This window comes from Coptis chinensis, chromosome 9, assembly GCF_015680905.1.
Source record: "Coptis chinensis isolate HL-2020 chromosome 9, ASM1568090v1, whole genome shotgun sequence".
Classification (NCBI taxonomy): Eukaryota; Viridiplantae; Streptophyta; class Magnoliopsida; order Ranunculales; family Ranunculaceae; genus Coptis; species Coptis chinensis.
Window position 1 is genome coordinate 12,497,965 of NC_141464.1, and position 144,179 is coordinate 12,642,143.

At 38.0% G+C, this 144,179-nt stretch overlaps 2 protein-coding genes, 2 long non-coding RNA genes and 1 pseudogene across 4 annotated transcripts; 1 reads left to right on the forward strand and 4 right to left on the reverse strand.

Annotated features, from left to right (window-relative positions):
• Nucleotides 1-25,700: 25,700 nt before the first annotated feature.
• Nucleotides 25,701-27,881, reverse strand: LOC147474797 (uncharacterized). Its single transcript, XM_086585195.1, has 3 exons — nucleotides 26,805-27,881; nucleotides 26,382-26,753; nucleotides 25,701-25,958 (listed from the first exon to the last, which is right to left on the reverse strand). Exons 1-3 carry the CDS (start codon nucleotides 27,879-27,881, stop codon nucleotides 25,701-25,703), a joined length of 1,707 nt encoding a protein of 568 aa, XP_086441321.1.
• A 25,626-nt stretch (nucleotides 27,882-53,507) lies between these two features.
• LOC147474798 (isovaleryl-CoA dehydrogenase, mitochondrial-like) lies at nucleotides 53,508-67,113 on the reverse strand. Its single transcript, XM_086582557.1, has 15 exons — nucleotides 66,796-67,113; nucleotides 66,587-66,670; nucleotides 65,273-65,330; nucleotides 63,527-63,651; nucleotides 63,411-63,455; nucleotides 62,876-62,924; nucleotides 62,650-62,759; nucleotides 61,997-62,073; nucleotides 55,984-56,034; nucleotides 55,827-55,891; nucleotides 55,115-55,269; nucleotides 54,999-55,039; nucleotides 54,838-54,892; nucleotides 54,342-54,398; nucleotides 53,508-54,095 (listed from the first exon to the last, which is right to left on the reverse strand). Exons 1-15 carry the CDS (start codon nucleotides 66,913-66,915, stop codon nucleotides 53,949-53,951), a joined length of 1,239 nt encoding a protein of 412 aa, XP_086438683.1. The 5' UTR covers nucleotides 66,916-67,113; the 3' UTR covers nucleotides 53,508-53,948.
• Nucleotides 67,114-68,325: 1,212 nt separating this feature from the next.
• Nucleotides 68,326-105,407, forward strand: LOC147474799 (pentatricopeptide repeat-containing protein At4g16470-like; annotated as a pseudogene).
• A 22,029-nt stretch (nucleotides 105,408-127,436) lies between these two features.
• Nucleotides 127,437-128,185, reverse strand: LOC147474800 (uncharacterized). Its single transcript, XR_015207670.1, has 2 exons — nucleotides 128,062-128,185; nucleotides 127,437-127,899 (listed from the first exon to the last, which is right to left on the reverse strand). It is a non-coding gene; the product is annotated as an uncharacterized LOC147474800 (long non-coding RNA).
• An 11-nt stretch (nucleotides 128,186-128,196) lies between these two features.
• LOC147474801 (uncharacterized) lies at nucleotides 128,197-128,848 on the reverse strand. Its single transcript, XR_015207671.1, has 3 exons — nucleotides 128,725-128,848; nucleotides 128,447-128,531; nucleotides 128,197-128,360 (listed from the first exon to the last, which is right to left on the reverse strand). It is a non-coding gene; the product is annotated as an uncharacterized LOC147474801 (long non-coding RNA).
• Between the last annotated feature and the right edge of the window lie 15,331 nt (nucleotides 128,849-144,179).

The following is a 144,179-nucleotide window of genomic DNA, read 5'->3' on the forward strand; positions in this document are numbered from 1 at the left end:
TTTTCTATTAAATATTTTTCATAAAAAAAAATAAATAAAAAAAAAAAAAAAAAAATATATATATATATATATATATATATAGGGGTGGGATAGAGGCACAGGCACTGTTGTCACATTCTAACCACAGTCTATCCAAGCCCTCTACTCACTCAAATCTAACGGATATGCTTATTCTATAGTTTTAACTGAGAAATAGGGAGGGTAATTTTGGAAAAGAAGTTTGACCGAAACCTAAAACGCATTCTCCCCAAAATTAGATCGATCCCATTTCTAAACACCTTCATCTTCACTGGAAAAAGGCCGACTCTGCTCTCTCTCCAAAATCAGACACCTCACTTCTCTCTTCCTCTCTCTCTCTCTGCCTTAATTTCTCTCCTAAATCGATATGAATCCGCACAAAAACTTAGTTGGTTTCAATTTTGTTGGGTTGATTAAATCGATGGGATTTGTTGCAACTGTTTGCAAATGGAGATGAGTTTGGTTGGTTGTTTGTACTTTTTGTAATTGTTGCAATTGTTTCTACGTTTGTTTGGTTGGTTTTTAGTATGTTGTACAAAAGAGGTGATGTGGTGGGTGAGGCCATTGATTGCACTGGCTCTAACATGCTTAATAGAGGTGAAAATGATGGAGAATATTGGATAGACCTACCAGATGATGACTGGAACGGTTTAGTAAAGAATGGCGACATCGAGAGTGTTTAGCTTTATGTTCATGTGAAACCAGCTTTAGGAGGAACTTTCACTGATATAGTTGATGTTGGTTTTCTTCCCCTTCAATGGGCCAGCAACCATCAAGTTTGGCATGGTAAATATTCCACTCAGCAAGGTTGGGCAACATGTTAGTGACTGGGAGCATTTCACCCAACGGGTGAGCAACTTTAGTGGTGAGCTTGGAGTATATACTTCTGACAGCACAGTGGTGGTGAATGGGTAGATGCTTATGATTTGGAGTATATTGAATGAAACAAAGCAATTGTTTACTCTTCCAAATGTGGCCATGTTAGTTTCGCACACCCTGGTTGCTATTCCAAGTAGTCTGTTAAAAAGTGTTTTTTTTTTTTTTTTGAGCCAACTCTCAGTAGTAGTCTACTAATCTGTACAAGTGCTCTTTATTGTACTTTACTTGAAATCTAATGAAAAATTCTTTGTTTTTCGAAGCAACTCTCTTGTAGTCTGTACAAAGCTCATTTTGGCCAAATAACTCTTTGTAATATGACTGTAAAATTTAAGGTTCTAATAATGTAAACATCGAGCAAAAGTCGGTTTAGTGAACTATGGGAGGCGCACAAACTAAACCAAGTTCATTTGAGAGATTAAATTATGCATGGGAGTACCTGATTTTGGAGAGAGAGAGAGAGGTAGAGGGAAAGGAGTGGTTCAGGGAAAAAGAAGGTGTTACAGAATTCAGAGAAATGTGTTTTTGGGTCGGGTCAAACTTTCTTTCCAAAATTACCCTCCCTTCTTTCTCAATGAAAACTGAAGATTGGACTTTAAGTTATGTTCATTAGATTTAAGGGAATAGAACGGTTTGGATAGACTGTGGTTAGAATGTGGCTACAGTAAATGTGCCTCTATCCCACCCCATATATATATATATATATATATATATATATATATATATATATATATATTAATAGTAATCTAAAAAGTCTCGGGAATCTGACTTTAAAAGACCCACGTTTAAAATAAATTTTCTAAACTCTGTTATCTAAAATTTGTTTGGGGGTGGGGTGTTTATTTTTCCGTCCTTGATTGTTCAACTTTCCATTTGTGTTGTTTATGCCGTTTAATCATATTTCAATTCGGGTTGACATTATCTATGAATTTAGATTTTATTCAGTCACATAACTTACATCACGCACGCACTTTGAGGCGTTTTCCATCTTCTTATATGTCACCCATGGTTAGAATAGAGTGTTTTATGGATCATTGGATTGGAAATCCTCTCCTGATCGTTTTCATATCTCATTCGCAAAAATTGGACCTGTAACGAAGCGGCAATTTTAGTTTGAAGTTGCGCGAAAAATCGAAAAATTTCGGAATTCGAATTGCGCCTGGGCCCAATCCCGTATGCACGTGCGCGGCACATGCGTCCCCTTCCTCCAAAAACAAAACAGTTCGCGACTTTCCTTCTCACTTCCGCCATTATCAAAGCTTTAAACCCTAACCAAAAATTTTTAAAAAAAAAGGAAAAGAAAACCTAAATACAACCACGCCAACAGTTTAAAACAACTTCAAATCTTCTCCAAAACATACCCCCCACCATTTCCATCCTTTTTGCACCACCAAATATAACAAAATCCAATCAATTTTGAACCACCATCGCCACCACCACGCCACCTCCCAAAAATTTAGTGAGTTTGCTTATTCAAACTCGTCTCCTCCACCTTATTCAAGCCCACAAATCCTTTCAAAACTTCAATGGCTCTAGGACGACGAATTTTGCCGTAACAAGTATTTAATGCCAACCGCTTTGAGCCGTTTTATAGTGAGGAGATGATTTGTAGGGATTGGAGGCATTTGTGGTATTCAACGAACGATTTTTATCACGAAGATTTGGTCCAACAATTTTATAGGACAAGGGAGTTGGATGGGAATAAGATTTTTGTGAAGGTGAATAAAGTAAGGAGAGAAGTGGATAGCAATTTGTTGGCGCGTATCTTCGGTATGGAGGAAGGACGCACTCTTGTATCTACATTGCAGGAATCCAAAGTTAGTGGGATCGAGCCTTTCATGAACGAGACGATTTTGTAGGGTAACTACAATGCGAGTTGGCATTGTCTTCGCCAGTCGTCTCTGCGAACCAACTAGCTGGCTGTAGCTCAGTGGATTGGGAGGAATGTCATTGGAAAGGAGAAAGTTAGTGATATCAGTCTGAATTGTTTTCACATTCTATGGATACTCTAGACGAGGAAGTATGAATTCTGTATCCTCGAGTTTTTGATAACTATGATTAGAGGAGTGGGGAAGACTATTACACCTCTCCCTGTTCTGATAACAAAGATCATGATGAGGTTGAGAGCGACTCTGAAGTTTGATCAGATTTTGCTGAAAAGGCACTCAAATTTGACTATTTATACATAGTGTATCCAGAAGACGTGGAGGTTGCCCGGAGAGAGGGTAGCAAAAGAGGATGAGGAGGACACGGCATGTTTTGATGCCGATGCCTTGGAGAGGTGTACGTCTGATGCAAAATGCATGTCGGTGCTTCATTGTGGCATGCATTCTCTCAATACTATTTGTGAAGATCTCCAGACTCGGCAGGCTACCATACATCATAACAACGAGACTCATGCCCAGCGCGAGAATGAGCGTTGGGAAGAGATGAAGGCAGAGATGGAAGCACAGTGAAAGTTTCGAGAAGAAATGCTTGGATGCTTCCCACCCACCCCATGGGGGTTCTTTTTCTGAGAAGGCGTCCATGAGGCACGAGCATCGTCGGTGAAGGACGGATGGCTTGGGCCTATTGGGAGCTCAAGACCCATCTTCATCTCATGTTCCATCGTCAAACAGTAGCGGATGGTTTAGAGAATTTATGGATTGATGTTGTTTTTTTATTGTTTTTATTAGTTCGGATGTTAAGTTGTTGAATTCAGTAGTTAAATTTTGAATTCGGTAGTTAATTGTATTTGAATTTCGATTTTAATATAATGTGGTTCTTTTCAAATTATGCGTTAATTTTTGTGTTAATCCCACCTTCCCGAATTGTTTGGGGGTGGTATTATTTCTTTTAGCATAATTTTTATATGATCCACAATTTTAGAAGTAATTTTGCAATGATTGTTGGGAATGTTGCCGATATTGGCATGGCTATGAGTAGATATGGTGGTAGGATGAAATCTAACAGAGTTTAGAAGTTACTATTCTAAATTCAGTATAAAAGATATTATGGTTGTTATAGAATCAAGAATATGGTTTGTTTCTGTTTCCGATTTTGGAAATTTCTGTTTCCGGCAATTGCCTTAAAACGTTTTGTAAGTTTCCCGATTCGTTTTGGAAACCCAACCCTATATGAACTTCATTCATTCTCCACACAACACTCACATCTCTAACTGTTCACTCCCAAGTTTTCTTTATTTTTCCTTCGCACTTCCGCATTACAGCACCCTCGAGCGCACTTGTGCCCCAGTGGAGGGCCACCTGCGCCCTAGACATTCCTAGAAAACTTCTACCCTAAGCACGACCTGCGCCCTATCAAGCCCACACCTGAGCACGACTTGCGCCCATACCTGAGTTACTATCCTAAATTCAACCTAAAAGATATTAGGTTTGTTTTGGAATAAAGAATATGGGTTGTTTCCGTTTTCGATTTTGGAAATATTTTGTTTCCAGCAATTGCCTTAAAGCTTTTTGGCAACTTGCTGATTCGTTTTGGAAACGCAAACCCTATATAAACTTCATTCATTCTCCACACAAAACCCACATATCTCACTTTCATCTCTCACCTTTCACTCCCAATTTTTCCTCTTTTCTTCTTCACTTCAGCACTAAAGCTGCACGGAGCGCGCCTGCGCCTCAGTTGAGCGCCACCTGCATTTGAACAACCTATGACTTGATTTAGTGAGGAGCGCGACCCGCACCCTACCTAGACCAAATCTGAGCGCGCCCCGTGCCTAAAACACTGTAACTCGAAATTCACCTGAACGCGACCCACGCCCTTCCCAGACTAAAAGTGAGCGCACCCTGCGCCCAAAACACTGTAACTCAAAATTCACCTGAACGCGACCTGCGCCCTACCCAGGCATAGTTTGAGCGCCCCCCGCGCTCTGACATCCGTAGGCACAAAAAATTCCAATTTTTTATGGGTTCTTCCAGGATCGTTTACAGCTGTTCCAGAGAGTAGTTTTGTGATGACATCTCCTACAGTCATACCTAAGCAATCTTTCAAACACTTGTTGGGAAGCGAGACTTATGGAGGTTGGTTTCGCAACAGGATCTTGCAGTTAGGATGGCGGCATCTACTGGTAACTGATGACGACTCATATTCACCTCAGCTTACTGTATTTTTCTACAATAATATTACTTTCTATTCTAACCAAGACAGAGAACAAAAATTTTCCCTTGCAATTAGTGACACGACAATAGAATTCAGTAAGTCTTTGGTAGCGTTAGTTTCGGGATTGCCCTTGCCTGATCCTATGCACACGTGGGGATATATGACCGATAATGCATACCTCTATGACTATACATATTTTCATGAGTATTAGTGGCTAGTCTAAAAAAAGCCCATAGCATGAGGCATAAGTATCTTCTTATGCCTATTTTGGTTTGCCGCATCATGCACGGTTGTTTACCTGTATTCTGTACCCAATTCACGGATTGGAAAAGGGTTGAAGTCATGAGACCCACCAATTGGGTGGTTCATTCATTTCGAGTTATGACTTGGCCGGGTTGGCAGGTGCAGCCTCATTTGGTTGCTCCTTACACCCCATCAAACCTAGCAACACTCACCAGGTTAGCACAAGTTGATGACACACGGGGACGGGCTTGGGAAGTTATCATGGTATGGCAAGATGCGAAGGAACCTCATCTCTTTGAAGAGGATGAGGATGACGCTTAAATGCTAGAGAGGAGGTAAGTTTTTAGTTTCAGTTAGTGTCTACTTATGTCCCAAGCAATTTAATTCTTGTTAACCCCATAACGGGTAGAACTCCTATAGAGTTGCGTCAGTTTTTATTTCCTATATTAGTATGTTTTAACCTTGTTTTGCAGATGTTCCAGAATTTCACGCGTTTCTATGGTATTTTCCTACCCTTTTTATTTAAATACTTTGAGGACAAAGCATGCTTCTTGTTTGGGGGTGGCATAGAAACACGTGTAATTAAGGCATCTGTTAGGATATAGATATGTATAATATGCACTTGCTTTCTAGTAAAAATTTCAAAAATTCAAAAATATAAATAAAAAGTTATGTTATACACTTAGGAATATTGGTATTGTTTTTCTTTCTCTATGTTCTTAATAATCTAAAAGCCTCACGTAGCTTTTGCATTAAAATAGTTTTTAGAAACTTAGGTTAATATGTAGGTAATAATCTTTGTATCTATCTATAAATATATTACATGAGTATCTATGATTGTTTGGCAGTAAGTTTCTGAAATCTAGGCTAGAGTACTTATTCTACAAATCCTGTGAGAATATAGCCTAAAGCCTTATATGAGTGAAACATTTGAGAAATGACACAAGGGAGAAGTAAAATCCGGATAGAAAAATCACACGTCCACTTGCTTGATCACTATACCATATCCTAAGCGAGAATTTAGGCCCTCTTTGGATCGATATAGCCAGAAATTCAAACCATATGAAATTATTTTCCGCTAGTTGCCCCTCTGAGCCTTTCTTTAGCCTTTCATAACCACAAATCCTTTCACCTTTTACAAAACAAAATAAAAATAAAAATCAACCTACTCATTCTTTGAATGAGTCTGAGAATAGAGATAAAGAATAGAAAAGAGAAAGACCTTTGAAATCAAGAATTGTTAGTCTCTTCAAATAAGAAAAGAAAGTTTCCATCCAAATAATTAAAAAAATAATAATAAATAAAAGAAAATAAAGAGTTAGAACTCCAAAAATAGAATCAAATGAGTCAAAAGCCAAAGAAAAATAAAAATATGGCTAAGGATGGAAACAAAGTGTAGAAGCAAAAGTAAAGAACAAGGTTTTCTCTAGTTATATAATATAAAGACTATATTATCTCGGACTTGTCCTTTTTTAATATCTATTTCCTTCCTTCTTAAACCATCTCCTAATCCCCGTAACACCTAATAAAGACCTCTAGCTCAATTAGGAATAGGTTAGTGTGATAGTAAGTGGCAGATGTGTTTGATCGACTCCGGCTTCCTTGTGTGTCATTGAGATTGTAAGGTAAAGTGTGCCCACTGGGCACTAGAGTAGCGAAACTTGAGCGGAAAAATCATAGTGGTTTTTGTCTTGACATTTATGTGAGGACCTACTTAAGGACGCTATTCCGAGTTTTCAGAAGCGGACCTGCTAGTGCATTCCATAGTATTACTCATTGTATATATATTCATTCGTAGATGATTGATTATTACGCATATATTAGCTTAGGTTTCGACTTGATTATTCTGTATTCATTGCTAGTGACATGTATAGATAATTGAGGCATAAATAAGAAAATAATAGTTTTATTTCTTAGTCGTTGTAGTATAGATGAAGTTTGTGAGTACCTTCACTGGAAAACTCTCACGAGGCTATAACTCGTCCACTAGGGAATTCCTAGTGGTTTAAGGCCTTGTTGCATATGGTCAATGCAATCGCATTCGGCAAAACGAGTGTAGTTAGAACTCCATTTTTGGTCACTTATTCTAATTTCTCATATTTGCTTGAGGACAAGCAAAATGTTGTTTGGGGGTAGTTTGATAAGAGCCCAAAACTGTAGTTTTAACCCCTTAACAATAATACTTTTAGACCAATTATGCAAATAATAAATAAGAGTTAATATATTTCTGATTATGTGCAGCAATGTGTCACTTTTTCGAGATAAAGGAGCAAGGGTTGGTTGCTAAGAAGTTCTGTGATTAAAGGCCAAGATTCAAGGAGAAAAAGCCTTTTTAAAGCCCGGTCAAAGCTGAAAAGTCAAAGTTAACGCGGGCAGAAACAGCGCACAAAAGTTAGCAGAACTTCCAAAGACCGTATCTTCAGACTCAGACCTTGAAATTGGACCTACCTTATGTCAAAACGGCCGTCTTGGAAAAATATTTCCAATGGTCCAAGCCTTGACCCAATCAGAGGAGCAAAAGTGGACGAAAAGTCTGTTGAAGTCAAATCTAGCTGAAAAGGCCTCTGTAGACTGAAGAAATTGGGCTTTGGGCTCGATTTTTCGGACCAAAACATGGCTCCTCAGCCCATATACGAAAATGTGGATCTTGTCTCCTCCATTGGAGAATAGAAGACTTAACTCTTAAGTATATAGTTTTTTAGGTAGCCATTTAGCCAATAGTTTTAGATATATCTAGTTTTACATTCAAGTAATTAGTTTTTAGAACAAGTAGATTATTATTTTAGAATCAGTATTGTTTTATTCTTCATTAGATTAATAAAATTAGTTAGTTATTCATAATTTCAGTTTTGGTTTATTAAATTACTTAGATCTAAATTCAGTTATTAGTTGTTAATCATTTCTTAGTTGTTAATTTAGATCCGAATTCTTGATTAGATCAATATAGTAAAGTTATTATCTTGATATCATGTCTTGCTTAAATTTATATAGAAATGATAGTTTTATGACTCAAGGCTAAACCTCCATTAGAGAGGTTTGAGGAAGCCTTGATGAAAACTTGATTGTGTAGTGTAGAAATAGTTGTAAGATTCCATTCCACTCTAGAAGGTAGTTGATTCGCCAGGAGAATGGGTAGAACTTCCTCACATGCTAGTCATTAGTTGGTTGAGATTGTCTTGAATGATTAGGGATTAAAACGACCAATTCTTATTGTAAGAACGTAAGAATTTGATTACAGCAATCTATGCTAGTTTATTAAGTTGGATTTAAGGTGGAATCAATCCCCCCTAATTCCTTATCATAGTATCAATTTAGTATTCCGTAGTCGAATTATCTTATCATATCTTGTTAATATAATTTCTGTGTTTCTCTCATTGACCTTGGTAGACTGATAGTCTTAGTTAACGCTAATTCTAAAGAACTAAGAATGGAACGAATTCTCTACTCCACTTAGTGCAATAGCATCGAGAGTGTAGAAAACTTTGATAACCTAGCACACAAAATAGTTTTAGTTTCACTTACGTTTAAGTTTCATCATTTATCCATAGGTAAAACTATTCATTTTACTTTTATCAGCTTCTTCTTTGATGGGTTCACAATCCAAGTTGGTGGCACACACGATATCTTTTCTGAGCCAACGCTTTCCCTAACTTTGGATCTTCCCTATCACGAGTCGGCAGCAACATGGCCATATATCATCCAGAACTCTACCCATTCCTTTTCCTGGGCTGCATTTCACACAACATACGGTGATGGTCTTGCAATTAAAGAAGAAGGAGCTACACCTGGCAGATGGCTAGACATCACCATTCCCTTAGCAAGCATGACCATGAACGTGGGGAATGTGATGTTGTTTATCATTCTGAACATCATGGGAGATTGTCATTTTTCTACTGCCAATGATGTTGTATGTGTTGTATTTAATGCGCTTGCTCAAGGTCATACATTCTTTGATATCTTAAATTGTGTTATCTCCAATCTAAAAAGAGCTCACACTGTTCGGCATCGGTATCTACTTTTACCTGTAACCGCTTGCCGAATTATGAGGACACATTTCCCACAGTTTTTGGCTACTTTTCACGACTAGGTTAAAGTAGATTCTATGTGCCCGATGAACAAAATAATTTGTTCATTAAGGTTTCGGCAATGGAGACGTCCTTCACGGTACCTGAGGAATGTTCGTTGTTACACGAACGATGACAAAATGTTGGCACATTTGAACGAATCCAGAGAACAACAATGGAGCACCATTTGGTAAACCATTATCTTTTTGGCGCGATGCTAAGAAAATGCATTTCACGTGGGATGATGCGAGAACATCAGGACCTACTGGTTGGTAAATTTGATGATGGCTAATGTGTGTATATATATCTAATTGTCTATATTAGTTTTTCCTATGTTATTGTTGTTCTTTGTTATTTCTGTATAATATATTATGTTATAATAACTTTCTATTTCAGCGATCTAGCCCTAATTTTGCTCAGGGTTCTCAGGTAATTTCTTTCTTTAACTATTGATACTTCAAGGACTAAGCATCATTCTGTTTGGGGGTGCTTTAAACCTGTAACAAAAATTAGGCAACTTGTAGGCTGTATATAGTTTCTACTTTCTTGTTAGTGAATGTACTTAGTGACAAAGTCTTGTTTCCTTTTAGACGATGAAAATCGTCTAAAAATCTCACATTAGCATTCAAATTAGGATTTGTTTTTAAGAAACTTAAGATAATACGTATGCAATAGTTTTTACATCTTTTAATGAGTATTCGTGCACTGAATATCATTGATTGTACATAGCAGTAAGTTTCTGGAACCCACAGTTAGTCTACATAAATTATCAATCCTGTGAGAATTTAACAAAAAAGCCTCAATTTGTGTGATATGTGAGTAATGACACAGAGGAGTAGTTCTTCCGAATAAAGAAAATCACGCGTCTACATACTTGATCACCATCCAAACCCTAGGTGAGAATTTAGGCCGTCTTTGGATCGACATAGCCAAAAATTCATACCTGTTACAAATTTTACCGCTAGTCACTCCACTGAACATTCATCAAACCTTTCACTTTCACCAAAAAATCCTTACCCATCTATTAACCCCAAATAAAATAACATACCTAAATGATGAGTATGAGAAATTGGATGAAATGTAGAAAAATAAAGAGAAAGACTTGTCCCAAATAAAAGTCAGTTACTTGCTTCAGAAAAGAAAAATAGAATTATGTTTCTTAAGCTTCTGAAAAAAAAATCAGATAAAAATGAGTCCAAAGGCGTAAGAGCAAAGTAGGAAAACTCGGGTAGAAGCATGAAAAGAAAACAAGGATCTCTCTAATGTAAATATCATGAAGACCTTATTCTCTCATACTCGTCATTTTTTATTTTCCATTCACATTTTCTTCTATATCACCACCTAAGCCCCACAATACCTAATAAAGACCTCTAGCTCAATTAGAAGTAGGATGGTGTGATAATAAGTAGTAGATGTGATTGATCATCCTCGGCTCCTCTGACTGTCATCAAGTATGGGAGGAAATGTGTGCCCACTGCACACTGGAGTTAGCAAAACTTGAGTGGAAAAATTATGAGCGAATTTGTGTTTTGACACATACCTATGAGAACCCATTTAGAGACGCTCTCCAAAGGATCGAGAAAAGGGCCTGCTTGTACAATTCTATGTAAGGTTCACTGTATGCATGTTCATATGTAGATGTTTTAATTATTGTTTGCATATTAACTTGAGTTTTAAAGGAATTAATCTCCATTCCCTGCTAATGAGATATATAGATATCTGAGATTAATTAAGGGAACAAGCCTTTGTTACTGAGTCATTATAGTATAAGTGAAGTTTGTGAGTATCTTGTCTGGAAAACTCTCACGAGGCTATAACTTGTATATTATGGAATTCCTAGTGGTTAAAGGCCTTGTTGCATACAGTCAATACAACCGCTCTCTGCGAAATGAGAATTAGCTTAGGACTGCACATTTTTTGTCACTTATCTGTATATATGTCTCTTCTTTGCTTGAGGATAAGAAAAGTGCTATTTGGGGATGGTGTGATAAGCACCCAAAACTGTATTATAAAACCCCGTAGAGACGTAATATTTTGGTTAATTATGTGCTTAATAATTATGAAATAATCGTATTTTCGTGCTTTTGCAGGTTTGCGCAACCAACGTAAAAATGATGATAAAGCCAGTATTTAAGCACAGAATAGTGAGTATATGTAAAGCTTTCCGATTAAGCCCATGTGAAGCCCAACGAAGCCGGACTAAAGCCCAAAGACTCAAACAGGACAAAATCAAGTCAGAAATGGGATTACGTGTACAGAACCATCAACCTTCCAAAGCTCATATCTCTTGAACCATGACTCCGAATTTGGAAAGTGGGCTGCTCAGACGATCAGTGCGACGAACTCTATGCAAAGGCTAGAAGTTGTAAAAATGCCAAAAGACTGGCCCGTCACTGGACTAAGCACATGAACCCACTATGTAGGCCCACATGATTTGATGAGTCATCATGCAAGTCAAGACAAAATGTACAAATAATTTGCAGAAAGTGGACACCTTGCATGACATTAATGGAGTTAGATGGATTTAGGTGCTAATAGTGAAAAAAATGCAAAGTGTCAATTTGCTTTGGTTTTTTAGATAAGATGGAAGTTAATATGGGAAGTGGTTTCACATGGGATGGAGAAAGGAATGCTTTCATATGTAGTAAATGAAAAAGGAAAACATTCATTCCATGTTTTTTTAAGTAATTTTCCTTTTTTTTTCTAAGGGAGTTCTTAAGTGTAAAAGTTTTAAGGGTTAGATAGACTTACCCCATTTTTTCAAAATATCAGTGATACCCCCCTATTTGTAAGATCCAAAGATCAAATTTCTTCATCTGAAAAAAAAAATATTCATCTCGTAGCCATTGGATCTTGCAATTGGGGGGGTATCACTAATCTTTTTTGAAAAATGGGGTAACACTAATTGCAACTATTAATGGAGGGGTAAGTCTAACTAACCCTAGTTTTAATGGTGGAACAGTCTTAGTTCTTGAATAAAATTTTAACATTTCCTTAGGTAAATTAGTATGTGTATCATTCTTCTTCTTCTTCCCCTCTTACATTAGTATAGATAACTGGTAGTATTCCATTAATCCCATGATCATGAGCTAAAACCCTCCAAGGTGGAGGGTTAATGATGCTCATGTGAGGATCCTTATATGCCTTTTAGAAGTAGGATTAACTGCTTAGAACTTAGGATCCATTTAGCACCCTACCCCAAAATGGTAGTGTCCGGCCAAACTTGAGGCCTGGAGGTTGAGAATGACTCGCGTGCGCCGCCGTTTTCACGACTGGGCTAGTCGAGCCCGCGAGTCCTATTTAACCTCATATTCCTCTATTTTACAGGAGTATGGTTTATGAGTCCAGGAGTTGAGATGGTATTTCAGAGATGAAATATCAGTTCAACTCCTTATGCTAGTAAGATGGACTTAGAAATGAGCTCTTCTCACTAGGGATCGATTCTTAATCTGTTTGGGGTTTGTTAATGAAGCCAAAACGGCTTAGAGATTGTAATAATCTGATTCTAGAAGGAATATAGTGAGACCTTGCATGAGTAGCATAAGCCTCTACCCTTTCTCTCTTTATTTATCTTGTCAAATATCAACTTTGATCCGTTTTCGTGTCTTGCATAATAAGTGTCCGTTAGGAAATAAAACAAATCAAGACTTAGCATAAGCCTTACTAATTAGTTTCCTAAAAGAGCAAACTAAAGATTGGTAATGTATCCTAGAACTTAAGTTGGAACGAATCCCTACTCGAACTAGACAAACGACGAACCATGAGTAAGGAACTTGAGTTAGTACCAAAATGGATAAAGAAACTTCAAATCTTTACCCCACAAAAGTGCTAGCATTAAGTATCGTCCTGCACCATAGTCCCCCAAAACATAAAGGTTAAGCCATAGTCTGGCTGGATTAGGTTCGCTCCATAGCTTACATGACAGTTGCCTGAGATTTTAAGTGAAAAGTCTTTAGGCCATCCAGTGTTGCTAACACGTTAATCTTCCCTTGCACATTTGTATATAGTTCCTAAAAATATATATATATATATATAAAAATAATAATAATTACTGTCCCTTTTTCTCCAGAAAAAACTGACCCTTCTTCTCCAGCGCCGCACTACTCGTGCGGCACCTCACTCCACCGCCGCACCCTTCCTCCAGCACCCACTTGTTGCTACCACCCCCCACCACCAATCCTCCACCATCTCCACCATCTCTCTACCACCATCTCTCCACCGATCCAAAACCTGACTTTACTGTTATTGCACCACTGTCTGCCTATCACCATCTTTCCCATTTCCCCACCAATCTCCACTGTTCTCTACTCCAAATTCCAGCACCACCTCCACCACCAAAATCCACCACCATCTCCTCCACCACTTATCATAGCACCACCATCTTCTATCAACAACCATCCTTTTCCCACATCCCACCACCGCCACCATATATATCTTGCAATGCCACCACCATCTCTTACCTTCGCCTCCACCATAACACCTAACCACCATCTCTGCCAAAAACAGACCCCGACGACCACCTTGGACAAGCATCTCTAACTGCGCCACCATCTATCCATACCGCCTCTATTAGCCTTCAGCCACCTTGTCCACATCCCCACTGCTAATACCACCACCACAATCCAACCTCCACCATAACTTCAAATTCATTAGGGTCCTTCCACCTTCAGCAACACCACAAAACACTCTATTAACCTACACCACCTCTTTTCTTGTCTATTTTTGCAACCAAAGACTTCATAACCAATTCCCACCAGTAAGCAGAATTGCTTACAGCATTTGGTTTTGGATTTGTTTGGTGGACTGATTTTAGGATTTGTTTGGGGATTTGTCTGTATTAGGTTTTGTGTGTTGTTGTTTGACGGGTTTTGGGGTTTGGGATATGTATAGTTTGTGATTTGTTTGGTTTGGGATTTGTTGACCTGACTGTGGGATTTGGCTATGAGAGGGAAGAAAGGTCTCGCCCTCTCAGTTACTTCTTCGGGGGTCTGTGCCCCACCCCCTAAGAAACGTGTCCATTGTCCTTTCCGGGATTGTCATGGATGCACCAATGGAGTGAACAGTAATGGGTTTACTGTTCCCTACATTTTCACACATTTTGATAAACAACATTTGGATTGCCAGTTGAGTATCGATAGGGTACGAGATGAAATTAAGGATGATCGTGAACTGTATTTGTCACTAGAGAACTCCTTAAGGCCATTAGACAAATGGGTTTGTCGCATTTGCCTTTGCATCCATGCACTTGGGATACCGTGTCGTCATCCAGATGATACCATAGAACCGCCTGCTTTGATGGAGAGTGGAGAACCCACATGTGTTATTGTGGGCATACCACAGTCACCCTCTAAGCCCAACAATACGGATCTTACACTCACGACACACATGGGTGACGGTGATAACCCTAATCATCTTGGTAATGTTTTGCATCTTGATGAGACATTACTTGATAGTGCATTCCGTATACCTTTTCGTACTGTGAAAAGTATACCACGTGTTTGTTGTTTGGATTTTTCTGGTGCACTAAAATCTGCTCTCTGGGATATTGCGGCTGATCCTCAGTTATGCTCTAGGTTCATCTCCTTCTTCTGCCGTGCTATACTCTACAATTTTTTCAACCACAGAATCATCAGGAACGTCGTTATGGTACTAGAAAAAACCTTCAGCAGAAACAGATTCTCCATGCTTTGACGACATAGAATGAGCCTGGTAGGATGTTTTGTCTCTTAGAGTTTGTAATAGAGCCTCCTTTAATCTAGCCACCCTAGGGATATGTCCCCATTCAGAATGTGCATGATGCTTGCAGAAAGTTGCTGATGGACATTTTGCTACAGCAGTAAAAGTGTTGACTTCATCAGGAGTTACCTCCAATACCGCGGGCACCCGATGCGATAACCACCTGTAAGACCAACTATTCCTTTTGTTGAGCCCCCTTTAGTGGTAGAGAGAGACGCCCTATTATCATGTATTATGTCATTTCTAAAAGGTACTTCTTGTGGCCGTGATGGTTTTCAAGCTCAGCACTTGTTGGATGCCATGAGTGGTGTTGTAGAAGCTATATCGTCTGATTTGCTAGATGCATTGACCCCTGTGGTGAATCTTTGGTTACAGGGACGATGTCTATAGCCGTTAGCGGAGTTCATTGCGAGTGCTCTGCTTACTCCACTTCTTAAGCCGGATAATAGTATTCGTCCTATAGCTGTGGGCATGGTTTGGCACCATCTGGTCTCCAAGATTGCAATGAAAGGAGTCTCCAAAGACGTGGTAGGGTACTTACAAGATTTTCAATATGGGGTTGGTGTTTCTAGTGGAGCAGAAGCAATTTTGCACATTGTCAACCGTATAATTTATGCTAACAAGGACAGTACATCTCTTTCGATGCTGCTTGTAGATTTTCAAAATACCTTTAACATTGTTGATCGGACTACCATGTTAAGAGAGGTTCGTATCCGGTGCCCAGCTATTGCCCCTTGGGTTGAGTACTTGTATTGTCAACCTGCAAGGTTATATTTGGGGGATGGCTACATATGGTCTACTACTGGGGTCCAGCAAGGTGACCCTTTGGGTCCCCTTCTCTTTGCACTGGTGCTGCATTCTCTAATTCTACGGATCCAGTCCAGTTGTCAGTTATTGCTATAGGCTTGGTTTTTTTTTTTTTTTGGTTGGCAAACGGGGTTGTTAATGGGGTCCCCTACCCCTTTATTTATAAATAAAGTCGGTCTAGAGTCAATTACATCTCAAGTACTATTTCCCACTAGCATCATCCTGTACAATTTTCCTAATCTCTTCTGAAAATAAGCTAGGGCTCAGTTCAATAAATCTATCATTAGGTATAGTTGATGCTAACAAATCAGCTAGCCTATTACTTTCCCTGTACACATGAACTAATTCAAAAAATTCTAACTCCTGAGCCAATAACTGGATATCTCTGATTATGTGCTTCAGCTGCCACGGGTGAGCTATCTTCATAAATGAAATTACATTGGTGGAGTCTGTTTGTGTTCACAACCTTGTGATGTTCTTTGCCTTCGCTAACTTCATCCCTTGATGTAAACCTTGCAATTCTATCCACGCAATTGCCTGATACTCTGACCTACCATGAGCAGCAGCTATGACTTCTCCTGTTGGGCCTCTAATAGCAGCAACCCATCCACCGAGCGTCCCTTGTAGCGTGCCATCTATATTAAGGTTTAGCATGTCTGGTCCTCCTCTCTCCCAACTACAGTACACTCTCTTCTCTTGAGTAGCGGTGGTTCTGACATTCCAAGTCTCCATGAACTGTTGCCTCTCAAGTCCTTCTCTGACCTTGAAATTTACGGCATGTAGTTTGATCTTTACATCTCCAATGATCTTGTGAATGATCTCTTGTGATGTGCTGTGCTGGTTCCTAAAGATTCTCGCGTTTCTTTCTTGCCAAACCCAATAGAAGAATCCATTCAGTAGCAGTTTCAATGCATCTTGTTTTCCCCCTTTCCCTTTGCTTTCTTTGAGTACCCATCGGATTTCTTCTTCCCAAGTTACTGCCAACATCCAATTATAACCTGCATATGAAAGAAGATGGATCTAAATATATTTTGTGAAGTTACAATGGAAAAATAAGTGTATCTCAGTTTCATCTTCCCTCCAAGTACACATAGTTTCAATGGTACCACCTTCCAGTCATACATCTTGCTTAAAGTTTTAAGTGCTCCCTTCATTACCATCCACCTTATAAAGGATTGCCTTGGAATACGATTTGTAAACCAAATTACTCTGTGCCAGTCATTCGGTTGAAGTTTCCTCCTTATGGTTTCATATGTGTCTTTGAGCTGAAATTCACCATACATTGATACAGTCCATACCACTTCGTCAGTCCCCCCTTTGATGATAACTCCCTCCCGCATATCTTTTACTATGTCTGGGCACCGATTCTCCAAGTGTTGAGGGATATCCCATTCTTCTCCATTGATGAGATTCGAAACAGTTGCGTTCATGTGACAAGTTGAATTATAGAGATAAGTTTGAGGAAACCTCTCTTTCAATATGCCTTGGGGGTGCCAAGGGTCCTGCCATATCATAGTGTTTCTCCCATCCCCAATCTGGTGTTGTGCTATGTTCTTTGCATCCTCTCTACTTCTTAGTATTGCTCTCCAGCTATGTGAACAGTCCTGTAGGATCATCATGCTCCAGAGGTTCTTGGCCTTGATTAAGTTTTGCCAAATCCATGTTACCCATAAGTTATATTTCCTGCCCGCCAACTACCACACATGTCGGAGAATAGCTGCTTTGTTCACTGTCTCAACATTTCTTATTCCTAGTCCTCCCTCCTCATAAGGAAAACATACTTCTTCCCATCCAATTAACGCATGTGATTGCAAACAATCAGGCCCAGTCCATAAAAAGTTTCTGCATAATCTATTTACCTCATCCAGAATACTCTGCGGCATACGAAAGGAAGCAAACCAGTAGACAGTCAGATTACTTAGGACTGACTTCACCAGTTGCATTCTACCAACATAAGAAAGCAGCTTCCCCCTCCAACTCTGTATTCTCTTTGACATCTTGTCTATTAAAGGTAGACAATCAGCATGTGAGAGTCTTGTCGTTATCAAAGGCAATCCTAGATATTTAACCGGCAAGTTTCCTAGAGTAAACTGCATAGCCTCTCTGATAGACTCACACAGTGCTTCATCCATTCCCGAGAAAAACATCTGGCTTTTCTGTATATTCACTTCAAGCCCAGTACAGTCCTTGAACACTTTCAGATTCTCCTTCAAGCATTGGGTGGTCTCAAGCTCCCCATACATGAATGTTATTAAGTCATCAGCAAATGACAAATGAGTAATGAGTGGTTCCTTGCACCTGTAATGCAGTTTGAATTGTCCCTCCCTTGCACTATGATGCATAATCTCTGTGAATAACTCCATGACTATGACAAAGAGATAAAGAGACATAGGGTCCCCTTGTCGTATTCCATGTGTCCCATTAAAGTATCCATAAGGCACACCATTAACCATGATAGAATAGATGGGTGTTTCAATGCATACTTTTATCCAAGTAATGAACTCCTCCGGCATGTCATACCTGCGTAGTGCAAATATAACTGCTTCCCATCTAACAGAGTCATACGCTTTCTTCAAATCTATCTTGGCTGCACATCTTGGCAGTGCGAACTCCCTGTGATAGTTATGCAGCAGCTCATGGGAGAGTAAGATGTTATCTTGGATCCTTCTTCCTGGCACAAAAGCGGATTGGTTCTCTAAAACAATCAAGTTAATAAATCCCTTCATTCTAGCTGTTATGATCTTTGTAATGCATTTATACACCACACTGCAACACGTAATAGGTCTATAGTCTCCAAGAGAATTGGGACTCTGTACTTTAGGGACCAGGGTGATGCAAGTAGAGTTCACTTCCCCCAACATCCTATTAGCCCTGAAGAAACTCTGTATGGCTTTCACTATATCATCCCCAATAGTACCCCATGCAGACTTAAAGAAAAAGGAAGAGAATACATCCCCTCCAGGTGTTTTGTCACTGTCAATACTGGCAAGAGCCTCCACAATCTCATCCCTAGTGACTACCCTCTTTAACTATTCCTTCATCTCATGTGTAATCTGATACCTTGGTTGTATCTGTTCAAACACCTCAAAATTCATATCCGGCAAGCATTCTGGCCTATATACTTTCTCATAGTATTTCACACATTCTGCCCCAATCTGCCCCACATCTTCCATCGCAGTTCCCTGGCCATCTAGTAAGAAAGTTATCTTATTAGTGTTTCGCCTAGCCTGAACAGATTTGAAAAAATAAGCAGTGTTGTTATCCCCACCGGTAACCACCTAATCTCTCGACTTTTGTCTGTGAAATTCTTCCTCAGCTATAGATGCCTACACATGGTGATGAATATTCACCCTCTCTTCCCTAATCAGCGTATTATTTAGTGGGTCTCCTTGTAACTTTGTTTGCACAGTATCTAATTCCATCTTAGTAGTTTCTGCTCTGGTCACTACATTGCCCACCCTAGCCTTATTCCATGCAATCAACTCCCCCTTCACCTTTTTCAACTTTCTCATGAATATGTACATCGGATTGCCCCCAAACTTCGCACCCCATGCATGTTTTACAACCTCCATATATCCCTCCTCCTTTACCCAGAAGTTGAAGAACCTGAAAATTCTCTTCTTTTCATGTATTTGCTTTATAGGATATACTACCATAATAGAATGATCAGACGCCGCACCTGGGTTAAGAAATTCCGCTTCATGGTCTTCAAATTCATCAAACCAATTGGCATTGACCATAACCCTATCAAGTTTCCGCCAAATTCTGTTCTCCCTCTTATTACTCCAAGTGAGCGTATTCTCTTTAGATTTCAAATCCCTGAGCCCTGTAATGGTGACACATTGCAAGATATCAGCAAAGTGTTGCGGTCTTGTCTGTGTGCCCCCACTCTCTCATGCGAGTGTAAGACCGAATTAAAGTCTCCCATGACTATCCAAGGTCGAGTGGTATTGGAGATATTAATCAACTCATCCCATAGCTGTTGTCGAGTATAAGAGTTAATGCTTGCATACACAACTGTTAGCTCAAATACCTTGCCATTATGTAGCTTTATTTCCATAGTGATACTCGATCTGTAACCCTTTCCTTATATTACTCACTCCACACTCCTGTGGATCCCATGCTACCCATATCTTGCCGATGTCACTAAACTCATAGTTATGAGCCACCTGCCATCCCGGGAAGCAATTATTCACAATCCCATCCATCTTGGCTTGTTTGACTTTCGTTTCCACTACTGCTACAATCTTTAGATGATACTTCCTAATCAACTCTTTTATTTCATTTTGCTTAAACTTTTTATTCACCCCCTAATATTCCAACAGACTGTATTCATTTTTGAGTGTTTGCGTGCTTAGAGTGACCGTACTTGGCAGCCACTGTTTTTTGTCTTCCCCCCTAGACTTGTAGCTGCCTTATTACCAGTGCTTCCATTGGATTTACTTCCCTTTGTGGTATTGAGTTCTCTTGAGGCCGTCTTCTCTTGTTCTACTTGCCCCTCTGTGTCCCTCTCCACTATATTCTCTGCTGATTTCTCTTTAGTCTTAGTGCCCATTTCTTTTTCTAAGTTTTCTTGTATGTTGGTATCCCTCTGTTCCTCTCCTTGTTCATCCCCTTCCGCACTTATCTCCCTGCGGTCATTTCCTATCTTAACTGTCTCCACCTCAGTCATATTGCTGCCTTCCCCTTGTAAATTTCTAGCCTTACATCAATGCCTCTTGGTAGGGGATTCCCAGCCCACTTCTTCATCCGGTACAACATGCACTTCTTGCACTTTTGACCTTACCTCCTGTGTTTTTCCATTTTCTTTTGGTTGGGCATTTTGCTGCTCTTTCTCTTTCTTCTCTTCTTCCTTCTTACCATTTACTTCTTTCTTGAGCCACACTTTGTTAGACGTCTCAGTTCCCGTCGGTTCCTATTTTGGGCATCTTTGATCAGAGTGTCCAAACGTTTGGCAAGTCGAACACCTCAGCGGCTTCCAATTATATTCAAATGTCACTTTGTATGCTCTCATTTGATCAAGTATCACTGGAATGTGATCTGGATAAGGGCACTCAGTGTCGATTTCAACACAAACTCTCACATAGTTAGTGCGTGTCATGTTCTCCGTTAGTCGATCTGTGAACATTGGAATACCCACAGCACTCCCAACTTGGCTGAAACCTTCTTTATTCCACATCTCCATTGGCAATCCTTTAACAATCACCCAAATAGGAATCGTTTTAAGCTCCCTCGTCTCAGCTTCAACAAATGTTTTCCACGGCCTGACAACAAATAGTTGGCTGGCAATGTGAAAAGACCCTACATCCAGCACCACTTGCCTCTCTTCATCTTTCTCAAACTTGAAAGTGAACATTGTGTCCCCATAAGGTTTCATGACAGCTTTTTATCCCCCATATTCTCCTGACTACATCCTTCACATAGTTGTAATTCAACCGTTTCCCAACAAAGGACCCAACAATCAAATTATCAAATTTTTTGTTATATTCTGAAAATTGTGAGCTGGTTACATGGATGACTGGTTTGCCATTCACAATGGAAGGGGGGACGAATGATAGTGCTGCACTTCCTACAGCCTTTTTTCCGATGATCTCTGCCCATGAACTCATCTTGGCAGGTCCCTTCTCTGTTTGTCCAATCAGTGTTCCTTCAGTTTCACCAATCGCATTACTGTTACCTCTAGTAGTCTCCACTTGGATTTGTGACTTCACGGTTTCAGTTCCCAAACACACTAGTTCCAATCCTAAATTCTCGGTTATGTGTCGTGCTTCCATACTTCCCTGACTTGTTTTTCCAGTCACTCCACTTTGCTTTCCCACATTTAAGAAGTCCTCCTCATTTGTTACTTCATCTTCCTCCTCTCTCTGATTTAGTAAATCATCATGTATCTTGATTATTCTTCGTTCTAACATCCTTTCAAGAGATCCTTTTCCATAAAGTCTCTCAAACTCAGTTTCTAGTTTCTCTGCATCCTCGTCAGTATTGGATACCCTGTTAGGTGTTCTAGTATTCCCGCTCTCATTCTCTCTTGTTTTTTCTTTTTCCATTGAAAATGTGTGGGCAAGCCTGTTTTTAAAGAGATCAGTAACTCAATTGTGTGTAGCGGGGTTCGAACCCCACACCTCTAGTATCATCACCTAAAGGTTTTACCAACTAAGCTAGAAGGCACTTACAAATATGTGTGGGCAAGCCTGTTTTTAAAGAGATTAGTAACTCAATTGTGTGTAGCGGGGTTCGAACCCCAGACCTCTGGTATCATCACCCAAAGGTTTTACCAACTAAGCTAGAAGGCACTTACTAAAATGTGTGGGCAAGCCTGTTTTTAAAGAGATCAGTAACTCAATTGTGTGTAGCGGGGTTCGAACCCCAGACCTCTGGTATCATCACCCAAAGGTTTTACCAACTAAGCTAGAAGGCACTTACATAAAATGTGTGGGCAAGCCTGTTTTTAAAGAGATCAGTAACTCAATTGTGTGTAGCGGGGTTCGAACCCCAGACCTCTGGTATCATCACTCAATGGTTTTACCAACTAAGCTAGAAGGCACTTACGGTAAAAAAAATGTGTGAGCAAGCCTGTTTTTAAAGAGATCAGTAACTCAATTGTGTGTAGCGGGGTTCGAACCCCAGACCTCTGGTATCATCACCCAAAGGTTTTACCAACTAAGCTAGAAGGCACTTACAAAAAATAATGTGTGGGCAAGCCTGTTTCTAAAAAGATCAGTAACTCAATTGTGTGTAGCGGGGTTCGAACCCCAGACCTCTGGTATCATCACCCAAAGGTTTTATCAACTAAGCTAGAAGGACCTAGATGATGGGACTTTAATTGGAGATACATAACAAGTGGCGACAACTTTGGGTATGATTCAAGAAGAAAGACCTTCTTATGGGGTGATTCTTAATGTGGCTAAAACTGAGGTATTTTGGACATCATTGGATCCATGTCGCTCCACTCCCGGTCTCTTTCCTTCAGATCTGTCCCATCCTCAGCAAGGGGTCAGGTTGCTTGGAGGTGCAGTCAACACTGATCTATCCTTTGTTAGGGGCCTTGCTCGAAAGCGTGCTGCAAAGGTTATGACTTTGATGGACCGTTTAGCTGTGTTGGAAGATCATCAGTGTGAGTTAGCGCTTTTACGAGCTTGTGTTGGGCTCTCTAAGTTGGTCTTTGCGATTCGTACTTGTCCACCATCGCTTTTCAGAGAGGCAGCTAAGACTTTTGATCGACATCTCCACAGTGTTCTCCAGGGTATTGTGGTTTCTGATGGTCCTAGCTTCAGTGATCTACAGTGGCATTTATCGACAATCCTATTACGTCTTGGTGGGTTAGGTATCTATTGTAACTTTGATGTCTCTACTTTTGCTTTCGTGGGCTCCCGTTGTTAGACTTCTGAGCTTCAGAACCACATTTTTAGGAGTTGTGGACCATTGCCTATTGATGCGATTCTTGATGTTGCTAGCAGTGCATTAAGTTTCTGTCTACCCGATCTTGACCTTAATTCTTTGGCTATGAATGCTACCATCCCTTCAAAACCACAAAAAGTTTTGGCGGAAGCGTTCTACGATAAGATTGTTGCTAGTCTTGAGAGGGAGTTTGAGTTATCTGCTCGTCAGAAAGCAGTCATTGGATGCTTGCAGTCAGAACACGCAAAGGATTTCCTACTTGCTATTCCGATGGAGGGACTTGGACAGCATACACTACTACAAAAATAAACATTAACTACGGTGGGTGAAATGATATATACCACTGTGTTGTTAATAATAATGGCTAATAGTTAGTTACCACGGTACAATTTGCATTTGTAGTTTTGGTACATCCAAATACCACTGTTTTCATTACACAGTGGCATTGTCACCAAGTACGGTACGGGTTTAAAATGCTGTACTCGAAAAATACTTAGTTCATGTTTTAAACGGAATGTCTCGGCAAAAAAACGGAAAAAAAAAAAAGCTTAAAAGGACGTAGGGCATAAAAAACAGGTTTAAAACAATAAAACGGGTTTAAAACGTATAATACGTATAAAACGTAAAAGAAACGGTAAGAAACAATAAAAAAAAAACTATAGGTAAGGAGATTGATTTTATATAGGAGTGGAAAAAAGAATGAGCCAAAAAAATACTATAGGTAATGGTAGAAGATATACATAAATTATGTTTTTTCCTCTTTCCATTTGCGTTATTGAGTATAGCCAGTTTTAGTTGCTTCTGGGATAGCAATGGAAAAAATCAGCTCCAACATATTTAGGTGATTATGAATGGTTGTGTGATACATGAGTAGATCAACTTAATGACATAAAGTATAGTGTTTAAAGTTTACAGTGTGGGAATTAATTCTAGGTATAAACTGTTGTTCAGTTTTGTGATTGATTTAGATGTTTAAGGGTAATCTGCGAATGGTTCAATTTTTGCAAATATGATCTTAAATTGTCGAAAGAGAACAGGTGAATGAATGACTTTTGTAGGATTAAGGACCTTGAAGCATGAGGTTGAAAATTCAAGTATTGTTTATGACTCATGAGATGAGACTATTAGGCGTGTGTTTGAGGAAATGGTAAGGGGTTTTTGTTTGATAGATCTTGTCAAAAGTTTAGCTTAGTGGAGCAGGTATACTATTATTAAGATTATAATCTAATTGATCACGGATTTAGTAATTAGTAAGTTCTTATTCTATTGTTGTACGTATAGGATTTAAAGTTATGTGACACAAAAAACAAGTCTTTGAAGTGCCTCAACATGGTAATAAGTCCGCAAGGCGGTTCAAGTTTCCACTTGCAAAGTCGTAAGTTCAAAGCATGTGATTCTTCTGCGCATTATTTGCGTTTATCAATAGCAATTCGCATGTTCTTTGAAAAGTTTCTGCCCCTCCGGGGTGCCATCTAGATGTTGTGGTTGGCTTTTCCGAATCTTAATTTCTTAAACTAAAGTACTAAACACAGCCTTGGTGTTTTCAGGCTTCACTCCTTTCTTACGCTAGAGGTTCAAGATGGGCTCAACTTTTTAGTGATGGATGAAGGTTGGCTCGGTTTAGTGCGAGCTCAAGCACTAGTCGGACCATACTATGACAACTTTTCTTGTTTCCGCATCACTTTTTCGTCCGACTAGTGCTAACAAGATTCACATTTCACAAAGCATTGGAACTCTTCAACGGCAATATCCCAATTTTTTCATTCAAAATCTGCCGAAATGGAAAACGATAGCTTTCGACCTTATTCCCCTATTTTTGCTATTGAACCATAAATTACCATTTCTTTTGTATCGGGCCTCGGTTGAAAATTTCCTAAAATCGAATATTATATATATATATATATATATATATATATATATATATATATATATATATATATATATATATATATATATATATATATATATAAAAAGTTTTGCAACAATAACCGAAAAGAAACAAAGACGCCACCAGTTTTGCACGAGCCCACGCACCACGGACCTACAAAGCAAGTCTTATGCCTCTTTTTCCCCGACGACAACATCATCGGTGGCATCACATTTCTAACACAACTAGTCCCCGACTCCTGATATGTTGGGCTAATAACACATTAACACCCCAAAATTTAAAACATAGCCTGATTCACCAAAACAAATTCAAAATAATAACACCCCCCCAAATCAACATACCACAAAGAATGACAGAGTAGAGCCCCAGCAGCACAAATGGTAACCATAGAAAAACAGTTATCATAAAAAAGCAGCACAAAGCCACAAACTGCAATTATAAGAAATAGAAGAAACAGTTTATAAGTTTCCCAACCATAAAACAAGAAAAACTATCTCATATAGTCATACTGACATAGGAAAAGCAAGCAAAACAAACAGAGAGACCAGCCAAATGCAAAACTATCTCATTCAAATACGATTCATTAAACGATGAAATTCTTCATCATCCACATTTTCATTATTTGTGTCTGCTTCAACAAGAGCCTCATTACCACCATTACCACCATCCTCGACATCTACATCTTCCTCATCATCAGATATATCACTACCATCAACAATATTCTCCACATCATTTCCAACTACAAGAGTCGGGTCATCTGGAAAAGCTATAACCTCATCTAGTTGAATCGGTTTTAGATTATCTTCCGTCTTTTTCGCACTAGTCTTCTGCATGTGGAGATTCAACCAAGTCATGCAATCTTTTTAGCTCCAATCTAATTCTCTTTTTGGTTTGTGCGGCACTAAAGGCACTCCAATTCCTCTCGCAAGCTGATGCACTACATGTTTGACTAAGAAGCCTCATAGCAATCTTACGCGTGATCGGAAGATCACCACCATATATATCCCACCATAAGCCTAGAAAGCATGTACAAATATTAATGTAACAATCAAATAGATAAATGTAATCAACATCTAATAGTTACTAAGAAGAAACAAATTAATAATGAAATAATTTTACGTACGAGGATGAGTGTTTGATAGAGCATCAACTGCCATTGGGGTGAAAATCTTTGAATGTCTTGCATGATAAAAAGTTATCTCTCCAGTGAAGGTTTTCCTCTCTTCACTTGTAAGTAATTTTTGTCTCACCTTACTCATACCATCTCTAATTTCGTTGTCCATCTTAACAATCTTTTCATAGTAAAACTTAGGATTGAGATACGCAGCCACTGCATGAATGGGGCTATGAAGGCGTTGAATTCGTTTCCTTTCGATGATTGCCAAATAAGGGTCATACTTATCTTTATCATTATTGAGAATCACCTTTATCGACTCCTTGACTCTAATAACGCCCTCATATATGTATCCCAATGTACACTCATCTCCATCAACCATCCTAAGTAGTTTCACAATAGGCTCAACAATTGCAACCACTTCATTGCCTTTAATCCAAAAGGCATTAGATTGTATTACCTCAACAAGTGCTTTAGCATCATCCTCTTTTGTCCTCTTATGAGCTTGCTAATCATTTGAGCTTACCAAGAATCTCAAAGGTTCTTTTTCTTTCAATACAGATTGTAAGCAAAGAAATTGGCTAGTAAATCTAGTTGCTCCCGGCTTCTTCAAATCACGATTGTCTGTAAACTTTCTCATTGTTTCCAAAATGGCAGGTGACCTGTATAAGAAAGTAACAAGTTCTCTTGCACTTTTCATGATTGGCATTACAGAAGGAAGCTTATCAATATCCTCTAAAATCAAGTCTATGCAGTGTGTTGCACATGAAGTCTTGAAAACATGCGGGTAACGAGATTGAATAATAGCCCCAGCTGAACCATAATTGCTTGCTTTATCTGTAACAACTTGAACCATATTATGTGAACCAATTTCTTCCATGGTGCTCATTATGAAGTTAGCGAGATATTCTCCCGTCTGTTTTTCTTTGACAACCTCGGACTTCAAGAACACGATTCCACTTGGGCTACTAGCTAACAAGTTAACATGGTGCCTTCTTCTAGCATCTGTCCAACCATCTGACATCAATGTGCAACCCGTATCTTCCCATGACTCTTGGACACTTTTCACATACATTGTTGCTTCATCCTTCAATGAACCTAGAATCTTGGTCCGCGCAGTTTCACTGCCAGGAGGCACATACCCCTCACCATACTTCCCAATAGCTAGGCACCACTCTCTTAATTTGTGTGATCTTAAAATATTAAATGCAAGGTTGTTTGCAACAAGAAATTTTACTCCCATAGCATCAGCAACCTCCTTTTCCTTCTTTTTCAGTAGTTCCAAAACCTTCGGTTGGTAGGAAACGGTGCTTGACTGTCCTGATGCCCTATAAACCGATTGTTGAGACCCGAAATTGAAGCTTGAGGATGTGTTTCCTTCTTTGGAGTTACTCCCTCTAGCTTTCTTGTTAACACGAGGCCTGTCTTCTATTTCGGTTATGGCATTGAGTGCCAACTCTATCACTTCATCAGTCACAACAGTGCAAGGACTAACATCATGCCCAATCATTTTTGCCCAGTGATACTTCAGCCTACTTATTCCCCCAGATATCTCAAGTTGACAAAATTTGCATTTGTTCTTCTTTTGTGCGGTTGACTCAACATACTCCCATAATGGATCTCTAACCCTTGGCATATCTACAAATACATAGAAAAGAATCAAAAGATTGCAAATTTGAAAATGTAGTTCTATAACAACAACAACAACAATTATTGCAATTCATGAGAGATAGAGATTAGGAACTGAGGAGACTGATGACTCCATGTGTAAAATAATTTACAAAAACACTGGTATGATTACTTAAGATCGATCTTTATATGTGGTTGCTAATATTAAAACATGATATACATTTTCGCAGGTTGATCTAACTTCACAGGTCGTACGCACCCTTTCAACAATTCAACCCTCAAGGTATTTCAAACTCCTCAGTTCCTCACAACCCCATGCCCCCATGACTCCAGAGAAGGAAGAAACCATGTGAACACATTTTTTCTGTGGGAACTGGGAAGTCTTGTTCAAAAATCTTATACGAAAAAGGAGGGGGGTGGTGGGAAAAATTATACCAAAACTTTACTGGACTCACTCAATCACTGGTCCTGTGGGGTTAAATGGACATTTTGGCTGGCTTAGTGTTGGGAACTTTGGATACTTTTCCTCATCCCAACCCATTAAGGCACTAAGGTGAAATGCTCTATAATGGCCATATAGCGATCTGGTGCGCAACTATTTTCCTTCTCAAGTAAACGAAAACCATTGAAGTGCTTCAGTCTCAATAAGTAGATCCTCAATTACGGATAACATGATCGTCCAAGTCACGATATGGAATCAGGAATCTAGTGAGCTTACTTCCTCATTTCATACCAAAAAAATGAAAAAGGAAAAAGAAAAAGAAGCACAATATAGGATCAGGAATCTAGTGAGCTTTTGTACTCAGTTCTTACCAAAAGATTTTTAAAAAATAAAATAAAAATTAAGACACGGTATAGATTTTCAGTGAGCAAGGAGCAAGAGAGAGAGAGAGCTAACCTTGAGTTGGCGACTTGGTGCTGGTGGTGAAACTGGTGAAGGAGTTCTTCTCGGGTTTTTTTTTTGGGGTAAAGTTCTCGCCTTCTCGGGGTTTTTTTTTGTTTTTTTTCTGAACAAAAGTGACAAAAGTGAAAAGTAACAAAACCAAAGAGAAGAAAGTTTAAAATGTGGTCTTTTCAAAATCTCCCGATATATACGGTTTTTACGTTTAATTTTGAAAAACACGGGTTCAAAACGTATACAAGACGTCTTGGCAATTTAACGGGTTTTAAACGCATTTTATTCAAAAAAAACACTGTACTTGGTGACAGTGCATAGTGGGATATAATATGCCTTGTGCCACGGTACAAACAAATATCGCCTAATTTGTTTTTAGATAAATAGATAATAGCATACCCCACTGTTTCTCAAAAAAGGTGGTGTCTGTTTTTTGAAAATTTACACCTGCCGTGGATAATAGTGGTCTAGCCAAACCACTCGCTAAAAAAAATTAGAAAATAAAAATCGGAAAAAAAGTCAGAAACAGTCTCTTGCTATATCTCCCTCTTTCAACTTCCTAAAAATCGTCACTAGGGATTGTGCTCCCCAATTTCTATTCGATCTCTCCCCAATTTCTACTCAATCTCTCCCCAAATTACTGCTCGATTTCTCCGAGTCCAATTCATTATTTCGAGCAAGGTTGCTGATCTATCTCTCTCCGGTGGATAAAGTTGCAAGGTTGCTCTTTTTATGCAAGTAAGTTGTTGTTTTTTATTGATTTAATTTCTTAAACTTTACTGAATAAATTGCAAGGTTGCATTTATTAAATTGAAGAACTTTTTCTTTGCAAAATTTTGGGTATTTTAGTTTAAAAAATGGACTTTGTTGCTACGATTTTCTGCCTCTCCATGTACTTTGTTATTATTGCAACAAGATGAAGGACATCATACACCACTGGGGTTAAAATTTGGTGCTGGGTAATTTCGGAAGAAATATGGTATGGGTAGGAGAAGTTGGTATTCTAAATCAAGATTCAGTTCTATATGAGATCTTTCGTCTCGTTGTGGAAGTGAAATGCCACCTGATTTTCTTGAGGTAGTGGGCATTTAAGCTTTGAGGACGGATAGATAACCTTCTTTTGAGATGGTTGTTTACTTGTTGACAAGGTAAGTTATTCTTAGTATCTTGCATTTTTGAGAACTTAGGTTATTTTTCTATTTGTGACAACGGTATAAACTATTTTTGGCAAATTCACTGTGATATACTTGGTTTTTGGTAAGATGACTATGCACAAAATTACAACATAGTAATACTAGAGTTTGTTGATGGTGACATTGCCAATGTCATTGAGTACTCCTTTGACGCTAAGGTGTGAAGAAGTATCCATGAATATTCCTTATTAAAGGTTTGACCATGGTTTTCCAGGTATATTTCGTAGTGGTGCTCTTCATTGGTTAGTGAGTAATGTAGTTGATGTTTCAAATAAACTAATTCTTGCTTAGGGCTATTGCACAAGAGATGGGTTGTCATTGCCTGCATAGAAGTATATAACAACTGTGATTTCCTTATGAGCTTGACAACATTTAAATCGAAGCTTTGTTTAATTTTCTTCAGTGGAAATGTGCAATGCTTGGTTATGGGTGATGCATGAATATGGTGTAAGCAAGTCTTGGGTTATTGATAAGAGCCCAAAACTGTAGTTTTAACCCTGTAACAGTCATACTTTTAGACCAATTATGTGAGTAATAATTAAGAGTTAACACCGATTACGTGTTTTTATGCATTTCAGGTTTCAAAGTCCATTATGTGCAGAAATGTGCCACTTTAGCGAGATAAAGGAGCAAAGGTCGGTTACTAAGTAGTTTCGTGATTAAAGGCCAAGATTCAAGAAGACAAAGCCTTCCTAAGGCCCGGTCAAAAGCTGAAAAGTCGACACGAGCTGAAACAACACACAAGTTAATAGGACTTCCGAAGGCCATATCTTTGGACTCAGACCTCGGAATGGGGCCTACCTTATGTCAAAACGACCGGATCGGAAAGAGCTTTCTAATGGTCCAAGCCTTAAGCCAATCAGAGGAGCAGAAGTGGACGAAAAGTCTGTTGAAGCCAACTGCAGCTGAAGAGGCCTTTTTGGACTGAAAGAATTGGGTTTTGGGCCTGATTCTCTGGCCCAAAACATGGCTCCAAGCCCATGCACGATTTTTGGATCTGAAAGTATAAAAACCAAAGCTTAGCTCTTTGTTAATGATAGCTAGTTAGACCTAAAATAATATAGATAATTCTAGATCTGTTTTCATTAAATTAAGCTTTAGTTCCATTTTCAATTCTTGTTTTAGATTAAGTCTTTGAATCATTGTTCTTGATTGATTAGATAAATAAAATAGTTGTTTTATCAATTTCGAATTGTGTTATTTCAATCTATTAGATCTAGTTTTAATTATTGTTGGCTACCATTTCTTGGTTGTTAATTGGAATTTAATCATTGTTTAGTTTAGATTAGTAAATTTCGAATCTTGATAATATGTTTAGTTTAGATTCATATGGGAATGATTGCGGAATGATTCAAGGCTAAAACCTCCATTAGAGGGGTTAATGAAGCTTTGATGAAAGCTTAGTGGTATAGTGTAGAAGCATTGTAGAATCTATTCCACTCTAGAAGGTCGTGATTCGCCATGAGAATGGGTGGACGACCTCACATGCTAGTTAGTACTCGGTAGAAATGCCATGAACACTAGGGATTAGAACTCGAATTTCTTGCCGTAAGAACGTAAGAATCGAGATACAAGAATCTATGCTAGGCTATTAAGTTGGATTCAAGGTGGATTCAATTCCCCTCTAATCCTTTATCTAGATTCAAAACAATCATATTTCCATAGTATTCGTAGTTAAATTCAAGTAATCAAATTCAGTAAGTATCATAGTATATCACCTTCGTAAAGCTCTCATCGACTTAAGACTGATTAATTAGATTAGAAAACAATTACATGCTAGAGCACTAGGAGTGGAACGAATTTGTTACTCCACTCTATCTCGATAGAATTGTGAGTAGGAAACTTTGATAAAAATATAGGATCATAATCTAGTTTTAGTTTTACTTGCGTTTGTAAGTTTCATCGCTTTATTTCGTAGGTAAAACTATCAATTTAACGTTTATCAAATGGCGCCGCTGCCATCTTAGTTGCACTTTAGCATTGTTTTCATAGTAGAATTAGTCATTTTTAAGTCCCATTAAACCCACCCACCCTTGTTTGATTCATACTGTGATTATCCGTTTCAGCGTTGAAAAAGTTCCGACAAAATATACACTGAGCGACCGCTGTAAAGGAGCGCTGCGCTATATATACTACGACCACGAGCCGACCATACCTCATACCCAGCGTGACCGCCCTCGATTCTTGGACCTCGAGCGACCACCCCTCATACCAAAAGCGCGACCCGGCTCCACTTATATCGACTAGGAGCGACCGCCCCTATGCCAAATAAGACTTGCTCTAAGCAAAATTTTGCGGATTTCTACAGGTTTGTTTCGAACTTTGATTTTTTTTTAGTTCTTCAGTGTTCTAACTTGTTATTTACACTGAACACGCGTAAACAAGACGCTATTCATAAGCGAAGTAAGGACGCTATCAGGTATTCCTTTCTTCAATACCTCGCATCTCCAGTTAGAGGTTCATACTAAATATCAAGATTGTTTGGATTGTTTTCGTGTTTAGACTTAGACTTGCATGAGATTAAGGTCTGGTCGGAGAAAAACACTGAATGTAATTAACCATCAACAAACAAACATATCGAGTATACCAATCACTACACCTCTAACTACTATCCCACCAACCATACGACATAATGGTGAAGAAAGAGACTCCTCTCTCGACTTCTACAAAGCTTTGAGCGATAGCCCTAAATCTTGCATCGTTCTAGCAGACCCGGTGGGGATTTTCAATCCCCAAACATATTTAATTTGTTACCCGTTTTCCATGGGTTAGGCCATGAAAAACCTTACCAACACATGCGTAGGATTGAACAAGTCCTTACAACATTCCATCATCCTACGGTTGGTGCGGAACAAATTAAACTGAGGGTATTTCCCTTCACCTTAGCCGATAAGGCAGCGTCTTGGTTAACTGCCCAAGCGCCTAACTCTATGCACTCGTGGGCTAAACTTGTTCAGCTATTTATGGAACATTTTTACCCACCCCTAAAGACGGATGAGATGCTTTCCAAGATTCATTTTTTCCGACAAAATCCTCATGAATCGTTTTCTGAGGCTTGGAATCGTTTCACCGATCTGCTTATAGAGTGTCCACACCATAACCTAGCAAAAGACACGTTAGTTCGTGCCTTTTTCAAAGGACTTCAACATCACCATAAAGAAGTCCTTGACATAATGAATGGGGGTAGTTTCCTAAGTAAAGGAGCCTCGGAGGCTTACAAATTTTTAGAAGAACAAACTAAACGCAATAACAATTGGGGGGGAGTGATGATATCCCCCGCTCTGCTAGTTCTTCTTCAATAGTTAAGGCCGCCGGTATGTTTGAGATGAAACCCGATCCAGAACTTAAAAATTTAATCGAATCTCTAACTAAAAAGGTAGAGGCTATTTCTATTCAACACAATCCTATTCCCGTCATGAATGTCAACTCCAACCCATGTAATTTCTGTTTGAGTCCTGAGCACCCTGACTCCTATTGTCCTCTCGCCTATGAACAACAACAATTAGAGCAAGATAATGTTTGCTCCATTAATAACTATCCTATTCCTAATGCCCCATGGAGACAACATCCCAACTTTAGTTGGCGAAATAATCAACAAGTTACAACTCCAGGCTTTAATAACCAAAATGTTAGGCAAGCAAACAACTATAATCAAGCTCCACCTAGGCAAGGACAGGGACAAGGTCAAGGAAATTATAATAATTATAACAACCAAGCGCAACCACGACAAGGTGTAGCACAAGGTCAAAATAATTATAAATAATACCAATAGAGGTATCGTTCCAGTTAACAATAGTAACTATCACAACCCACCTATTAATAATCAACGTGAGATAGTTCCAGTCGCACCACCTGTGACTACTACACCTACAAAACCGGACCGTATCGACGCCTTTATACAGGTTACCCAACAACTTTTCCAATCAATGACTCAAACAAACCAACAGATCTTACAATCCATAAATTAGGGCATACAATAGTTAGCCCAAGAGAAAGCCCAACCAAAAGGTGTGTTTCCAGGACAAGCTATACAAAACCCTAAAACAACAAACACAGCCTTTGAGGTAAACGATAATACTAGTACGGCAACGACAATAGTAGGTGACCTGAATGCCATCACCACTCTCCGTTCTGGAAGAGTGGTTGATAACAAAGTAACTATGCCTATAGCCCCATCAGTACTCCCTACACCGGATATCGAACTAGATACCGAAATAGAAACTGAAGAACCTACCACAGTAGAGGTACCAGTTAAACTACAACCTAAGAAACAGAAAGCCAAGGTAACAAATCAAGTCGAGCCATACGCTAAATATAGAGCGAAACCACCGCTCCCTCAAAAATTAGCCATGCTAACCAGGGATACAAAATTTGAGGAGATTAGGAACGTTTTCAAGAATCTAACGGTAAACCTTCCTTTTCTCTCCGAGCTATTAAAAGCTACCTAATCACGCTTAAGTTTCTTAAAGAGTTGTGCACTACTAGGCGTCGACCAACATACCTAAAGACGCCTTTCTAACCGAACAATTCCCAACTTTATCCAAAAATAATGGAATTGTTAAGTACAAGGACCCCGGTCGGCCCAACTGTAAAATGCACCCTAGGAGATTCCCACACGACGACGCTTTATTAGACACGGGGCGAAGTGTTAACTTACTCCCGTATTACTTGTATAAACAAATAGGTCTACTGGAAATGCAACCTACAAAAATAACATTGCAATTAGAGGACAGGTCAATTAAGTATCCTAAAGGTGTAGTGAAAAACGTGCTTGTTAAGGTTCAGGATTTCTACTATCCTGCTGATTTTGTTATCCTCGATACAGAAGTCGCTAATGACTCTGTACCGATTATCTTAGGGCGGCCCTTTTTAGCAACTGCCAACGCACTTATTAATTGCCGCGATGGTAAGATGTCCTTATCTTTTGGCCATCTCACAGTTGAGGTAAATGTTTTCAAGATGATGAAACAATTACCGATCCGTCTATAGATGGGGAGGTTAGCATGATCGAGAGCTTAGCTCAAGATTATTTTAACAACACGTTTCACGAAACAATATGTACAAATTCCTTTCTTTTGAAAGTCAGATTTTGTAAATGACTCCTACTTAGAGGAAGTCAACACCATCCTTGAGTCCACCCCAATTGTAGACACTTCGGTTGCTCCACATATTGAGTATGAAGACTTGCTACCTAAACAAGTATTCATTATGCAAAAATCGGGACCCGACAAAACATCTATTGATTTTCCTCCCCCCCCCTGCTTAAACCCCTTCCCCGAGTTAAATTATATTCAACTCGATCCGGATGGTAGTCATCCGGTAATTATATCTTCTCGTTATCTAAGAATGAAGAGACAAGTTTAATCTGGGTGATTAGGGAACATCGGTCCGATTGGTTGGTCCCTAGTCGACATTAAGGGAATTTACCTAATGTTTGCACTCATCGTATCCATTTGGAGGATAACGCGAAAACTTCTCGCGAACCTCGGCCGCTTGAACCCCGCCATGAAAGAGGTGGTTAGGGAAGAAGTCTTACGATTACTCGATCGCGGGTATCATATACCCAATCTCGATAGAGAATGGGTCACCCCATTCATGTAGTTCCTAAGAAATCGGAGTTACCATGGTTCAGAACGAAAAGGATGACTATATTGTCACACAAGGTCCTATGAAATGGAGGATCTGTATTGATTACTGACGCTTTAAATGCTATGACACGAAAGGATCACTTTCCTTTACCTTTTATAGATCAAATGCTCAAACGCCTAGCTGGTCATGCTTTTTATTGTTTTCTGGATGGCTACTCAGGCTATTTTCATATTATTATTGATATTGATGACCAAGAAAAGACTACCTTCACATGTCCCTTTGGAACGTATGCCTATAAACGAATGCCTTTTGGCCTTTGTAATGCTCCCCGAACCTTCCAAATGTTGTATGCTTCATATATTTAGTGACATGGTAGAGCGCTTTATGGAAGTTTTCATGGATGATTTTTCTATTTATGGAGACTCCTTCAATAACTGTTTGTCTAACCTGTCTAAGATTTTGACACGGTGTGAAGAAAAGAGCCTCGTTTTAAACTGGGAAAAGTGTCATTTCATGGTGAAAAAGGGCATAGTACTAGGTCACATTGTATCTAGTGATGGCATCGAAGTAGATAAGGCCAAACTAGATAAGATAGCGACTCTACCTAAACCACGGACCGTCCGTGATATTAGAGCCTTTCTAGGCCATGCAGGTTTTTATAGGCGATTTATTAAAGACTTCTCGAAAATAGCTAGGCCTTTAACTAATCTGCTTTTGAAATATGCAATCTTTGATTTTAATTTTAACCGTAGCGTGCTTTTGAAACTTTAAAAGCTGCCCTAACCTCTGCACCAATTATACATCCTCCCGATTGGTCTAAACCTTTCGAACTCATGTGTGATGCTAGTGACTATGCAGTTGGTGCAGTTTTGGGACAAAAACTAGAAAATAAGTCCACTGTCATTTATTATGCTTGTAAAACATTAAACGATGCTCAACGAAATTATTCAACTACAGAAAAAGAATTCTTAGCCGTCATTTATGCTTTAGATAAGTTTCGTCCTTATTTGGTTGGTTCTAAAACTTTAGTTTACACGCACTACATGCACCATCGCGACCATAAGTACCTTCTTGCGAAGAAGGATGCTGCTAGCGAGATTAATCCGTTGGATCCTTCTCCTGCAAGAGTTCACATTATAGAAATAAAGGACAAAAGAGGGGGTCGAAAACGTGGTTGCCGACCACCTATCTAGACTCACAAACGGCGATCGATCGATTCGAGTCCATACCGACTCTTTTCCCGATGAGCATCCAGATGCCATTTTTCAGCACCATGGTATGCTGACATTGTAAATTATTTAGCGGCTGATGTTATGCCTTATAATTGGTCAAGAAACGAACGTAAGAATTTTTTGGCCAGAGTTAAGTTATACTACTGGGATGAGCCCTACCTTTTTAAGTATTGTGCGGATCAGATTATTCGTCGTTGTATTCCCCAGTGGGAATATAATGAAGTTCTATCGTTCTGCCATGACAAAGAGTGTGGTGGACATTTTAATGGGATGAAAACAGCCGCTAAAGTTCTTCAATGTGGATTTTATTGGCCTACCCTTTTTAAGGATGCCCAAGTGCATTGCAAGGCGTGTATTCGCTTACCAACAACTTGGGCTTAATTACTTAAACGTAATATGATGCCATTAAATCCAATCTTGATAGTAGAAATTTTCGACGCCCACGGGGCATTGATTTCATGGGTCCTTTCCGTTTCCCACGGTTTCATTTATATTCTAGTTGCCGTGGACTACGTGTCTAAATGGATAAAGGCCCTAGCTTGCCGTAGCAATGACCATAAGACCGTTGTATTTTTTATTAAAGAATATATTTTCTGTCGGTTTGGCATTCCGAAAGCCATCATTAGTGATGGTGGAACACATTTTTGCAACAGAGTTGTTGCATCCCTAGTGAAAAAGTATGGAGTTACACACAAAGTAGCAACTCCTTATCATCCACAAACTAGCGGACAACTAGAAGTTTCTAATAGGGAAATCAAAAAGATTTTAGAAACAACTGTAAATCCTGATAGGAAAGACTGGTCAAAGCATCTATCGGATGCCTTATGGGCGTATAGATCTGCTTTCAAAACTCCTATAGGTATGTCTCCCTTTAGACTTGTTTTTGGGAAACCATGTCATTTGCCCGTTGAATTAGAGCACCGTGCTCTGTGGGCTATAAAAAGCCTTAACTTCAATATTGATGAGGCAGTGTCAAACGCAGTTGCAATTGAATGAGCTTGAAGAAATCCGTGAGCGATTCGCATTTATCTCGCTGAAGGATTATAAAGCTAACATGAAACGTGTTCATGATAAGCATATCTTGCGCAAAGTGTTCGTAGTCGGTCAAAAGGTTTTGCTTTACAACTCCCGTCTACATATTTTCCCAGGAAAACTAAAAACCCGTTGGTCTGGCCCTTTTAAGTTTATCAAGTCACCCTTACGGGCAATCACCTTGGTAAATCCAAATGACAACAGTACCTTTCAAGTTAATGGTCAACGGTTAAAACATTTTCACGAACTTCTGTCCCCTGATGTAGAGGAAGTCCTTTTACAGGACCCTGTCTATGAGGACTGACCCTTGTCATTTGGTGTACTTACTTTCATTTCCATATACTGATAAGTGCACCATTCAGGTAACCAATTCACGTTAAATTCAAGTAATTCAACGTGAATTATGTTAAGTTGGATTCAAGGTGGATTCAATTCCCCTCTAATCCTTTATCTAGATTTAAAACAATCATATTTCCATAGTATTCGTAGTTAAATTCAAGTAATCAAATTCAGTAAGTATCGTAGTATATCACCTTCGTAAAGCTCTCATCGACTTAAGACTGATTAATTAGATTAGAAAACAATTACATGCTAGAGCACTAGGAGTGGAACGAATTTGCTACTCCACTCTATCTCGATAGAATTGAGAGTAGGAAACTTTGATAAAAATATAGGATCATAATCTAGTTTTAGTTTTACTTGCGTTTGTAAGTTTCATCGCTTTATTTCGTAGGTAAAACTATCAATTTAACGTTTATCAGTCATGCTACAATCATTGGAAATTCCTAAATATGATCTCGACAATCCTAAATATGGTGTAATCTGTTTCTCTATGGTCAAGAAAAAAAGGTAAGATTTCTTGTAACCGAAAATTATATTCAAGATTTTACTCTAAAGTATATATACTGATCACTTGTTGATGAGGTGAGGAAATTTCAATTGGTGTATTTTTAATATCCTTGCATTTTTTAGGACTTAGGTTATTTTTCTTTTTGTAAATTTGTTGAAGGGTTTAATTAGGTTTTAGCTTGCCTTCTAGTGGCCTGTAGAGGCCTGGCGATGGCCTATAGAGAGGGTTTAGTTAGGTTTTAGCTTGCCTTCTAGTGGCCTGTAGAGACCTGGCGATGGCCTATAGAGAGGGTTTAGTTAGGTTTTATCTTGCCTGTTAATATCGAGGAATATTTCCAATCATTCCCAAGGGGAATTGGGGAAAAACCTATTGACGAGTCTTGTTATCATGAATCATACTACCCTTGTTGAGATTCTGATGGACGCGGTATGTAGCTTTGCAATGAATTACACTAAATCATAATTAAGCACGCATTAATCAAGCTAGTATAATCGACTTCTCTAGTTCTTGTGATAACCAGAATCAGTGGTTGAATATGTTCTCTGGTGTTGTCTCAAGAGCCATCACTCTTGAAGTCTTGTCAACAGAGTAGCAGGAAATTATAACGGTGCCTTGCAAGTGGTAATTAATCTAACTTAATTACTCTACTCACACAATCAAAGAACTAGAATCTAATTGTATATCTTGGTCAGATATAAACCTATATCTAACCTTAATGACCTGCAATAGTACATAGGTTAATTAATTTTAGAAAACTAAAATCCTTTATACTTTTCAGATGACGGCTGAGTTACATGCCCTTTCACCTCTTGTCGAGAGGTTTTTTTCTTAAGGTACTATAAACTACATTTGGAAGGAACGTGGGCTCTTGTGGATGTTTCATGGGATCAATTACAACCTTGATACAAGAAATGCCAAATGGCTAAGGTAAATGATCATTTTTGAAATGCATGATGACTATACACCTTAAGAGCCACTTTCTTAACCCTGTGATGCTTACAAATTTTCTTAGGTAACATGGGTGGAGCACATTGAGCTAGATGATAAATCTGTTCATAATATGTATACACCCCTGGTTGAGTCCGGACTCACATTTGGTGCTAAGCGTTTGCAACCTTAGATCAGCCATGTGAACGCCTTGCAAGTTTAATGGCTATCCAACTACCATTCCTCGCGGAGATATTGGTGGTATGTCTACCATAATTTGTTTCTTGCTTCTTCTTGTAATCAACTTAATTTTTCCATTATTTCCTGATCGATCAATATGTACGAATAATTACAGTTTAACATTTTATTGAATAATGATAACAAGTCAAGAAGGCAGAAGTATGTTGAAGCTAGCTGAGAGGATGGTAATAAGCTTTTGTTCTGGTGTTAGTGCTACCACAACTCATACATGGACCACATTATCAGGAACTGGAGATGATGATGTAAGGGTAATGACGAGAAAGAGTGTAGACAATCTAGGAAGGCCTACCGGTCTTGTGTTAAGTGCAGCTACCTTCGTTTGCCTTCCAGTTTCAACAAAGAAGCTTTTTGATTTTCTTCGAAATGAGAACTCACGAAATCAGGTCATTTCAACGAACATAACTTATGTTTGGATGCAATTCCGATTTTGATTCTTTATATTTCTTATCCATTTAGTTTTCATTTAACAGGATGCTTCTTCACGAGTATGCAACAATGGTGATCTCGGCAAATTATACGTCACAACCAACTAACTATACTTGAAGAATCTTAAGGAACCAATTATTTAGCAAGGTATCATAAGTGTTTGGTTATATATTTTCTACATTGTCGTACTCATATTTTTCTTTATTTTGTAATCACAACTATTTGTTTCATAGGGTGTCAAATTTTACTTATTCTTGGTTGAATGTTCTTGGGATGAGAATGTCAGCACAGAGGAGAATGTTCTTGGTGAAGTTATAGAAAGTTATATTTTATTTTTGTTTGTTTTGTAATTCTTTCATTGCAATACAATTTTGGAATACACAACAAGATGGAATAACTTGGTTTGGAGGTTCTTTATAATACATTTGTATTGATTAGAATTTGGACTATTTTCGATTTGGAATGGATTGTTTTCGGATGGTGTTTAGAATTAGTCATGTGGTGTTGGAGTGGAATGTTATATGCATGATTTTATGAATATTAGGTGAGTGGAATATTTAAATAATTAGGGATTTTTTTTTAAATAAAAAAAAATTATATACCACTGTTCTGGAAGAACCGTGGCGAATATGTTAACTTTATACCATGGTTTGAAAACTTATTACTACGGTTCTAGAATAAACCGTGGTTAATATATACAAGTTTAAACCACGGTTTTACAAGAAGTATTTACCACCCCAGTTGATACTACGGTTTAGAAACAGTGGTAAAAGGTCTTTTACCACTCTAAAAAACAGTGGTATATGACATTTTCTATATGTCGCTGGTGGAGTATCGTTCTATTCTCCGGTACCATCTCATGATTCCTTTGTACTCTGATGGTGGTCTATGCCCTGTTTGCAAAAAGAGTAGACTAGTTGCTTTCGGGGACTATGCAGCACATTTTCGACATTTTCCAGGTTTCAAATATCGACATGATCATGTCAGAGATATTTTATATGATGCATTTTGGAGGGCTGGGGTACAAATGAAGAAGGAGGCTCCCGTGAATTTTCTCACTGATCCGAATGAGGGAAGATCTACACTTCGGCCTGCGGATGTATTGATCTACAGTTGGTCTGAGGGGAGACATGCATGTGTTGATGTAACTGGAGCCTCTCCGTTAGTAGGGCTTGGGAATGGAGTCTTTGAGGTGGGAGAAGCAACTAAGAGAGCAGCGACAGGGAAGATGGAGAAGCATGAGGGAGTTTGCACGGCTAACCAGCATTGTTTCATTCTGTTTAGTTTCGACACTTTCGGTTTCTTGGAACAACAGTCTATTAAGCTTCTCAAGAGACTTCAGAAAGTTATGGACAGTAACATTATGACAGCTTGTTCTAACGAGTTTGTTTTCAGAAGAATAGGATTTGTTATTCAGAAAGGACTTGCGGCGCAGCTTGTTGCACACTTGTCCTAATTATTTGTAAAATTCCTTATCAGTTTCAATAAAATTTCCACTTAAAAAAAAATAAAAATAAAAATAAACCGAGATCCAAGTCCCGTGCTTGAGCTTTTTAGCCCACGCGATCTCTACTATTCCGCACGCTTTCCCTAATGGTCCTATCTCTTCCTATAAATATCGACCCCCCTCCCACTACTTCACTCATCCCATTCTCAAAGTCTCCAAAAATCAATTCTTCCACACTCTAATCTTTTAATACATGATGAATCAGAACGAAAAATTTGAAAAGCAGCAACGTGACGATGTATTCAAGGTTTTAATGATAGGGGTGTTTATCGCTGTCATGTTCTTGATAATGCATAACATCCTTCAAAATATTTAGATCTATGTAGTACATCTTTCATTTTCTTTAATGTTTTTGTACATTTGCATGGTGTGTTAAATAATTCTCACACATTTGTACGGTTTACGTATTAAATGGAGAAATTGCCTATGTTATGTTTGTATATATTATTTGTATTTTTACTTCCTCATAAACAGAAGAAAAAAATAGAAACCCCATAAAAAAAGAAAAAAATAATAAAAAATTCACAAAAACAAAACAAGCTCAAATCATTATGTCGCACACACCACTCTGTAAGCTCTAACCAACTTCCATTATTGAGGTTTGCTCCATAAATTCAAAATTTACATGTAGGTCTAACTACCCTGTGGCCCTTTCCTCCGTATGTTCTATCTCTTTGCATATCTCGATAACAGTCTTAGGGACATAACTTTACATGCCCCATTTGACAACTCAAAATAGAAAATACATGTTGGTCTAACTGCCCTGTGAAACCTTCCTCCGTATTCTCTAATCCTTATGAACACCTCTTCATCGTCTCGGGAATCTGACGTTAAAAGACTCATCAGGGAATTTCTCATTTGAACGTGCTACCACATAAATGTGATGTGACAAGAACATATGTTTTATCTTTGCTTTTCCACATATTAATTCTGGATCTACTTGCACTTGCCATCCTGATCCGTAAATGTTCATATCTTGGCTATAAATCTCTTCCTTTCAGCCATCTTCATTTCACTCATTCTTCACTATTCTTCCCTCTCACTTATACTTTCAAATGGATCAACCAAGAAAAATAGTGCCCGAGAAAAATTATTTGAATTTTTTTTCATGAAGGCCTATTTGCTCCATATTTGGACACAAAAATTGTACGTCAAGGATGGAGGCCCCTTCTAAATCATTTGGCAGCTACTTATTCCAGAGAATTGGTTTTGATGTTCTACCAATTTAGCGGACCTGACCATGGTAAATTCTATTTCCATGCCCATGGCCAACGTTTTGAATTGACTAGGGAAATCTTCTCCGACATCCTTCAAATTCCAATAACGAACCCGGAGATGCATTTTCAGGAGTCACCATTTGATACCATCAAACAACTACTGAAGGCCACTATATCTCATTGCGAACTCGGAAACAGAAACCACATTGTTCTTCAGTGCTCTTTGAAACAAAATCAACAAACCGTGCTCCACTGGTTAGGACACAATGTGGCGGGAACATCACAAACATCTGAAGTGACTAAACCTCTTCTCCACCTACTTTGGGTTATGCAGACTCAAAAAGATGACTTTTTCATAATCCAATATCTCTGGAACTCGATCACCAGGCCTAAAAAACGGTTAGCACCTTTGCCTACTCTAGTCACGAAAATTATGTTGCATTGGGGTTATCAAGTTGTTTATCCATAAATACCTCTTCCAATAGCTGGCCTTACTGTAATTCACGCAGAGTGTGCCACTGGTTTTTGGACTCCAGATCCTCCAATGAACCTGACAGACGAACAAGAAGACCAAAACCCATACTCTAAACATTTCTTTGATGAAAATGCCATGCATAACATCTTTAATCCTATGGAGGGCATTCATTTTCTTCAATAAGGCCTCCGAGCCCTACACGCCCATCAGGAAGTCATCTTTACAAGTCTACTAGAATTACAAGAAGTTCAGGCAATACATGAAGTGACACAGGAAGAATTCTTGCAAAACCACTCATAATTTTTGGAAAATCACAATCTCATAATGAAGAACCACAGCGATTTTTCCACACACCAGAGTGAACTTCAGTAGCAGCTCATCCAAAAAATTGATACCCTCAACAGTATTGTAAATCAACTATTTCCACTTAGCCATCCCCGTCATTAACACAGCCTTGGATTTTGTTCCACCTTTAAAAATTATGTTTTTCGGTTATGTTTATCTCTTAGTCCATTTTTTTTGTCATTTTGTGTTTTCTCTTGTTAAGCAATGGTTAAGGACAATGTACCATTAGGCTGTAATAATTCTTGTTGTTATCAATAAACCATCATTTCAAGACAAATTTTAAACTATTGTTTTAAATTTGTTTGTAGGAGGGATTTATCTGCTTCCATACTCTTCCATCCATCGCAATAGACTTTATTCAACTTTATCAACAGGCGTGGGGAACATATTTGATTCCCTTACGGTGGGCCCTTATCGTTATTTCACACAAGGCAATTATTTACTTTTGGACTTCTCACCACACTGATTGATAGTCTGTCAGGATTCCCTGCTATAAATCACATCTCTCTCTATTCCATCAAGGATCATCTTCATCAAGCATGGCAACTCTGAAAATCATTCCTGAGCAATCATTCCAGGCTATGATGGACTCCCCAGCTTATGGCCTTCACTTCCATGACTACATCACCAACATTAGGTGGTCTTCCATACTTCTTCCACCGGACCAAACTTATTCTCCAAGTTTGGCTGCATACTTTTATGACAATATGGAAGACACCCGAGCATTCAACCGTGAACACGGTTTCTTCCTAGATGGGTTCATAATCACAGTTGGGGACACACAACATATTTTCTCTGAGCCAACGATTTCCCTAATTTTGGATCTGCCTTATCACCAGCCAGCAACAACTTAGTCATACATTAACCAGAATTCATACCGTTCATTTTCATGGCCTCATTTTCGTTGGACATATAGTGATGGTCTAGCATGGATAAACGAAGCAACACCTAGCAGATGGCCAGAAACCACAATTCCCTTGTCAAGCATTACCATGAACGTGGGAAATATGATGTTGTTTGTACTTCTAAACATCATGGGAGATTGGCATTTTTCTACTACCAATGACATTGCATGTGTAGTCTTCAATGCTCTTGCTCAAGTTCATACACTCTTTGATATCACAAACTGTGTTATCTCTAATTTGAAAAGAGCTCGCAATTTTTGGCATGAATATTTACTTTTACCTGTAACCGCATGCCGAATTATGATGACACATTTCCCACAGTTTTCGGCCACTTTGAATGACTGGGTTAAAGTAGATTTTATGTGGCTTGTGAACAAAATAATTTGTTCATTAAGATTTTGGGTATGGCGGCGACCGTCATGGTACCTGAGGTATGTCCGCTGTTGGCACATTTGAACGAATCAGGGGCCCCACAATGGAGCACCATTTGGCAAACCATTATATATTGGCGCGATGCTAAGGAAATGCATTTCACTAGAGAGGATGAGAGAAAGTCAATATCTAGTGGTTGGTAACATTTGAATAGAACAATATAACTGTATAGTTGTGTTTGGTGTGCTATCATTTTTCCTTTTTCTATGGTATATTTGGTTATAAAACCTTTATGTTGTAGATGTCCAGTCCTAATTTTGCTCACGGTTCTCAGGTAATTTATTTCTCTTGATACTTCGAGGACTAAGCATCATTCTGTTTGGGGGTGCTTTAACCCTGTAGCAAAAATTAGGCAACTTGTGGGTTGTATAAAGTTTTTATTCTAAATAAATATACTTTGTGACAAAGTCTTGTTTCCTTTTCTGTGATGAAAATTGTCTAGAAATCTCACATGCATTAGCACTCGAATTAGGATTTGTTCTTAAGAAACTGAAGATAATACGTACTCAACAGTTTTTACATATTTTCATGAGCATCCATGCACTGAGTATCATTGACTGTACATAGCAGTAAGTTTCTGGAACCCACAGTTAGTTTACTCAAATTACCAATCCTGTGAGAATCTAACCAAAAAACCTAGATATGTGTGAATTATGAGTAATGACACAGGGGAGTAGTTTTTCCAAGTAGAGAAAATCACACGTCTACTTACTTGATCACTATCCGAATCCTAGATGAGAATTTAGGCTTTCTTTGGATCGACATAGCCAAAAATTCATACCTATTACAAATTTTACCGCTAGTCGACCCACTGAACGTTTCATCAAACCTTTCACTTTCACCAAAAATTCCTTACCTATCTATTAAACCAACTAAAATAAACCCACCTAAATTATGAGTATGAGAAATAGGATGAAATGTGAAAAAAAAATAAGGAGAAAGGCTTGTCCCAAATCAAAATAAGTTACTTGCTTCAGAAAGAAAAATAAAAGAAAAATAGAAATATGTTTCCAAAAAGTCAAAAGAAAAATTAAACTCCCAAAAATCAAATCAAAAGGAGTCCAAAAGCTTAAAAGTTCCAAGTATATATGGAAACTCATGTGAGAAGCAGGAAAAGAAAATAAGGATTTCTCTAGTGTAAATATCTTGAAGACCTTATTCTCTCATACTTGTCATTTTTTATTTTCCATTCCATTTACTTCTAAACTACCACCTAAGCCCCATAATACATAATAAAAACCTCTAGCTCAATTAGGAGTAGGATGATGTGATAATAAGTAGTAGATATGATTGACCGATCTCGGTTCCTCTGATTGTCATTGAGATGTGAGGAAACGTGTGCCACTGCACACTGGAGTTAGCAAAACCTGAGTGGAAAAATTACGAGTGAATTTGTGTTTCGACACATACCTGTGAGAACCTATTTATGGACGCTCTCCAAAGGATCCAAAAACGGCCCTGCTTGTACATTTCAATGTAAAGTTCACTATATGCATGTTTATATGTAAATGTTTTAATTATTGTCTGCATATTAACTTGAGTTTTAAAGGAATTAATCTCCGTTCCCCGCTAATGAGATGTATAGATATCTGAGATTAATTAAGGGAACAAGCCTTTGTTACTGAGTCATTATAGTATAAGTGAAGTTTGTGAGTATCTTGTCTGGAAAACTCTCATGAGATTATAACTCGTCTATTAGGGAATTCCTAGTGGTTTAAGGTTTTATTGCATACGGTCAATGCAACCGCTCTCTGCAAAATGAGAATTAGCTTAGGAATACACATTTTTGGGCATTTATCTGTTTTAATGTCTCTTCTTTGCTTGAGGACAAGCAAAGTGCTGTTTGGGGGTAGTGTGATAAGCACCCAAAACTATAATATAAAACCACGTAGAGACATATTTTTTTGGTTAATTATGTGTTTAATAATCATGAAATAATCATATTTTTGTGCTTTTGCAGGTTGGAGCAATCAACGTGAAAATGAGGATAAAAGCCAGTATTTAAGCACGGAACAGGGTGTCTACATGAAGTTTCCAATTTAGCCCACGTGAAGCCCAACTAAAGCCCAAGGAATCAAACAGGACCGTTCCAAGTCAAAACAGGATCAAAGTGCCGAAAAAACATCACATTTTCGAAGCCTGTATCTGCCAGACCTGGACTCCAATAGCAACAATTGAACCATCAAAATGATCAGGGCAACGAGCTCTACACATAGGCGGGACTTTGTAAAAAGTCAACTTTTGGACCCACCACTGGTTGAAGCATGAGGGACCCACTATGTGGACCCACATAAATTGGTGACCAAGCTCACACGTCAAGCTTCAGCACATGTAAATTTGCATGAAAGACTTTTGTGAATAACTTGGCACAAAAGTCATCAAATTTGATGAGGTGGCTTGAACAAAGTCTTGTTAATTAGGACACAAAGTCCTAAGTGGTGGCTTGATTAGGTGAAAAGGGATTAGGTGGCATGATTAGGTAATTACAAATCAAATTTTGTCGCAAGTCTTAACAGGTTGATACAAATTATGTTTTGTAACACAAAGTCATATGGAAAAGAAAAAAAGAAAGTCTTGATTCCACATTTAAGAGTGTAGTGGAGCGTTAGAATTTACGTGGATGCAAAGAAAAAAAAAGAACTCTCATTTGCTATAAAGGGAGGCTTGATGGGCAAGACATAACATTTGCTCCTTAGTTTAGTTTTGTTATGGAGTAGAAAGTTTCCACATTTGTATTTTTGTTTGGCTTTGTTATGTTAATTTGATAATATGTTTTTAATTCTAAGTTATTAATTAAAGTCATTTCTAAGTTGAGTATTGCAATATTAAGTAAACTAGTAGAATTCTCTTTTCTTATGTTTCTCATTTTTAGTTTACTAAGTTGAGTAACTTGCAAATTAAGTTACTTTGGAAAATAGGTTTAAAATATTTGTAAAATCCTACTCACATAAGTTCCTCCTCGAGAAATTTCCGTTTGGTTATCAATTTGAGTTCTAGCCTTTAGGCTTGGAACGAAACCCTCACTCCAAGTATATTGAAACGTGTGCTTGAGCGAGGTATTTGAAAGATCGTAGTTGAGTGCGTGTGAAAACTTATATTTTTACATATGCAAAAGTGAGATTATCAATGGGTCCATGTGGGTCATGCAGATTTTTACAACTTCACGTCTTTGCATAAAGCTCGCCGCACCGATCGTTTTGACAGTTCCAGTGCTGAATTCGGTGTCCAGAATCAGGAGATATGACCTTCAGAAGTTCCACGGCTTTTCTACACCATTGTCTTGATTTGACCCGGAAATGGTCGGTGTTGAGTCCACGGGCTTTAGTCTGGCCCTTTTAAGCTTCAAATGGGCAAAGAGAGAAGGCTTCACGTTCAAGCATGAAAACGCAAGTTTTGTTTGTATTTTGTTGTTAACTGCTAAAACCTGTAAAAACACAAAAATATAATTAATTTACATTTATTAAACACATATTTAACCCAAATGTTATGTCTCTATGGGATTTATAACACAATTTTTGTTGCTTATCAGTATCGTTCCACTCCTAAGTTGCGATAAATATGAAGGACGAGATTGGAAAGGGGGTTTGAGTGACTAAAAACTATGGTTGTAGTGATTGTGAATTAAACTAATGCTAAATTAAACTAAACTAAACTATTGAGAATAAAAGAGTATAGGCAAGTGAATTCAAGAAAATCAAATCTACCAATACCTTTGATTCATGACCCTTTTCTTCATGGTTGTTCTCACAAGTATACTACACTTAGGCAATCAAGCAAATATTGATGTCCTCTTGGTCGAAACATCGTTAATAATTATTTCTAATTAAGGTTGTTCCTATGTTTATGTTATTAATATATTATTTCCTTTTATGTATGCTCGGGCAGCCATTCAGTGTATTACTGAGATCGAGAAACATCAAGGAGCACTTCCCAATTAGGCAGTCGTCATTCAATGAATCACCACATAAGGCAAACACAAAGAATACTTTCCCTGGGCGGCCACTCCCTGAGCTACCCCTTCTAGGGCAACACAAAGAATATTTTTCCTAACTATTAAGAACTACACTACTATAAGAAAAGTAAATAACACTAGATGATATTAAATTGCAAAATATAAATCCTATTCTATACTTCCATACCACAATGTGGGCAATATAACTAATAACTAAAAACATAAATAACTAACCTGATTGAAGAACATCATGAACCAAAAGAACCACCTAAGCACTAGTTTCATCTCCTCCATTGAATGAGAAGATTAGCCTTCCATAAAGAATGAAGAAGAAAAAGAAGAACATGAAACTAAAGAGATTAATTTATTAAAGCTTGTCTATGAAAACCTGTCCTTTTTATTATTATCCTCTCTGTCTCAAGCTCTAGAGACCAATAACAATGAATGGGATGTTTACAACTAGCACTGAGGTGCTCTTTATATAGGGGTTATAATGAGATCTAGAAAAATCCTAAAATATGGGCATTTAGGTCCAATTTCCTATTACAAAACTGACCTCCTTGCAAATCTAACTTCTATTTCCAAAAACAAGTGAAATTGTGGTTGTGGGTGGTGCATGCGTCTGGACGCTCGGGCAAGGCCAAATCCTTGCGTCCCAAACGCATGGTACAGTTTCTTGAAACCTAACTTTCTCCTCAAGCCCTAATCTTGCAGCTTCGATCCAAGCAACAGGTCCACTTATCTTAGGCTTCCAAATAGGCTTTAAAACAGGTATAAATACGTCCTCTCTTTCTCCATAAGCTTTAAATCTTAGGACTTCTCGAAAATTATCCGGAAGTTCCCCATATGATCCTTAAGAACTTCTCTTTGCCCCTTTCTCTTTAATATTTTGCAAATTTCTCTTTCTCACCTGTAAAGTCACAAAACCTAACTTACAAGCATAATTAGTCCACTAAGAGAGACAAACAAGAGGCATAAGTGAGGGTTAAAATACATTTTTTTGAGTATTTATCAATTGATGAACTGAGGGGAGGGTTGGAAATCATCGAATCTTTAGAAGCACAAAAATAAGCATACCATCAAATTATCATTATTGAAATTATGCAAACATTAATGTTTGTTGAATAATAATAATAATAATGTTTCTACGGTAAGATTGTCGCTAATTTTGAGAGGGAGTTTGAGTTATCTGCTTGTCAGAAAGTACTCATGGGGTGCTTGCAGTCGAAACATGCAAAAAAATTCTACTTCTTATTCCGATGGAGGGACTTGGCCTGGACAACATATGTCATAGGTTGATATTGTGCCATGCATTCTCCACTACCATCTTATGATTCCTTTATACTCTAATAGTGATCTTTGCCCTATATGCAAAAGGAGTAGATTAGATACCTTTGGGGACCATGCAACACATTGTAGACATTTTCCCAATTTTAAATACTGACGACATGATCATGTTATTAGAGACATTTTATGCAGTTGATTTTGGAGGGTTGGAGTACAAGTGAAGAAAGCGGCTCCTGTTAATTTTCTCACTGATCCCAATGAGGGCAGATCGACACTTTGGCCTGCGGATGTTTTTAGGACTGGAAATGGTATGGGTTTCAACCCAAATCTTAGCATATCCGAATCCATTTTACCGGATATGGTTTCTATGTTTGTGACTAGAATCTAACCTGAAATCGAACCATTTTAACAAGATTCATATTTTGATGCCTATACATTAATTTATATCATACATTTATATATGAAAATCATTAAATTAGTGTATTTTTTGGTGTTTTTTAATGGATATGGATATCCGAAATCTGACCCGAATCCGGATGGATCCTAATATGCTAAAGAGTTTTGAGTGAGAATCCAACCCGAACTCGCTCCCTTCCCAGCAGCCCTAGATGTCTTGATTTACAGTTGGTTTGAAGGAAAACATGTGTGTTGATGTAACTAGCCGGAGTCTCTCCCTTAGTAAGGTTAGGGAATGGTGACTTTTAGGTGGGAGAAATAGCTAAGAGAGTAGCGACAGGGAAGATAGAGAAGCATAAGAAAGTTTGTAGGGCTAACCAGCATTGTATTATTTCATTCAATTTCAACACTTTTGGCCAGGTTCGTAGGACAATAGTCTATTGAGCTCTTCAAGAGACTTATCAAATCTGGAATTTAGTGCTTGTGAGTCCATGGTTTGATGTTATATTGATCCAGCATCTCCTTCTTTTTCAATCTGTAAATGCAAATCATTGCATGTCGTTCTTGAATCCTTACTTGTGCCTTGAACAATATTACCTTTAGGACTTGTTGTATCTTCTTCTTCATGTTGGACAAGTAAATCATTGTGTATCTTGAGCATTCTTTTCTTCAAAAGTCTCTCTAGTGATCCCTTTCCATTGATTCTTTCAAGTTCAATCTCTAATCTCTCATAATCATCATCATCAGATTCCACCCTAGTTGAAGTTTTAGGGTTTGAGTATCCGATTCCTAGTGTTTCTTCTTTTTCCATCTATTTTTTCTTACAAAGACTAAAATACCCTAAAAAAAGGAAATCGCCCACTAATTACCACCATTCTTAACTAACCAAACTACTTAAAATTTTCTCTCCCAATATATCGAGAACTCAAATAAGAGTATAAGACTGGGGACTTTAAGATCATCTCTAGTAGATTTGCTATGGTAATTCTCATTTTGCACTACAAATGATTAATTAACACAAACTATTCTACAATCTATAACACCACATCATATTTGTTCTCATATACAGTTTTTATTGATTCACATAATACATGGGCACATAGCCTAAGAACCATACATGAAAACTTTTGGATTTTATTATCTTACAAATTTTAACCAAATTATTAACTAAGTGCATTGACCAAAGTCGGGAGTGACAAAATCTATTATTTAAGCATAATAATTAATTTATCGTCTATTAATTTAACAAGATTATAATGTAAATAAAGAGTTTAAGAAAATAATCAAACCCGGCCCTCAATTTGTAGGGGATTAAAATTGGAAGATCTTGTATTTAGATGGGATGTCGTGGTCGAGGCTTAGCTTTTGTATGCTTGTAATTTTGTAGTGTGAATCTCTCACACTACATTATTATTATTATTATTATTATAATATTGTTTTGCTGATAAAAAATAAAATATGATAATAATCAAACCCGGCCTTCAATTCTCTAAAGAGGGCTGAGGTGAGGATTATGGCTTCACAATTTTAGTACTGGCCCTCATAGGCCCAGCCCCTCACTACATAAGAAGGTCGGGTCGGGACCAGGCCTCAAATCATGAGGATTTCATGGTTTAAGGGTAGGCCAACCCATTTTACACCCCTAGTCTACCAGTGGAATAAATCTTTCTTTTATCTGGGTCCGCCCTGTGGGCTCTGGCTACAAAGATTTCATTTATGTTGGGTTTGGAAACATCTCTACACTATAGTATAGGCTATTTCTAATCTCTCATGTTTTACAATTTAGAAACACCTCCCTCAATTATTCTAATCAGTTCTCTCTATTTTAAGTAATTTACAAAAAACTGCCTCACTTCACTGAAATTAGAATTAGCTTTCATATTATTTAAAATAATTTAGAAAACCTCCTTCACGTCACTAAAATTATAATCAACCCCTCTTAATGTTTTTATATTATTTTTTTTTAAGATGTTAGAGCGACAGGTTTAAAGATTTGAAAAAAATCGATGCGTAGCACGGTTCGCATACTTGTAAATCTTTGATAGCCGGGTTTTTAGGAACCCCCTCTCCCCCATCGAGTAGGCAATTTGTGATCTCCATATTTGCTTAACCGTACCCTCACAAAAATTAGAATAAGCCCCCACTTTATTAATAATTTAGAAGAACCTCCCTAATGTTAGCTAAATTATATAATTACCCCCATCTCCCTCACTGAAATTAGAACAAGCCCTCTTTTATTAAAAATTTAGAAAAACCTCCTAATGTCATTTAAATAATATAATTATCCCTTATTTAAAAATAAATAATAATAATAATAATAATAATAATAATAATAATAATAATAATAATAATAATAATAATAATAATAGTAATAATAAATAGATTAGTCTCCCCTATATAATTACAATTAGAATCCAAAGAAAGGATCTCCATAGACGAGTTTCAAGACTTCAGAAAAAACTGATGCGTTACATTAGCACGGTTTGCATACTTATTACAAGGAAGAGGCTTCATTCGACATTCCAACGACTTGTCGCCTATTACTCATCGTATTTCTTTTGTTGGTTTTTATCATTCTAAGTTTCTAACTCATTGCAGTGCAGGCAAGAGTGCATAGACAGGCATGAACCATGAAGTACTCTACTTAAACGCCCAAGTATTGCTTCAGTAACCTTCCTAAACAGTAAATTAAAGAAACTGGACTGAGAAGCATACAGAAATTGGCTGAAACAATATCTTCGAATTTTGAAACCATAGGACGACCAATAGCATATACAATTAGAGCTATGGTATACCATTGAACGGTTCAATTCCTTTATTATCGGGAGCCATAGGACCATGGCCATACAATGCAAGACAATAGTGCTAAAACGCATCTAGTTTTTCTTGTTACGAAATTTATTTTCAGACACTTCAAAAGTATAAAATGCATCTAAACTGAGTGAATGCATGATCCAGAGTCATCCATCATGTTACTTGCTTGGATCCAGAAAAGATTGACTCGAACAAAAGTATTGTTGCCTTCCACCACTGAAACCAGGTTAGAATGACTTGAAGAATCTTGAGTTGAGATTAGTACATTGGCGGGAGAACAGTACATCTGTTACCATCTATAGTTACACAATGAGAAAGGAATTATGAGGACCTTTAGTTTCACTGATCCTTGAATAGTTCACGACCAATAATCATTCTCCTGATCTCACTAGTCCCTGCTCCAATTTCAAATAGTTTTGCATCTCGAAGAAGACGACCAGTTGAGTACTCATTCACGTACCCATTTCCACCTAGACATTGAATGGCCTGCCAGATTGAGCGCAACACATTAGATAGAGAAAAACTAATACATGTTTTTACTTTTTACTGTTCAAGTAGAAATATTAATTGAGGTGCTCGGATGAATTGCTTAATGTACAACTATTTAGTATCAAAAAGTTGGAAGGGTTTATCAAAAGACAGAATCAGACCTTCAAATGGTACTGTGAAAAGACAAAGGGGATGTACAAGTAATTATTCTCATTAGTGCTTTGGATAGCCAAGGTAGTTTACCTGTAAAGCAACTTGGGTAGCTCTTTCAGCAGCATAAAGTATAACTCCGGCACAATCCTATAAGCATTCAGATGAGTTGAGATACATTCAAGCATGGTGCAAATGCTAATTGTATATATATATTTCCTACAATAGCATTTGAGATGTGGCATAATCTTAAGTGTATTATAGATGTGATTCTGGTGCTATCAGGGCACACTGACCAACTCAACTTTGTGTGGCCTAAAACCCTACTTATATAAATTGGCTTATTGACATTGTATACTACGCCAATTAGAACTACTAATCGAAATAGAAAACCAAATTGGAAACCACTAAATCTGAAACCTAATACAATAGGAAATTGGCAAGAAACAACCTAAACATACTAAATCCTATCTTAAATATAAAAATCTACAAAAACCAGAATTTAAGTGTAGTAAGAGTGGGAACTAGTATAGTATAAACTGAAAAAGAAAAAAGCATTGCTCCATCATTCAGTTGGAAGGAGTATAACCTTCCGATCAACTTTTCCGTCATCACAATCCCTAGCAACAGAATACACAAATGATCTGCAAACAAGATGAAATTAGATTGGTATCAAAAATAATATATGAAATTAGCTGATTTAAAACGAATTTGTAGGCAAAAAAAAAGGGTATGATGAAAGACATTTACCTCGAAGACTGTAAAGATGTATACATATCAGCTATTTTGCCCTGTATACAGTGCAACAATTTTCAGTAATTGTTCAGTAGTAAAAGACTTTTACAACAAAAGCACTGTTAGAAAACCTGTATTAATTGAAATTCCCCAATTGGTTGACCAAATTGTTCCCGCTGGCGAACGTAAGGAAGAACGACATCAAGGCAAGCTTGCATAAGGCCAAGGGGACCAGCTGCCAGAACAAGCCTCTCCAGATCTAGCCCCGACATCATGACATAAACTCCTACAGTAAAGATCGACAAAATAAGCAAATTGTGAAAGGATTCTATAGTTCAATCACCTTCACAAGAATGGTAATTAAGCGGTCAAAATGACTGATAAAGCATTAGTATTCAGATATTGACATCTTTGATGCATGCCTTAAAGCCTCACGCATTATCATATTGAGGATCTTGCCTCCCAGGGTAGTAAAAGAGGTGTATTGTTATGAGAGGAGAACCAATAAAAATATTCTCAACCAAAGTACATACAAAATGTTCACTACATTTTATTTCACAAGTAAAAGACTCCATCTCTTGTTTCATAGACTCTTTAAATGGAGAAAAACGTTCACCATCCTATCGCATTCTATGAACTTTAATTGCTTCCACAACAATATTGTGTATATATGCCGACAGGGCGCATGTAAAGGGCACCAACAAGATCAATTAAGGGGTGATTTTTTCGTGTAAATGATCTCTCCGCCATGGAGAAAATCATCAGAATAGATCAGATTATTTCGAAATATCTAACCTTGTTAATACCAGCAGCTTAGTATGTATTTATGTGTACTTCCAATACCTTGTCCTTCCCGGCCAAGAACATTTTGTGCAAGAACAAAACAATCCTCAAAAACAAGCTCACATCTGTCATTGTTGATGAACAGAACATTAAAACAATATATTGATGTAGAATGAATGAGAAATTAAAAACGGAAACATTGAGATAAAGAGCATACGTGTCACTTCCTCGCATTCCAAGTTTGTCTAATTTTTGGGCCGTACTAAAGCTGCACGTAAAGTAACAAGAAACAACAATTAAGACTATATATTTTTTTGAGTGGTAAAAGGTATTTACTTATTCCAAGACATGATAAAAATTACAAAATTTTAATCCCTACTTATCAAGGTACTAAGTTATGAGGTTACGCACACCCTAAACATAGGACACCCTTCATGTTCACACTACAATGTTATCCCAATTACACACAAAGTCTTGAAATCCTAAGACCTTCAAATCCGCCACACCCCTAGACCAATTGTAAAATACAATAAATGCTTCCTTGAATCCTTGATCTCCAAGAAGACAATAAATGCTTCCTTGTTATTTTGCTTAAATATTCTCCAATTTCTTTCATTCCAAAGAAACCAAACAATTGCTCTAGGAAGGTGCTCCACATTTGTTATTTAATAGTGATACTGAACACTATCCTGTTATTTAAATTTTTCAGAGAATCTTTTGAGCTTTTATTTTAAATATTTTTTTATCAAAGAAAGCAAGCCCACCAAAAATTATAACTTTGGAGAGTGGGCTAGACATTTTTGGTGTCTTTAAGTTTAATTTAAACTAAACAATTTCCCACACTCTCAGTATCCTCAGCTTGGCCTACACTTGCCGACGGCTTTCGCGCTAAATGCGCTCATCCCTTGCATCGGGGGCACGGAGTCTGATTCCCGCTTCCACCTCTTAAGTCATATTTGTATTGAGGAAGGAAAGTTTATTGGCAACAAGAAGCATGATAAGAAAGAGAAAAAACCTATCATCACTTTTTGTACATCCATCACACATTACATTCTATTGTAATATTAGTCCTATTGGGCCTATACTTGGGCCCAACCTATGTACACTGTAACTCTGTTATTATAAATAGAGGATGGGTCTCACTTTGAGACCTAACTTTTACTGTCTCTCTTTCTACATGGTATCAGAAAAAACAGGAAGAGAGAAGTAAGGAGATCAAACCCTAGCCACCACCCTTAGCCACCACCCTAGCCGCCACCCCTTCCTTCTTCCTAGCCCTGGCGGCAACGCGATATTATACGACTTTGACGATGCCGAAGAGACGCTTCATCCGGCGCGACTTGTCTTTGCCTCCCATTGTTTTCCGATAGGTTTCCGGCGTTTATCCGCGGTTTTCCGGTAGGTTTTTAAAGCGTTTATCACATTTTTCCGGCGGGTTTCCTGGCGATTATAACTTTTTTTTCACATCGAGGGGGGAGTTTAGAGGATTACGGGACTTTTACCCAAAGACAGTTATCGGCTTATGCATGCTATGTCTGCGTGGGGGGACATCTAGTATACGCCATGATGGCGCCGCGGGTACACCCTCTTTGCGTTCCATATTCGTTCTCCGCCTCCATCTGGTTGGGTCCTTGATTCCGGGGCAAATGATCATATGACTGGTGAGTCTAGATTATTGTCTGATAGCACACCCTTTTCACATCATGTCCGCCTTGCGGATGACTCATACACCACTATTACCCGTAAGGGTACTGTTCAGTTATCCCATGCTATCTCTTTAGAGTTAGTCTTACATGTTCCTCACTTAGCACTTAGCCTGTTATCTGTTAGTCGTCTTGCTAAAGATTATCACTGTTCTGTTGTTTCCTTACCCCATTCTTGTTATCTTCAAAACCTGAGTACGAGGCAGATTTTTGGCAGGGGCTATGAGCATGCGGGACTATACTACTTTGGAGATCCCCCCTTTGTCCCAGTACCTGTTCCACCAGTATCGAGTTTGCATGCTAGTGTGTTGCCTGTGTCAGGCCGTTATTTGTTTTCTGCTGAGTCTTTGAAAAGTTGGCATGCTCGGTTGGGCCATGTCAACTTCAAGTATCTATGTACTTTATTTCCTGAATTAATAAAAACATGCAAAAATACTCTTTTTCATTGTGATACTTGTTCTTTGTCTAAACATGTGCGTAATTCTTATATTCCTCGCATTTCTAGATCTCCTTGTATGTTTGATGTGATTCATACGGATGTTTAGGGTCCTTCTCCTGTGACTACCCTCTCTGGCCATAGGTACTACGTGACCTTTATAGATGACCATACTCGGTGTACTTGGATCTATTTACTTCGCAAGAAATCTGAAGTTCTCCCTATTTTTACTCAGTTTCTCCAACTCATTAAAACTCAGTTCAATATCGCGGTTCGCGGACTTCGGTCTGATAATGCGAAGGAGTATGTTTCCAACGAATTTGTCGCCCGTCTTAACCAACAGGGTATCCTTCAGCAACTGACCTATCCTTATACACCTGAGCAAAATGGTGTTGTTGAACGAAAAAATCGGAGTCTTATGGATGTAGTTCGGTGTTTGTTGCAAGGTATGTATGTTCCTCGATCCCATCGGCATTATCACGGTTCTTACGGCGCTTACGCCGAAACCGCGACCCGATTAGAGTTCTTAATGGTAAGGCCCCTCTTCAAGTTGTATACCCCAGTCGTGTTCTGTTTCCCATTATTCCCCGGGTGTTTGGCTGTGTTTGCTATGTTCATGATAAGAGTCCTACGCGGACCAAATTGGATGATAAATCCATTCGGTGTGTCTTTCTAGGGTATTCCCCTATGTCCAAGGGGTATCGTTGTTATCATCCACCTAGTCGTCGCCTCTATCATACCTTGGTTGTCACATTTGTTGAGCATAGTGCATATTTTGGTCCTTATATATCTGTGCAGGAACCTTTGTCTTCCCCAGAGGAGGCGTCTTCCGCTATTTATCCTATTCCTGTCTTTGATACTCCTCTGGTAGTCCCTCCTACTAAACCTTTACAGGTGTATACTCTTCGCACTTCTACTTATGCTCATGCTCTGCCCACTGCCTCAGGTAACATTCCTTCACCTTCTAGTGATCTACCTACTGTGATTGCTCCTACTGTTGACTCCCCATGATTGCTCCCCGCTGATTCTCCCCGTTGTTGTTGAGCCCCTCGATTTCCTTCCAGGACCAGGCATCCCCCAGACAAATACGGTTTTCCCACTAATCATCCTATTGCGCAGTTTGTCTCTTATCAGGGTGTATATGCTTCCTATCAGACATATCTGACTTCGGTTTCCTCCATTTGGATACGCGATCGGTTCGAGGCTTTATCGGATCCACGTTGGGTAGCCGCTATCGCGGGATGAGATAATGACCCTTGGCGAGAATCGGACTTGGGAAATGGTTGCTTTACCTCCCAAGACTTCATACCGTTGGATCTGAAATGGGTTTTACTGATGAAGTACTTGGCGGATGGTGGTTGAACAATATAAGGCCCGTTTGGTTGCTAAAGGGATTTACACGGTACTGGGCGTGACTTTGGTGCGACGCTTTGCTCCGGTAGCCAAGTTAAAATCTGTTCGACTTCTTATTTCCCTGGTTGCCTCTTATGATTGGCCTCTTCATCAGTTAGATGTGAAGAATGCCTTCCTTCACGGAGATCTGGCTGAGACGATTTACATGGATCCCCCACCAGGCTTTCGTGGTGAGGGGGAGTATGTTAGGAAAGTTTGTTGACTCCGTTAGTCCTTATATGGGCTTAAGCAGTCGCCACGAGCCTGGTTCAGTAGATTCAGCGAGGTTGTGCTATAGTATGGATTTACCAAGTGCCACTCGAACCATACATTGTTTGTTCGGCTAACTCAGGGACCGCGTGACTTATCTGCTTGTATATGTGGGCGACATTATTATTACGAGAGCGATGATCGTCGGGCATTGTACAAATTAAGGAATCCTTTGGGAAGTCTTTTGAGGTTAAAACTTGGGTCCTCTACGTTACTTTCTTGGCATTGAGATTGCCGTAGTCCCAAGGGAATCTCTTTATCTCGGTAAAGTATGTTCTAGATCTTCCGAGGGGATCTTTGGGTTGTCGGCCATTTTCTACTCTATGGTGCCTAACAAAATAGGGTTAGTTCGCGCACGAGGGACCATTATTGTCGGATCTATCGACTTATCGGTAGCCTTGTTGGGCGTCTTATTTATCTAGTTAATACTAGACCGGACATTGCCTATGTTGTGGCGAGTTAGTCGGTTCATGCATGCTCCACGTCAATCTCATATGGATCACGATGGAGCATATTAAAATACTAAAGTCTTGCCACGGCTTAGGTCTCTTTCTATCGCGGCCGGTTCACGGGGTCCCTTAGAATCTTTACACCGATTTACGATTATGGAGGTTCTATTGATACCGATCGTTCCTTCTTTATGTGCTTTCCGTGGGAATCACCTTATCTCATGGAAAAGCCGAAGCGATCTGTTGTCTCGGATCATCTGGCGAAGGCGAGTATCGTGCCCCTAGCTTTGGGCACTTGTGAGATTATGTGGTTCGCGATCTATTTTGGGAGAGCTTGGTTTTACCTGATCACGGATCATCCGTGACTTCATGTGACAATCAAAGCCGCCATCCATTTAACCGGATCTTGATCTACATGAAGCGGACTAAGCACATAGAGATTGATGTGCATTTTCTCATGGAGAAAGTTAAATCTAGGATTGTCTCCCGTCCTTTGTTAGGACTAAGGCAATGATTGTCGATACTCTTTACCAAACCAAATGGGACCTGCGATCTTAGCTCTTCCGTTGTAAAAGCTCTCTATGGATATCTTCGCACCCGGCTTGGGGGGAGTATTGTAATATTAGTCCTATTGGGCCTATACTTGGGCCCAACCTATGTACACTGTAACTCTGTTATTATAAATAGAGGATGGGTCTCACTTTGAGACCTAACTTTTACTGTCTCTCCTTCTACACATTCAACAACTGCTACTCTAGCAGAGAATAGGATAACTTTTAAACCATAGCAAATCCAACCTAGACTTTATGAAAATATGATAGAATTAGTATTATTTAGTGTTTAGTAGTATTAAATATTTAGTAACTTAGTTTATTAGGAATTAGTATTTTGGTAGGTTATATTTTAGTAGTTGGTTTATGTGTGTACATATTTTAGTAAATATATATGTAACACGTGGAAACATCTTCTTAAGGCTCAAATAGTCTTGCTGTGGGTAGGAAGTACCATAACAAACTTCAAGTCCAAGTCATGACTAGGTCCCTTTCTAGGTCAAGAAGTGAGACAAGAGGAGGAGGTTCGAAATTCTTTGGAACTGGTTAGAGTAGTAGGTTCGGAGAACCAACTCCTGACTAGGAACTCCAAATCCGGAGTTCAACTACGAAGTTTGGAACTCCAACTCCTACTTCGAACCTGAACATGTTTCTTTGTTGTTTAAGTCAATAAAAGAGACATTGACTTAGGAAACATGAGGTTCTAGAAGAGTCTGGATAAAACTTAATAAGAGATTGTTTCCTAGTTAAACACTAATTACTTAGCTCACAAGTAATTAAGGGAAACCTAATCTATTCTTACAAATAGAATAGTTGAACTATGTTTTGAGTTTGATTCCTCTTCACAGGATACGTAGGCAGCCATTAAAGAATGTGGTTCAACTCATCATCTTCTAGATTCCATAATTTTCGTTGTTCTTTGATCATCAACAAAATATTTGTGTTTCTAGATTAGGAAAATCCATCACACTGTTTCTATTTAGGATTCCTTGGAGATTGTATAAATACACAATCTAGTTGTCAGATTTAATGAGAATTTAGTAGTGATTTTCGGAGTTGTTTGATTTTAAGGTTTACTAAAATCCGCTTTTTCCATCAAATTAGGGTTAGAATTAGCCTTAATTTATCAATAGTGTGCTGATTAAAGTTGTTTCCGCCTTTAATTCACATCAAAATCATTGGTAGTATATCCCTGATTCTATTACCGAATTCCTCAAGTGTCAAAAAGTTTAGAAGGAATGATTAGAAGAACTAAACATTTCTCTAGTTTCTTCATTCTTCCTAAAATAAAAAAAAAATTATGACACTCAATTTCAGGCTGAATCAGACAAACAGACTTCTTGGCGCTCTAACTCAAGCGACACCTAGTTGTTAACCTTGAATTTTTTCAGGTATAACTTGTAACAAAATAGCAAATAAAAAACTATACCCTAGCATTCCCTTTTCAATTATAAATGCTGTTATTCCTTTTGATCCTGCTGCAATGTCAGTTTTTGCATAAACAACCTGCACCAATCACAACATCAGCACAAACAAACAAAGGTTGCAATCGAAAAACAAGAAATTCTGTGGAACTGCAATTACGTATAAGGAGAGGGACCTATCACTGTTTGTGCTTCTCCAAGAAAAAAAAAACATTATTATTTATTTACTGTATACATTTCTTTTGTAAGAGTACGGTCATAAGGATTCCCTCTATCCATACTAGACCATACTACACCAAAGATATGTGGTGATGTGATTTAGGGTTCTAAACAATTAAAATGGATAGTTTTTTTAGGTTATTTCTAATTACAAATTTAGGTAAAGTTTTTAGTACCTTTTCCATTGTTTTTAGTGACAGGTTATGTTAAAGGCATGTTGGCCTTCATTGGAGGATGGTTTTTTATGGAACATTATTCTTTGAGAGATTGTTCTCCAAAATTGAACAAAGAAATCCTAGTTTTAGGTGTTTCTTTTATTAAATTCAATGGGTATTTATTATCGTTGTTTGCTTCCGCCGACGATTACATCACATCAAAAAATGATAAAACGAAATACAAGGGAAAGAATGACATTTTCAATCACCAGTCAGGACTATACCAATGTTTGCGCAACTGGGCCGTTGGTACACCACATCTTGTTTCCATTTAATATATAACCACCATCAGCACAATCAGCCTTGCACTTCATGCTGACTACATCAGACCCAGCTGGACATAACATATACAAGTTAGATACGCTACATCAAAGGTGATTAAAGTGTAATACATATGTGATTGACCACAACAATCTTCAAAGCAAACACAGAACTAGTTTCATTTGTTACCATTGGGCTCACTCATTGCCAGAGCTCCTACGTGTTCCCCAGTTATTAGCTTCACAGCAATACACAATCATACTTAGTATATCTTGAAAGCATGTCAACAATCATAACTTAGATGCGCTAAATTACTGATTTCTATATTGTAAACACTCGCATTTGTACTATTACTTAAATCACGGCCGGGAACAAGTCCATCATGATAACTAAATACACTGAAAAAAAACAAGGACTTATTCCAAATGTGGGTCCACCTGGAGACATAATTGTCACATAAATGTCCCAGCAAGCTAATAACTAATATATTGTAAATTAAGACAATAACAGTTACGTAAAGACAGACCTCCTCATCACCAAAAAATCAATCAGATTTAATCCACATTTCCAAACTAACCAATCTAACATCCTTTTCTAGAAAACGTAGCTCTTCTATTAACTACTGTCTATAAGTCCACATTAACCCAAACTCCCGAGCATGTAATTCTCTTACCGCAATATCAAAATAAACAATATCAAAACAAAATAAAATGTGGAAATAAACCTTAGGCAGATACTTCTGTTTCTGAGCAGGGGTCCCATGTCGCACCTACAACATTAATGGAATTAATTTTAGCGAATATATTCATCTTTTTAAAAACTGGAAATTTGCTGACTTACCAGTTGATTTACACATAGGTTCGAATGAGCACCATAAGATAGACCGACTGATCCAGATGCCCGGCTAATTTCTTCCATTGCTATGCAGTGGTATAAATACCCCAGACCAAGTCCTCCGTACTCCTCTGCAAGAGAACCATAAACTTAGTTTTTAATGTGATATCGGTCGCCAAATGCATCAAATCATTTTAAAAAGTTGAATCACTTAAAAGGAAGTCATTAATGACGAAAGGATAAAATGAAGAAAAATCTGTAAGATTTCCATTGGTCGTGAAGAAGACATAATAACACAATATCTTCTTTTACTAGACACTGTAACAAAAAAAATTCAGAAGCTTGGCATTTAAGACCAAATGTGTAGGAACATATGACACCCACCCATCAGAGTGGACATGTATCAGATTTTTGGGAATCAGATGTCTAGTGTTGTATTGATGTCATGCAACAATATTCCTGTTGTCTTTGTTACGTAGACAATTGGCATAACATAACCAAGGAAACTTGTCTCACCATTCCTCATCATCATCCACTGTTTCAGTTGGGATACTTCAATTTTTTCTTCAGCCATAATTGATGTGGACATCAAGTTCGAGACAAACCCATGGGTTGCATTAGGCGCCTCTTTCTTTTAGTTGGTTTAGTTTATTTAGTAACTTGCCATGTGACATGTTTTAATTGGTTTGCTTTGTTGTCAGTTAGTATAAATAAGGGATTGTAATTAGGGTTCATTAGTAGTTGATGTTTATGAATTTTAGAGAATAAATAAAGAGAGACTTCAAGGGGTGTTTTTTATTTGTTTTAATTAAAAGTGTAGATTTTGCTAATTCTAGTTTAAGTCTACATTAATAATAATACTAATTTAACAGACTTAGATATACAAGGTAGTTAGCACCATTGAGTTTAGTCACAGTAATTGAGTTACCACTTCAATACTACTTTGAATAGTTACGGTTTAGTTACGGTTCCTTCAACTTGTCCTGATTTGAGCTCACTTCCTTACTCGTAATTGAACTTACACTTTTCAATTTCAACCAATATACTTGTAAGGAATTTTGAAGTTTTAAACACTTTGAAATAGCCAAATACAATGTAAAACAACATCAAAATCATTTTACACATTCTCATTGGCAGAGGATTTTTAGAGAAAATTGTGCAATATTAGTGTTTTACACATCCACATTGGTGATGCCTTAATTGTAAAGACTTATATATAAGTTGGGTTACTTGTTAGTCAAAGAACAAACTTCGACTAGGAAACTGACTAAAACAAAAACAAAACAACAAAAATGAACAAAAATAATAATAAAATAAAATTCTAAGAAAAAAGTAAAGTAGGTGAACTGTCCCAAAGGTGTGATGCTGGCACCCCCGAGGCAACACATAAATGTGGAATGCATCAGACCCAGTTTAAAGTTTTAGAGATTGAAACCCTTTTCCCTGGAAAAAAGAGAAACCTAAGCGACGCACAAGTAGGAGAACCACCCTACCCTACCCTCCCCCCCCAACAAAAGAAAATAGATATTTTGTACATGAAAGTCGAGACTTCTTTCACTATTTGATTGAGACCACAAAAAACTTGTATAACGTAACACAATTAGTAAACTACTTATTTTCTTGTATATGTCAGACATTATTTTAAAAAGTATAAACGAAATGTACGGCAAAACAGAAAACCTTTACAGATGATAAACTCGTAGTTTTTTTTTTTTTTTTTTTTTTATAGTTTCTACTTGTTTAGAACTATACCTGGTACAGTAATTCCATGGAGATTGAAATCTCCCATGAGCTTCCACAAGTTGACCTCCTGAAAAAGCAAAACAAAATAGATTATACCCTACAGAGTACTAGGCGGTAACACGATTTTAAACCCTATGATATTATGGAGACACTCTTTGGCGCATCCATCCATGGCTACGCGACTCATGACATTATAAGTGTTGAACATGCCCACCTGTAGTTATGCTACTCAAAATTAATGCTGCCTTTGCATCCTACATTCTTGCATCATTATAAAGGCATTGCTGTTGCTCTAGTCCCCACAAAGTACCAGATTAAGCCCAAAGTTTAGTGGTCTTTAATAGTCTTTCGAGACAGGTCCAAACATGTATTTTCATTCAAATAACGGCTTCAGATAAAAAGTTACAAAATTCTTTGAAAAATAAATTTACCCAAAATCCTTCCACCTCCACATGTTTGTATCTCTTATTTACACAAGCATTTTCTGAGCAGTATACTTTGGGTATCCCCTTCAAAACCACATGTTTTAGTAAATAGATATTTGCTACTTGAAAACCTAGTAATTGTTTAGGCTGCAAACATGTAGAAGTCATGAATGAAGCAACTTCTTTAAAACGGTTGTCGAGGTATGAGGAGGAAAAGGAACATCTTTAAGAAAGGTAACTGTATGCAAGTATGGGGAGAGGAAAGTGTGTGAAAGCCAAACATTATCAGGTGCCCTTATGATATTACTTAGTGGAGAGGAATAGCTAGCGTGTGGGATCAAATAATAAAAGGTGTTACCATTCCAAACAGGGGTAGAGCAACTTTTTTCTTTTTGTGAGGTAAATTAGTGTCCAATTCCTTTATAATTATGAAAGTAGAGTGCAAAAATTATGGAATGAGCATGACTAAAAAGGGAGAATGGAATGGGAGTTGGTTTAAGAAGAAACTTAAATGATTAGGAGTTGAACGTGTATGCTGACTCTTGGCTAGTCTTTTATTAGAAAGTATGGTATGTGGGAAGGAAGATGCAAGAGTGTGGAAGTGGGAGAAGGATAAGGTGTTCTCAGTACAGACATTACTGTTAATATACCTTTTACCATAGGGATCGAAATCAAGAATGAATGTTCAGTTTGTAGGGAGCCAGGGAGGTGGTGTCCTAGTTCTTTACACAGTGGCCAAATAACAAGTTTGGAAGTTATTCTTCTCGTCTTTCAAGTCTTTCCTAGCGCGGAATTCATCTAGCCATAGCACCTCACTAATTTTAAATTGTTGGGATGGAATGTATACTTAACCAACAAATAAATAAATAAATAAATAAGAGCTAGTATTACAGCAAACCTTTGGAAAATAGTTTGTCCTGTCAATATTGGATGCATGAGGAGCAATATGTTCTTGTGCAAATTGTGCAACACTCTCTTTAAACTGTAACCATCAAAACACATAAAAAAAAATATATAGTGAGATTGAAAAGAACACTATTCCTGTATACACTAAAGAGCCAAAAAACAGGATAGATAAATGATTAGTATAGTAAAAAAAGGACATGCCTGTATTTGAGTATCGTCAAAGAGAAGAGAAGAAGTTGAGAAAAAAGCAGCAGTTTGGCGGTGTGAGACGAGAAAGGAGGAGGAGAGATTCTTTACAATGCTTCTAGATAACCTCTGCATGTTTGATGATTATCTGTCTTTGTATGGAAAGAAATGTTTTTTTGTTGTTTGTATGGAAAGAAAGTAGATTAGAGAGGGAGGACTTTGGGATGATTGATGACTACTACTCAAATGAAACGATGAAAACCAAATTCAATCTCGCAAGGGGAAATATACTTTTTAATTCAAGTGTTTACTAGAGCATGATGCGTTTGAAAAAATTATAAGAAATGCGTGTGTTTTGATAATCTATTCAGTTTCTTGGGCCCCACAATCCAACGTGTCGCACAAATATTAATTTACTGTTTTCTCGAAGGTCCCCATCCATAATAAGCGTTTAAAAGTTGGGTGCGTTTTTTTTTTTTCGATAATTCTACATTTCATTAATTCAAAACATAGTAATTTACAGAACAGACAACTATAAAAAATACATGGAAGAAACAGTAAATCTAATGCAAGAAAAAACACAAACATCCAAGTATATTTGAGATAGATTCCCTTGCATTGAACTCCCAACACCAACACGAATCTGAAATCTTCAACCCATGCTTCTTCTCCACCTGAGTTGCTCCAGCACTGATCAACCACGAGTTCTGATTCTCCCAAGACGAAGACCCAAAAGTCTCCAAACCACAAAGCAATAAACTCTGTAATAGCGGCAGATTAGCTACACCTAGAAGGTGAGCCTCACCAAGAACCTTACAAAGGGGTGGTGGCCTGACCATAAAACCCCCCAAACCAACAATCCGGAAAGAGAGAAGATAAATGGAAAGAACCTCACTCCTGCCCAACCAACACTGAAGACAACCACAACCAGTTACAAGCAAAAGAATCTAATTACACCTCCGACATCGTATGAGAAATGTCCAACCATGTATATCTGACTTGATGCTGCCAACCAAATAACACATTAATAAAACTGGAAATAGGAAACCGAGATCGTACTTGTTTTGGATCTTCAACAAGGAACTAGCCTGCAAAAAGGGGGTGGCTTTCCACAAAGTAGAAACCATAAACCCCAAAGACCACAGCTCTTGATCCAAACGATCTATGCCGATCACACTATGGGTTAGAAAAACCCATAAAAACAACCAAGTTCCTTTTTTTCTTTTTTTTTCTTCATCACAACATCAATGAGACACTAAAGAAGTCGAGGAGAAGATTTGTGGAAAGAGGAAACCCAAAAATGGATCAAGAGAAAGTTAAAACAAATCAGATCTAGGTGTTTTTTTTTTTTTTTTTTAAATCTGAAGAGGAGGGGAGAGTAGCTGCTATGGCCCGCAGGAGAGGCGAAGAGGCTTTATCCCTCAGGAGAGAGGGAGACAACCATTAGAGAAGAAAGAGGAGGAGGTGTTGGTGCTATCAGATGTCCATTAGATGTTTCAAAAGTTGGGTGCGTTAAACACATGCGGAACGCTTTTGGCCCCCAAAATGACGGTGAAAATCAGGGCTGTCAATGTGTTTCTATAACCCGATAACCGACCCGAACTAAACCCATAAAAAACAATTTGGGTTTTGATAACTAGAGCTGCTCACATTTTAATTGATAGAATACTATAAAGAAGTTTGGTTTCATGGAATGCAATGATATCAAGGTATGTACAAAAGGGCCTTGAAGAAATGGGACTGGGATTTTATAACAAGATGAGTGGTTTTACGTCGGACCAGTTTACATTTTCGTCTGTTTTTCTTGTTTGTGCTACACTTGCTACTATTGAGAAAATGAAGCAAGCTCATGTTATTATGATCAATAGTGATATTAAGGATAATGTTGTCGCTAATAGCGCGCTAATGGACATGTACTTTAAATGTAGTAGTTCTTGTGATGGTTATCGCGTTTTTGACAAGTCTTCAGAAAGAAATGTTGTTACGTGGACGTCTTTGATATTTGGGTATGGACACTGTGTGTGCATATTTTAGCAAATAGATATGTAACACGTGGCATCATCTTTTTAAGCCTCAGATATGGTCTTAGTGTGGGTAGAAAGTACTAGAACACACTTCAAGTCCAAATCCTCTCACTTCATAGGTTCGGAAGTGAGGCAAGAAGAGGAGGTTCGTGGGCTTTGGAACTAGTTGGAGTAGTAGGTTCGTATAACCAACTCCTAACTATGAACTCCAAATCCGGAACTCCCCTACTAGGTTCGGAGCAGGTTTGTAGGTTTTGGAACTAGCTGGAGTAGTAGGTTCGTATAACCAACTCCTAACTATGAACTCCAAATCCGAAACTCAACTGCTAGGCTCGGAGTTCTAACTACTACTCCGAACCTAAACATATTTTTCTATTGTTTAAGTCAATAAAGGAGACCTATTTGACTTGGGAAACATGAGGCTTCTAGAAGAGTCAAGATGAGACTTAACAAGAGACGATCTCCTAGTTAAACACTAATTGGGAAACCTTACCTATTCGTCAAGATGAGACTTGACAAGAGACGATCTCCTAGTTAAACACTAATTGGGAAACCTCATCTATTCTTATAAATAGAATAGCTGAACTACACTTTGAGTTTGATTCCTATTCAGAGGATACGTAGGCAGTCATTAAAGAATGTGGTTCAACTCATCATCTTTTACATCTCTTCTTTTTCTTGATCCAATACTTCTCATTGTTCTTTGATCATCAACAAAATATTTGTATTTCTAGATTAGGAAAAATCATCACACAATTGGCGCCGTCTGTGGGGAGAACTATACAGAATTTATTTGATTTCTTGGTCGAAATTTTTTCAGTTCTAAGTTCTCCTACCCACCAATTTTTCTTGGGTTTGTTGTTCTTTTAAAAAAAATTTTCACTTTGATTCAAAATCATGGTTACTACAAGAGCCAATGCGAATCAAGGTAATAAGGGGAATAACGAGATCAATAACCCACATATTACTTCTCAAAGACAATCTGAACGTAGAGGAGATCGTCGTTTTGGACAGGGGAGTGAAGATGATGAGCCTAACAACGATACTCCCCAATCTGCCATAACCAACCAAGCCATCATGGATGCTGTGATGGTCGAACGTGGTCGACAGGAGGCTCGTTTGCGTTTTTTACAAAACTACTACCGCACACAGGAGGGTCGTTCACCTCCAAGAGTGTTGCCTACTGATGGAAATGCGAGGGGGTAGTTCCGGCCACCAAGTCTCGACCCTGGTGAGGGTTACGTCCCTACACATTATATCCCTTACTTCGCTGGGTATCATAGCGACCAACCAGATTCAGATTATAATCCGGAATTGGATCCAACCCAACACTCGAGTTCACACGGAACTGACTTCTCTTGGTATTCAAGTTCTCGAGGTACGAGGGATGGACATCCGAATGTGTTTGCCCAAAATCCACAACTATTGAGGTCACCCTCGGTATGAAGAAGACTTTCAGTTCCAAGGGAACCTTCATTGCCTTGGAATCCCTTAGTTCCCCAATCCAGTTTTGCAAACTCCTCCACTCGATCTTGGGAACCGGAACCACGTTATCATCAAGATGAGAACTATGAGAGTCCAAGTCCGAGGTACAACAACGAGAGAACTCCAATTCATGAACCGACTACTCTTGCACAACTCAAGGCGCAAATACTAGAGGAACTACGAGGTTCGAAACCAACCAAGATGGATGAGTCAGTTGTTCGGTCAGCAATCCAGGGTGACATTGGAACTCCTTTTTCATGGCATGTTATGAGTGGATACATCCCCCATGATTATAAACCACCGAAGTTCTCTAAATTTAATAGCAAAGGAGATCCGGTTTCTCATGTGCTCGGTTATCGTCAAGCAATGGTGGGTTTTTCTAAGAAAGATCATTATTTGTGCCGGTATTTTGCTTCAAGTTTGACAAACTCGGCACTCATCTATTACATGAAGCTACCCAGGGGCAGCATTCATGAGTTTAAGGTGCTATCCATCAATTTCATTGCAAAATTCAGTTGCAACCGACCTTACATTAAAATCGCTGATGCACTATTTGACATGAAAATCCGAAAGGATGAGCAGATTGATAAGAGCTCAAAACTGTAGTTTTAACCCTTTAACAGTCATACTTTTGGACCAATTATGTGAGTAATAATTAAGAGTTAACACTGATTACGTGTTTTTATGCATTTCAGGCTTCAAAGTCCATTATGTGCAGAAATGTGCCACTTTAGTGAGATAAAGGAGAAAAGGTCGGTTACTAAGGAGTTCCGTGATTAAAGGCCAAGATTCAAGAAGATAAAGTCTTCCTAAAGCCCGGTCAAAAGCTGAAAAGTCGACATGGGCTGAAACAGCACACAAGTCAGCAGAACTTCCGAAAGCCGTATCTTTGGACTCAGACCTCGGAATTAGGCCTACCTTATGTCAAAACGACCGGCTCGGAAAGAGCTTTCCAATGGTCTAAGCCTTGACCCAATCAGAGGAGCAGAAGTGGACGAAAAGTCTGTGGAAGCCAACTGCAGCTGAAGAGGCCTTTTTGGACTGAAAGAATTGGGTTTTGGGCCTGATTCTCTGGCCCAAAACATGGCTCCAAGCCCATGCATGATTTTTGGATCTGAAAGTATAAAAACCAAAGTTTAGCTCTTTGTTAATGGTAGCTAGTTAGACCTAAAATATTATAGATAATTCTAGATCTGTTTTCATTAATTAAATTAAGCTTTAGTTCCATTTTCAATTCTTGTTTTAGATTAAGTCTTTGAATCATTGTTCTTGATTGATTAGATAAATAAAATAGTTGCTTTCTCAATTTCGATTTGTGTTATTTCAATTTATAGATCTGATTTTAATTCTTGTTGATTATCATTCCGTAGTTTAAATAGATTGAACCATTGTTAGTTAATTTAGTTAAGTTAGAATTTTAATATGATGTGTAGTTATAATGAAATGGGAAATGATGGTTTGATGACTCAAGGCTAAAACCTCCATTAGAGGGGTTGATGAACCCTTGATGAAAACTTAGTGGTATAGTGTAGAAACATTGTAGAATCTATTCCAATCTAGAAGGTCGTGATTAAGCCATGAGAATGGGTGGGCGACCTCACATGCTAGTTAGTACTTCGGTAGAAATGCCATGAACACTAGGGATTAGAACTTCGAATTTCTTGCCGTAGAGAACGTAAGAATCGAGATACAAGAATCTATGTTAGGCTATTAAGTTGGATTCGAGGTGGATTCAATTCCCTCTAATCCCTTATCTAGATTCAAGCACAATCATATTTCCATAGCATTCGTAGTTAAATTCAAGTAATCAAATTCAGTAAGTATCGTAGTATATCACCTTCGTAAAGCTCTCATTGACTTAAGACCGACTAATTAGATTAGAAAACATTCCATGCTAGAGCACTAGGAGTGGAACGAACTTTCTACTCCACTATATCTCATAGGATTGAGAGTAGAGAAAACTTTGATAAATATAAGCATCATAAGATAGTTTTAGTTTACTTACGTTTTGAGTTCATCGTTCATTTCGTAGGTAGACTATTCATTTTATCCTTTTATCAAATGGCGCCGCTGCCATCTTAGTTGCACTTTAGCATTGTTTTCATAGTAGAATTAGTCATTTTTAAGTCCCATTAAACCCACCCACCCTTGTTTGATTCATACTGTGGTTATTCGTTTCAGCGTTGAAAAAAATTCCGTAAAAAATTACACGGAGCGTGATCGCTACCGCTACCAGTAGTCCGGACTATGAGCGACCGCCTCACTTATCGGACTTCGAGCTTGATTCCCCCTCTTACCAAGCGCGACCCGCGCTCACGTCTTTGGACTAGGAGCCGACCGCGCTTCCGAAACACTCTGCTACTAAGCAAAATTTTATGCGGATTTCTACGAGTTTGTTTCAACCCGATTTTTAAGTTTTTCAAGTGTTCTAACTTGTTATTTACACCAACACGTGTAAACAAGACGCTTATTCATAAGCTTAAGCAAGGACGCTTTCGGTATTCCTTTCTTCCATACCTCGCATCTCCGCCAGAGGTTCATACTAATATATCAAGATTGTTTGGGTTGTTTTCGTGTTTAGACTTAGACTTGCATGAGATTAAGGTCTGGTCGGAGAAAAACACCGAACGTAAATAACCGTCAACAAACAAACATATCGAGTATACCAATCATAACACCTCTAACTACTATTCCACCAACCATACCTGACATAATGGGTGAAGAAAGAAAGACTCCTCTCTCCGACTTCTACAAAGCTTTGAATGATAGCCCCTAAATCTTGCATCGTTCTAGCAGACCCAGTGGGGGATTTTCGAATCCCCACAAACATATTTAATTTGTTACCCGTTTTCCATGGTTTAGGCCATGAAAACCCTTACCAACACATGCGTAGGATTGAACAAGTCCTTACAACATTCCATCATCCTACGGTTGGTGCGAACAAATTAAACCGGGGTATTTCCCTTCACCTTAGCCGATAAGGCAAATTGGTTAACGCCCAAGCGCTAACTTCAGGGACTCGTGGGCTAAACTTGTTCACTATTTATGGAACATTTTACCCACCCCTAAAACGGATGAAATGCTTTCCAAGATTCATTTCTTCCGACAGAACCCTCATGAATCATTTTCTGAGGCTTGGAATCGTTTCACCGATCTGCTAATAGAGTGTCCACACCATAACCTAGCAAAAGACACGTTAGTTCGTGCCTTTTTCAAAGGACTTCAACATCACCATAAAGAAGTCCTTGACATAATGAATGGGGGTAGTTTCCTAAGTAAAGGAGCCTCAGAGGCTTATAAATTTTTAGAAGAACAAACTAAACGCAATAACAATTGGGGGGTGATGATATCCCCCCTCCCGCTAGTTCTTCTTCAACAGCTTAAGGCGCGGTATGTTTGAGATGAAACCCGACCCAGAACTTAAAAATTTAATCGAATCTCTAACTAAAAAAGTAGAGGATATTTCTATTCAACAAAAGCATATTCCCGTCATGAATGCCAACTCCAACCCATGTAATTTCTGTTTGAGTCCCCGAAGCACCACGACTCTATTGTCCTCTCGCCTATGAACAACAACAATTAGAGCAAGATAGTGTTTTCTCCATTAATAACTATCCTATTCCTAATGCCCCATGGAGACAACATCCCAACTTTAGTTGGCTTAAACAATCAACAAGTTACAACTCTAGGGTTTAATAACCAAAATGTTAGGCAAACAAACAACTATAATCAAGCTCCACCTAGGTAAGGATGGGGACAAGGTCGGGAAATTATAATAATTATAACAACCAAGCGCACCACGACAAGGTGTAGCACAATGTCGAATAATTATAATAATTATAATACCAATAGAGGTATCGTTCTGGTTAACAATAGTAACTATCAAAACCCACCCATAAATAATCAACGTGAGATAGTATCGACGCCTTTATACAGGTTACCCAACAACTTTTCCAATCAATGACTCAATCAAACCAACATATATTACAATCCATAAATCGGGCATACAACAAGCTTAGCCCAAGAGAAAGCCCAACCAAAAGGCGTGTTTCCGTGACAAGCGATACCAAACCCTAAAACAACAAACACAGCCTTTGAGGTAAACGGTAATACTAGTACGGAAACGACAATAGTAGGTGACTGAATGCCATCACCACTCTCCGCCTCGAAAGGTGGTTGATAACAAAGTAACTATGCCTATAGTTACCCCATCAGTACATTCTACACCGGATATCGAACTAGATAATCGGGGCCAGAAACCTAAGAACCTACCACCGTAGAGGTACCCGGTTAAACCACAACCTAAGAAACAGAAAAGCCAAGGTTACACATCAAGTCGAGCCATACGCTAAATATAGAGCTTAAACCACCATTCCCTAAAAAATTAGCCATGCTAACCGGGGATACCAACTTCGAGGAGATTAGGAACGTTTTCAAAAATCTAACGATAAACCTTCCTTTTCTCGGCTATTAAAAAGCTACCTAATCACGCTTAAGTTTCTTAAAGAGTTGTGCACTACTAGGCGTAAGACTAACATACCTAAAGACGCTTTTTAACCGAACAATTCCCAACTTTATCGAAAATAATGGAATTGTTAAGTACAAGGACCCGGTCGCCCCATCAAAATGCACCTTAGGAGATTCCCACACGCGACGAATCGCTTTATTAGACACGGGGCGAAAGTGTTAACTTACTCCCGTGATACTTGTATAAACAAATAGGTCTACGAGAAAATGCAACCTACAAAAATAACGTTGCAATTAGTGGGACGTGTCTATTAAGTATCCTAAGGGTGTAGTGGAAAACGTGCTTGTTAAGGTTCAGATTTCTACTATCCCGCTGGATTTTGTTATCCTCGATACGTAAGTCGCTAATGACTCTCAGACCGATCATCTTAGGGTTTCTTTTAGCAACCGCCAACGACTTATTAATTGCCGCGATGGTAAGATGTCCTTATTTTTGGCCATCTCACGGTTGAGGTAAATGTTTTAAAATGATGAAACAAGCTTACCGATTCGCCTATAGATGGGGAGGTTAGCATGATCGAGAGCTTAGCTCAAGATTATTTTAACAACACGTTTCTTGAAAACAATATGTACAAATTCCTTTCTTTTGGAAAGTCAGATTTTGTAAATGACTCCTACTTAGAGGAAGTCAACACCATCCTTGAGTCCACACCAATTGTAGACATTTCGGTTGCTCCACATATTGAGTATGAAGACTTGCTACCTAAGCAAGTATTCATTATGCAAAATGAGGACCCCGACGAAACATCTATTAATTTTCCTCCCACCCCAGTGCTTAAACCCCTTCCCCCAGAGTTAAAATATATTCAACTCGATCCGGATGGTAGTCATCCGATAATTATATCTTCTCTGTTATCTATGGATGAAGAGACACGTTTAATCCGGGTGATTAGGGAACATCGGTCTGCGATTGGTTGGTCCCTAGCTGACATTAAGGGAATTGACCCTAATGTTTGCACTCATCGTATCCATTTGAGGATAACGCCAAGACTTCTCGCTAACCTCGGCATCGCTTTGAACCCCCGCCATGAAAGAGGTGGTTAGGGAAGAAGTCTTTACGACACTTTCGATCGGGTATCATATACCCCATCTTCGATAGCGAATGGGTAAGCCCCATTCATGTAGTTCCTAAAAATCGAGTTACCATGGTTCGTGAACGAAAAAGGTGACTATGTTGTCGCACAAGGTCCTATGAAATGGAGGATCTCAGATTGATTATAGACGTTTAAATGCTATGACACGAAAGGATCACTTTCCTTTACCCTTTATAGATCAAATGCTCGAACGCCTAGCTGGGTCATGCTTTTTATTGTTTTCTCGGATGGCTACTCGTGCTATTTTCAGATTATTATTGATATTGATGACCAAGAAAAGACTACCTTCACATGTCCTTTTGTAACGTATGCCTATAAACGAATGCCTTTTGGCCTTTGTAATGCTCCCCGAACCTTCCAAATGGTGTATGCTTCATATATTTAGTGACATGGTAGAGCTTTTATGGAAGTTTTCATGGATGATTTTTCTATCTATGGAGACTCCTTCACGATCGCTTTGTCTAACCTGCCTAAGGTTTTGACAAGGTGTGAAGAAAAGAGCCTCGCTTTAAACCGGGAAAAGTGTCATTTCATGGTGAAAAGGGCATAGTACTAGGTCACATTGTATCTAGTGATGGCATCGAAGCAGATAAGGCCAAACTAGATAAGATAGCGATGCTACCTAAAACCACGGACTGTCCGTCCGTGATATTAGAGCCTTTCTAGGCCATGCAGGTTTTATAGGCGATTTATTAAAGACTTCTCGAAAATAGCTAGGCCTTTAACTAATCTGCTTTTGAAAGATGCAATCTTTGATTTTAATTTTAACCGTAAAGCGTGGCTTTTGAAACTTTAAAAGTCGCCCCTAACCTCTCTCGCACCAATTATTATACCCCCGATTGGTCTAAACCTTTCAAACTCATGTGTGATGCTAGTGATTATGCAAATTGGTGCGCCTTGGGACAAAAACTAGATAATAAGTCTATCGTCATTTTATTATGCTAGTAAAACATTAAACGATGCTCAACGAAATTATTCAACTATAGAAAAAGAATTCTTAGCCGCCATTTATGCTTTAGATAAGTTTCGGCCCTTATTTGGTTGGTTCTAAAACTTTAGTTTACACCGGACCATGCAGACCTTAAGTACCTTCTTGCAAAGAAGGATGCTAAGCGAGATTAATCCGATGGATCCTTCTCCCCAAGAGTTCACATTAGAAATAAAGGACAAAAAGAGGGGGTCGAAAACGTGTTGCCGACCACTTATCTAGACTCACAAACGACGATCGATCGATTCGAGTCCATACCGGACTCTTTTCCCGATGAGCATCTCAGATGCCATTTTTTCAAAGACCATGGTATCTGACATTGTAAATTTTCTAGCGGCTGATGTTATGCCTTATAATTGGTCAAGGAATGAACGTAAAAAGTTTTGGCCGAAAGTTAAGTTATACTCTTGAATGAGCCCTACCTTTTTAAGTATTGTGCGGATCGATTTATTCGTCGTTGTATTCCCCGTGGGAATACAATGAAGTTCTATCGTTATGCCATGACAAAGAGTGTGGTGGCCATTTTAGTGGGATGAAAACAGCCGCTAAAAAGTTCTTCAATGTGGATTTTATTGGCCTACCCTTTTTAAGGATGCCCAAGTGCATTGCAAGACGTGTATTCGCTTTCCAACAACTTGGGCTTAATCACGGCGTAATATGATGCCATTAAATCCAATCTTGATAGTTGAAATTTTCGACGTTTGGGGCATTGATTTCATGGGTCCTTTCCCGGTTTCCCACGGTTTCATTTATATTATAGTTGCCGTGGACTACGTGTCAAAATGGATAGAGGCCCTAGCTTGCCGTAGCAAATGACCATAAGACCATTGTATTTTTATTAAAGAATATATTTTTTGTCGGTTTGGCATTCCTAAAGCCATCATTAGTGATGGTGGAACACATTTTTGCAACAGAGTTGTTGCATCCCTTGTGAAAAAGTATGGAGTTACACACAAAGTAGCAACTCCTTATCATCCACAAACTAGCGGACAAGTAGAAGTTTCTAATAGGGAAATCAAAAAGATTTTAGAAACAACTGTAAACCCTGATAGGAAAGACTGGTCAAAGCGTCTATCGGATGCCTTATGGGCATATAGAACTGCTTTCAAAACTCCTATAGGTATGTCTCCCTTTAGACTTGTATTTGGGAAACCATGTCATTTGCCCGTTGAATTAGAGCACCATGCTCTGTGGGCTATAAAAAGCCTTAACTTCAATATTGATGAGGCAGGTGTCAAATGCAAGTTGCAATTGAATGAGCTTGAAGAAATCTGTAGCGATTCGTACGATCTCGCGAAGGATTATAAAGCTAACATGAAACGTGTTCATGATAAGCATATCTTGCACAAAGAGTTTGTGGTCGGTCAAAAGGTTTTGCTTTACAACTCTCGTCTACATGTTTTCCCAGGCAAACTAAAAACCCGTTGGTATGGCCCTTTTTCTAGTTATCAAGTCACCCCTTTACGGGCAATTACCTTGGTAAATCCAAATGACAACAAAGTACCTTTCAAGTTAATGGTCAACGGTTAAAACATTTTCATGAACTTCGTCCCCTCGATGTAGAGGAAGTCCTTTTACAGACACCGCCTATGAGGATCGACCCTTGACATTTGGTGTACTTACTTTCATTTCCATATACTGATAAGTGCACCATTCAGGTAACCGGGCCCTCCCTATGGAGTGTGTGGCTGTAAGTACCGGATCCTAAGTCCACAGTTCACATAATTCACGTTTTCCACTTTTGCATGTTTTCTCGATTTTGGAGTCATGTTCCTCTATGGAGTGAATTATGTATTTATTATTTTTCGTGTTTCTTATAATAAACAAATAAAAATAAAATTAAAATTCTTCAAATCATAGAAATAGCAATCCAACAAGTCTTGGGAATCGACTTTAAACGACGACGTTGTAAAAACAAATTTTGTGTTTAAAAATTTGTTTGGGGGTGGGCAAATCGATCTTTCCATCGATTGCTCGAACTTTCCATTGGTTTTGTTTAGGCCCATTAGTTCAATTGGGTTGACGTAATCTAAACTTAGATTTCCTTCGTTCGCATAACTTACGTCACACACGCACTTCGAGGCGTTCTTCCACCCTCTTATACGTCACCCATGGTTGGAATTGAGTGTTTTATGGATCATTGGATTGGAAATTCTCTACTGATCATTTCCATAACTCATTCACCAAAATCGGGCCAAGAATTGAAGGCGGCAAATTGAGTTTGAAATTGCGCAAAAAATCGGAAAATTTCGCATTCAAAACCGGGCTTGGGCCCAAACCGCGACGCGACGCCACGCGTCTCCTTCCTTCCCAACCCACACGATAGTGTTTCCACTTCAATCCCAAACCGCCCGGTTACAAGTTTTGGAAACCAAAATAAAAAAAAAAATATATATATATATATATATATATATATATATATATATATATATATATATATATATATATATATATAAAACCTAACTACACCTATATCCATCTTCTCTAAACAATCAGTCTAAACACCCAATTTCAATGGCGCCACCACCACCAACGCTTTTTTAGTAGTTTTCTTCAAACTCTTCCCCCCCCACAGTCTACAAAACCATTAGTAGTCTAAGAAATTTCAATGGCGCTTACGACGAATTTTTGCCGAAAAACGCATTTGCTTCGACGGTTTCACGCCATTTTATGACGCCGGAGATGTTCAAGAGACATTGAACGGATTTGTGGTACTCAACCGAGGAGTTCTATCACTATGATTTGGTAGAACAGTTTTATAAAAAGCGAGAATTGGAAAGGGATAGGATTTTCATAAAGTTAGGAGGAACGCTGAGAGAAGTTACGCCGGGTTGTTAGTCGAACTGTTAGGAATTACGCTTTGAAAGCAACCTAGTAACGACAATTCGGGAACCCCAAGATACCGGAGTTCCCGCTTTGATGAAGCTGATACCGTCGTGGAGGGTGAATACAATCCGACATCCCATTCGTCCGCCGCATCACCTCGAGAACCAATCAACCGGGTCAGAGCTCGCTGGATTGGTAGGAACGCCCCTGAAAGACAAAGTCGCTGATATCGGCCTCGAATGTCCGCGACATTCTCCGGATTTTGCAAACAAAGAAGTATAATTTCTGCATCCTTGATTTAATGTTTAATGTGATTCGAGGAGGGGGAAGAGTTTAGCCTTCTTCCGTATTGATCACTAAGATCATGCTCTCCTTTTAGAGTCGCCGCAAGATCTGCTCCTATTAAGATCAAGTTGCATTCTAATGAAAGTATCTATACGGATTGCATCCAAGAGACTTGGCCGTTGTCTGAAGAAAAAATGGATGAATCGGAGGATGAAAGGGAAGATATGACATGGAGGGATGAAGATGCATTAGAGAAGTGTAATTCTAATGTAGAACGCATGCAAGTGTTGCAAACTGCCTTGCGGTGCGTTTATGGTATTTGTGGTGATATCCGAAATAGACAGATAGTAGTTCAAAAGAAGCAAGGGAACCTTCAGAGGAGATTTGAAATGCTCGAAGGGGTTCTGGACGATATCTTGTATAACATAGAGACTATCCACCAGGAACAACAAACCCAAAGATCGATGCAGACTCGATCGAGATGGAAGCCCAACGCTTGTTCCGAATAGAGATGCTACGACGACGCCACCCGTGGGAGGACTCTGTTTCACCGAGTCCGACAGTGCATGAGCGCCGTCGCCGAACCAGATGGTTCAAGCCATTCTCCATCCCAGAGCCAATCTCCATCTCAGGGTCCATCATCATCACAAAACAAGGTGCTCACCCCAGTTGGAGTTCGCTGTTATTTCATAATTTCGTTTTATTAGAAGGATTTTAATTCAGTAGTTAAATTTAAATAGTAATGTGTTTATTTAATGTTGTTTGGATTTATATTTTATTTTATTTTTAATATAATGGGTTATTTTTGAGTACTGCTTGTTTTATCATTTATCCCACCTTCCCGACTTGGTTGGGGGTGGAAATATTTAGACCGAGCATAAGTCGTTATATGATCATGTATATGTTACGTTGTCTTGGAGGAAAGGTTGATAATTTGGCCGATATCGGCAAATCTATGACTTGTGTGGTGGTAGCATAAAATCTAGGGGAGTTTAGAAGTTACTATTCTAAATCCAAAGATGAAAGATACCGTGATTTTTAGGAAATCATGAAAATGGCTTGTTTCCGTTTTTGGTTTTTGGGAATTTTCCTATTTTCGAAATTGCCTTCAAACAAATAGGGAACTTCCCGATTCGTTTTAGAAGCTCATAACCTATTTAAACTCCCTTCTTTCTACACTAACAAACCACAATACATTCCACCATCATCCCGCACCATCCACTCCAAGTTTTACTTTTTTTCATCTAAACTCCGGTTTCAATACATTACGAGCCAGCCTGCGCTTTGTCGAGGCGCGCTGCGCCTTTACTTTTTTTGAAGAATTTTGTCGAGCGCGACCGCCTCATCTTCGAGCGACCAGCCCTCAGCTATCGACCTAGAGCGACCACGCTTTTTATACCAAGCGCGACCAATTCCATAACACTATAATCGCGATTTACAAGAAGCGCCGACCGCTTCTACACGAAGCTACTGGTTTTCTGGAAACGCGGAAATTTCCAATTTTCAGACGGTCATTCCAGGATTTTGTGGAACTGTTCAAAGAGTTATTGTGATGACATCTCTTATAGTCATACCCTAACAGTCTTTTCGAAGATGTGTTGGGCACCGGACCTATGGACACCGGTTCCGGCCACGATCCCCGCAAGATTAGGATGGCGCCATCTATCGGTAAGTGATGATGAGTCATATTCACCACAACTTACTTGCTTATTTCTATGACCACGTTAAATTCTATTGTAATCGATGGAGATCAAGAATTCTCCGTCAGTAGTCGATGACACGCGACATGAATTCAAAAAAATTGGTCGCCTTTAGTTTTAGGAATACCAATACCGATCCTGCTCACACATGGGCATATATGACCGATAATGCATATCTTTATGATTATACATATTTCCATGATTATTATGGGGGAAGGGTATTTCGAGTAATGGACCAGGGGCGATATAGCATTGCCCTTGGTAGCCTTTCCTTAAACGTAGGCACCACCATGTTATTTATCCTGATGAATATTTTGGGAGAATGGCAGTTCACTTCTGCAAACAATCATCGCTGGTGACATTTTCCTTGCTTTAGCCGGAGGGGACGCCGCCACTATGACATTCCCCGAAGTTTTGGTCACTAGTCTTAAGAGAGCCCAAACCATGAGGCGTAAGTATCTTCTTATGCCCGTGTTGGTAAGCGCGATCATCGCGTAGTTGTTTACCCGTATTCTCGTGCACAATTCATAGATTGGAAAAGGTTTGAAGTCATGAGACCAACCAATAGGGTGGTTCGCTCATTCGCGAATAATGACTTGGCGGGATGGCAAAATCTTCATTTGGTCGCCCGCACATCCCATCGGACATAATAACACTTAACAGTTAGCATTAGTAGATGATAAATGGCGGTAAGCTTGGCAAGTTATAATGGATCGGCAGGATCTTGAAGAACCTCATATCTTTAATGAGGAGGAGGATGCTTAAGCGGGAGATAAGGTAAGTTTTTAGTTTTTTTTAGTGTCCGCTTATGTCCCAAGCAATTTCATTTTTGTTAACCCCATAATGGGTGGAACTTCAGATAGAGTTAAGTCGGTTTTTATTTCCTATAGTAGTACGCTCTAACTTTGTTTTGCAGATGTTCCTGAATTTCACACGTTTCAATGGTATTTTTCCTACCCTCTTTATTTACAATACTTTGAGGATAAAGCATGATTCTTGTTTGGGGGGGGGGGGGGCATAGAAACACGTGTAATTGAGGCATATGTTAGGATATAAATATGTATAATATGCATTTGTTTTCTAGTTAAATTTTTTTTAAAAAAAAAAAAAAATCAAAAATATAAATAAATAAGTTATGCTATAAACTTAGGAATATTGGTATTGTTTTCTTTCTCCATGCTCTTAACAATCTAGAAGTCTCACGTAGCTTTTGCATCAGAATAATTGCTAGAACTTAGGTTAATATATAGGTAATAATCTTTGCATCTATCTATAAATATATTACATGAGTATCTATGATTGTTAGCAAGAAGTTTCAAATCTAGGCTAGAGTACTTATTCTACAAATCCCGTGGAGAATATAGCCTAAAAGCCTTATATGAGCTAAACATTTGAGAAATGACACAAGGAAGAAGTAAAATCGGATAGAGATATCACACGCCCACTTGCTTGATCACTATGCCATATCCTAAGCGAGAATTTAGGCCCTCTTTGGATCGATATAGCCAGAAATTCAAACCTATGAATTATTTTCCGCTAGTCGCCCCTCCGAGCCTTTCTTTAGCCTTCCATAAACCACAATTCCTTTACCCCGTTACAAAACAAAAAAACAAAATAGAAAAAAAAAAAAAAAAATCAACCTACCCAATTTAGAATAAGTCCGAGAATAGAATGATCAAGAAAGAAGAAGAGAAAACCCTCGTGGTAAACAAAAATTAGTTAGTTGCTTCGTAAAGAAGTTTCCATCCAAGGAAAAGAAAAAAAAATATATAGAAATAAATAAAAACTCCAAAAATAGAATAAAAGGGAGTCAAAAGCCAAAGAAAAGAAAAAAAAAGAAAAATATGGCTAAGGATGGAAACAAAGTATAGAAGCAAAAGAAAATAACAAGGTTTTCTAAGTTACATAATATGAAGACTCTATTATCTCGGACTTGTCCTTTTGAATATCCATTTCCTTCCTTCTTAAACCATCTCCTAATCCCCGCAAACACCTAATAAAGACCTCTAGCTCAATTAGGAATAGGTTAGTGTGATATAGTAAGTGGCAGATGTGTTTGATCGACCCCGCTTCCTTGTTGTCATTGAGATTGTAAGGTAAAAGTGCCCACCGCACACACTAGAGTAAATAAACTTGAGTGGAAAAATCGAGAGTGGTTCTTGTCTTGACATTTATGTGAGGACCTACTTAAGGACGCTTATTCGAAGTTTTCAGAAAATGAACCCGCTAGGCATTTCATAGTATTACTCATAGTATATATATTTGTATCATAGATGATTGATTATTATGCATATATTAGCTTAGGTTTTGACTTGGTTATTCTTATTCATTTGCTAGTGAGATGTATAGATAGTTGGGATATGAATGAGGAAACAATAGTTTTATTTCTTAGTCATTGTAGTATAGTTGAAGTTTGTGAGTACCTTCACTCGAAAACTCTCACGAGGGTATAACTCGGCCCACTAGGGAATTCCTAGTGGTTTAAGGCATTATCAAGCATAGGGTCAATGCAATCGCACTCGCTGAAACGAGTAGATAGAACTCCATTTTTGGTCACTTATTTTAATTTCTCATCTTTGCTTGAGGACAAGCAAAATGCTGTTTGGGGTGGTTTGATAAGAGCCCAAAACTGTAGTTTTAACCCTTTAACAGTCATACTTTTGGACCAATTATGTGAGTAATAATTAAGAGTTAACACCGACACGTGTTTTTATGCATTTCAGGCTTCAAAGTCCATTATGTGCAAAAATGTGCCACTTTAGTGAGATAAAGGAGAAAAGGTCGGTTACTAAGGAGTTCCGTGATTAAAGGCCAAGATTCAAAAAGATAAAGCCTTCCTAAAGCCCGGTCAAAAGCTGAAAAGTCGACACGGGCTGAAACAGCACACAAGTCAGTAGAACTTCCAAAAGCCGTATCTTTGGACTCAGACCTCGGAATTGGGCCTACCTTATGTCAAAACGACCGGCTCGGAAAGAGCTTTCCAATGGTTTAAGTCTTGATCCAATCAGAGGAGCAGAAGTGGATGAAAAGTCTGTGGAAGCCAACTACAGCTGAAGAGGCCTTTTGATTTGAAAGACTTGGGTTTTGGGCCCCGATTCTCTTCGCCCAAAACATGGCTCCAAGCCCATGCACGATTTTTGGATCTGAAAGTATAAAAACCAAAGTTTAGCTCTTTGTTAATGGTAGCTAGTTAGACCTAAAATATTATAGATAATTCTAGATCTGTTTTCATTAATTAAATTAAGCTTTAGTTCCATTTTCAATTCTTGTTTTAGATTAATTCTTTGAATCATTGTTCTTGATTGATTAGATAAATAAAATAGTTGCTTTCTCAATTTCGATTTGTGTTATTTCAATTTATAGATCTGATTTTAATTCTTATTGATTATCATTCCGTAGTTTAAATAGATTGAACCATTGTTAGTTAATTTAGTTAAGTTAGAATTTTAATATGATGTGTAGTTATAATGAAATGGGAAATGATGGTTTGATGACTCAAGGCTAAAACCTCCATTAGAGGGGTTGATGAAGCCTTGATGAAAACTTAGTGGTATAGTGTAGAAACATTGTAGAATCTATTCCAATCTAGAAGGTCGTGATTCGCCATGAGAATGGGTGGACGACCTCACATGCTAGTTAGTACTCGGTAGAAATGCCATGAACACTAGGGATTAGAACTCGAATTTCTTGTCGTAAGAACGTAAGAATCGAGATACAAGAATCTATGTTAGGCTATTAAGTTGGATTCGAGGTGGATTCAATTCCCCTCTAATCCTTTATCTAGATTCAAGCACAATCATATTTCCATAGCATTCGTAGTTAAATTCAAGTAATCAAATTCAATAAGTATCGTAGTATATCACCTTCGTAAAGCTCTCATTGACTTAAGACCGACTAATTAGATTAGAAAACATTCCATGCTAGAGCACTAGGAGTGGAACGAACTTTCTACTCCACTATATCTCATAGGATTGAGAGTAGAGAAAACTTTGATAAATATAAGCATCATAAGATAGTTTTAGTTTACTTACGTTTTTAGTTCATCGTTCATTTCGTAGGTAGACTATTCATTTTATCCTTTTATCACATATAAGGGATTTCACCAAAAGATTTAACGAGGTTCAATTGCATGTTGACAACATTGATGAGACCCTCGCCATTGTGGCATTTAGAAAGGGATTAGATCCCATTTCTGGTCTATACACGTCTTTAAAGAAAAAGAAGCCTACGAACATGATAGAGTTGTAGGCTCGGATTGATAAATATGCGGAACTGGAAGAAGACCAATTGGATAGGGACTCTTCTCATAAAAGAGTGATAACCAGTGTCACCTCCGCTCCTGTTGGTAGGAGCTCTACTAGTCATTATGATGATAGGAAGTCTGAGGAACCACAATCGGAGCACAAGTCAGTCGACAAGAATTCCTATCAAGATAAGTCCAAGAGGCAAAAGATTAGTGACACGTCAGGAAGTGACCAACTACCCCTGCTGGAAAGGGACTTTACCACTTTAACTCATCCTTACGAGGACATCTTCGACGCCATCAAGAACAAGAACAGATCGGTGCTATTGGAGCTAGGAATACTTACCACTTTAACTCATCCAAAGATGAAGCCCGGTGCTATTGGAGCTAGGAATACTAACGTGTACTGTAAGTTCCATAAACAGGCCGGTCATGGAACTAAGAATTGTAGGTCTCTTAAACATGGAATTCAGGATCTTGTAGACTGAGGTTTACTAGATGAATATAAGGGTACTCCAATTCAGAATACTGCAGTAATTCCTGACACCAATGTACACAATGCAGAGACAAGAATGGATAAGGTAATGACTCACACGATCGTTGGGGGCAATTCTAAACGCCCATTTGAAGAGTTTAGTAGAGGGCAAAGGTACCAGGAAAAACATGCGAAGCATTTGCGAATCATTAACAATGTCACTTCCAAACCGACCAAGGAATCCAACTCCGCAGTTGTTTTCACTGATGAAGACGCTAAAGTTTCTTTCCACACTCGGATGCATTGGTTCTGTCCTTAGAAGTTGCTGGGTGTGATATGCACAGGATCCTCATTGACCCTGGGAGTTCTGCAGATATACTTTACTATCATGCTTTCAAACAAATGCCAATTCTAGAATGTCCCGTGAAATCTTCTTTGTATGGGTTTAATGGTGACATGTCCGATGCAAGGAGAGATTGAATTGACAATAAAGCCGCCGACGCCGCCTCAAATGTCAACTTCACGATTGTCGTGGAGAGTTACTTAATATAATACTATTCTTGGTAGGAGTTGCCTTCATCGCTTGAAAGCGGTTCCAAGTACTTATCACCAAACCTTGAAGTTCCCTCTCAAAGGCAATATCGTGGTGATCAAAGGAGATCAACAAGCTTCCAAGCGATGCTACGCAGCTCTTCTAAAAATGGTTCAAACCGCCCAATAACATCAGCAGTTCGCACCACCAAATAGCAATTACAGAACGAGTCTCCCTCTCAAGACATAGTGTTGGCACCTTTGGATGTAATTCCATTAGATTCTATAGGGCCGGATGAGAGGAGGACTCCACCAACATTGGAATCAGTTGATGAAGTCGACATAGGAGATGGTTCCGAACCTCGACTTGTCTTAATTGGCACCATGTTGGACCCGAAGACTAGAGAAGAATTGATAAATTTCTTACAAGAATTCTGAGATGTATTTGCTTGGAGTTATGAGGATATGCCTGGAATTGATCCCTCCATAGCCTACCATAAGCTCAATTTGGATCCAAACGTCATGCCAGTTAAGTAGAAACTCAGAAAGATGGGTCCCGAACATACTGAGGCTATCGACAAAGAGGTGGATAAATTGGTTAAGGCTAAGTACATACGAAAGATCACATACCCCACTTGGATCTCTAACGTTGTCGCTGTCAAGAAAAATAATGGGAACTGGCGAACGTGTGTCGATTATACGGATGTGAATAAGCACTGTAAGAAGGATTGTTTTCCTCTTCCTCGTATTGACACATTGGTCGATGCCACTACAGGACATGAGATTTTCTCTTTCTGTGACGACTTTTTGGGTTACAACCAGATACTCATGTACCCTCCTGATCAAGAGCATACTACTTTCATCATGGCACAGGGAACATATTGTTATCGGGTTATGCCTTTTGGTTTAAAGAATGCAGGGGCAATGTACCAACGCTTAGTCACAATGATGTTCAAAGATCATATTGGTGATTTTGTCGAAGTCTATGTCGACGACCTCCCGATCAAAAGTAAACAGAAGTCTGATTATCTTGCACACCTTCGTGCGTCTTTCCAGATCCTGAGGAAGTATCCGATGAAACTTAACCCAGCTAAATGTACCTTTGGTGTTACCTCCGGGAAATTCTTAGGACATCTGGTTACTAAACGTGGAATTGAAGCTAACCCGGACCAGATCAAAGCTATTCTTGATATGCCTTCTCCAAGGTCTCCGAAAGAGGTATAACGGTTGACTCGGCATCTTGCCGCACTTAACAGGTTCATTAGTAGAAGTTCGGATAAGTGTCAGGTTCTGTACAAGTTACTAAGGAAGAATATACGCTTTGATTGGACCGACGAATGTGAGATGGCTTTTAAGGACCTAAAAAATTATTTGTCCTCCCCTCCTGTGCTCACTACACCGAAGCAAGGAGACGTTTTAGGGTTATACTTGGTCTCTTCCGAGCATGGTATCAACGCCGTATTAGTACAAATTGATGAGAGGAATATCGAAAAGCCTCTCTACTTTGTTAGTAGAGCCCTCCTGGATGCCGAAACACGATATCTGAAGATTGAGAGAATAGCTCTAGCTCTAATCTTTGCTGCTGAGAAGCTACAACCATACTTCCAAGCTCACACCATCAGAGTCATCACTGAGTATCCTTTGAAGTCGGTCTTGGCAAGACTAGATAGGGCCGAACATCTCTTCAAATGGTCCATTCAATTAGGGGAATTTGACATTATTTATGTGCCGAGAATTTCTGAGAAGGGGCAAGCTTTGGCTGAGTTCTTGATCGATTTTCCTCTAGATTCCTCAGCCTCGACAATGGTAGCAGATTTGGAAAAGTCACCTCCTGCTTTTATGGAGTTAGAGGAACCTAACTCACTTCCTTATAGTCAAGTTCGACCTTGGAGTCATATCCCAGGTTGGAAGTTGTTCGTAGATGGATCTTCTAATGACCAAGGAGCAGGTATTGGTGCGGTACTCTTGACTCCATATAACACTAAGTTAGAAAAATCAGTGCATTTGGGGTTCAAGGCATCTAACAACGAAATTGAGTACGAAGCTATGCTAGCGGGGTTTGTCTATGGCATTAAACTTAGGAGTACGACATCTCACAGTATTCAACAACTTTCAATTAGTTGTACAACAGATTGAGGGTGGTTACGAAGCTCGAGACCTTCGTATGGCTCAATATTTGGAGTTGGTTAGATCTCTTACTTCTCATTTTGTAGATCTAAATTTCATAAATTTGCCTAGGTTGGACAACAGGCATGCCGATTCACTTGCCTACTTAGCTTCTTTGCTTGGGGATATCGAAGCTCATTCCATTCCCGTCGAATATTAGTCAGCGCCTAGTATTGAAAGAGAATTAGTTTGTCTTGTGGCTCCAATTTTGCAAGCTCCAGTGGGGACCTGGATGGATCCTTATCTTTCTTATCTTTTAGATGGCACTCTTTCGGCAAAGAAGACAGAAGCACAGAAGTTGTTAGCCAAAGTGGGACGTTATTTACTTGTTGGTGACAACTTGTACAAGAAGTCTTACTTAGGACCTCACCTGTGTTGTGTTACTCATGCCGAGGCTCATACTCTACTTGAAGAGATACACTTGGGCGAATGTGGAAATCATGCTGGGGGCAGATCTTTGGTACTCAAGATACTCCGACAGGGGCACTTTTGGCCTTATATGCTTAAAGATGCAGACGCTTATGTTCGGAAGTGTGATGCTTGCCAAAGACATGCTAACTACATCCATGTTCCAGCCGAAGAGCTCCATCCTCTGGCATCTCCGTGGCCATTCGCTCAATGGGGAATGGACATTGTTGGTCCTCTACCTATAGCTCCTGGCAACATGAAGTTCCTTTTAGTTGCAACATATTATTTTACTAAATGGATAGAGGCAGTTCCTTTAGTGAATATCAGGGAAGTTGATGTCACAAAGTTCATCTGGAACAATATCATTTGTCAGTTTGGATTACCTAAAGTCATTCTTTCTGATAATGGGACACAATTCCAGAGCACCAAAACACACGCTTTTTGCCAAGATTGGGGCATTGTGCAACTTTTCTCTTCTCCTAGATATTCTCAAGGTAAAGGTCAGGCGGAAGCCTCTAACCACATTATTTTGGATAATTTGAAACGGAAACTCATGGAGAGAAGCGGATTGTGGGTTAAGGAGTTGCCTAAAGTACTTTGGACCTACCGAACAACTCCTCGACGTTCGACTGGAGAATCACCTTTCACTCTCACTTATGGTACCTGATAAAAGCCAAAAACTATAGTTTTAACCCTTAATAATAATACTTTTAGACCAATTATGTGAGTAATAAGTAAGAGTTAATACTGATTACGTGTTTGTATGTATTTCAGGCTTCAAAGTCAATTATGTGCAGAAATGTGCCACTTTGATGAGATAAAGGAGAAATGGTTGGTTGTTAAGGAGTTCTATGATTAAAGGCCAAGATTCAAGAAGACAAAGCCTTTCTAAAGCCCGATCAAAGCTGAAAAGTCAAAGTCAACGCGGGCAGAAACAGCACACAAAGTCAGCAGAACTTCCAAAGGCCGTATCTTTGGACTCAGACCTCGGAATTGGGTCTACCTTATGTCAAAATGACCGGCTCGGAAAGAGCTTTCCAATGGTCCAAGCCTTGACCCAATCAGAGGAGCAAAAGTGGATGAAAAGTCTGTTGAAACCAAATTTAGCTGAAGAGCCCTTTCCGGACTGAAAGAATTGTGTTTTGGGCCCGATTTTCTGGCCCAAAACATGGCTCCAAGCCCATGCACGATTTTTGGATCTGAAGCATATAAAAACAAAAGCTTAGCTCTTTGTTAATGGTAGATAGTTAGGTTAGAAAATAAATTAGGTTAGGATAAGAAAAGTAGCCATTAAACCTTAGTTCTAGATCTAGTTTTAGGTTAATTAATTAGTTTTTATTCTTGCCTTAAATTAAGTATTAAATTATTGTTATTGGTATTCATTAGATAAATAAAGTTAATTAGTTCTCCATAATCTAGTTTCATTTTCATTTATTTATTAGCTTAAATCCTTAGATTTACTTATTTATCATTATTAGTTTAATTCAATTATTGCATGAGTAGTTTCGAATTAAGTTTAAACAAGTAAAGTTCAAATCTTTATATTATGTCTTGTTTAGATTCCATGAGAAATGATAGTTTAATGACTCTAGGCTAAACCTCCATTAGAGGAGGTTCATGAAGCCATGTGAGGATGATTAGTTAGGAGTCTAGTTGTTGGTTTTGCAAAGAATTTCAAGTTCATTATTATGAGTGTTTAGAGATAAACCTCATAATGATGAACTAGAGTTTAGAGCTACCATCAAAGAGATTAGTGGTGGAGCTAAACTCTCATGCTAGTGACCCGCGCCCTAAGCACCACCCCCAAACAACATTTTGCTTGTCCTCAAGCAAATATGAGAAATTAGCATAAGTGACAAAAAATGGAGTTCTATCTACTCTCGTTTCACTGAGTGCGATTGCATTGACCATATGCAACAAGGCCTTAAACCACTAGGAATTCCCTAGTGGACGAGTTATAGCCTCGTGAGAGTTTTCCAGTGAAGGTACTCACAAACTTCATCTAAACTACACCGACTAAAAAATAAAACTATTGTTTCCTCATTCATGTCTCAACTATCTATACATCTCACTAGCAAATGAATAAGAATAACCAAGTAAAAAACCTAAGCTACTATATGCATAATAATCAATCATCTATGATACAAATATATATACTATGAGTAATACTATGAAATGCCTAGCGTGTTCGCTTCTCAAAACTCGAATAAGCCCTTAAGTAGGTCCTTACATAAATGTCAAGACAAAACCACTCGGTTTTCCTCCGCTCAAGTTTTCATTTACTCCAAGCAGTGGGCACACTTTACCTTACAATCTCAATGACAAACAAGGAAGCCGAGTCGATCAAACACATCCGCCACTTACTATCACACTAACATATTCCTAATCGAGCTAGAGGTCTTTATTAGGTGTCATGGGGATTAGGAGATGGTTTAAGAAGGAAGGAAAATGGATATTCAAAAGGACAAGTCCGAGATAATAGAGTCTTCATATTATGTAACTTAGAGAAAACCTTGTTATTTTCTTTTGCTTATATACTTTGTTTCCATCCTTAGCCATATTTTTTTTTTTTCTTTTTTCTTTTGGCTTTTGACTCCCTTTTATTCTATTTTTTGGAGTTTTTATTTATTTCTATTTTTCTTTTTCTTTTCCTTGGATGGAAACTTCTTTTCTTTTTATGAAGCAACTAACTAATTTTTGTTTACACAGGTTTTTCTCTTCTTCTTTCTTCACTCATTCTATTCTTAGACTTATTCTAGATTGGGTAAGTTGATTTTTTTTTTTTTTATTCTGTTTTGTTTTTGTAACAGTGTAAGGGATTTGTGGTTTATGAAAGGCTAAGGAAAGGCTCTGAGGGGCGACTAGCGGAAAATAATTAATAGGTTTGAATTTCTGGCTATATCGATCCAAAGAGGGCCTAAATTCTCGCTTAGGATATGGTTTAGTGATCAAGCAAGTGGACGTGTGATTTCTCTATCCGGATTTTACTTCTCCCTTATGTTATTTCTCAAATGTTTCGCTCATATAAGGCTTTAGGCTATATTCTCACATGATTTGTAGAATAAGTACTCTAGCCTAGATTTCAAACTTATCGCCAAAACAATCATAGATACTCATGTAATATATTTATAGATAGATGCAAAGATTATTACCTACATATTAACCTAAGTTTCTAAAAACTATTCTAATGCAAAAGCTACGTGAGACTTCTAGATTATTAAGAGCATAGAGAAAGAAACAATACCAATATTCCTAAGTGTATAGCATAAACTTTTTATTTTTATTTTTATTATTTTTAAGACAAATAATACGTAATATACAACCTAATATGTGTTTAACATTTACATCGTGTTTCTATACCACCCCCAAACAATTTGGGAGAAGGGGGTTCATGAAACAATTCAATAGCACAATTAAATTATGTAACTAACTAATTTTTATAATTTTTAACATTTTATAAATAAAAGTGCGTAATTTACATCCTAAAAGTGTCTAATTTTTGCAAATGTTTCTATCCCACCCCCAAACAATCGAACGCTTTGTCCTCAAAGTGTAAAGAGATAAGGAAAGAATTTATCATAGAAACATGGCAAAAATTGGCGCACTGTAATGTAAATATTGTAAAGATGATATGATAATATGAAGCACAATTAAACTGTTACGTACTAACTAACACAAACTCTACTGGAGTAAACATGACATGCTTAGGGTGGCAACAAGATTTGAAATGAATACCAAAATACGCCACCCCCAAACAAAATTGGAAAACTCTTTTTAAGTTTGAAAATTTTGTTTGGCCTATACTCCAGAATGTTGGTATTGTACGAAAACTTGGGTCTTTTAAAGTCAGATTCCCTAGACTTAAAGTGATATATATGTATTAACATGTAGTTTCCCATAAATCAATAATCTAAACAATTGTGGATCTTTCCATAAATAGTTAACATGGAATGCACCACCAAACAGAATCGAGCCCCAAAACTTTCTACAACGCAACTTAGTTGAATAAGAAGGTGTCCAAGTGAATGATCGTGAGTAAATGAATGGTTTTGGAAAATACTTGGAATGTGGATAAGTGTTAGAAGAAAAGGGTGGGAAGAATGATTGGATTTTATGAGGGATTAACTCAGGTGGATGGTGGTAGGGTGGTGCTCTAGGTAGTGCTTGAAAAGGTGGATCATCACAGGCTCTTAGAAACTCGTCGAATTCCTCCTCTAGGTTGTTCGCATCCATATAATTATTGTATTCATCTCCATCTTTGAGGAATTCATCTATCTCGTCTATTGTGAGGTTTAGTCCATCTCTTGTATGGTCAAAAGGCAGGGTTGAAAATTCTTTCTCTAGTTCAGTTATGTTCAAAGAGTCAAAATTGTGATCTTTGTCTTCTTCCATAAGAGGGATATGTACTAGTGTAGGGACAAGATCATCGGAAGAACTAATGTGATATACAGAACTCTCAATAGACTTAACTTCACCTTCTACAGGAAAATCTAATTGTCTCTTCTTTTGTCTAACCATATTAACTTCCACAGAAAGATTTCCAAAAGAAAGAGTCATTGAGCCATCCCGGCAATTGATTTGGGCGTTGGAGGTTGTCAAAAAGGGACGCCCTAAGATGATGGGAATAGAATCATGAGCAACTTCTGTGTCAAGAATAACAAAGTCGGCTGGATAGTAAAAATCCTGCACTTTAACGAGAATGTTTTCAACTACACCCTTAGGATACTTAATAGAACGATCGGCTAACTACAAAGTCATTTTGGTTGGTTGAAGTTTTGTTAGACCCAGTTGTTTATATAAATAAAAAAGGAGTAAGTTAACACTCGCTCCCAGGTCTAATAAAGCAGTTGTTATAAAGGTATCACCTAAGGTGCATTATACCGTAGGACAACCAGGGTCCTTGTACTTAACAATTCCGTTATGTTCAGATAAAGAGGGATATTGTTCAGTTAAGAAGGCTTCGTGGGGTATGTTGGTTTTCCTCTTCTTGGTGCACAACTCTTTTAGAAACTTAGCGTGTCCAGGTAGACTTTTTATAGCATCTAGAAAATGTAGGTTGATAGTTAGATTTTTAAACACTTCCCTAATCTCATCAAAATTCTCGTCCTTTTTAGACACAATTAGTCTCTCGGGATACGGTGGTTTATCTTTATATTTAGCATAAGGTTCCAACGTATTATTAGTCTTTGCATTATTTTTAGCCATTTGCCATCTAGGAGTCCATATTGGAACCTCTACAGGTGTAGGGTCTTCAATTTCTATGACAGTATTTGGTATGGTATCATTTATAGTTTGCGGGTGATCTTTAGGCATAGTCACTTGGTTTTCAACTACTCTCCCAGAACGAAGGGTAGTGACTACCTGTAGGTCTCCTTGGTTTATATTACCATTACACTGAATACTTTTTATTTCGAAGGCGGAGTTTGTTGACTTAGGATTAGGCACTGCTTGACCTGGAAACACGCCTGTTTGGTTATTATTTTGGTTAGAAGACATGTCAATAACTTTTTGGCATAAGAACTGCATCATTTGCATCGTTTGTTTCATCATAGTAGAGTTTTGATCATGTTGATCTTTCATCAAGTTGGAGTTTTGTTGCATAATTTGATTTTGTTTTTCCAACAAGGTCACTACTACTGTGTCTGTAGATGGTTGAACTGGAATTAAAGCTTGTTGATAGTTCTGGGTCATGGGCCCTATACCTTTATTCTGGTCACCTAAGTTTCCTTGTCCTTGATGTTGAGTTAACTGGTTGAAGTGTGGTGGTTGTGGTGGTGGTTGTGCATAGACAAGAGGACAATAGAAGTCGGAATGCTCAAGACTACAACAGACATTACAACGAAAGTAGAGTTAATGTTCATGACTGGAGTGGGTTGTTATTGAACAGAGATGACATCTACCTTTTTAGTGAGGGCATCGATAAGAGTTTTAAGCTGGGGATCATGTTTAACCTCAAGAGAAAAAGGAGAGGAGCGGGAGGAATCGTTACCTCCCCAATTGTTGTTCTTCTTAGATTGATCTTCTAAGAATTTATAAGCCTCCAAGGCTCCTTTACTAAGAAAACTACCCCCAGTCATGATATCTAGAACCTCCTTATGATAATGTGAAAGCCCCTTGAAGAAAACACGAACAAGCGTGTCTTTCACAAGATTATGATGCGGGCATTCAATGAGAAGATCAGTGAAACGATTCCAGGCCTCTGAAAAGGATTCATGAGGATTCTGGCTGAAGAAATGAATCTTGTGAAGCATTTCATCCGCCTTGATGGTGGGTAAACTGTTCCATGAACAATTGAACAAGTTGAGCCCATGAGTCCACAGAGTTTGGCGCTTGGGCAGCTTAACCAAGATGCCGCCTTTATCGGCTAAGGTGAAAGGGAATACCCTCGCTTTAATTTGTTCCGCACCAACCGTAGGATGGTGAAATGTTGTTAGGACTTGTTCAATCCTACGCGATAAGCCGATAAGGTTTTTCATGGTCTACACCATGAAAAATGGGTAACAAATTAAAAATATTTGGGGATTCGAAATCCCCACCGGTCCGCTAGAACGATGCAAGATTTGGGGCTATCGCTCAAGGCTTTGTAGAAGTCAGAGAGAGGAGTCTCTCTTTCTTCAGCCATTATATCAGGTGGTGTGTGTGGAATAGTAGCTAAAGGTGTAATGGGTGGTATACTAGATAGACATATTTGTCGATGTTGCTGTGTAATTACGTTAGTTGTTTTTCTTTGACCAGACCTTAATCTCATGCAAGACTAAGTTGAACTTAACTAAACATGCAACACTCCAAACAATTCTGATATACTAGTAGAAACTTCTAACTGAAGATGTAAGGTGTAGAAGAAAGAAATACCTGATTGCGTCCTTGCTTCGCTTATAAATAGCGTCTTGTTCACGCGTGTGTTCAGTGTATATAACAAGTTAGAACACTGAAAAACTTGAAAATTGAAAATTTGAATCAAACCCGCGAAATCCGCAAAAAATCCGAGGGCGCAGCGCTTCACTCACTTCGCAAAAGCGCCGGTGCAAATTCGAAGTTCCAGTGTTTTGAGCGGGCGCCGGTATGCATATAGCCCGGTCGTCCGCTCGGCTTCGTTGTTTTGAGCGCAGCGCGCTTTGCTTAGAGGCGCGCAGTCGCTCAACTTCCAGTTGTTTTGAGCGCAGTCGCTCCTTTCTTTCAGCGCCGCCGTATTTTTCGAGGAACTTTCACTTGTCAAAAACGACGACCACAGTTAGAATCAAACAAGGGTGGGTGGGTAGAGAATGGGGGATTGCCCCTTAAATTAAAGCAATTGAATTCTTGTCTTGAACGAGATTAAGATGGCAGCGGCGCCATTTGATAACCCGTAAAAACAGTTAAAACATTAATATTAATGTTAACAACACTAATACGTAATATTACCGTTTTTACGTTTAAATCAATTCTTCTTCCTCTCAAAACATAATCATGCAATATAAGGAGTAAGGATTCGTTCCACTCTTAAATTCTCAAGAGTTAAACAAATTCAATTGATCCAACACAAGGAACAATGGTGAGAGTGATGTGTTTAGTGTTTAAACTAAAACTAATTATAAATTAACTAACTTAACTAAGCAGTTTAAAAGGTGGATATAATGAATTGGAAGAATATAGAGGGGGGAAATTCCACCATGCAATTCGATTGGCTATTAGTTAGTTATTGAATCGAATTTTGATCCCTAGTGAATACCAAGTCCTCTCGAATCAAGGTTCCACTAGCATGAGAGTTTAGCTCCACCAGTACCGAAGTTGTCCTTCCTACTGAGATGAGGGTCACTACCCAGAAGTCAGATTTAGTACTCACATGAGGAAATTATTTGTCGAATTGGACTTGTTGGATGAAAAAAAAGAATCTGCAGCCTTACGACTGGTATCTTATCAGCACTAGCTGAAAAGGTCTTTTGATAAAAGGGTACGACCTCGATCTTTCAAGGAAGGGGATTTGGTCCTCCGTATGGACCCCGCGCCTAAGATGTTAGGAGCTAATTGGGAAGGTCCGTATATCGTTGATAGGATAGTTGGCAATGGTAGTTACTATCTTAAATCCATGGATGGTGAAGTTTTTGTTAAACTTTGGAACACTGCAAACTTGCGCAAGTATTTTCAATAGTAGTTATCTTTCTCTTTGTTAGAGTGTTACCCATGGAACACTGCGAATTTCCGCAAGTATTTTTAATAAAAGTTATCTTTCTCTTTTCAGTTTTCTAGCTTTACCCCCCCAGAACTTAGGTTAATTAGCTTTACCCCACAAGTTTCATCTATAGGCTTACCCCCCCAAGACCATAGTCAACCTTATTTGACTATGTTCTTTTCATGAAAAAGACCTTAGTGCCCTTCCGTGGATGCAATGACTAGTATTTTACGTAAGGGCACTGAGGTCTTTTCATGGGTGCTCACGGTGAAAAACACACTCAAACTTAGGTTGACCGTGGTCTTGGGGGGTAAGCCTATGGATGAAACTTGTGGGGGTAAAGCTAGAAAACTGTTCTCTTTTCAGAGTGTTGTTTCTTTTAATTTGTTATTTTTATGCTGGGATACATTTTGGATGTTGGGTGCAAGATCCCATATGTTGGCCAAACTTGTATCAAAACCTTAAGAAATCTTTCTTTGGATAATGAGTGAAAGATCTCCTATGTTGTTCCATGTGTGTGCTTAAGAAAGTTTACACTTAGCTTGGGTTTTATCTAGCTAAGCGCAATTCTAATGCCTTTTGTCTATAAGTGTCGATTTATGCATTAGCTTTGTCGACATTACGGTCTTTACAGGAACTGATACAGGGGCATACCCTACTTTCCTATATGACCTTTCTTTATTGTCCCAGATAACCTCCTGGACATTAGAGGAGTTAAGAAATCTCATAGCACGCATACTTGTTTATTTTGAAACAAATTTAGCAAAGTTTAACTCAAAATAAACACTCAAGTATAGCTAATCAAAAGTCAATTGCTAATAGATAAGTAAATTGCAACTTAATAGCATTTTAAGGATTTACTTACCAGGACAAGATCAGGTTTCTTCAGGAGCTACAGGCGAGTTATCAGTCAATTCCTCTACCTCGTGCACATCTGTATCATGGTCTTCTTCATAACCTACTTCCAAAAATTCCCCCTCGGAACCTTGTTGATACTTTTGTGAGGCCAAATCATCCTCTAACTTCTCTTGAAGTTTGTCAACATCAATCTCAAGATCGGGATATAGGACATCATCATCATGAGGGAGGGTTCCGGATGCCCAAGCTTTATCGAGTTTCTCACCATATCGCTTGTCGTACTCTGGTTTAAGAATGTCAAGCATGCGACAAGCGGTGGAGATACCATTCTTGTATGCTTCAGAACTGACCACATCAACTAGCTCGGTGTAGAATTCGTTCACCTCCTTTACGCTCCTTTCAGGAGCTTCGAGAATCGAAACTGGGGCAAGCAAGGAATTGGTAGGAGATGCAAGTTGATCTCTCAGTAGCTCAAGCTCTGCATTAGCTTTGCTTAGTGATTCTCCCAACTCCCTATTTATCAACTGAGAGTCTATCAACTCTAGTTATGTCAACGCGGCATTTTTGTTAACTTCGGATAGCTCGGATTTTAAAGGGTCCAGTTCTTTTTGTAAAGTCGTGGCCTTATCCTCATAATACATCTTCTGATTCTTCAATGTTGCAAACTCGCCATTCAAACGGTTTCGGTCAGCTTGCCATGCCTCACAACAGCCGTCAAAGTGGGAAGCTCGTTCGGCTAGGTTGTTTTTTGCTTTAAGAACTTCTCGGTGCTCAAGTTTGGTGAATTCAAGGTCTCTTTCAAGATTCCTGTTCTTCTATTTGGTCTTTCTAAGATCTCTCTGAATGGCTCTGACCTGCTCAATCTCATCGGCTAGGCTTTCATTACTCTTGTTTATATCATAATCACCTTCCAATCTTTTAATCTTTTGGTTGGATATGAGGAGTTGCTTCGTCAAGTCACATTTCTCTCTTGTGAATTAATCCACTTCATCCTGATTCTTATGCAACAGAGCATAAGTAGTGGACGCATCCATGCTAGCCTGCAGTGCCAGAAGAATTACAATTTATGTATCAGGAGCTAGTGTATATAAACAAAAAGACAACCGGAAACGATGTAAGGAATTGAAGTACAAAATGGTTATCTTCAACATATGTCGACACATTCGTTTCAGGCCTGTCGTTGCGCGAAGTACTCTTTTATGTTTCGCTTTCTCTTCGGGAAGCCTCATAGATTCAACCAATCCCAAAGCAACTCTAGGGTCCTTAAGCGTATCTTAGTCAGTAATCAAAGGGTTCTTTGGTAATCCAAGCACTATAGGAACTGGAACAAATGGGTTTGGAGCAAGTTTAGAGTTCAAAGATGTCGATTTACTCTTTTTCCTTAAGCGAATGTCCTCATCTTGGGTAATCGGAGAAGGAGATTTCCTTTTATTTGACTCAATGGATGGAACACGGTTATTGTCAAATACAATACTAGCAGAGCAGGTTTGTTCCACATTTTCGAGGTTCGTTATCAATTTCGGATCGGATTGCATGAAGTCCACATTCTCAATATCAGTCAAAGGGAACTCGACATTACTATCTACCCCCATAGTGTCACCACCCATTTCAACATTTGACTTATTTGTATCATAAACAGAAAGTTGAAGGTTCGGTGTTTCCATTGTACTCTTGATTCTTGAGGATTGAACGCACTCTAGACTTTCAGTTCTAATGGGATTTTCATCTTCATCAAGAATGACAGCGTTGGAAGCTTGCCCAATTCCTCGTTCAGTATGTTTTTTATTTATAGCCTTACTCACCTTCGCAAATCTAACAACCTCGGGAGGAGGTTTATTTGATTTTTTCGGAGCTCCCTTTTTTATGTTAGAATTTGACTTGGAAATAAGACCTAGGACCTTCTTTGCCATAAAGGCCTCCCTTGGGTACGAAGTTGTAGCAGTTTCGGGGTTCCCACCCATATACCCAACTCCAGGCACCAAAGCTTGCAACTCCATTGGTAACATAGTAAGATACTTTGAGATTAATAATGGGTCTAGAACTATGGATGCAGGGCGTTTCTCAGAGTTTGGGAGTGCAATAAGGGCTGTCACAGCATCTAGTTCCACAGTAGTTAGAGACGGGAGTCCCACGTCCACTCTCTCCTCTGACAAAGAAAAGCCGGATCGGATCCTCTTTTGATTATTATCAAAGGTGACATCACCCCACTCACCACCAGTTACACGGATAGCATATTTACGCCAGTAGTCATCGTTGTTTTTACCTTCGTATAATATGACGTGTTCAACTCCTGGTTTAGCAGAGAGAGTGTAGTCTCCATTATTTAGTATCATCAGTTTATAGAAGTATGATATTACTCCGCAAGTCACCAATATATTGTGCTTTTGGCCCAATATGTGCATGTATGTGACATTGCGAACAAACCAAGGCATTACTCTGTTGATCGAGACTTGGAAGTACTCGAGGGCATCTGCCATAAACGAAGGCAAGCGGAGTCGGAGTCCAGCTTTTAGCAGTCCAACGAATATCAAGGGACTTTCATCGGTTCCAAGGTCAGCAGTCCATGGATATTCAATTTTGATTTCTTTTGGAATTGCAAATGTGTTACAGATCTTTCCCAAATCCAAAATATCACCGAATGGAATAATATTCCAGTCAAAAGTGGGGATTTTAGTTTTCAGCGTGGTCGAAAGAGAAACATCGGTAATTGCTTTATAACCCAGAACTGCTATATCAATTGAACCTGAAACGGCATTGCTCGGTACTTAATCCGAAACTGCCTTGCTATTTAAAGGTCCCGAAGCTGATGGGTGAGACATTGAAAGTTGATTAAGAGTGCACGGTCAAAAGGATATATTCGGAACTGGAAGTGGTGGTAGCAAAGCCGGAATTGCTTGTGCAACTTTAGAAAGGAAAACGTGGCTATTGACACCTTGACACCCAAAACTTCAAGTTCTTCTACACAAACCTTAACACATTTTGGACTCAAACTCTCAATCAATCAAAGAAAGAACAGGTTCAACACCTTGTGTCTGGCGGTCTTCAAAGCAACCAAACTCAAATTTATTGAGTTTGCTTCTAAAGAAATTGTCAATGGGGCAAACTGTGGATCTAAGGTAGTAATGGCAGCTAGCAAGGGACCTATATAGTGTTTACAAAGGAGATATCCAAATAGATACAGGAAAATAATTCAAAGTGTTTACAAAGGAGGTATCTAAATAGATACAGGAAAAGAACTGAAGGAAGGACGTGTTCTCTCTTCTGGATAAATAATTTCCTTTATTCTCTCTTCCGGATGACTCAACTCCGGATGAATGAGTGTGGTTTTGGGTTATTGCAAGCTGTTGCTTCCTGTGATGATGCATTGCCTAGCTTGTTCAGAACTAACTTTGAGTTTGTTAACTATGATTCATCTTCCACTGAGAATGGCTTTGAGAGCCTTGTACTCCTCTTGTTGGAAGAGTTTCTTCAGTTGGTCCAAGTTATTTTCTATGACGGTAACATCTTGCAGAACATCCATACATGTATTGTTGCTTCAATATTTGACATCTTAGATGCCGGTGTATGGAGGAGAAATTTGACAAGGGTCACGTTGATTTTATCATAGATTTTGAATCTTTTAAGTTGGAACACGAGCTGTTGGAACTATTGGAGCGGTTGAAACAATTTTGAATCTTGAATTTTGGAAGTTGGAACACGAGCTGTTGGAGCTGTTGAAACAATTTTGGAGCTTTTTGATATATCCGAATTATTTGAGTGGGGGCAGGAAGAGAATTCGCGTGGGGCAAAACTCAAAGGATGAAGGAAGAAGTTAGAAGGAAGGGTTTCAAGCAAGTAGACACAAAGTTAGCGAAGGGTATCTTTTTGTTATGTTCAACAGCTCAATTTCGCAAGGCCCAGTTCAAGTTTCGCAAGGCCCAGTTTCGGGTTTCACTTCCAGTTTCGGGTGCACTTTCGAGTCAAGGTGATTTGATGAAATCTACCTACGTCCGGACCATCTGACCGTGTTCGGTCCCTTACATGAGCTAGTATTCTAGGTCTGGGTAATCACAAAACATGGCAGGTCCGGGTTTCACCAAGTTCCTACTGTCCAAGTCCGGATCATTATAATACTTGGGATGTCCGAACTTGACAAATTTCGATTCCTTGTGTTAGCTCCTCATATACTAGGTTCGGCCTAATATACAAGGTTTGGGGCATGGTGATGATAGGTCCAGCTTTCATGAAGTTTAGTAGTTTGGAATGTAATCCCAAGTTCGGATCTTTGTGAAACATGGGTGGGATTGATCTGACCAGGTCTGGGTCATTACAATGTATTGCATGTCTGTCTGGATTTCACCAAGTTCTTAATGTCCAAGTCCGGATCATCACAAGGCATGGCAGGACCAGTGTTCAGCAAGTTCAGCTTAATATACAAGGTTCGGGGGGCATGGTCATGGCAGGTCCGATACATTCCACAGAGAAAGTTGAGGCATAAGACGTCGCTTACATTTTTACCCGGCCTTTTTCCTTAAGGGTTTGATTCACAACCCATGAATAAAAAAGGGGGGCATCTGTGTGTGCATATTTTAGCAAATAGGTATGTAACACGTGGCATCATCTTCTTAAGCCTCAGATATGGTCTTGGTGTGGGTAGAAAGTACCAGAACACACTTCAAGTTCAAATCCTCTCACTTCCTAGGTTCAGAAGTAAGGCAAGAAGAGGAGGTTCGTGGGCTTTGGAACTAGTTGGAGTAGTAGGTTCGTATAACCAACTCCTAACTATGAACTCCAAATCCGGAACTCCACTATTAGGTTCGGAGCAGGTTCGTAGGTTTTGGAACTAGCTGGAGTAGTAGGTTCGTATAACCAACTCCTAACTATGAACTCCAAATCCGAAACTCAACTGCTAGGCTCGGAGTTCTAACTACTACTTCGAACCTAAACATATTTTTCTGTTGTTTAAGTCAATAAAAGAGACCTATTTGACTTGGGAAACATGAGGCTTCTAGAAGAGTCAAGATGAGACTTAACAAGAGATGGTCTCCTAGTTAAACACTAATTGGGAAACCTCATCTATTCGTCAAGATGAGACTTGACAAGAGACGGTCTCCTAGTTAAATACTAATTGGGAAACCTCGTCTATTCTTATAAATAGAATAGTTGAACTACGCTTTGAGTTTGATTCCTATTCAGAGGATACGTAGGCAGCCATTAAAAAATGTGGTTCAACTCATCATCTTCTACATCTCTTCTTCTTCTTGATCCAATACTTCTCATTGTTCTTTGATCAGTAACAAAATATTTGTGTTTCTAGATTAGGAAAAACCATCACACATGCACAATGGACGAGTCGATGAAGTTATAGAATTTTTTAATAGGATGATAAAAGAAGAGTTCAAGCTTGATTATTTTACCTTTCTTGTGGTTCTCTCTGCTTGTGGTCACGGAGCCCGGTTTGGTGAGTGAAGGTAAGAGATATTTTTGCTCTATGATAAAAGACTATGGTATTAAACCGAGATTGAAACACTATGAAACCATGGGTTGATATGTTAGGTCGCGTAGGGAGATTAGATGAAGCGTTCGAGTTTGTTGAAAAGTCACCTTGCGAGAAACATAGTGTTGTTTGGGGTGCATTATTAGGTGTTTGTCAAATTCATGGATGTCTTAACTTGGTGGACGTTGTTGCGAAGAAGTTCTTTGAGCTAGCACAGGAAAATGCGGGAAAATATGTCGTGTTGTCCAACACTTATACTGCATATGGATTGTGGAAAAATGTTGACAAGGTTACGGAAGTAATGAGAGAATCAGGGGTACTTATCTGTCATCAACCGTTAATAAAAAACACTAGTTCAACCAAACATTAGTATGTACAATCATGAACGAAAAGTGATTTACAGTGGTTGTTTCCATTTGGATATATAAATTTACAAATTCTAAACGATGGCACCTATGTCAGACAAGCATTCTAATCAAGCCAATTAGTACTTGCATGTTCAATTCGATTTTTTAAACTAGTTATATTGGGAGAAAAGTACACTCACCAAATTCAATCTCCAAATTGCCCCACTAAACAAACTTGATTTCTCTCTACTGTTTCCTCCTAATCTACTTTCTACTTGATAATGATGATAATAGCTAGTTTGTTTGCACGTGCTTAGACACGTTGTTTTTATTCAATCAGATGATTTGTGGGCGGTCTTATTTGTTTTATTTACTTATTTAGGAGAGAAAAATAAGGTACTCGCTACGGGCACCTTCCATTTTGTATTGGACATACCCAAAAAACAAATTATGACAAGTTTGTCATTGACCTAAAAAACTTGTTTTGTATTAGGCACCCCCCTAACTACATCAAGTCAACATGTTGCAACCTTTTTTAGCCCGATCTCCTTCTCTCCCCACATTTAAAACTCATAAACCTTAATCCTTAAACCCTAAATTTTAAACAACTCAATCAAACTTAATCAAAACACTAAAATGGAAGACTCAAACTTTTTAAAACATGAAGATAAACCACTTGAGGATCAAATGTTTGAGGTACAACAACAAATTAGAGAAATGAGAGAAGATATGCAATAGCAAATTAGAGAATTGAGAGAAGAGAAAAATGAGAGACAAAATGATCTGAGAGATAATAAAGAGGAGAGAGGAATGGAAGATAACCAAATGAGAGGAAATGTGGAAAGTGAAAAAGTAGACGATGCGAGTAGTTAGACAATGGAGGTGCCAAGAAATAGTCGTCGACTAAGACAACCAATTAATAAGGTAAACTGATAAGCACATAAATGATACACATTTATGCCCATATTTATATTATATTATCTACTTAATTAGTATAAGTTTCTTTGATTAGTCTGTTTCTTTGGTTTTACAGGAATCAACGTGAATATGACGAAACGGGCTGAGACTGAGGACTTTATGTGGTTGTAAGATCCTCACGACTTCACTCCATAGAGAATACATGAAACAAGGTTGGAAATAGCATGTATGAGATATTATAAAGCTACTGTGAAAAGTTAAGGCACTATGGTCAAGAGGTCGAGCGCACTAGCGCCCTAAGATGCCTATTCGAGAGCGCGACCAGCGCCCCCTTATTAAAACGCAGAATTCCAGTGTTTTCACAGCACCCTTCGTAGCTTCCCTCCACCGCTTGAACTCAATTTAGATAGTTCCAAAAGGGATTAAAACACGGAAAGGAAGCTTTCTAAATAAGTTACAAGGCTTGTACGCCCTAATCCATCCCTATATAAACAAAGGAAGTTGAGCTCTCTCTCTCTCTCGGCCCGGATCACACAAAATGACAAACCTTTCAAAGAAACTGCTAGAGAAGAAAAAGAAGAAGCCACCACACAGGATGACGGTTTTGTGAATGACTTCTCTTCCTTACTGTTTTGCTTCTATCACCATGTTTATAAGTAGCTAAATAATAAGCTAGGGCTTAGATGAAGCCCTAGACTTGCGTAGGAAATTCTTGATTTACTATTCACTATTCTCTAAACTAAATTATTTTACTTGATTATTTTCATATTGATATTAGTGGTATACTTTCATTGATTATATCTTGCATGTTATGTCATAACTTGACTAGTTAATAGTGGGATTAATATGTTGTTCTTATCTAAGCATTGGTTTTAATGCCTATATAAGCTTGTGAGAAGTTGTGTCGTAAGAAGCCAACTTTTGCTAGTGGTTTATACGTTTGTATATCATGTTGAAATTCTAATCAACCGCATACATAGATGTATTTTAGGACTTAACGATCACATATTCGAGCAAGCTAGGGTTACCTTTCCCTCATGCTACTCGTAATTAAAAGAGAACTTTAAATTAGTTAATTAAGATAACCTACAATGGTCTAGGGTTGAATCAAATGCCTTAGTGTTTCCACAATTCATAGTTAATTCAAGTCACATTGTTTTCATAGTATAATTAAGCATGTTTTAAATCAACAAACATCATATTCGGATTATGTTAAATAGTATTTTAGATTTCAATTATTCCAAGATAGCAATCCCTATGGGTTTGACCTTGTTCTCGCACACCTACTACAATAGACCTTGTGCGCTTGCAAGTAATAATAATATAATAGGAGTTAATTAGCATGTTTATTTAGGTTGGTTAAATCTCTATCAAGTTTTTGGCACCGCTACTGGGGATTGTAGTGGCATAATTGAACTTGAAAAAGCTATTTTTTGTATTTTGTGATTTTTTCATAGTTAAATTACTAGTATTGATAATTTAAGCGTATGTTTTGAATTTTCTGCATATGACCATAGAAACAAGTTCTTGACATCTTTGGGAAGTTTCCTGAAAAATTTGAAACCTACCTGTGAGGAACCTAGAACGCGCCAGCCTTATTTAGCCTTGCAGAGAGTGCGCCCGCGCCTTCTTCTTGTTTCCTGCAAATTAAGCACAGAGCGCGCATGCGCCCTATTCCAGTGTTTTCCAAGCGTGCCCGCCCCTTTACTTCTATACTGAGGCATCTGATCTTTTACAGGTTACTTCCAGTTGCTGTGTAGAAACTAGAACTTTGCTCGTACAATGTTCCAGTGCTAGAGGACACAGTGAAACTAAGGGAAGTATTATTCTTACTCGTAATTTAAATTTGTTCTAAGTTTTAGATAAGAGTCATAGTTTTTAGAAGTAGTTTATGGTAGAAACTCAATCTGATAACACACCAATTGCACCGTTTGATATTGAGATTGAGCGCACACTCCTTAGGAGAAGTAGAAACCCCGAGTTAGAGGTACCCGTAACGTTTGTTGGCACTACACCCATTTTTGCTGACATGGAGGGTACTAACAATGATGTGGTTGCCTAAGTACCTAGATCCATTAAGAAATTCATATATCCTACTAGGACAACCCAACCATCTTGCATCGTTCGCCCTACAACCAATGTTAATCACTTTAAGTTGAAGCCCAATCGATCTGCTTGGGCTACTTCCTAAGTTTAGGGGAATAGATGATTAAGATCCATATCTTCATGTAAGGGAATTTGAGGATATTTGTGGGACTATTAAGCTTCAACAATTTAGTGATGAAGTTATAAAATTAAAACTATTCTCATTTTCTCTTAAGGAAAAAGTGAGAGTTGGTTTCACACTCTCCCATCGAACTCCATAACAGGTTGGGAAAAATTTTGCGTTGTGTTTTTAAAGAACTTTTTCCCTAATCATAAGGCAACTGCTTTTAGAAAAGACTTATCATCTTTTTGCCAAAATGATGGAGAGTAATTATGGAAGTGTATGGAGAGGTTTAAGGCCATGCTCTTGCAGTGTCCTAACCATGGCTTAGAGAAGGGTAGGCTAGTACAGATTCTCTATGAGGATCTTGATTTTATGTTCTAAGGCTATGATTGAGACCATGAGTACTGGAGATTTATGTGATAAGACTGTAGATGAAGTGTGGACCTTTTTAGAAGAAATCTTTGAAAAGGTCCAATAATGGGAAACTAGTCGTGAGCCTAAGAAGGTGGCTAGTAGTACTACACAGAATGGTTTGTTTTGCATTGACAAAGAATTCGACACAAACGTTAGGATGGTGCTGATAAACGTAAAAATTAAATAGTTTTACTAATGAATAAAGCGACGAAACTCTAAACGCAAGTAAAACTAAAACTGAACTTATACTAGATTTATCAAAGTTTATTATACTCTCGAATCTATCGAAATAGAGTGGGGTAAAAGATTCGTTCCACTCCTAGTTCTTTAGCGTTCAATGTTTTCTAATATTGAGAGTCTATCCAAAGTCTAATGAGAGTAATGGTGGGATTATACTACGATGCAATTCAAATAACAAGATATTAACTAAAATGATTCAACTACGAAATGCTACGGAATACTCAGGTTTGAATCTAGGATAAGAATTAGGGGGGAATTGAATCTAACTTGAATCCAACTTGATAAACTAGCATAGATTGTTGTAATCCAATTCTTACATTCTTACGGTGAGAATTAGTCATTCTAATCTCTAATTATACATGACATCTCTACCAATTCATAACTAGCATGTTAGGAAGTCCACCCATTCTCATGACGAATCAACGACCTTCTAGAGTGGAATAGACTCTTACAACGATTCTACACTACACAATCAAGTTTTCATCAAGGCTTCATCAAACCCCTCTAATGGAGGTTTAGCCTTGATTCGTCAAACTATCATTTTCATGCGAAATTGAATACGACATAATATAAAGATTATAACTTTATTAAATTTAACTAAACAATAATTCAAATCTAAATTAATAACTAAGAAATGAATAACAAACAAGAATTGAAATTAGATCTAAGCAATTTTAAATAACAAAAATCTAATTTATCAAGAACTAACTATTTTATTTATCTAATGATTGAATAACAATGATTCCAATAACTAATCTAAAACAAGGTATGAAAAACTAATTAATTAACTAATTACAATTCTCAAAACTAGATCTATAAGTTATCTCTAATGGCTACTTTCTATCCTAAGCTAATTGATACTTAAGAGCTAAGTCTTTTGTATGGAAATGGAGGAGACCAAATCCACATTTTAGTGCATGGGCTGAGGAGCCATGTTTTGGGCCGGAAAATCGAGCCCAAAACCCAATTTCTTCAATCCAAAGGGCCTATTTCAACTGGCTATGACTTCAATAGACTTTTCATCCACTTCTGCTCCTTTGATTGGGTCAAAGTTTGGATCATTGGAAAGATATTTCCGATCTGGTTGTTTTGACATAAGGTAAGCACAATTCCAAGGCTTGGGCCCAAAGATACGATCTTCGGAAGTTCTGCTAACTTTTGTGTACTATTTCTGCCCGCGTTGACTTTAACTTTTCAGCTTTTGACCGGGCTTACAAAGGTTTTTCTCCTTTGAATCTTGGCCTTTAATCACAGAACTCCTTAGCAACCAACCCTTGCTCCTTTATCTCGCCAAAGTGGCACATTTCTACACATAATAGACTTCAATGCCTGAAATACGTAAAAGCACGTAATCAGCATTAACTCTTATTTATAACTCGCATAATTGGTCTAAAAGTATTATTGTTAAGGGGTTAAAACTAAAGTTTTGGGCTCTTATCAAACCACCCCCAAACAGCATTTTGCTTGTCCTTAAGCAAATATGAGAAATTAGCATAAGTGACCAAAAATGGAGTTATAACTAATCTCGTTTCGCCGAGTGCGATTGCATTGACCATATGCAACAAGGCCTTAAACCACTAAGAATTTCCTAGTGGACGAGTTATAGCCTCGTGAGAGTTTTCCAGTAGAGTTACTCACAAACTTCATCTATACTACAACGATTAAGAAATAAAACTATTGTTTCCTTCTCTATGTCTCAATTATTTATACATCTCACTAGCAATGAAATAAGAATAATCAAGTCGAAACCTAAACTAATATATGCATAATAATCAATCATCTACGAATAAACATATATATAATGAGTAATACTATGAAATGCACTAGCAGGTTCGTTTCTAAAAACTCGGAATAACGTCTTTAAGTAGGTCCTCACATAATGTTAAGACAAAAACCACTCTGATTTTTCCGCTCAAGTTTCGCTACTCCAGTGTGCAGTGGGCACACTTTACCATACAATCTCAATGACACACAAGGAAGCTGGAGTCGATCAAACACATCTGCCACTTACTATCACACTAACCTATTCCTAATTGAGCTAGAGGTCTTTATTAGGCGTTGTAGGGATTAGGAGATGGTTTAAGAAGGAAGAAAATGGATATTCAAAAAGGACAAGCTTGAGATAATAAAGTATTCATATTATGTAACTAGAGAAAACCTTGTTCTTTACTTTTGCTTCTACACCTTGTTTCCATCCTTAGCCATATTTTTATTTTTCTTTGGCTTTTGACTCATTTGATTCTATTTTTGGAGTTCTAACTCTTTATTTTATTTTCTTTTTCTTTTTTTTTATTTGGATGGAAACTTTCTTTTCTTATTTGAAGCGACTAACAAATTCTTGATTTCAAAGGTCTTTCTCTTTTCTATTCTTCATATCTATTCTCAGACTTATTCAAAGAATGGGTAGGTTTTTTTTTTTTTTAATTAATTTATTTTGTTTTGTTTTGTAACAGGGTAAAAGATTTGTGGTTTATGAAAGGCTAAAGAAAGGATAAGAGGGGCGACTAGCGGAAAATAATTCATAGGTTTGAATTTCTGGCTATATCGATCCAAAGAGGGCCTAAATTCTCGCTTAGGATATAGTATAGTGATCAAGCAAGTGGACGTGTGATTTCTCTATCCGGATTTTACTTCTCCTTTGTGTCATTTCTCTAATGTTTCACTCATATAAGGCTTTAGGCTATATTCTCACAGAATTTGTAGAATAAGTACTCTAGCCTAGGTTTCAGAAACTTACTGCCAAACAATCATAGATACTCATGTAATATATTTATAGCTAGATGCAAAGATTATTACCTACATATTAACCTAAGTTTCTATAAATTATTCTAATGCAAAAGCTACGCGAAACTTCTAGATTATTCAAAGCATAGAGAAAGAAAACAATACCAATATTCCTAAGTGTATAGCATGACTCTTTATTTATTTATTTTATTTTTATTTTTATGAATTTTTAACTAGAAAACAAGCGCATATTATACATATATATATATATATATATCCTAATAGATGGCTTAATTACACGTGTTTCTATGCCCCCCCCCCCAAACAAGAAGCATGATTTGTCCTCAAAGTATATAAATAAATAGGGTAGAGAAATACCATTGAAACGCGTGAAATTCTGGAACATCTGCAAAACCAGGTTATAACATACTAATATAGACAAGAAAAACTGACGTAACTCTATAAGAGTTCCACCCGTTATGGGGTTAACAAGAATCAAATTGCTTAGGACATAAGCAGACACTAACTAAAACTAAAAAAAAAAACTTACCTTAACTCCCGCGTCTAAACATTATCCTCCTCGTCTTCCTCTCCAAAGAGATGAGGTTCCTTCGCATCCTGCCACGCCATGATAACTTGCCAAGCCCGTCGCCGTGTGTCATCTACTTGTGCCAACTTGTCGAGTGTTACTATGTCTGATGGGGTGTAAAGAGCAACCAAATGAGGTTACACCTACCATCCCGACCAAGTCATTACTCGAAAAGAGCGAACCACCCAATTGGTGGGTCTCATGACTTCGACCGTTTTCCAATCCGTGAACTGGGTACAAAATTCAGGTAGACAACTAAGCATGATGCGGCAAACTAAAACAGGCATAAGAAGATACTTATGCCTCATGCTTTGGGCTCTCTTAAAACTAGCCACTAATACTCGGGGAATGTCATATCGGCGACGACCCTCAGCTAAAGCAAGGAAAATGTCACCAACGATACTATTTGCCGAGGTAAACTGCCAATCCCCTAAAATATTCATCAGGATGAATAACATGGTGGTGCCTATATTTAGGGACAGGCTACCAAGGGCTATGTTGTAACGCCCTTGGTCCATTATACGAAATACCCCTCCCCCATAATACTCATGGAAATATGTATAGTCATAGAGGTATGCATTATTGGTCATATATCCCCACGTCTGAATAGGATAAGGTATTGGTATTCCCGAAACTAACGCTACCACATACTTATTGAATTCTAGTGGCGTGTCATCAACCGTGACGGAGAATTCTTGTTCGCTGTCCTAGTTACAATAAAACTTAACATTATTGTAAAAATATTCAGTAAGTTTAGGTGAATACGAGTCGGCGTCACTTACCAGTAGATGCCTCCAGCCTAACTGCAAGATCCTTTCGTGGAACCAATGTCCATAAGTCTCGCTTCCCAACAAGTGTTCCTGCAATGATCCTGGAACAACCCACAAAAAATTGGATTTTTTCGTGCCCACAAGGGTCAGGGCGCAGGGTGCGCCCAACCTATGCCTGGGATGGGTGCAGGTTGCGCTCTGGTGAATTTTGAGTTCCAAGTACTTGGGCGCAGGGCGCGCTCACTTTTTGCCTGGGATGGGCACGGGTTGCGCTCTAGATGAAAACTGGAATTCCAGTGTTTTAGGCGCAGGTCGCGCTCAAGTTTGTGCTTGGTAGGGCGCGGGTCACGCTCCGAAGAAATTCTGACTGACAATGCTTAGGGCGCAGGTGGCGCCTTCCATCAGGTCGCCTCAGGAGTCTTTTGAAATCAAATGAAATTTGAAGGAAAAAGAAGGGAAAAATGGGAGTGAGGGTGAGAGATGAATGTGAGAGATGTGGGTTTTGTGTGGAGAATGAATGAAGTTTATATAGGTTTGAGTTTCCAACACGAATCGGGAAGTTTTCAAAACGTTTTAAAGCAATTTCTGGACACAGAAATTTCCAAAACCGGAAACGGAAACTACCAATATTCTTGATTCTAATACAATCCTAATATATCTTAGAATGAATTTAGAATAGTAACTTCTAAACTCTTATAGATTTCATCCTACCACCACATCTAATCCTATGCATGCCAATATCGGCAATATTCTCAACCATCACTCCAAAACAACTTCTAAAATGGAGGATCATATAACAAATCATGCTAGAGTAAATAATACCACCCCCAAACAGTTCGGGAAGGTGGGATTAACAATAAACACAAAGCACAATTTGAAAAGGACCATATTATATTAAAATTGAAATTCAAACAACATTTAACAACCAAATTCAAATTTAATTACTGAATTCAAAAAAAAAAAAAAAAAATATCCGAACTAATAAAACAATAAAAACAACTAAATAACAGCGAAATACAAAATTATTCGAAACACCTAGCCATGTGATGAAGATGGACCCTGAGATGGAGATTGGTCCTGGGATGAAGAAGGGCCCGAGCCATCCATTCTTTGGCGATGACGCTCATGCCTCTCAGGCTCATCTGAAACATAACCCTCCAAGGGTGGCATGCGTCATAAAATCTCTACTTGGAACAAGCACTGTGCTTTCATCTCTGCCTTCATATCTATATAATGCGTAACCTGATGCTAGAGGATTGTCTCCATGTTATAATGGAGATCCACCTAGCTCTTGTCGGGCACATCAAAACCCGTCTGGAGGGTCTTTTGTTTATTTTAAATTATAATTTGCCTATCTCGTATATCTTCACAAATAGCGTAAATGCAACGCACGCTAGTATACAACACTGACATGCGTTCTGAATCAGACGTACACCTCGCCAAGGCATCTTCATCCAAACATGTCATGTCCTCCTTTTCCTCATCAGAATCCACGACCCTATCCTCCGGAAATATCCAAGTCTTTTGGATACACTCCGTATAACTAATTTCATTTGCATGCAATTTCAACATCCTCCGCTCAGTTCTTGGTTTCTCCCCCAAGACAACATTATCTTCGTAATTAAAACAGGAAATGGTGAGATACTCTTCCCAACTCCTCTAATCATATTTAGCAAAAACTCAAGGATACAGAATTCATACCTCTTCTCTTGCAATATCCAGAGAACGTGCAGACATGTCAACCCGATGTCACTCACTTTCTCCTTCCCAATGACGTTCTTACCAATCCACTGAGCTACAGCTAGTTGGTTGGTTCGCAGAGATGACTGTCAAGCACAATGAGAATTCGTATTATATTAACCCTCCATGACGGTGTCGTTCATCAATGTAAGGACTCCAGTATACTGGGATTCCTGCACGGTGGCTTCTAGGTGGCGTCCAGGCGTAATGCCTAAAATTTCAGCCAACTTCTCTCTCGATAATTGTCTCCTAGTCCCAGCCATTTTTATAAAAAATTTCTGACCGTCCAACTCTCTCTTCTTATAGAATTGTTCAACCAAATCAGAGTGGTAGAAATCATCTGTCGAGTACCACAACCCACTCCAATCTCTCTTAACCATCTTGTCACCGTAAAACAACGCGAAGTGGTCGGTTGTAAACGCGTGCTCCGGCAAAATCCGACGTCTTTGAGCCATTGTTATTTTAGAATGATTTGGGGGTTTAAATGGAATGTGGGGATGGAGTTTGAGACTCCCTAACTAATAAAACAATGGTGGTGGCGCGGTGGTGGCGCGGCAGTTCGAGTTTTCTTCAAAAAATTTATTGTTTTGACAGTTGCAATTGTTGGAGGTGGCGGTGGGGAGGTCGTGAGGAATGTTTGGCGCGGGTGTATTTAGGTTTTCTTCTTTTTTTATTTTATTTATTTTATTTTTATTTTTGGTGGTGGGAATTGGTGGGAGAATGATTTGGAGAGGAATTGGGATTGATTTAAATGTTTGGCGTCGGTGTAGTTAGGTTTCTTATTTTTTTCCATTCTTTTTTATTTTTATTTTTGGTTAGGTTTTTAAGCTTAATGGTTGTTAATGGCTGTTTGGGAAGGTGAAATCGCGACTGTTATGTTGAAGATGGAGATGCATGTGCGTTGCATGTGTGCGCGAGATTGGGCCCAAGCCCAATTTGATTTTGTCGATTTTTCGCGCAACTTCAAACTAAAATTGCCGCTTCGTTACTGGTCTGATTTTTGCGAATGAGCTATGGAAATGATCAAGAGAGAATTTCCAATCCAATGATCCATAAAACACTATATTCTAACAGTGGGTGACATATAAGAAGATGGAAAATGCCTCGAAGTGTGTGCATAACATAAGTTATGCGAACGAATGAAATCTAACTTAATAGAAAATGTCAACCCGAATTGAAATACGATTAAAAGGTCTAAACAACATAAATAGAAAGTTTGAACAATCCAGTACGAAAATGAACACCCCACCCCAAAACAAATTTTAGACAACATAATTTAGAAAATTTGTTTTAACAGTGGGTCTTTTAAAGTCAGATTCCCTAGACTTTAACAAATAATTGGATATATAAATATATATACCCTGCAGTTTTCCATATATTAACAACCTAAAGAGTTGTGGGTCTTTCCATAAATAAATAACATGGAATGCACCCCCAAATAGAATCAAACACCAAGATTTCCTACGACGCAACTTAGTGAAATGGAAACAAAGTCTGAGAGATCTAGAACGTAAGCGCGCATGCATATTCTTTTTCATCTTTGAACGAGAGGGTGTCTAAGTGAATGATTGTGAGAAAATGGATGTTTGTGGAAGATATGGTAGATATGGATGAATTTTAGACATAAGGGATGGAAGAAATGAGGATGTGGGTTTAGCACAAAACTCATTCATGGTGTAGGGTGGAACTGTCTCAATTCTGAAAATGAAGGTGTCAGATGCCTTTCCATTGGGAATTATTTCTATATTAAGAGGATTTATAAAATCATTAAGCACAAAAAAAATAAGAGGGTCAAGCGCAAACTCCAGGTTCCGTTGAAAAGGTGGAAAGTAGGAAAAATTGGTGCAGCAAGATGAATGAGTGTCCCCTAGAGCTCTCAGGTCTAGATCATCAGAAGCCTTAAGATATGCAAGACATCCCTCCATAGGCGGGTCAAAAGACTCACTGGGATAGAGGGTGAAAAATTCAGCTTCCGTCATAGTGTCTAGGGATGAAGGAATGTTGGCAGGGTGGGACTCGTGAGGTGGCTGGGAAGAGTTGCAAAAGAGTTGAAGGAAATCTTTCTCAATTTCATCAACGTCCAAGGAGTCCTTGTTGACGTTGGAACTTCCAAAGGAAATGAATTTGTGCATCTGATTATTTGGAAACGTGGTTTTGAAATAATCATGAGCTAAACTCTCGATCATGCTAACCTCTCTATCAATATTGGTATCAGGAACCTGTGTGATCGTTTTAAATACATTGACCTCAGCGGAAAGATGGCCAAAAGATAAAGACATTGAACTATCGCGACAATTTATAAGCGTGTTGGCAGTTGCCAAGAAAGGACGCCCTAAAATGATCGGAACAGAGTCGTTAGCGACTTCTGTATTGAGGATAACAAAGTCCGCAGGATAGTAGAAATCCTGAACCTTAACCAGCGCATTTTCCATTACACCCTTAGGATACTTGATAGACCTATCAGCTAATTGCAACGTCATTGTTGTAGGTTGCATTTCCTTTAGACCTATTTGTTTATATAAATAATAAAGGAGTAAGTTTACACTCGTCCCCAGGTCTAATAAAGCAGTGGTCGTGTGAGTATCCCCTAAAGTGCATTGTACAGTAGGACGACCAGGGTCCTTGTACTTAACGATTCCATTGTGTTCCGTTAAAGTTGGAAACTGTTCAGTTAAAAAGGCATCTTTAAGAATCTTTGTTTTACGTTTAGTAGTGCACAACTCTTTAAGAAACTTAACATGGTGATGTAACTTTTTAATCGCTTATAGAAATGGTAAGTTTATCGTTAGATTTTTAAAAACTTCCTTAATCTCGTCAAAATTTGTATCCTTGTTAAACATAGATAATTTCTAAGGAAACGATGGTTTCTCTCTATATTTAGCATATGGATCAACAGGATGGTTAACCTTGCTTTTCTATTTCTTAGGCTGTGGTTTAACTGGGACCTCTACAGGAGTAGGATCTTCAGTTTCTGTTTCGGTATCTAGTGTAATATTTGGTGTAGGAACTCCTGGTGGGGTAACTATAGACATAGTTACTTTGTTATCCACTCTGCCTGAACGGAGAGTGGTGATGGAATTTATCTCACCTATGTTTGCATTTTTGTTACTAGTATTACCGTTTACCTCAAAGGCTGTGTTTGGTGTTTTAGGATTAGGTATCGCTTGTCCTGGAAACACACCTTTGGGTTGTACTTTCTCTTGAGCTAACTGCTGTAAGGAAAGTTAGATGGCTTGTAAAATCTGTTGTTGAGATTGCATAAAGGTATCAAAACGATCTGGTTGTGGAGTAGTATTTGCTACTGGTTGTGTGGCAGGAACTATGTCACGTTGATTATTAATGGGTGGATTTTGGTAGTTATTATTTACTTGCAACGATACCTCTATTAGTATTATAATTATTATTGTTATAATTATTATAATTACCCTGACCTTGTGCTTGACCTTGTCGTGGTTGCTTTGGTTGTTATAATTATTATAATTACCCTAACCTTATCCTTGTCGTGGTGGAGCTTGGTTATAATTGTTTGCTTGCCTAACATTTTGATTATTAAACCCTGGAGGTGTTACTTGTTGATTATTTCTCCAACTGAAGTTGGGGTGTTGTCTCCAAGGGGCGTTAGGAATAAGATAACTATTAATTGAGCAAATGTTATCTTGTTGTAATGTTTGTTGTTCGTAAACGAGAGGACAATAGGAGTCGGGGTGCTCTGGACTCAAATAGAAATTACATGGATTGGAGTTAACATTCATGACGGGGATAGGCATTTGTTGAACAAAAATAGCCTTTACCTTTTTAGTTAGAGATTCGATTAAATTTTTAAGTTCAGGATCGTGTTTCTTCTCAAACATACTGGCGGCCTTTACTGTTGTAGAAGAAGTAGCGTTGCGGGAGAGATCGTCACTACCCCCCAGTTATTATTATGCTTAGTTTGATCTTCTAAAAATTTATAAGCCTCTGAGGCTCCTTTACTTAGGAAACTACCCCCATTCATTATGTCAAGGATTTCTTTATGGTGGTGTAGAAGTCCTTTGAAAAAGGCACGAACTAACGTGTCTTTTGCAAGGTTATGGTGTGGACACTCTATAAGAAGATCGGTGAAACGATTCCAAGCCTCTGAAAATGATTCATGAGGATTCTGTCGAAAGAAATGAATCTTGGAAAGTATTTCATCGGTCTTCAGTAGTGGGTAAAAATGTTCCATAAATAGTTGAACAAGTTTAGCCCACGAGTCCACAAAATTAGGCACTTGGGCAGTTAACCAAGACGTCGCCTTGTCGGCTAAAGTGAAGGGAAATACACTCAGTTTAATTTGTTCAGCACCAACCGTAGGATGGTGGAATGTAGTAAGGACTTGGTCAATCCTACGCATGTGTTGATAAGGTTTTTCATGGTCTAACCCATGAAAAATGGGTAACAAATTAAATATATTTTGGGGGATTTGGAAATCCCCCACTGGGTTTCATAGAACGATGCAAGATTTAGGGCTATCTTTCAAGGCTTTGTAAAAGTCAGAGAGAGAAGACTTTCTTTCTTCAGCCATTATTTCAGGTGTGGTGTGTGGTGTGCTAGCTAGAGGTATAGTGAATGGTATACTAGAAAGGCATGTTTGTTGATGTTGTCGGTTAATTACGTTAGGCGTTTTTCTTCAGCCTGACCTTAATCCCATACAAGGCTAAGACCAATCTTAACGAAACACAACAACACTCCAAACAATCCTGATATGCTAGTATGAACCTCTAATAGAAGATGCGAGGTGTGGAAGAAAAGAGTACCTGAAAGCCTCCTTACTTCGCTTATGAATAACATCTTGTTTACGCGTGCTCAGTGTATATAACAAGTTAGAACACTGAAAACCTTGAAAGAAATGGAAGTTTGAAACAAACCTATGGAAATCGGGTAGGTTCAGCAGTGGGCGCGGGTCACGCGCAGAATAGGCGCAGGTCGCGCTCAGTCAAGCTGGAGTTCCAGGCGTTTGGGCGCGGGTCGCGCTCGAAGTTAGCCTTGGTAGGGCGTGGGTCGCGCTCAGGGAAAAACTCAAGGTCCAGCGCCAGCGGGGCTTTCATGTTTTGCCTTGGCGGTGGTCGCTAAAGCCAAAAGTGGAGTTCCAGGCGTTTGGTGCGGGTGGCTCTAATTTAGCTTGCCCAGGGTATGGGTCGCTTTTTGTGTAATTCTGCGAGGAAAATTTTCAGTGCTGAAATGGACAACCACAGTGAGAATCAAACAAGGGTGGGTGGGTTATGAGACTTTGGAAAACTATCAATTCTAAAGAAAACAATACTAAAGGGAACTAAGATGGCAGCGACGCCATTTGATAAACGTAAAAATTAAATAGTTTTACTAATGAATAAAGTGATGAAACTCTAAACGCGAGCAAAGCTAAAACTGAACTTTTACTAGATTTATCAAAGATTATTATACTCTCGAATCTATCGAAACAGAGTGGAGTAAAAGATTTGTTCCACTCCTAGTTCTTTAGCATTAAATGTTTTCTAATATTGCGAGTCTATCCAAAGTCTAATGAGAGTAATGGTGGGATTATACTACGATGCAATTCAAATAACAAGATATTAACTAAAATGATTCAACTACGAAATGCTACGGAATACTCAGGTTTGAATCTAGAATAAGAATTAGCGGGGAATTGAATCCACCTTGAATCGAACTTGATAAACTAGCATAGATTGTTGTAATCCAATTCTTACGTTCTTATGGTGAGAATTGGTCGTTCTAATCCCTAATTATACATGACATCTCTACCAATTCATAACTAGCATGTGAGGAAGTCCACCAATTCTCATGGCGAATCAATGACCTTCTAGAGTGGAATAGACTCTTACAACGATTCTACACTACATAATCAAGTTTTCATCAAGGCTTTATCAAACCCTTCTAATGGAGGTTTAGCCTTGATTCATTAAACTATCATTTCCATGTGAAATTGAATACGACATAATATAAAGATTATAACTTTATTAAATTTAACTAAACAATAAATCAAATCTAAATTAATAACTAAGAAATGAATAACAAACAAGAATTGAAATTAGATCTAAGAAATTTTAAATAACAAAAATCGAATTTATCAAGAACTAACTATTTTATTTATCTAATGAATGAATAACAATGATTCCAATAACTAATCTAAAACAAGGTATGAAAAACTAATTAATTAACTAATTAAAATTCTCAAAACTAGATCTAGAAGCTATCTCTAATGGCTACTTTCTATCCTAAGCTAATTGATACTTAAGAGCTAAGTCTTTTGTGTGGAAATGGAGGAGACCAGATCTACATTTTCGTGCATGGGCTGAGGAGCCATGTTTTGGGCCGGAAAATCGAGCCTAAAACCCAATTTCTTCAGTTTATAGGGCCCTTTTCAGCTGGCTATGACTTCAATAGACTTTTCGTCCACTTCTGCTCCTTCGATTGGGTCAAGGTTTGGACCATTGGAAAGCTCTTTCCGAGTCGGTCGTTTTGACATAAGGTACGCCCAATTCTGAGGCCTAAGTCCAAAAGTACGGTCTTCGGAAGTTCTGCTAACTTTTGTGTACTGTTTCTACCCGCGTTGACTTTGACTTTTCAACTTTTAACCGGGTTTACAAAGATTTTTCTCCTTGAATCTTAGCCTTTAATCACAAAACTCCTTAGCAACCAACCCTTGCTTCTTTATCTCACCAAAGTGGTATATTTCTACACATAATAGACTTCAATGCCTGAAATATATAAAAGTACGTAATCAGCATTAACTCTTATTTATTACTCGCATAATTGGTCTAAAAGTATTATTGTTAAGGGGTTAAAACTACAATTTTGGGCTCTTATCAGCCGCTTTAATTAAAAGAGTTGAAGCTCATGAGCTAGAAAAAAAGACTAACTCTTTAGCTCTAGTTAACAATATTGAGGCTCTTGGTTGTCTTTTGTGTGATAGTCTTGATCACGTTATAGATAATTGCTCTGGCATAACTGCACAAGTGAATGCTTTTAATTCATACCAAAAGCCAGGAAATAATCCTTTTTCTAACACGTATAACCCTGGGTGGCATAATCACCCCAATTTATCTTAGTATAAGGGTATGATAAGAGCCCAAAACTATAGTTTTAACCAATTAACAATAACACTTTTAGACCAATTATGCGAGTAATAAATAAGAGTTAATGCTGATTGCGTGCTTTTATGTATTTCAGGCATTGAAGTCAATTATGTACAGAAATGTGTCACTTTGGCGAGATAAAGGAGCAAGGGTTGGTTGCTAAGAAGTTTTGTGATTAAAGGCCAAGATTCAAGGAGAAAAAGCCTTTGTAAAGCCCGGTCAAAGCTGAAAAGTCAAAGTCAACGCGAGCAGAAATTGCACACAAAAGTCAGCAGAACTTCCGAAGACCGTATCTTTAGACTCAGACCTTGGAATTGGGCGTACCTTATTTCAAAACGACCATCTTGGAAAGAGCTTTCCAACGGTCCAAGAATTGACCCAATCAGGCGAGCATAGATGGACAAAAAGTCAGTGGAAGTCAAATCCAGCTGAAAAGGCCTATGTGGACTGAAGAAATTGGGTTTTGGGCTCGATTTTCCTGCCCAAAACATGGCTCCTCATCCCATGCACGAAAATGTGTATCTGGTCTCCTCCATTTCAACACACAAGACTTAACCCTTAAAGAATCCTTAGAGGAGGTAGTAGGTAGCCATTAGAGAATAGTTTTAGATATAGATTTAGACTCCTTTAATTAATTAGTTTTTATTATCTTGTTTTAATTTAGTTATTGAATTATTGTTAATGCTATTCATTAGATCAATAAAGTTAATTAGTTATTCATAATTTAGTTTCATTTTCCATTAATTATTTAGTTTCAATTCATAGATTTAGTTATTTGTCATTACTAGTTTCAATTAATTCTTGCATGATTAGATTTCCATTTGAATTAAAATAAGTAAAGTTAGAATCTTTATACCATGTCTTGCTTAAATTTATATATTAATGATAGCATAATAATTCTAGACCAAACCTCCATTAGATGGGGTTGAAGAAGCCTTGATGAAGCTTGATTTTTGTTAAACATAAAATAGTCGTGATTTCCCATTCCATTCTAGAAAACAATTAGTTCACCATGATAATGGGTTTGATTGTTTCACATGCTAGATGTTAGTTGGTAGAGATTATCATGAATAACTAGGGATTAGGAAGAACCAATTGTTATACGAAAGTAGTTCAATTCGGATTACGACGATTCTTCGTTAGTAAATTAAGTCGAGTTAAGGTGGAATCAATCCCCCCCTAATTCCTTATCATAGTATCAATTTTGCATTTTGCAATTGAATTATCATACCTCGTTAGTATAATTTGCATCGTAGTATAATTTTGTAAAACTCTCATTGACTTTTGAATGATTGATAATCTTAGGAAACGCGAATTCTAAAGAACTAGGAGTGGAACAAATCTTCTATTCCCACTATATTGCTATAGAATTTAGAGTAGAAAACTTTGATAATCCCTTAAGCACAAAATAGTTTTAGTTTTACTTGCGTGTAAGTTTCATCATTTACGCGTATCAAATGGCGCCGCTGCCATCTTAGTTCCATTTAGAATTGTTTTTGTTAGTATAATTAGTCTTTCCAAAGTCCCATTAAACTCACCCATCCTTGTTTGATTCTAACTGTGGTTGTTGATTTCAGAACTGAAATTTTCCTCGCAGGATTACACAGAGCGTGACCGCTCCCTTGGTAGGCTAAATTGGAGCGCCACCTGCGCCCAAATCACTGGACATCAGTGAAGGCCAGAGCACACCCCGCGCCCTTGGTCGGCTAAATTAGAGGGTCTCCCGCGCCCAAATCACTAGACATCAGTGATGGCCAGAGCGCACCCCGCGCCCTTAGTAGGCAAACTTGGAGTGCCACCCGCGCCCAAATCACTAGACCTCGATCTGGACCTGAGCGCGACCCGCGCCCTCCCAAGGCTAAACTAGAGCGCGCCTCGCTCCCTCTTCTAAAACCGCCCGATTTTCGCAGGTTAGTTCAAACTTCCATTTCTTCAAGTTATTCAGTGTTTCTAACTTGTTATATACACTGAGCTCGCGTAAACAAGATGCTATTTATAAGCAAAGCAAGGAGGCATTCAGGTACTTCTTTCTTCCATACCTCGCATCTCCTGTTAGAGGTTTATACTAGCATATCAGGATTGTTTGGAGTGTTGTCGTGTTTAGTTAAGATTGGTCTTAGCCTTGCATGAGATTAAGGTCAGGTCGATGAAAAACACCTAACATAATCAACCCGTAACGTCAACAAATACGCCTTTCTAGTATACCATTCACTACACCTCTAGCAAATATACCACACACAACACCTAAAATAATGGCTGAAGAAAGAGAGTCTCCTCTCTCTAACTTTTACAAAGCCTTGAACAATAGCCCAAAATCTTGCATCGTTCTAGTAGACCCAGTGGGGGATTTCCGAATCCCCCCAAATATATTTAATTTGTTACCCGTTTTTTATGGGTTAGACCATGAAAAACCTTATCAGCACATGCATAGGATTGAACAAGTCCTTACCACATTCCACCATCCTACGGTTGGTGCTGAACAAATTAAACTGGGGGTATTTCCTTTTACTTTTAATTGAACAAGTCCTTACTTTTAATTTGTTCCCATATGGTGTGAATTATGTCTTTATTGCTTTTTGTTTTTCTTATAGTTTACATCATGCATAAAAAGTAATTTTTTTTTTAAAAGAACATAAAAAGAGTAATTTAGAAAGTCTCGGGAATCTGACTTTAAAAGACCCACGTTAAAACAAATTTTCTAAACTCTACTGTCTAAAATTTGTTTGGGGGTGGGGTGTTCGTTTTTTTCCATCCTTGATTGTTCAACTTTCCATTTGTGTTGCTTAGGTCGTTTAATTGTATTTCGATCCAGGTTGACATTATCTATGAATTTAGATTTCATTCGTTCGCATAACTTACGTCACGCACGCACTTCGAGGTGTTTTCCATCTTATTATATGTCACCCACGATTGGAATAGAGTGTTTTATAGATCATTGGATTGGAAATTCTCTCCTAATCATTTCCATATCTCATTCGCAAAAATCGGACCGATAACGAAGCGGCAATTTTAGGTTGAAGTTGCGCAAAAAATCGACAAATTTTGAAAAATCGAATTGGGCTTGGGCCCAATCTCGCACGCACGTGCGTCTCCATCTTCCAAACCAAACAGATCGCGACTTTCCTTCTCATTTCGCCATTAACAAAGCTTATAAACCCTAGTAACCAAAAAAAAAAACTAACTACACCCATGCCCAACAGTTTAAAACACCTTCAAATCTTCCCTAAACACCTTCAAATCTTCCCTAAAACATTCCCCCACCAATTCCGACCTTTTGGAATACCAAAAAAATAAAAAAATTCACAAATTTCGAACTGCCACCGCACCACCTCCCATTATTTTTGTTGAGTTTGTTTCAAACTCGTCTCCTCCACCTTATACAGACCCATAAATCATTTTAAAACTCCAATGGCTCAAAGACGACGAATTTCGCCGGAACAGGTTTTTTATGCCCACCACTTTGCGCCGTTTTACAGTGACGAGATGATTAGGAGGGATTGTAATAGGTTGTGGTATTCGACAGATGATTTTTATCATGAGGATTTGGTCCAACAATTTTATAGGACGAGGGAGTTGGTTGGGAATAAGATTTTTGTGAAGGTGAATAAAGTAAGGAGAGAAGTGGATAGGAATTTGTTGGTGGGAATCTTCGGTATGGAGGAAGATCGCATTCTTGTGGCCACAGTGCAGGAATCCCAAGTTAGTGGGATCGAGGCCTTGATGAACGAGACGGTTTTGGAGGGTAAATACAATGCGAGTTTGCATTGTGTTCGCCAGTCGTCTCTGCGAACTAACCAACTGGTTGTAGCTCAGTGGATTGGGAGGAATATCATTGGAAAGGAGAAAGTCAGTGACATTAGCCTAAATTGTCTTCACGTTCTTTGGATACTCCAGACGAGGGAGTATGACTTCTGTATCCTCAAGTTTTTTATTACTATGATTAGAGGAGTTGGGAAGAGTATTGCACCTCTCCCTATTCTGATAACAAAGATCATGATGAGGTTGAAAGCGACTCCGAAGTCTGATCGGATTGGGCTGAAGCGGCACAAATCCTACTATTTATACGGAGCTTATCCAAAAGACGTGGAGGTTGCCTAAGAGCATTTGCAATGCAGGGAAATAAGGGGGGTTTATGAAAACTTTCACTTAGTTGGGTCCAAAAGTGCTGTGCAATGCAGGGTGATAAACTCGGTGACTATTTTCCCCAGTTCAAAACAAGGTGAAACCTTCCACCGAGTTTTTCACTGACTTGTTAACTTCGGACGGGATGTTGGATTCCGTCTCGTGTTTTTTTTAAAAATGGGTTTTTTTTTTCGGACGGGATGTTAGATTCTGTCTCGCATGATTTTTCGACTTTTTTTCGGTTTTTTTTTTAAATTTCAGACGGGATGTTTCATTCCGTCCAGAGTGTTTTTTCAATTTTTACGTCCAGACGGAATCCAACATCCCGTCCGAGATATTTTTTATCACCTTTGCATTGCACAGCTTCACCTTGTTTTTCACTGAATTGGTGAAAAGGGGGTGAATAAGTGATGAGGTGGCGGTGAATAAGGGGGGGAAAACTATCACCTGCATTGCAAATGATCTAAAGAGAGGGTAGTTGAAGAGGATGAGTCGGAGGATGAGTCAGAGGATGACACAGCATGTTTTGATGCCGATGCCTTGGGGAGGTGTACGTCTGATGCAGAACGCATGTCGATGCTTCATCGTGGCATGCTTTCTCTCAATACTATTTGTGGAGATCTCCAGACTCAGTAAGCTACCATCCATCATAACTATGAGACTCGAGCCCAGCGTGAGGATGAGCATTGGGAGGAGATGAAGGCCGAGATGGAAGCTCAACGGAAGTTCTGAGAAGATATGCTGGAACGCTACCCACCCCACGGGGGTTCTTCTATTGAGGAGGCGTCTGTGAGGCACGAGCGACGTCGCCGAAGGATGGATGGCTCTGGACCATCGGAAGCTCAGAAGCCATCTCCTTCTCATATTACATCCACTACCAGCAGAGCGTGGTTTAGGGATCTTATGAGTTGATGTTGGTTTTTTATTTGTTTTTATTAGTTCGGATGTTAAATTTTGAATTCCGTAGTTAAATTTGATTTCAGTTGTTAATTGTATTTGAATTTCGATTTTAATATAATGTGGTTCTTTTTAAATTGTGCGTTGATTTTATTGTTAATCCCACATTTCCGAATTGTTTGGGGGTGGTATTATTTATTCTAGCATAATTTTTAAATGATCCACAATTTTAGAAGTTGTTTTGGAGTGATTGTTGAGAATATTCCCGATATTGGCATGCCTATGATTAGATGTTGTGGTAGAATGAAATCTAAAAGAGTTTAGAAGTTACTATTCTAAATTCAATCTAAAAGATATTAGGTTTGTTTTAGAATTAAGAATATGGGTTGTTTCCGTTTTCGGTTTTGGAAACAGTTTGTTTTCGGCAATTGCCTTAAAGCTTTTTGGCAACTTCCTGATTCGTTTTGGAAACTCAAAACCTATATAAACTTCATTCATTCTCCACACAAAACTCACATCTCTCACCTTTCACTCCCAAGTTTTCCCTCTTTTTCCTTCTCACTTCAACACTTAAGCTGCTCGAAGCTCGCCTGCGCCCAAAACACTATAAGTCCAAATTCACCTGAGCGTGACCCGAGCCCTACCCAGGTATAGGTTGAGCATGACCCGCGCCCAAAACACTATAAGTCCAATTGCTCCTGAGCGCAACCTGCGCTTATACAAGGCATAGGTTGAGCGCACCCCGCTCCCTGACATCCTAAGGCATGAAATTTTTTGACTTTTTTGTGGGTTGTTCTAGGATCGTTTGCAGTTGTTCTAGAGAGTTGTTGACAATGACATCTCCTAAAATTATACCTGAACAGTCATTTGAAGATTTGTTCCGAAGCGACACCTATGGTGCTTAGTTTCGCGAGGTGATTATCCATATAGGCTGGGAACCACTACACCAGAAAAGGCGTTTACTAACGGTTATATCCGTTACTTATATTTTTACTAACGGTTATATCCGTTAGCTCTGGGGCGTTACTGTCACTTAGGCTAAAATTAGTAATAGATATAACCGTTACTGATAGTAATTTTAGTAACGGTTATATCTGTTACTAAAATTCTTTGTAACAGATAGATAACTGTTGATGGCCTGATTAAATTTGTCATTTCTAACCGATATATATATCCGTTAGTAATGGATGTGTTATTTACTTAACAATTGTTTGTAACGAAAATATCCGTTAGTAAATTGTAGCCAATAAAATAAAATAAAAAAAAAATCTTGAGTCAAATAATGTCCACCATGCACATCTAGTTCTAGCAAATATGATATAAAGATCACATTCCACAAATTTAATCAACAAATGAATAACAAAAAACAAAACCACCAATCAATTAAACATTATTATAAAAATATAGTCATCAATCTAATCAAGAATCTCAAAACCAATCAGTTACATATGTTTCATTGTAAACAGTCCAATCAGATTTGTCTCTGTTAATGAATCTCCAACACGTCATGAGGATTTCTGCGAGTTTTTTCTTCCTGTTTTTTTTTCTTTTTCAGTCACACTTAAGTGCCTTTGTCAAAATAGTCCTGGTAACTACTATTGCAAGGTAAGCCAAAAGAGTAACAACAATACCCCCAAGAAGAATTAGATGGTCATAAGTCGCATGCTGGACTGTGTAAACACGAAGCTGAATTACATCCCAGAAGCTCTCTGTCCATACTGGGTCGACCATGCTTGGCCATGACATTAGATGCATCCGGTGGTAGAACATGCCATACTCCATATTCAAACTTCAACCGGGTCGAATATGCAGGAATGTACCTGAAATGATCGACTTACAGAAATTAGTTAGTGCACACTTGCAATTAACATCAAGTAAAGGCTTATCATTCACTAACATCAAGAAATTACCTGAAATGATCTCTCTTTTATTTTTTTTTAAACCAACATGTAACTCTTACTTTTATGTACGTAGTAAAGTACCTCGTCGTGGAGACAACGCATGTGCTCTTCCCCTTCTTTTCGGACCTAATGCATACTTCAGCCTTACTGCAAGTTGAACAAGCAATGCTTGCATTCTCGCTTTGGTAAAGATGTTCTCTCAGCCCGAAAAGTTCCATACAAATCTAGATATATCACTAACATAGTCAAGTAATGGTGCGTGGAAGGTTCTCCCACAAGGACACCAACGTAGTTGTTTGGACAGTTACTGGTGGGTCCAATATAATCCTTCACCAGCCCACAAGAAGCGGCCGTTACAATTGCAGAGGAGTTAATATTTGCTGCAGTAAAGAAGAAAACATAATAAATAAAATTATAAATGTTATGGAAAAAATCAGCTGCAACCCATAAAAATAGCTCAACTCACATAGATCATAAAAGCGGCTGTGGTAAAACTTGTTGGTGAAGGCAGTATTGAAATCTTCCAAGACAATTCCAGAAATTGAAGAGTCCTAGGAGAAAAAACTAACATCAGAAAGACTGGCTAAACAAACGAACTTGCAAAAATGAATAAAGCAGTTCACAAGTGTTTTACATTTTGAAAATTTTCAGATCTATCACCAGTACATCTATCATCTTTTCTCTACCTAAGAATCAAAGGAGTGTAGGAACAATAATTTGAGAAATCTAGTTCAATGAACCAACCTTTCTAAGGAATGACATCAACGAAGATGGAGGTATCCCAGAATTTGATTTATTGGCCATCAAGATCTTAATATTTGAACCAAGTGATTCATGAGCCGCTTGGAATGCATCGAATGTCTTATTTTTTATGCAGATGACCCCTATAGAAAGAAACACTAGAGATAAGAAAAAACACAAGGAAAAATGACTTGTGCACGGAAATATTAACAAGTTTATTGAGTCTTTTCAATGTAGTCATTAGGGATCTTACGTTAATATTATGTGCCACGTATATCAAGTAGCAATTTTCCAATTTCTTCCTAGAAAACGTCCACAATTGGACAACGTACAAAAATTGTCTCACACATAATTCCAAAGCTACAATGAGTATATATTAATTGATCAAAGAACAAACAGGAATGGATATTTTAATAATTTTATTATGCATATTACTGATATTCTACTAAAATAATAGACTACACTCTCATCCCTGCGGCATGGACGAACAAGGACTTTAGCCCACGATCAAAGGCTTTGCTAATAGATCCAACTTCCATGACCTAATTAGGAACATCCACCATAAAAAGACGTATTATAATTTAAGGAGAAGACTGAAGCTGCAAATTAGAATGTAGAATTTTATGTACGAGGCAGTAGAATGCAAGCATGAAGAAAGATATATGCAAATGACTCGAAGTAAGAGAATGAGGTTTCAAATGGTGAAAGTGACAAAATTTTTACTAACAATATACACAATCCACTCCCTAATACCACAGGTAACTTCGCATGGCCCTCCCAAGAAATAATAGTACTTTCTAAACTTTTGGATGCTAAGGTTGCACCACTAGCAGTTTCATCACTTTGCATTTGAATTATGCAGCTCAAGTCAAACCCTCTTTCTTCAACGAAATCCTAGCAACTTCAATGCACAAAACAGAAACTCTAATATCATTCTAAATTTAAGGAGTAACAAACTGTTACACCACAATCTAATTCCACAATCTAATTAAGAAATAAGTATTAACCGGTACCAACATGACAACAACATGATCCTACTAGTGAAGAAAGCCTTGTTCCATAACAAAACAGTCAAACTACCACCCAAATACACTATTTATATCTATCAAGAATAAGCATTAACTAAGCTCAAAAGTTTAAATCTGCAATAAATGATGATTTTTCTTTACAAAAAAAATTAGCACTTCCCCGAATCTTAACGGAAAGTGTGATAACCCATATCGAAACAACCTAAACAAACAATGATCCCATTCTCAGAATTTATCCCATATTACACCTATAATAAGATATGTTAAAAATTGGGATGTAGAAAGCACTACAATAGATAATACCCGACTAAGGTCTTTATGCTCAATGTGTTCCTGAAAGTAGTCTATACCAAAAATAGAAGAATACCAGCTCGATTAGAGTCCTGTTAAGGCCATGAACAACATCTAAATGCATATCTACTTCTGCTAGGAATCTCTGGCTACCAAGGTAAAACCCCATATACTTCACCTCCCTATATCTCATGCACTTCATGACTTACAGCTGAATTCCATATATAATCAACGTTCTTATAAGGTGCAAATTTGACTTGTGGAAATTTTTCAACAGGCGAAAATCCTATGAGGAAGAGAAAGTTTGAAAACTATTAATTGCTTTGTTCAAATAGATAGAAAATTGAAAATAAGGATAAAAAACTACAGAGCTAACCTCTTTTCTCAAGTTGGGACTTGAGTTCAGATTCAACCAAAACACCAGCTACTTTCTTCACAAAGTGGTGATCGTTTAATACACTGAAATAAAAACATATATTACTTAACATTGTTAAGTGCAAAGAATTTGTTCAAATCAAACATCAGCAATATTGAGCACCATGAATAATATCTATTGGTAGCTTAGAAGTTATAACAAGAAGTAACATTGTCGAGATGGTTATGTAATTGTAAAAGTGCCACTGAAAAGTGCATTTGCTATTTCGTCGTGTTGCACAACAACATCAATGTGATTTGTGTTACACACCAAGAATAATTTAACACCAATAAACAACTAACTCAACCACAAAATTCTAGCACAAGCTACAAAGAAACTATTATTTACACATCTTCCATATCACACCACAGGCTGCGGTAACACAATGGCAAAGCATGAACTACTATAATAATAAATAAAACAAGAACATCCATACCTGTTAAAGAAGTTCTCCATTTCATCTTGTGACACAAAACCCTTGAGATGGACTAGTCAACTTATCAACATCCTTAAGTCTTACCACTTTCGAGCAACAACTTTTTCTCGGTTAGGGATCCGATAACATTGACCACCATATGCTTTAATAATAATAATAATTATTTATACATAATACTCAAAGAATTTAATAAAATGAGTTTAACACTATACATATATATATATATATATATATATATATATATATATATATATATATATATATAATACTTTCGACAAACCGATTTCACCAATAAGATTAACCTAAATGAGGAAGAAGCAAATTAACAAGTAGTACGAAAAGAAACAAAAACTAGAGTGAATAACGATCGAGTAGTACTTACTCTTGGTTCCAGAGTTGCAGAGCTTGCCATGGACTATAATAGGATCATTGTCAAGCCTGTGGGGAAATCAAGGGAGGCTAAGAAGGAGAGTAGGGATTTCCAAATGAGGGAAGAAGAAGAGACCTGACACTAATCGCCCGATTAAGTGTCGTTGAGGTTGACAATGCGGGTCCGGCCGAAGAAATGAGAGATGAACCCCATGTCCACCTTCTCATCTTCTAACACCACTACTTCTTCTACACCCTTCCCACACAAACGGGACCGCAACTGGGTAAGATTTATTATTTTCCAAGACTTATTAACAAAATCCTAAACATGTAACCCAACACTTGAAAAACTGACTTCTACAACAATAGCTCCTCAATTCAATCATCCAAAATCAAATTCCCAAACCGAGTGACAATAAGTAGAAAAACTTTCAAGGGAGGAAGAGAAATAACGGTGTACATCCGGTTTTAATCGAAGATCAAACCAAATGCATCGTCTTCATCTTCATATCCGGGTGACATATTTGGAATCCTAGGTTTGAATAGCATGGAGAGAGTTGGGGTTTGAGAGAGTTCTAGTCGGGTAGAACAATTACTCCTTTATTTTTTTGCCTTTTATTTGCTATAAAAATAATTAAAAAACAATTCAGAATATAAAAAGAAATAAACTAATGCATAACTTGATAAGTAACAATTATATCCGTTAGTTAATTGGTTACGGATATATCCATTAGAAATCGAAAATATCGTCTGTTACAAATTGGCCCTTATGGTGTAGTGAACCACTAATGGTAAGACCTGATGAACATTATTCTCCAGCACTTACATCTTATTTTTATAATAATTACACGTTCTTTGATAGACCGGATGGAGAACAAGTGTTCTCTATCACCATTGAGGATGAACCAATGGAAATTATCAGGTTCTTGCTAGCCTTTGTTCTGGGACTTGCTATGCTCGCTAAAATACAAGACCCATGGGGCTATTGGGTAGATAATTTGTATGTCTACACCTATGAGTTTTTGCATGAGGCTTATAGGGCAGGCATTTTCCGTATCGAGGACCAAGGGGAATACAACGTCACCCTTGGTAGCCTGTCCATGATCGTGGGCACTGTTATGTTTTGGATCATGCTAAACATATTAAAGGAATGGCGTTTATCTTCTATGAAGGAAGCCACTTGCAGCGTCTTCCTTACTTTAGCCACGGGACGTATGTTCTATGACCTTCCCCGAATCTTAATTTCTAGTTTAGCGCGAGCCCGTAGCATGAGGCATAAGTACCTTCTTATGCCTATTTTAGTTTGTCGTATTATGCTATGTTTCTTCCCTATTTTTTGTACCCATGTCACGGATTGGGTTGGGGTCGACATTGTGAGACCCACCAATTGTATTATTCTATCTTTCCATGCAATGACTTGGCAAGGGTGGAGGATACAACCTCATCTGGTTGCACCTTACACCCCATCCGACCAAGTGGCGCTTAATAGGTTAGCGATCGTAGATGATAAATGGTGGGAGGCCTGGCAAATCATCATGGCATGGCAGGATGCGAAGGAACCTCATTTCTTTATGGATGAGGATGATGATTAAACGCTGGTGAGGAGGTAAGTTTTTAGTTTCAGTTAGTGTTTGCTTATGTCCCAAGCAATTTATTACTTATTAACCCCATAATGGGTGGAACTCCTATAGAGTTGCGTCAGTTTTTATTTTCTATATTAGTATGTTATAACCTTGTTTTGCAGATGTTCCAGAATTTCACGCATTTCCATGGTATTTTTTTACCCTTTTTATTTAAATACTTTGAGGACAAAGCATGCTTCTTGTTTGGGGGTGGGCATAGAAACACGTGTAATTAAGGCATCTGTTAGTATATAGATATGTATAATATGCACTTGTTTTCTAGTAAAATTTCAAAAATATAAATAAAAAGTTATGTTATACACTTAGGAATATTGGTATTGTTTTCTTTCTCTATGCTCTTAATAGTCTAGAAGTCTCACGTAGCTTTTGCATTAGAATAGTTTTTAGAAACTTAGGTTAATATATAGGTAATAATCTTTGCATCTATCTATAAATATATTACATGAGTATCTATGATTGTTTGGCAGTAAGTTTCTGAAATCTAGGCTAGAGTACTTATTCTACAAATCCTGTGAGAATATAGCCTAAAGTTTTATATGAGTGAAACATTTGAGAAATGACACAAGGGAAAAGTAAAATCTGGATAGAGAAATCACACGTCCACTTGCTTGATCACTATACCATATCCTAAGCGAGAATTTAGGCCCTCTTTACATCAATATAGCCAAAAAATCAAACCTATGAAATTATTTTCCGCTAGTCGCCTCTCTGAGCCTTTCTTTAGCCTTTCATAAACCGCAAATCCTTTAACCTGTTACAAAACAAAATAAAAAATAAAAAATAAATAAAAAATTAAAAAAAAAATTAGCCTACCCATTCTTTGAATGAGTCTGGGAATAGAGATGAAGAATAGAAAAGAGAAAGACCTTTGAAATCAAGAATTTGTTAGTCGCTTCAAATAAGAAAAGAAAGTTTCCATCCAAATAAAAAATAATAAATAAATAAATAAATAAAAGAAAATAAAGAGTTAGAACTCCAAAAATATAATCAAAGGAGTCAAAAGCCAAAGAAAAAGAAAAATATGGCTAAGGATGGAAACAAAGTGTAGAAGCAAAAGTAAGGAACAAGGTTTTCTCTAGTTACGTAATATGAAGACTCTATTATCTCAGACTTGTCCTTTTTGAATATCCATTTCCTTCCTTCTTAAACTATCTCCTAATCCCCGTAACACCTAATAAAGACCTCTAGATCAATTAGGAATAGGTTAGTGTGATAGTAAATGGCAGATGTGTTTGATTGACTCCGGCTTCCTTGTGTGTCATTGAGATTGTAAGGTAAAAGTGTGCCCACCTGCATTAATCGGAGTAGCTAAAAACTGAGCGAAAAATCGAGTGGTTTTGTCTTGACATTTATGTGAGGACCTATTTAAGGACGCTATTCCGAGTTTTCAGAAACGGACCTGCTAGTGCATTTCATAGTATTACTCATTGTATATATGTTTATTCATAGATGATTGATTATTGTGCATATATTAGTTTAAGTTTCGACTTTGATTATTCTGTATTTATTGCTAGTGAGATGTATAGATAATTGGTAGCATAAATAAGGAAACAATAATTTTATTTCTTAGTCGTTGTAGTATAGATGAAGTTTGTGAGTACCTTCACCGAAAAACTCTCACGAGGCTATAACTCGTCCACTAGGGAATTCCTAGTGGTTTAAGGCTTTGTTGCATATGGTCAATGCAATCACACTCGGCGAAACGAGAGTAGTTAGAACTCCATTTTTGTCACTTATTCTAATTTCTCATATTTGCTTGAGGAAAAGCAAAATGCTGTTTGGGGGTGGTTTGATAAGAGCCCAAAACTGTAGTTTTAACCCCTTAATAATAATACTTTTAGACCAATTATGCGAGTAATAAATAAAAGTTAATGCTGATTACGTGCTTTTATATATTTCAGGTATTGAAGTCAATTATGTGCAGAAATGTGTTACTTTGGCGAGATAAAGGAGCAAGAGTTGGTTGCTAAGAAGTTTTGTGTTTAAAGGCCAAGATTCAAGGACAAAAAGCCTTTGTAAAGCCCGGTCAAAGCTGAAAAGTCAAAGTCAACGCGGGTAGAAACATCACACAAAAGTCAGTAGAACTTCTGAAGACCGTATGTTTGGACTCAGACCTCGGAATTAGGCCTACCTTTTGTCAAAACGACCGGCTTGGAAAGAGCTTTCCAACGGTCTAAGACTCACCTAATTAGATGAGCATAAGTGGACGAAAAGTTTGTGGAAGTCAAATCCAACTGAAAAAGCCTATGTAGACTTAAGAAATTGGGTTTTGGGCTCGGTTTTCCGGCCCAAACCATGGCCCCTCATCCCATGCACGAAAATGTGGATCTGGTCTCCTCCATTTCAACACACAAGACTTAACCCTTAAAGAATCCTTAGAGGAGGTAGTAGGTAGCCATTAGAGAATAGTTTTAGATTTAGATTTAGACTCCATTATCCATTAATTAATTAGTTTTTATCATCTTGTTTTAATTTAGTTATTGAATTATTGTTAATGTCATTCATTAGATCAATAAAGTTAATTAGTTTTTCATAATTTAGCTTCATTTTCCATTAATTATTTAGTTTCAATTCATAGATTTAGTTATTTGTTATTATTAGTTTCAATTAATTCTTGCATGATTAGATTTCCATTTGAATTAAAATAAGCAAAGTTAGAATCTTTATACCATGTCTTGCTTAAATTTATATATTAATGATGACATAATGATTTTAGGCTAAACCTCCATTTGAGGGGATTGAAGAAGCCTTGATGAAGCTTAATTTTTGTTAAGCGTAAAATAGTTGTGATTTCCCATTTCATTCTAGAAAATAATTAGTTCACCATGAGAATGGGTTTGATTATTTCACATGCTAGATGTTAGTTGGTAGAGATTACCATGAACAACTAGGGATTAGGAAGAACCAATTATTATGCAAAAGGAGTTCAATTCGGATTACGACGATTCTTCGTTAGTAAATTAAGTCGAGTTAAGGTGGAATCAATCCCCCCCAATTCCTTATCATAGTATCAATTTTGCATTTTGTAGTTGAATTATCGTATCTCGTTAGTATAATTTGCATCGTAGTATAATTTCGTAAAACTCTCATTAACTTTGGATAGAGTGATAATCTTAGGAAATGCGAATTCTAAAGAACTCGGAGTGGAACGAATCTTCTATTCCCATTATATTGCTATAGAATCGAGAGTAGAAAACTTTGATAATCCCTTAAGCACAAAATAGTTTTAGTTTTACTTACGTGTAAGTTTCATCGTTTATGCGTAGGTAAAACTATCATTTTATATTTATCAGGATATACATCAGGGAGGTCCCGTGGGTAACTCAAACCCAGTGCAACAATATGCACCTCAACCACCGAAACCCTCACCTTTAGAGGAAACCCTTGCTCAGTTAACTCAGACTACTTTTCAATTTCTAAAAGATATCCAACAACAATTGCTTTCAAACTCGCAATCAATTGCCAAGTTTGAAGTTCAAATGGGTCAGATTACTAGTAATTTGAATGAGAGGGATAAGGGTAGGTTTCCTAGTCAACCAGTGGCTAACCCAAGGGGTCAGTTTGAAATAGGTACTAACTTAAACCAAGACCACCACCAGGAGCAAACCAAGTCTATTACTGTTCTTAGGAATGGTAAACATATTGATAACAGGGTTGAGATGCCTAGGGATGTTGAGGTCAAATCTTATCTTATAGAGTGTGACCACGAGGAGAGTGATGTGAGTGATTCTAATAGTCGTGATACTTCTAGGAAGGGTGTAGAGCCTCCTACTACTGTGGAGACTAGCCCTGTTCCATCTTATATGCCTAAAGCTCCTTTTCCTTAACGTTTGATTCAAGCTAAGAAAGGTTCTAATCTTAATGAGATAATGGAGATATTTAAACAGGTTCAAATTAATATTCCGTTACTTGATGCTATAAAACAAGTTCTTTCCTATGCCAAGTTCCTTAAAGATTTGTGTACACAAAAACATAAGTTGAATGTGCACAAGAAAGCTTTCCTTACCGAGCAAATAAGTTCTATTATCCAAAACCAAACACCGCTTAAGTTTAGAGATCCAGGATGCCCTACTATTTCTTGTGTTATTGGTGATCATATAATTGAGAAAGCATTACTTGATTTAGGCACTAGCATTAATTTGTTGCCTTATTTAGTTTATTTGCAGCTTGGTCTTGGTAAGTTGAAACCTACACCAATTACTTTTCAATTGGCAGATAGGTCTATTAGGATTCCACGTGGTATTGTTAATGATGTTTTGATTCAGGTTGATAAATTTTATTTCCCTGTTGATTTTATTGTTCTAGATACGCAACCTATTCAAGATCATAAGCACCATATTCCTGTCATCTTAGGTCGTACCTTTTTAGCCACCTCTAATGCTATCATTAATTGTCGTAATGGAGTGTTGAAGCTTTTTTTTGGTAATATGACTACAGAACTTAATGTGCTTAATGTGGGTCAAGAACCTCCTGAACTCGATGATTTTTGGGATGTTAATCTTATTGATAGTATAGTTCATGACACATTCTTGGAGAGTTATTCTGATGACCCTCTTGAGTCTTGTTTAACCAATTCTGGTAGCTATTGTGATGTGGATGGTGTCATTTGTGAAGTTAATGCGTTGCTTGATGCCCTAATTTTAGAAATTGATACGTGGAAAGCCACAGTAGAACCTCTGACTCCATCTAAGTCTACCCTAGCTCCTTCCATAGAGAGTCCTCTTAAGCTTGAATTGAAACCTTTACCTGATACTCTTAAGTATGTCTTTCTAGGACCTGATGATTCTTTACCTGTTATTATTGCTTCTAATCTTTATAATGATCAAAAGGGTAAATTGATTAGAGTTCTTAAAGAGCATAGAGCAGCTTTAGGGTGGACTATTATTGATATTAATAGTATAAGCCCAACTGATTGTATGCATCATATTCACCTTGAGAGTGATGCTAAGCCATCCCATGAGTTTCAACGACGACTTAATCCTAACATGAAAGAGGTAGTGAGAGCCGAGGTTCTCAAGTTGTTAGATGTGGGTATCATTTATCCCATCTTCGATAGTAAATGGGTGAGTCCTGTTCAGGTTGTCCCTAAAAAGTCTGGGCTTACAGTAGTTGAGAATTCAAAGGGCAAGTTAGTTCCCACCCATATGACTACCGGGTGGCGCTTTTGCATTGACTATCGTAAGTTGAATTTAGCCACTAGGAAAGATCATTTTCCTCTTTCGTTTATTGACCAGATGTTTAAGAGGTTAATCGGTTATAAGTATTATTATTTTCTTGATGGTTATTCCAGTTATTACCAAATATGTATTACACTTGAGGATCAAGAAAAAACTACCTTTACTTGTCTTTTTGGAACTTTTGCCTACCGTCGTATGCCTTTTGGGTTATGTAATGCACCTGGTACCTTCCAGTGATGCATGCTTAGTATTTTTCTGATATGGTAGAAAGGTTTCTTGAGGTGTTTATGGATGACTTCTCAATTTTTGGTGATTCTTTTGATGAGGGTTTGCACCATTTAGAACTAGTGTTAATTAGGTGTAAGGAGAAGAATCTTGTGTTGAATTGGGAGAAGTGTCATTTTATGGTACAATAGGGTATTGTTCTTGGTCATATTGTTTCTAGTAAAGGAATTGAGGTTTATAAGGCCAAGATTGATGTCATTTCTAGTCTTTCACCACCTAAGACTGTGAAAGAAATTAAGTCTTTTTTAAGTCATGCTGGATTTTATAGGCGTTTCATTAAGGATTTTAGTAAGATTTCTCATCCCCTATGCAATTTACTGGGTAAGGACGTCGCTTTTGTCTTTGATGATGATTGTTTGAAAGCTTTTCAGAAGCTTAATTATTTATTGACTACCGTTCCTATCATACAACCACCTAATTGGAGTGTGCCTTTTGAGTTAATGTGTGATGCGTTTGATTATGCAGTTGGGGCTGTTTTAGGTCAATAGTTTGACAAGTTGCCCCATGTTATTTATTATGCTAGTCAAACTCTTAATGATGCACAAATTAATTACACTAAAACTGAGAAAGAGTTGTTAGCTGTTGTGTTTGCTTTAGACAAATTTAGGTATTATCTCATAGGATCTAAGATTGTCATGTTTACTAATCATTAAGCTTTTAAGTATTTCCTTACTAAGAAGGATGCTAAAGTGCGCCTGATTCGTTGGGTACTCTTGTTTCAAGAGTTTGATATAGAGATTAGGGATAAGAAGGGTACGGAGAATGTGGTAGCTGACCACTTGTCTAGACTTCTAGTAGAGCCTTCTACTGATATTTTGCCTGTGAATGACTCTTTCCCCAATGAGCAACTTTTTGCTATATCCCAGTCACTTTGGTATGCGGATATTATTAATTATCTTGTAACAAAATAGTTTCCATCTCATTGGAGACAATAAGATAAATCTAAGTTTTTTGCTGAGGTTAGGAATTTTTTCTTGGATGATTTATACTTGTTTAAGTCATGCCCAGATCAGATTGTTAGGAAATGTGTTCCTAAGAGTGAGTTTCATAGTATTCTTTCTTTTTGCCATGACCATGCATGTGGTGGTCACTTTGGTCCTAAAAAGATGACTGTGAAGGTTTTGCAGTGTGGTTTTTATTGGCTTACTCTCTTTAGGGATGCACATGAGTTTTGTTTGAGTTGTGATAGATGCCAACATACGGGTAATATTTCCCATAGGAACATGATGCCTCTTTCCCTTATTTTAGTTGTTGAGCTTTTTGATGTGTGGTGTATAGACTTCATGGGTCATTTTCCTCATTCCTTTGGTTATCTTTATATCCTTATCGTTGTAGACTATGTTTCTAAGTGGGTTGAGGCGGTGCCATGTAAAATGAATAATCATAAAGTCGTAGTAAATATTTTAAAATATAATATATTTTCTCGTTTTGGTACTCCTCGTGTGATTATAAGTGATAATGGTACTCATTTTACACACTCGAGCATTTAAATTTTTAATGAAAAAGTACTCTATTACTCATAAGCTTGTTACCCCATACCATCCTCAAACTAGTGGCCAGGTTGAAGTATCTAATAAGAAAATTAAGCGGATTTTAGAAAAGACTGTACGACCTGACCTTAAGGATTGGTCTCAACGTCTTAATGATTCTCTTTGGTCTTATAGAACTGCTTATAAGACTCCTATTGGTATGTCTCCTTATAGGCTTGCGTTAGGGAAGGCATGTCATTTGCCTGCGGAATTGGAACACCGTGCTTTTTGGGCCATTAAAACTTTTAACTTTGATATGTGTAGGGCAGGTTCACAACGTAAACTTCAATTAAATGAGTTAGCTAAGTTAAGAAATGAGGCATATGAAAATGCCAAGATTTACAAAGAATGGGCTAAGATTTTTCATGATAAATCTATTCTTCGCAAGTCTTTTGAACCTAATAAAAAAGTCTTGCTATATAATTCTCATTTCTGTCTTTTTCCTGGTAAGTTACGTTCTAAGTGGACTGGTCCTTTCATTGTTAAAACTGTTTTTCCTCATGGTGCTGTTGAGATAGAATATCCTACGGATTGTCGTGTGTTTAAGCTGGTAAATGGTCAACGTTTAAAACCATACCTTGACGGTTTGGCCGGTCAGGATGTGGAAGAGGTGGACCTTATTGATCATGTTTATCATAATTGATTGATTATGCTTATTATACTTTAGTAATTTATGTTTTATTGGTTATGTTCTTTTTAGGTTTTGTTTATTTCCTTTTTTTAAAGTCGCTCCACATTGTTTCCATGTATTTCATTCTAGCCCCTAGTCTACTTTAGCTAGACATAGTGCTAATCTAAGAATTGGGTGTGCAAAACATTCGTTTGCTAGAGACGTTAACTATAGCACTTATGGGAGGCAACCCATGTTTTTATTTTTGTTGTCTTTTGTGCACATATCTCATGCATTCAACTTTAGCACCTTTTCTCCATTTTTTTTTGGAGACGTGTAACTCTATAGATTGAGACACGTGCCACATTTTAGCTGTTGTAGTAATTTGGTTCCTTATATATATTCACACTGTTATATCTTTGGTAAGGTACGTACTAATTTCTACAGGTAGCTCAAGCTTTATTTTTCGTTCATGGAGCTATTTGGTAACCTCTTTCCTTTATCTTTACTTGTCCATGTTGTTATCTTTTTAATTTGAGCATATATGTCAAATTGAGGACAATGTCTAAAATAAGTTTGGGGGTGGTTGGGAATTATTTATACTATGTACTTAGGGATAGTGGTATTGTTTCCTTTTCTATGATGATAATAGTCTAGAAATCTCACTTTAGCATTAGAATTAAGAGTAGTTGTTAGAAACTTAGGTTAATATATAGGTAATAGTCATTACATATTTTCATAAATGTCTTGCATGGACATCATAATTGTACTTGGCAGTAGATTTCTGAGACCTAGGTTAGAGTCCTTAATTTTACATATCCTGTGAGAATCTAGCCGAAAAGCCTAATATAAGTTGATATCTGAGTGATGACACAAAAGAGAAGTTAAAACCGAGTAGAGAAATCACACGTCCACTTGCTTGATCACCATACCATATCTTAAGCGAGAATTTAGGCCTTCTTTGGATCGATATAGCCAGAAATTCCAATCTAAAGAATATTTTTTCCACTAGTCGCCCTACTGAGTCTTTTATTAGCCTTTTCATAAACTGCAAATTCCTTACCCTATATAACATAAAAAAATAAAAGAAAATAAAATAAAAATCAGCCTACCCATCTTGAATGAGTCTAAGAAATAAGATGAAATGAATAAAAGAAAAGAGAAAGACCTGTGGAAAACCAAGAATTTGTTAGTTGCTTCAAAAGAAAAATAAGAAAAAGAAAAGAAAGTTTCCATCCAAAGGAAAGAAAAAATAAATAGAAATAAAATAAAAAGTTAGAACTCTAAAAACATACTCAAATGAGTCAAAAGCCAAAACAAAAGGGTTAAGGATGAAAACAAAGTGTATAAGCAAAGTAAGAACAAATAACCTTTCTCTAGTTACATATTTTTAAGACCCTATTTTCTCAGATTTGTCTATTTTGTTTTTTGATCAGCTCCCAAATATGTGTTTTATTACCTGTATATTGTCGCATTACAGTCGAATAGACAACTCATCGTTTTTATTGCCCTTTTTCGGTTAAGGAGTATTTCATACCACTTATCATAAAAGCTGTGTCTTAGCACCAAAATGAACCTTAATCACGCTTATTATGAAGACCAGTAGCTGCGGTGGAAAAGTGTTGAAAATGTCAAGTCAAACAGTCAAAGTCAACTGGTCAAAGTCAATGATAAGAGCCTAAAACTGTAGTTTTAACCTCTTAACAATCGTACTTTTAGACCAATTATGTGAATAATTAAGAGTTAATACTGATTACATGTTTTAATGCATTTTAGGCTTCAAAGTCCATTATGTGCAAAAATGTGCCACTTTAGCGAGATAAAGGAGCAAAGGTCGGTTGCTAAGGAGTTCTGTGATTAAAGGCCAATTTTCAAGAGGACAAAGCCTCTGTAAAGCCCGGTCAAAAGATGAAAAGTCAAAGTCCACGCGGCAGAAGCTTGATTGCACAAAGTCGTGAGAACTTCCGAAGATCATATCTTTGGACTCAGACCTCGGAATTGGGCCTACCTTACGTCAAAACGACCAGCTCGGAAAGAGCTTCCCAATGGTTTAAGCCTTGACCCAATCAAAGGAGTAGAAGTGGATGAAAAGTTTTTCAAAGCCAACTCCAGCTGAAGAGGCCTTTTTGGACTGAAAGAATTGGGTTTTGGGCCTTATTCTCTGGCCCAAAACATGGCTCCAAGCCCATGCACGATTTTGGATCTGAAACATATAAAAACAAAGAAAAGCTTAGTTCTTAAGTTATCTAGTTTTATTTAGAAAACTAGTTCCTTGTAATGGTAGCTAGTGTTAGATTAGAATAATTTAGATCTAGATTTAGTTTTACATTAATTCATTAGTTAATTCTTGTTCAATTTCAGTATTACATTATTGTTATTCATTTGATTATATTAATAAAATAGTTTATTATTATTCAATTCGTTTTTTTGTCATTACATTTATAGATCTAGTTTAAATTCTTGTTGATATCATTTCTTAATTATTAATTAGATTTCAATTATTGTTTGTTAAATTAGTAAAGTTGGAATCTTGATATTATGTTTAGTTTAGATTCATATGGAAATGATTATGAATGATTCTCGGCTAAACCTCCATTAGGGGGTCAGAAGCCTTGATGAAAGCTTGATTTGTGTTAGCGTAGAATAGTCGTAATTCCTTTCCACTCTAGAAATGATTAGGCACCATGAGAATGGGTTTAATCGTTCACATGCTAGTTATAATTGGTAGAAATGTCATGTGTAATTAGGGATTAGGAAGAACTAATTGTTCTGCGAAGCAGTTCAATTCAGATTACGACGATTCATCGTTAGCAAGTTAAGTTGAGTTAAGGTGGAATCAAATCCCCCCTAATTCCTTATCATAGAATCAACGTAGTATTTCTGTAGTTGAATTATCGTATCTTGTTAGTATAAATTGAATCCATAATATAATCGTAGAATAGAAATTTCACATAACACATTACTCTCACCATTGTTCTTTGTGTTTGTTTAATTGAATTTGTTTAAGTCTTGAGAGTTAAGAGTGGAACGAATCCTGACTCTATATATATATATTGCATGAATCTATATGTGAGAGTAGGGAATAAAATATTGATACTGTAAGAATAAGGTTAGAGTAATCTAATTGAGTTTTTACGGGTTATCAAATGGCGCCGCTGCCGTCTTAATCTCGTTCAAGACAAGAATTCAATTGATTGAATCCAAGGGGCAATCCCCCATTCTCTACCCACCCACCCTTTTAAATTTTCATTCCTATTTCTTGAATTTTCGGAACTGTTCACTGTTTTAGGCATAGGGGCAGCGGAATCACAGAGGAAAACACTGCAGTAAAGGTTTGTTCCAAATTTTCATTTCTTCAAGTCATTCAGTGTTTCTAACATCATACAAACACTGAGATCGCGTATACAAGACGCTATTTGTAAGCGAAGCAAGGAGGCATTCAGATACTCCTTCTTTCACTCCTTGTTTCTTCTGTCAGAGGAGTTTTAATTCTAGTATAATCAGGCTTGTTTTCTTAAAACGAAATACCACACGCCTATCTAGAAATGTATGCTTAGAGTTGTGGTTGCATATTAATTGCCCTATAATATATTTGAAAAACCAATATGGCATATCAATATGTAGACCAACAATCATATGATAATTATGCAAACCCTTCACCATGTTCATGTTGTG

What these genes read in the sequence shown, in the direction of transcription:
- LOC147474797 (XM_086585195.1), bottom strand. Translation starts at nt 27,881, where the DNA reads ATGCCAAGGGTTAGAGATCCATTATGGGAGTATGTTGAGTCAACCGCA. An exon ending in AATTTCTTTGCTTACAATCT is followed by an intron (nt 26,754 to 26,804) that starts GTATTGAAAGAA and finishes TCAAATGATTAG; the next exon opens with CAAGCTCATAAGAGGACAAA. An exon ending in TTAGAGATGGTATGAGTAAG is followed by an intron (nt 25,959 to 26,381) that starts GTGAGACAAAAA and finishes CTCCACATGCAG; the next exon opens with AAGACTAGTGCGAAAAAGAC.
- LOC147474798 (XM_086582557.1), bottom strand. Translation starts at nt 66,915, where the DNA reads ATGCAGAGGTTATCTAGAAGCATTGTAAAGAATCTCTCCTCCTCCTTT. An exon ending in GGAATGCGAGGAAGTGACAC is followed by an intron (nt 55,892 to 55,983) that starts GTATGCTCTTTA and finishes CAACAATGACAG; the next exon opens with ATGTGAGCTTGTTTTTGAGG. An exon ending in GGGAATTTCAATTAATACAG is followed by an intron (nt 55,040 to 55,114) that starts GTTTTCTAACAG and finishes CACTGTATACAG; the next exon opens with GGCAAAATAGCTGATATGTA.